The sequence below is a fragment of the Trichosurus vulpecula genome, chromosome 5, assembly GCF_011100635.1.
Source record: "Trichosurus vulpecula isolate mTriVul1 chromosome 5, mTriVul1.pri, whole genome shotgun sequence".
In the NCBI taxonomy this organism is placed as follows: domain Eukaryota; kingdom Metazoa; phylum Chordata; class Mammalia; order Diprotodontia; family Phalangeridae; genus Trichosurus; species Trichosurus vulpecula.
This window is the reverse complement of record NC_050577.1, coordinates 273,887,271-274,031,449: the sequence shown is the minus strand read 5'-3', so window position 1 is coordinate 274,031,449 and position 144,179 is coordinate 273,887,271. Positions and strand designations below refer to the sequence as shown.

The 144,179-nt window shown below is 41.5% G+C and overlaps 3 protein-coding genes across 4 annotated transcripts; all 3 read right to left on the bottom strand.

Annotated features, from left to right (window-relative positions):
* Positions 1-2,559: 2,559 nt before the first annotated feature.
* Positions 2,560-15,592, bottom strand: LOC118852210 (small cell adhesion glycoprotein). Of its 2 annotated transcripts, XM_036761888.1 has the most exons (4): positions 15,510-15,592; positions 14,523-14,588; positions 4,469-4,552; positions 2,560-3,041 (listed from the first exon to the last, which is right to left on the bottom strand). In XM_036761888.1, the coding sequence occupies exons 2-4, from the start codon at positions 14,554-14,556 to the stop codon at positions 2,866-2,868; spliced, it is 294 nt and encodes a 97-aa protein (XP_036617783.1). In that variant the 5' UTR covers positions 14,557-14,588; positions 15,510-15,592; the 3' UTR covers positions 2,560-2,865. The 2 variants fall into 2 exon arrangements, with proteins under 2 accessions (XP_036617783.1, XP_036617784.1); XM_036761889.1 differs by lacking the exons at positions 14,523-14,588; positions 15,510-15,592 and having other exon boundaries at positions 4,469-4,586.
* A 26,711-nt stretch (positions 15,593-42,303) lies between these two features.
* BIN2 (bridging integrator 2) lies at positions 42,304-89,939 on the bottom strand. Its single transcript, XM_036762101.1, has 12 exons — positions 89,199-89,939; positions 70,954-71,034; positions 60,405-60,459; positions 59,909-60,003; positions 58,749-58,844; positions 56,097-56,204; positions 55,829-55,914; positions 54,614-54,689; positions 52,910-52,992; positions 48,872-49,616; positions 46,255-46,350; positions 42,304-42,952 (listed from the first exon to the last, which is right to left on the bottom strand). The coding sequence occupies exons 1-12, from the start codon at positions 89,274-89,276 to the stop codon at positions 42,920-42,922; spliced, it is 1,632 nt and encodes a 543-aa protein (XP_036617996.1). The 5' UTR covers positions 89,277-89,939; the 3' UTR covers positions 42,304-42,919.
* Positions 89,940-99,796: 9,857 nt separating this feature from the next.
* CELA1 (chymotrypsin like elastase 1) lies at positions 99,797-111,529 on the bottom strand. The gene is given in 9 exon segments (XM_036760780.1): positions 99,797-99,814; positions 100,645-100,794; positions 105,123-105,161; positions 105,164-105,270; positions 106,257-106,393; positions 107,243-107,368; positions 108,700-108,800; positions 110,961-111,043; positions 111,526-111,529. Coding segments are annotated over 9 exon segments (765 nt in total).
* Positions 111,530-144,179: the final 32,650 nt, after the last annotated feature.

Sequence of the window (144,179 nt, the reverse complement as noted above, 5' to 3'; positions counted from 1 at the left end):
AATGAAGTGAGCAGAACCAGGAGAACATTGTACATAGCAACAATATGATGATCACCTGTGAAAGACTTAGCTACTCTGATCAATACAATGATCCGTGACAATTCCAAAGGACTCATGATGAGAAATGCTATCCACCTTCAGAAAGAGAACTGATGAACTCTGAGTGCAGATTGAAGCATATTTTTTCATTTTATTATTTTACTTTTTCTTGTTTTTTTAAACAATATGGTTAATATGGAAATGTTTTGCATGACTTCTTATGTATAATGTTTTCTTGCCTTCTCAATGGGTAGGAGAGGGAGAGAATTTAGAACTGAAAATAAAAATTAAAAATTAAAAAAATTTTTTTCAACTCCTCACTCTCCCTCATTCCACTTGTCTAATGTTGACCCTTCTTATTTCTTTTACATCTGCCATATCTCTCCCCTTTTCTCTACCCATCCAGCCAGTTCAGGCCCTCATTTCTTGTTTGCACTATTGTAATAGCCTACAAACCAATCTCCTTGCCTCGAGTCCAGGAAGCTTTATGGGGATTTTTTCTTTTGGGTTTTCTTGCAGGAAGCAATGAATATATTCTTTCTATTTTTCACTCTGCTCTCTAGTTCTAAGAGATCAGGGCAGTTTTCATTTGTGATTGCTTGAAATAAAATGTCTTGGCATACACACACACACACACACACACACACACACACACACACACACTTACTTTCAGGGAGTCCATTGAGTCTTAAATTATCCCTCAGCCTATTTTCCAGGTCAATTATTATTTTTGGTAGGTGATACCTTCCATTTTTCTGCAATTTTTTATTTTATTAAAATGTTTTTCTCATAAAGGCATTGATTTCTATCTGGCCTATTTTTATTTTCAGGAAGTCTACTATTTAATAAGGTAAACTTTATCACTTCCCCTTTCAAGCTATTAAATCTTTTTCAAATTTTTTTTGTTTCAGAACATTTCTCCTCCCTCCCTCCTTGCCTTCCTTCCTTCCTCTCTTTCTTTTGAAAAATCAGTTTTTTCCTTTGAGGCTCTACTTAACAGTTGCTTAGTTACTCTCTCTTCTAATTTTGATTTTTGGGTATTTCTGGATCAAATAGTTCTTTATAGTGATTGGTGTCTTCTATTCACTTAGATATTCAGCCTTAGTTCCAATTTGGGCCTTTGTGCTAGATTAGGGCCAGGACTTGGTTCCTCCTGTGCTCTTGGGTAGGGCATGGTCAGTCCTACTTGTTTCTACCTGGGGCAGCTAGATTCATCTGCTGATTCCCATCTCCAGTGGGGGGTGGGGGTATGTCTAAATTAAGAGTGCTGATAGGTTTTAGGTTCCCTATATATCATTTAGGTTCAGAGTGATGGGTATTCAGGACCTCCTTTGGCATTTCAGGACAGAGTACTATGGACCTCACAGCTCCTGAGACTGGAGTATCCCAGTCTGTATACTGTCTTGCCTAGACTGGATGCTGCCCTTCGAAGTTGCTCTCAAGGTACACTGTGTGGATTTGTGACCACCCAGGGACTGGTTTGCTTTCTCTGGTTGCCTCTTGCAGGCTACAGATATCCCTGGCCAGTATTTAGGGTCATGCTTTTATCTTGGGTACCTGTGCTAGCCCATGGATTTCTGACATTTTGTCCAGTTCTATCTTGATGAAAACATTTACTGTTATTTATCTTTGAATTTCTGGATCATTATTTGACCTGTTACTATTTTTAGAGTTTTGGGGTTTTTTTTTGGCTAGAGTAGGCATGTGGGAGCTAGTCCATTGCCTCTGTTCAAGTAGCTATCTTAGGCAGGGGTACCTACCTCCAGTCTCTCCACTATTTCAAATCCATGTTCCACAAATAGTTAACAAAGTGATTTTCCTAAACCACGTATCTGCCCATGTCTATCCTTGACTCAAAAAAAAAAAACAAAAAAAACAAAACCAAACCAACAAATTTCAGTGGCTCCCTATTCACTCTAGTATTTTATATTATTTCATTTTTATCTTATCCTTTTTGGTGTCATTTTTATAATATATATAATTGGTACTGTATTACATGTATATAATTTATAACTAAGTAAATATACACATATTGGATTATCTGCTTATGTTCTTTATACTCCTACTTGCTCTAGGAGTATAAGCTCCAGATCTGTCCAGATTTGGGACAGAAAATTCCCAAACGTGTATGATTTAGTGCTGATTATTATTCTCTGTCTCCTGTAAATGAGAATCAAAATCTCGTGTAATGAAGTTTTAATTCTGATAAAAAAAATATCACAAATACAAGATTGGGTTGGGAATAAGAGAGTGGGCTGGGAAGCAGGGGGTTCAAAGAAAGGGTATGGCCCAGATACCAGCAGGTGAGGTCAACTAATGTGTTGAATTATTGTAACCGTCACCACCAACCATCATCCCCCTTTCCAAGCTGACTGCATTTGTTATCAGGATGCCAAATAACTTTTTGGGACCAGTGATTAGGATTCTTCATGAATTACCTGATGCAGCCAGGAGGCAGAGTATGGAGTGGGACTGGACAACTCCCATCACTATTCCCCCACCACATAAGAGTACAGTAGGTTACTGGATAAAATGGTTAGTCCTACCCTGTCTAGTTATAAAGGCCATTTGGCCTATGACGTTAAGATCCATGACAGAGGCCTAGCTAAAGACACCAGAATCTGCTTTCTCTATTTCCCTTTGTCCCCTGGGTCTCTGCTGCTGGCACTCTGGTTGGGAGTGTCCCTGGATCCTGACCTGGAGAGAGCACAGACTTGCCCATTATCACTACCTCTCTCTGGCTTCAGATGCATCTTTCAACTGATAAATTAAGCACTCAGTCTTGCACTTAGAGGCCAGAGGTGTTCTTTGGGAGCGTGGGAGTCATCAGATGAAATATTCCTCCTTCTTCCCTTGGACTGAGTCACTGTCCATTTGCAGAGTTGCGCTGGCTTCTCCTTCTGGGGGCTCGTAGGTAATGTAGCTGCCTTTGTTCTTGTACAGGTAAATGATGATGACAATCAGGACTGACAGCAGGGTGATGAAGACCACGGTGATAACAACTTAGGAAGAAGAGGGGAGACATAGGATTCTGGAAGGGCTATTTACCTATTATTTCATAGCGGAACCAATCTACATGGGTCCTGCCATTTTCCCTCCTTTCCCCAAATTTTGCTTTTGTCTCCCTCCTTCCTTTTCCTAGAAATCAATTCCTCCTCTTCCTGTCCCCTCCCCCCATGTAAACCAGCATCAATCTAAACAAAGCTCACCAAGTCCCCGACAAAGAATGGCTATTAGTTCTACTGCTTGACTTCCAGTATGTTCATTGCTTGGTTTCCATGAAAACTGCTCTGTTGCCTTAATCCCTATGCTCAAGAGACAAGGATATCCTCCCCTGAATGAGTTAAAAAGCAGGTCCCCGCCAGTTGGTGATTACTCTGATAGAACAGGAAGGAGGGAAACAGGAAACAGTTTATCTCAACAGGAAGGGTTTTCCAAAGCCATAGTTAATCTTGGTTGTGCCCTCCTATCCTTCCTTCCATCTGCTCCCTTAATTTGCTTACAAAACAGCGACACAGAGGGTAACGTGTTTATACTGACTTAATGTCAACCCAATAACTCCTGGAGGTTGATAATGTCTACCTGCCTGTCTCCAAACCTATCATTTAACTTCTTCCCCTCCCCCACAAGTTTAAGTGATTTATTATGAATCCAATGGTAATAATTACAATTGTTTTGCAGCTTATTACACTTAAACATGAGTTTCAGTGTATTAAAATGCTATAACCCATAAGTCTCTATCACACTAACTTGACCATGAGTTCAATCCCAGTCATAATTAGGGTGTACTCTGTTCTACTTCTTAAATGTACATTATTTAGTTATTTCTTTCCAGATTTCTTTAAATTTCTCATGTTAATTTTAATTATAATATCCCCTTGGTATGCCACAATTTATGTAACCACTCCCCTATTTCTAAATCCTCAGGTTGCTTGTGGTTTTCTTTCCCTCCTGCAGTAAGGCTGCTATAAATATCATTGAACAGATAGCTTTTTTTTCTTTTTGGTAATGCCCCGAGGATATATTCCTGACAATGAAATTAGCAAGCCAACCTACAATTTTCATTTGGGATAGTCACAATAACTAGAATTTACAGTATTTCATTTTTGAGGACCAATGTAGTCAGTTTTTGAGAGGATCATCATTGGGTTAATAGAGCCTCAAAATATTGAACTAAGTGTGAGAGGAAAAGATTGCATAATGACCCGTGCACAGAAACCTGCCAATCATTGCTTAGTAACCATGATATGGTTGAGAAAAAGGCCACAAGTTCCCATTGGCTGGACCATCTCTGGGCACTTGGCTATTTGGCCTCAGAATATGCATTCTCTACGTCCTCTGGGTCTCTGTTGTAAACACTTCAGCAGTGCCCCCCCCCCGCCCCCTTTTTAACCTAAAAAAAAGCCTTTGGTCCCAGTGCCTTCCTTACCTGCAATGACTGCAGTGTTGGCAACAGCTGTAGGAGTCAGGGTTTCAGTGGCTTGTAGTAGTGGAGTGGACATCAGTTCTTCTGCTGGTATATTCAGAAGAGGGAGCAAAGAAAACATAGTTAATATAGGAATAGGCGCTTTTTATATTCCTTCCCTTCTCTCCACTACCGAGGAAATTGCCACAGCTTCCCAATCATCTTCCCCATCAGATCCTGATTTTTAAAAATCTTATTTTTGTTAAGATTTTTATTTTTACATTGCCTTCATTTCTGAATCATTTTCTTCCCTGTCCCCTTCTCAACAGCTATTCTTTGCAACAAATTATTTTAAAAGAAGAGGAAAAGGCAGTTCAACAAAACCAATCAAAATATTTACCATGTCTAACAATATATGTAATATTCTGTGCTCATAGTCCTTCACCTCTGCCAAGAGAGGATAGAAGTGCATTTTCTCAATTCTTTGCCAGGGCTAATTTAGCAGTAACAACTCAGAATTACAGAGGATCACTTAGTTGAATCCCCACATTTTTGGAGATGTAGATCCTGATTAAGTGGAATGAACACTAGAGTACAAGACTCACAAAATTTTCATATGACTCCTGATACTGGGAAAGTCAAATTACCCCTCAGTTTCCTACTTTGTGAAATGGGACAATATTTACATAACTTCGTAGGTTTGCAAGGAAAGCTCCAGGTTGTTGTTGCTTTTTTTTTGTCCTTTGTTCTCAAAAAGAGGACCATGACATCAGGAAGGTGATGCCATGATGTGCAAGTGAATTGGATTTAAGTGAGGGAGGACTATGCAAGGTCACTAGCCTCACTTTCTCCTCTGGAACTATTTAAGTCCAGTGGCAAGACATAGATCAGGACGACTGGAGATGGCCCAGGATGCAGTGGGAGACCTTGGCCTTTTTAAGCTAAGGTCTTTAACAGGTCTCAGTTTGACTGAGGCAACGCCTATTCAGTGATTAAGGCTAGGTAAGAAATGAGGCAAAGAATGGCCTCTTTTACCCAGTTAAAAAAAAAAAATTCAATCTGGGAGGGGAAGACTCTCAGGATTTCTGGCCAAAAGAGAAACAATTGCTATTTACATTTACTCTGAGCCAATGGGGCCCTAAACAATGACCAAGTGGTCTAGGGTTGTATCCCAAAGAGATCACACAAGTGGGAGAAGGACCCATGTGTACAAAAATATTCATAGTGGCTCTTTTTGTAGTAGCAAAGAATTGGAAATCAAAGGGATGCCCATCAATTGGGAAATGGCTGAACAAGTTGTGGTATATGCAGGTAATGGACTACTATTGCACTATAAGAAATGGGGATGATTCGGACTTCATAACAACCTGGAAAAACCTACATGATACATGCTGAGTGAGCGGAGCAGAACCAGGAAAACATAATACACGACCACAGATATAGGGATTCTGTGAAGACTAACCCTGATAGAAGGGCCCTGTTAAAATGCCCTTAGGATTTGTCACCTCTAAAAGGAGAGAGGTTTCTAACCTCCCATTAGTATGGACTACCTTAAGGAGCTAATTAGGACCCTGGCCCAGAAGGAATGGGGCACATAAGTAGAGATTAGGGAGGGGGAGTTAGGAGTAGCAAGAGGCAGTGTAGTACACACACACAGACACACACAAACACACCTGTGTATGTATATGTTTGTATGTATGTGTGGGTATATATGTGTTTGTCTAGTATCAAGCAACAATAACAGAAATCATAGAATCAGGTATAGAGCTGAAAGGGATGTTCAGCATCACTGAAGGAGACCTCATTAGCTTTCTCTCTGCCCTTACTGTCCCTACCCAATGTCCCTTCCTTCTTCCAACCACTCAGATATCCACAAAGTAAAGAAGGCTGCAGAGCTTCTTGAATTTCAACACAAAAACAATGACACCACAAGACAACAAGAAATATTAAAGTCAAAAGGTGAAAAAAAAGGGAGAAAATGTAAATTAGCTTGCTCCCCACCCTCACCCCCCCACCCAGCGGATTCCTCTTTTCCTCTCTTACCATTCTTTTCTTTAGATCATCAAGACATAATAATACTTACTACCAGGCAAAAACTATTAACTTGGAAAACAGTCTGAGGAGAAAAAAATTAAGAATCATTGGACTAACTGAATGCCATGACCAAAAAAAGAGCCTAGACATTCTATTTCAAGAAATCTTAAAACTGTCCAGATCTTTTAGTAGGAGAGGGAAAAGGGAAATAAACAGAATCCACCAATCACCTCCTGAAAGACACTCCAAAATGAAAACTGAGGAACATTATAACCAAAATCCAGAGCTTCCAGGTCAAAGAAAAAATACTGCAAGCAGCCAGAATGAAAGAATTAAAACTACTAAGGAGCTACGGTCAGGATCACACATGATTCAGCAGTCACCACTATAAAAGAATGGGAAAATTGGAATGCAATATTCTAGAAAGAAAAGGAAAAGAAAGAAATATTCTAGAAGAAATATTCTAGAAAGAAAGAAAAGGCTTACACCCAAGAAAAACTTACCCAGCAAAACTGATTATAATGCAACAGGAGGGGTAAATGAAACTTTGATGAAATAAGGGAATTCCAAGCATTCTTGATGGAAAAAAAAGATCAGAGCTATGGAAAAACTCTGAAACTTAAACACAGGAGTAAAGAGAAACATAAAATGGTAAACACAGATGAACAATGACAAAGGACTAAACAAAGGTAAATTGCTTACATTCAGATATGGGGAAATGATACATTTGTCCCTTCTGAATCTTATCATCACCACGGATTATGGAGGGAGTCCAATTAGACAAGGTCTGGGAATAATTCTGTTTGATGATGTTGTTTGTTGATGATCTTAAGAAGAATGAAAGAAGGAAGATAGTGGAGTAGAGGCAGCAAGTTAGGAGTAAGGGGGTTGGAAAACTAGTCAGAAAGGGATTACAGGAGACCCCTTTGCTGGCACTGATTGGTAACTCTTTTAACTGTATGCAGTCAATTCCTTCCTTCCTCCCTTCCTCCCTCTTTCCCTCTTCTTCTTCTCCCTTTCTCTCTCTTTCTTCCTTTCTTTTTTTCAAAGACCAAACCTTAAACCCATTTCACTCTGGAACTCATAGATAGGTCCCTGCCCAAACACCACTTTATGGTTATATTTTGGATCCCCCAGGCTCAAAGTGAATGTAAATAGTAACCTCTTTTGGCCAGCAACCCTGAGTATCTTCCCCTCCCAGTTTGATTATTTTTTTTTTATTTAAAGGGGCAATCCCTAGAAACACTTCTTAAAGAGGCCTATTCACTAAATAGGTGTTACCTCACTCAAAGTGAGAACCTGAAAAGACCTAGCCTAAAAGGGCCAGGGTTTCCCATTGTGTCCTGAGCCATCTCCAGTCATCCTGATGAATATCTGGCCGATGTTCAGATTCCAGATGGCTCTGGAGGAGAAAGTAAGGCTGGTGACCTTGCACAGCCCTCCCTCACTCAAATCAAAGTCAAAGTTGCAAGTCATTGTCATTCACCTCCTTGATGCCATGGTCCTCTTTGAAAATGAAGGACAAACACAACAATCTTGGAAGCACTGAAAACTTATAGACCCTCACATAAGTAGCTCTGAAAACAGCAGCACAAAAAAGTCTTAAGCTTGGGACAGTGTCTCCACAGTCCCTGGTGAGCAGAGCCCAGATTTAACCTAAAGTTTAAAGACAAGAAGTAGACTGGAAAAATGAGCAAATAACAAACAACAAAAAAAGAATTTGACCACATAAGCTACTCCTGAAAGAATCTGCCAATTACCTCCTGAAAGAGACCCCCAAAATGAAAATTCCCAGGAATATTATAGTCAAATTCCTGTGATCTCAGGTCAAGGAGAAAATATTGTGAGCAGACAGAAAGAAACAATTCAAGTATCATGGAGCCACAGTCAGTATCACAAAAGATTTAGCAGCTTCCATGTTAAAGGAATGGAGGACTTGAAATATCATATTCTGTCATATCTAGCAAAACTGAGTTTAATCCCTTAGGGGAAAAAATAGATATTTAATGAAATAGAGGACTTTAAAGCATTCCTGATGAAAAGGAGTTTAGAAGTCCTCTAGGAGTCTAGAAGTCCAACTCTAGGGAGTTAGAAGGAGAGAGCACAAGTGTGACTTGATTATGTCACATTAAGAACTGAGAGGGACACACTGGGAGAAGGGGGAAGGGAGAAGTACAATGGGGAGTTTTTCTCATATAAAAGAGGTGAATAAAGAAGAGCTTTACAGTGAAGGGGCTCACTCTCATCAGATTGATTCAAAGAGGGAAGAATACATTGATACACAATCAATTGGGCATAGGAATCTATTTTACCCAATAGGGAAATAGGAGGGGAAGGAGGTAAAAGAAAGGAGGAAGGGAACAATAAAAGGGAGGGCAGATTAAGGGAGGCAGCGGTCAGAAGCAAAATAGACTTTTGAGGAGAGTCAGGATAAAAATAGAGAAGAATAAATAGAAAATAGATGGAAGGAAATATATAGTTATCATAACTGTGAATGTGAATGGGATGCACTCACCCATAAAATGGAAACTAGAAGAATGGATGAGAAACTAGAATCCAACAATATCTTGTTTACAAGAGACATACTTGAAATAGAAAGACATACACAGAGTTAAAACAAAGGGCTGGAGCAGAATCTATTATGCTTCAACTGAAGTAAAAAAGGCAGGGCTAGCAATCACCATCTCAGACAAAGCAAAAGCAAAAGCAAAAGTAGACCTAATTAAAGGAGAGAGTCAAAGAAACTACATTTTGCTAAAAGGTACAACAGACAATGGGGACAGCTAGGTAGCACAGTAGATAGAGTGCTACCCCTGGAGTCAGGAAAACTCATATTCCTGAGTTCAAATCTGGCCTCAGACACTTACTAGCTGTGTGACCCTGGGGGCAAGTCATTTAACCCTGTTTCCCTCAGTTCCTCATCTGTAAAATGAGCTGGAGAAGGAAATGGCAAACCACTCCAGTATCTTTGCCAAGAAAACCCCAAATAGGGTCACAAAGAGTCAGACATGACTGAACAAAGAACCATAGACAATAAAATAATACTAAAAATTTTTATAGCAAGTTTCTCTGATAAAGGCCTCATTTTTCAAATATGTAGAGAATTCAGTCAAAGTTATAAAAATGAGAGCCATTCCCCAAGTGATAAATGGTTAAAGAACATGAACAGGCAGTTCTCAGAAGAAATCAAAGCTATCAACAGTTGTATGAAAAAATGCTCTAAATAATGATTACAGAAATGCAAATTAAAAGCATTCTGAGGTACCACCTAACACCTATCAGAAATGACAAATGTTTGAGAAGATGAGGTAAAATAAGTACCCTAATAAACTGTTGGTGGGAATTGTGAACTGGCCCAACCATTCTGGAGAATAATTTGGAACTAGGTCCAAAAGACTATACAACTGTACATACCCTTTGACCTGGTAACACCACTACTATGTCTATACCTGAAAGAAATCAAAGGAAAAGGAAAAGGACTTATATGTACAAAAATATTTGTAGCAGTTCTTTTTGTGGTGGCAAAGAATTGGAAACTGAGGGGATACTCAATTGGGGAATGGCTGTACAAGTTGCGGCATGTAATTGTGATGGAATACTATTGTGTTAAAAGAAATGATGAGGGGGATGGTGTCAGAAAAACATGGGAAGATCTATATGAACTGATGCAAAGCAAAGTGAGCGAAACTAGGACATCATTGTACACAGTAACAGCAATATTGTAATGATGATCAACTGTGAAGGACTTAGCTACTCTGATCAATAAAATGATCCAAGATAATTCCAAAGGACTCATGATGAAAAATGCTATCCACCTCCAGAGAGAAGTGATAAACTCTGAATGCAAACTGAAGTATAATTTTCTCACTTTCTCTGTGATATGGTTAATATGGAACTATATTTTGCACTATTTAATATGTATAATTGATATCATATTGCTTGCTTTCTCAGTATGTGGGGAAGGGGTAGAAGAGAGGGAGAGAATCTGGAATTCAAATGAAAAAAAAGAATGTTAAAAATAAATAATTTTTTTTAAAGAGAAAGCGAAAAAAAGAGAAAAGAATGGGTGAGTCACAGGAGCAACAAGATGGTGGACCATGCATTTTCTCCGATCCCCATGACCTCTCTAAAACAAATAATGCAACAAAGATAAAGCAACTTCTGATATTTCCATGGTCTAGGACCCTCAGAATCCAAAAGAAGGTTAAAAAAAATCCTTCCAAGCCCAGGAACTGACACTCATTGATCCTGACTGAGCTCATTAGCATCACTCATCACCTCCAAGGCTATACCAAGTTGTAGAAGAGAAGGAGGTGAAGGTAGAACCAGTTTAAAGAAAGTTTGGTCAAAAACCCAATGGAGCAAAATCAACCTGAGGGCATTTATAGATGAAAATGGAAGATCAACAAAGAGCAAAACCAAAACCCAACCCAAAAAAGATTTTTGTAAGAATTTTATCTATTTATTTTACCATCAAGGACAGCAGAACCACCACACTTGAAACATGGATAAGCTTATAGCTTATAGAAGAAAAGGCACTAAAGAGAAAGATGGAAAAAGTGGGACCCAATTATAATGATGAGGAAAATCAATTCTCATTATTCCCAGTTGCCTTGAGGACAAGATAATACTGCCAATCAGTCAACTGATAAACATTTATTAAACACCTACTATGTACTAGGTCCCCTGATAAGCACTAGGGATACAAAAAGAGGCAAAAAACCCCCCCACAAGTTTGACTATGCCATATTCCTGCTCAAGAATCTTTAGTGGCTCCCCATTACCTTTAGGATGAAATATAAACCTCTGGGGAAGACCCTTAAAAACTTTTGGCTATATAGCTCCTGTCTCTCTTTGTAGGTTTATTCAACATTTCTCTCTGCCAGACTCCTGCCTCCCATGCAGCTTCTAGCTTCCCTTGTGGTTTTCCAAATGCAGTCCTCGATCTCCAGCCTCCTATCTTTGAAACCTCAGGCCTACAATTCATTTCCCCTTTCCCCTTAGAATTTCTAACTTCTTTCAAGGCTCAACTCATGTACCCTCACCTGTGGGAAACCTCTCCTGATCTCCACAGAAGTTCATGGTCTCTCCTTCCTCCTAAAATTAAGGTGTGATGTTTACCTGTTTATATATTGTATCTCCCACTCCACCCCCTCACCTTTAGTATAAAGTAACCTCCCTGACAGCAGGATCTCTTTGTCTTTTTTTTTTTTGTATCTGCAAGACCAGCACACTGAAAGGTGCCTAATAAATGTCTGTTTGATTGGACTGTTAGCAAGAATGTTAACTGAGTGGCTATAGTATAATAGTGAGCTTGGATTAGGAGTTTATCACTTTTCCCATGGTCAAGTTCTTCCATCTAGTTCCCTCTCCTTTCTCCTTGTCCCAATAAATGAAAAAGATCATGTTCCTTCTTTCTGGGGTGTGGAAGTCCTGCTATACTAGAAAAAATTTAAATGAGGAGAGGATAATGAAAGCATTTGGGAACCATCCCAATCCCAATCCAGGCTAGATCTAAACCAACAGCAAAATGAATTTGTGGGGCACTTTAACTCATTTGTCTCCTTTTGTTGTTAACCCAGATACCAGTCGGGTTTCTTTGTCTCTCCCATTCCTGAGTTGCACTAAAGCTCTTATCACCATGGCATCTGATCCTTTACCACTGGATTTGCTAACCTTCTTGGCTTGATACATGCTCACTGGCAGACGGCTTTTAGGTCCTCTTCTCTGCTAGAAGGCTGTCTATATTTTCTCCTAGAATTATTAGGCACCCACCTATGGGGCAGAGCATGACATAAATAGTTTGGGATGATGACCAGCCAGGAGGGCAGGTAAATCCTGGGGAAGTGGATAATCCTATATAGCTCCTGAAAGGAACCTCCAGTAGGAAACCTCTCTGGTGGCTAGATTGGAACCTGAAAGTTGAACCACCTCCATGCATTCATTGATCCTTTGCCTGGCCTGTGACCTTCTCTTCCTAAACTGGGTTTAATCTTGTTTTCTTTTCTGCAGTTTGTATGGATTGAAGACCTGTGGTTGTGAATTCGCCTCAGAAAGTAAGCTTTTAAAGGGCCAAAGGCTCAGTCTGTTAATTTCTTCATTTTAAAGTCTGGGTAAATCTAATTTTTTTAAATCATTCCTTACACAATAGAAGCTTTCCACTGACTATTGTATCAAATGGATACTTGTCAGACTGATCGGTTTGACTTTCAAGGCCTATTCAACTTTATTCCCCACTCTTCATTCCCAATGCAAATCCCTTAGGCTCCAGGGAGTTAGACTACCATTGTCCTCTACCCATTCTCCTCCCCTTCCCCACAACATACTTACAGTTCTTAGTCTATGACCAAGTAAAGGGCACTGGATTTCTGGCAGGAGGACCTGAGTTGGAATGTTGATTATGTAGTTTAATACTTATGTATCATCTCAAAATATCATTGCACATGAGATAATATTTGTTAGGCACTTAGCACAGTGCCTGACACACAGTAGGCACTTCATAAATGCTAGGTTCCTTTCCCCTTGTGTGACCCTGGGCAAGTCACTTAACCTCATTCAGTCCCAGTTTCTAAGTGGTAAACAATGAGGTTTTTGAGTGGACCACCTCTAAGGTCCTTTCTAACTCTAATCTCGGATCCCATGATCCCAGGCAGGAATGCTCTCCTCCCAGAGCAGACAAAGGCTTCAGGGCTCAAGCTAGGTCCCCACCCCCTCCCTCTAGGAAGCTTTTTCTTGTATTTCAGCTGATACTAACTTCTTCCTTCTCTCCACCACTATTATGCTTCTAGTCCTAACCTCATAACCTGAATCATATACTGTCCTCAACTGCTCTTTAATTGTGTCCCATGGATGACAGGCATACTCTTGTTGGAAGGGTGAGCTGGTCTGCCCATTCCGGAAAGCAATTTGGGGTTATGCTAAAAAAAAAGTGACTAAAGTGTCCAGATCCTTTAACATAGAATTCCCACGGCTGCTATTCATGTACCCCAAGGAGGTCAAAGATAGAAAGGTCCTATACATAACAAACTATTCATGGCAGCACTTTTTGTGGTAGCAAAGAATTTGGAAACAAAAGAGGTGGCCATTGTTTGGGCACATGAATCTGAGAGCTAAACAAATTGTGGTACATGAAAATGGTAAAATATAGGACACCATAAAAAATGAATATGAAGAATTCATAGACTGGTGCAAAGTGAAGCAAATAGAACCAAGAAAACAATTAATACAATGAAGGGAAGGAGAGATGGGAAGAGGAGAATGAGTATTTATTAATCACCTACTATGTACATAGTAGGTACTGAGGGCTTTACAAATATTATCTCATTTGAACTGCAAAAACGTAAATGGAAGGAAGAAAAAAAAAACTCAAGCTGAATGTTATTATAATGATCAAGCTTGGCTCCAGAAGATAGTCAAGTAGATGTACCTTCCTCTCTTCACTGCAGAGGTGGAGGGGAGGAGGACTATTAGGGTGGAATATTACATACTCTCTTAGATGTGTTGGTTTTGCTGAAACGATTTTTTTCCCCTCTTTCTTTTTAAAGTTTATTAAGAGGGATGGTTTGCCAGGTAGAGCAGGAGGGAGGGGATATGTTTGGAAATTAATTGTGCTATAATAACAAAAGGCATCAATACAAATACAAATTATTTTTTAAAAAAATGTTTCCCATTTATTAGCCTGATCTCCCTTACTACCCTGCAAGACAGAGACTAGGTCTAAATATATTAACAGGGAAACTTCCCTCTCAAGAGCACCGAGTTTTTGAAAATGCGAATGGTGTCACTAGAAGGTGAGGGTCAGAGGCGGGACAGAATCTACTCCAAGAAAATGAGAATTCTTGCACGATCAGTCCTAAGAGTTGTCTTTAGTTGGTTTTAGTGACCCTAGAAGTGTGTTTCAGTTTCCTGGGCCCAAAGCTAACCTGGATGCTGCCCCTTGGTAAGGCAGGTAGGTCTGAGTCAGAGTCCAGTGCTGGGGGCTTCTCCTCAGCCTAGGCTGAAGCCCCAAGAAAGGCAATTTTCTTTCCAATGGGATATAACTTACCTTTTGGGGGAGGTGGGGTTGGGAGGCCTGTCATGGTGGCAGTGGTCTAAGTAAGAGTCTTCACACCTGGAAAAAAGGAGGAAAAAATAAATGAAAAGGGGGTCTGCAGCCAGAGAGTGGGGCCTTTGGTGTTCCTCAATTGGCTGTTTCCTATTTGTTCAAACCCCTTCCTTTTCCCAACCTCTCCATCTCAGAAGAGAGGAAGGTGGAACAGTCCACGGGAAATAACAAATCTCATTCTCTGTCCATTCCTGTGTCTCTCTTCTGTCTCTGGCTATATCTCTCTGGAAGTGTACCTAAGAAATTGGACTAGTTCCAACCTTGGCTGAGGCCCACTCTTCATTGCATCTACATTAATTTCATTTGCATTCCAGCAAAGTCCAAACTCCACTCAGCCCGGAGTTTACTTTAACTCATCTCAAAAGGGAAACATAGGAAATATATAAGCTAGCTTCTTTGCTAGTTTCTAAAAATGGCACTAAGGGACAACCTTGGTCCGGAGCATGGGCCGGCTGGAGATTGTCCACTAGATGTCAGGACAGAGCTGATGAAGACTCGGAGCCAGGCACCTTCAACAGTCTGGAGTGGAGAGAGGGTAGGGAGTGTTGGGGTGGGGTGGGGGACACATGTCCCCAGGATGCCATGGTATTAAAAAGTGTCCCCACTCTCTCAAGACCACGCCAGTTGCCTGTGGGCCGCCTCTGCCCTGGACTCTTAACTCTGAGCCACTATATCCTCCATACTTAAACCCTCAGCCGTAACCCACATCCCAGGTCCTTTCATTCCCGGGCTTGAGTATTTAACCTCCGCCCGGTTATTTCCTGCCCACTCCTACCTTCTCCACTAAGCCCTCAAATAGCAGAGCCTAGGTGGTCTGTGCTCCTGGGTCCGTCGTCTGCGCCCCGCTTCTGGTCCGGAAGGTTCCCTCCCTGCCCTGAAAAGAGTAAGCCCACTGCAGAGCTGCCTGGAGAGTCTTTCCCACTTTACCTGGAGAGGTGGAGGAGAGCCCAGGTGGAACCAGATGGGGAGAGGACCTGTCCTCTCCCGGGTATCTCCTGGCTCGGTTCCGGAGACCTTGGAGAGGGGGAGTTGCGCGGCTGGACAGGAAGGATGGGGAGGTTCACGCGTGGCGCCCTAGCCTCCGAAGCTGCGGGTCGTGGTCCCTGCGGTGGCAAAGGTGACTGGGAATATGAGTGAGGCGACCAGAAGCAACTTCCCTTCCCTCCGCCCTCCAGCCTCCTCCCTCCTCCGCCCTGCTCACCTTTCCAGTCTAACTGGCTGGGGATAAAGGGCCAGTCACACCACTCAGAGTGGGAGGGAGACAGAGAGACACCACAGAGATACACAGAGATTCAAAAGAGACTTAGAGCGAGACACAGACACACACACCCAGACTCATGGAATGCTTGCTAGTAGATCTGGAAAAGAGAGATCTGAAGACCATCTAATCCATCCCCCTCATTTTACAGATAGAGAAACTGAGGCTCAGACAGAGACAGAATCTGAAATTGAGACAAAGACACAGAGACAGGGAGCAAGGGGAGACCAGGGAAACGCAAATGAAAGGGAAAGGATGAAAAGCTTTTTCGAGTGGACCAAAATTACAGTGGGCAAAGAGGCACAGGCAGACTGGGTGGAACAGGAAAAAAAGCATTGAAGGCACCCCTTTCAGTTTCTCTCTCCCTGCCAGACTTCCTTTCCTCCCTCAGCCTCCTCTCATCCCGTGGCAGGAAGAGCTGCCTTTCCTTCTTTGCTAGTCATTTTGCTTACCTCCTGGGACCACTGCTTCCTCCCATGACAGGCTGGGCCCCACCCTCACTGGCTGGGTTCTGGATTTCCCCTAGTCAGGCTTAAGGCCACCATTGAGCTAGCCTGTAAATCCTAGAAAAGCAACATTGACATCCATACACAGGGACAAGGCATTTTACTCACAGAGGATTCCAGGAGCTCCCAAACTATTATAAAAGTCTGCTGAAGGGGTAGATACTAATGATTGTCAACATTTCTAGGGTTTTAGGGTTTGCAAAGTATGTTTGTTATCTATACCCTTTGATGAACACAGATAAAAGCCAGGTCCATTCCAGAGAGGAGGCTGGGCCTGAAGAAAGGAGTGTCCCAGCTAAAATTCCATCTTTGACAGGAAGCCTTTCTGATCTCCCTTAATTTGAATGTACACCCTTCTGTTGATTTTTTCCAATTTATCCTGCATATGTCTTGTTTATCCATAGTTTGTATATTTTCTCCTCCATTAGACTGTGAGTTCCCTGAGGGCAGGGACTGACTTTTGCCTTTTTTTGTGTCTCAATACTTAGAACAGTGCTTGGCACATAGTGTTTATTGGCACATAAATGTTTATTGACTGGCATAGGAAAAACCAGTAGCAGTAAAAAATAGTCCCCATAAACCTGCGTATACTGTTTTACACAGAGCATCAGTGGGAAGAATGGACACATGCAGCATTTACTCACTTGAGGCACACTTGTAGGGAGCACAATCAGCCAAGGCATATCTTACTAGAAGCAATTTGTGTCAGAGTACATTGATGTTCACCCTTGTTCCAACACCCTTTGGTCTCACAGTTTCCCCTGGAGGCTGCTTCATTGGACCCTGCTGAATGCTGGTGCACTGGGGGCATCTCTGATGTGTGTTGTTTTGCTCCTTGGTTGCAGTCATCATCCCTCCAGGTTTGGGGCCAATTGACATCCTGAGCAGACTGAATTCTGCCATCATTTTCATGAAGTCATTGTCCGTGGTGGAGAAGAGAGAGAAGTCCCCCCTCACCCTTTCGTAGAACAGTTCTAGAAGCCATCCCAAGAGCTGCCTGTCTCAATTCCTTGAGCTAGATTGCTAAAAAGGTTGATTTCTATTTTTAAACATTGTCTACTCACTGAGTGGATAGAGAAAAGGGAAGATGGGCTATATAATCTTCAGCCCAGTTTCCTGATTCTTTCCTGTGCAAATAGATGGCTCAAGGTCTGAAAGGGGCACACTCTTATAACCAGTAAACAACCAAAATCTGAAAGGTGAGTGCCTTAGACGGCTGCCCCTCATATGTTATAATTTCATTAGTTAGACTGGACGGGACGGGGCTCAACATGTATGTAGAGAGAATATCCCCTTAAGCTCCTTGAGGGCAGACACTATTTTTATTTTTATATTCCTAGTGCCTACCACAGTGCTTGGCACAGAGTAGGCATTTAATAATTACTTACTCATAATGATTGACTGTTGTGTGACCTTTGTCTGCTTCAATGAGAGGATTGGACTAACCTTTTTTGTGTCCTTGACCCATTTGGCAGTCTGGTGACATCTGTGGACCTCTTCTCAGAATAATGTTTTAAATATTTAAAATAAAATAGATCGGATCACAAAGGAAATTCCCATCCAAGTTCACAGAGTCCCTGAAATCTGTCTTAAAGTTCAAGTTAAGAACCAACCCTTGGACTAGATAATCTCTAAAATCTCTTGCATAGAGGTGCTTAATAAATGCATCTTTGTGGTCGTTGTTAATGAGGACAGGGTCTCTCTTTTGCCTTTTTTTTTTGGTATCTTAGTGCTTACTTAGCACAGTGCCTGGCACATAGTAGGGACTTGGTCTTTTCTCTTGCTGTCCCCTGTACCTGGAATGCTCTCCTTGCTTCTTGGCTTCCCTGGCTTCTTTTAAATTCCAATGAAAATTCTATTTTCTGTAAGAAGCCTTTTCAACCTCTCTGAATTCTAGTGCCCATTTCCTATTTATCCATATTTATTTGGTTGTTATTTCTCCCTTTAGATTGTGAACTCCTTGAGGGTAGGAACTTTTGCCTCTTTTTGTACCCCTAGCCCTTAGTACAGTGCCTGGCATATTATAGGCGCTTAATGAATATTTACTGATTGACTGACTATTATATATTTGTAGGTAAACCTCCTGCTCTAAAGCCTCCCGAGATCATAGAGATGTTGGGGTATCACAGAGATTTGGTGAACTGATGTGAATGCAGGTATATATTTTCTGGTTTTCAGGCTTCTTGGCCTGGAATGAACTTCTCGGTGGGGGTAGGGGGGGTGGGAGGGGGGACAACCACCACCACCACCAAGAGTATAATGCTATGAAAATTTCCATCCAGAGTTGAATCTCAATTATTTCTCTTTTTGTGTTCTTCTCAAATTGCCAGGGAGAATGAATGGGGAGGAAAGGAGAACTCAATTTAAATTGTAATATTATAATAGTTTTTTGGACAATGTTTTAACTTCTAATTGCATTTTTTTTGGCTATTTGATATGGCTATTAAATTACATGGTCATTAATAATCTAATCTTATGAGTTTGGGGTTTCAAGACTAAGAGGAGGAAACTAGCCCATGGGTAAAAATTAAGGACCCCAGATAATTAGAAAGAGAGGAAATTTTGTAGTATTAATGATTTCTGATGTATTCTAAAGCCTACCAGATAGGCTGCCTTTGAGCCCAGAGAGAAAGTGAATAATGACAGGAGCCTGTGGGAGTGGTTTTGTCCATGATGGCACTTTTTGGCACTGTTTCTAGTCTCTCATTGGAAGATACCCTTATATGTACACCCTCATCATGCTATAATAGTAGCATAGATTTAGGGATCTCAAATGTTATCTTGCCCATCCCCTCATTTTGTAGATTAAAAAAGAATGAGGCCCAGAGAAATAAATAACTTACTGAAGGTCTCCAAGAGATCTGGGATTCAAACTCAGGTCCTTTACCCACACGTACAAAAATATTTATAGCAGCTCTTTTTGTGGTGGCAAGGAATCGGAAATTGAGGGGATACCCATCAACTGGGGAATGGCTGAACAAGTCGTGGTATATGAATGTAATGGAATACTGTTGTGCTGTAAAAAATGATGAGCAGGCAGATTTCAGGAAAACCTGGAAAGACTCACATGAACTGATGCTAAGTGAAATGAACAGAACCAGGAGAACATTGTACACAGTAACAGCTACATTGTGGCATGACTGACTTGATAGACTTACCTCTGCTTATCAATGCAGTGATCTAAGACAATTCCAAAAGACTAACAGTGGAAAATGCTATCCATATCCAAAGAACTTTGGAATCTGAATGCAGATGGAAGCATACTATTTGCTCTCCTTTTCTTTTGCTGTTTTGTTTTGTTTCTTCTTTCTCCTGGTTCCTCCCATTGGTTCTAATTCTTCTTCACATCGTGACTAATGTGAAAATATGTTTAATATGAATGCATAAGCAGAGCCTATATCAGGTTGCATGCCGTTTTGGGGAGGGGGGGAGGAGAGGAAGGGGGAGAAAATTTAAAACTCAAAATCTTATGGAAGTGAATATTGAAAGTTAAAGATAAATAAATTAGTTACAAAAAATGAAAAAAACAACAACCTCAGGTCCTTTGACTCCAAATTTGTCCCTCATTTTGTCCCTGTGCCATACTACCTCCCAATTCTTGTTGTTCAGTCATTTTCAATCATGTCCAGCTCTTTATGACTCCATTTGGGGTTTTCTTGGCAAAGATACTGGAGTGGTTTGCCATTACTTTCTCCTCCCAATTATAGGATTTGCATGTTTTCTAAATTAGAGAAGGTGTATGCTACACATTTTTTACTGGACCTGTGATATTAGTGGAGGAAACTCTCAGTGAGGAAAGACCCCCTACAAATTCAGGTAGACAGTTACTTTGCAACTTATAGTCTTAGGAAGTCACTTGGGCACTGAGTCATTCATCCAGTATTTGTCAAAGGCTGGTTTTTAAACCTAGGTCTTTCTGGCTCCGAGCTCAGTTATTACTTCAAGCTGTCTTTCATGGATGAGTGTCATGTGTCTTCATTTAGTGAAGGCAGAGAAAGAAAGCTTACGAGAAAGATAATGGTGGAAATCCTCATTTCCATAGTACTTTGGGGTTTACAAACCTCTTTTCTCATAACTCCTTTTTTTTTGAGGGGGGAAGGCAGGGCAATTGGGGTTAAGCAACTTGCCCAAGGTCACACAGTTGGTAAGTGTCTGAAGCCATACTTGAACTCAGGTCCTCATGACTCCAAAGCCAGTCCTCTATCTACTGCACCACCTAGCTGCCCCTCTCATAGCTCCTTTAGGAAAGAGCTGATTTAAGTAACATTTTCCCCATCATCTTTGTGAGGAAATCAAGGATGTGGTTTATTACGTGACTTGGCTAAAGTCACATGGATTCATATATGGCATAGCCAAGATCCAGACATAGTAAGCAATATAGCACAGTGTCAAGAGCATTGCTTTTGGAGGGAGAGGACCTGGGTTTGAATTCCAGTTCTACCAGTTATTGACTGTGTGATAAGTTAATTTCCTTATCTGCAAAATTATATAGTTGGACTTACCCAAAGGTAAAAAATTATAAATGTCACCTCAGAAAGATCTCCCTTGCCCTCAAAGAAATTGTCACAGAAATTTTGTGGTATGTATGCATGTATGCATACATGTATGTATACGCTACTTAGAATTCTCTAAGTTTCTGGAGCTTTTATTTTGGCCTGGGGGAAAACTTCTGCCCAAGCACCAAGCAGACAGATAACAATAACAGTAATGATAATAGGTACTTATATAATGCTTCAAGGCTTGCAAAGCACTTTACAATTATCTCTACATGGCCATTAATAGTGATTTATCCAATGCTGTAAGTCTGGAGGTGTGATGTTGCTTGTATAGCCAGCCTATATCAGATTGCATGCCATCTTGGGTAACAGGGAGAGGAGGGAGGGAGAAAAAAATTTGGAACTCAAAATCTTATAAAAGCGATTGTTGAAAACTAGCTTTACATGTAATTGGAAAAAATAAAATACTATTAAGTCAGGGAAAAAAAGAGATGAGCCTGTGTTCTTTGTAGGAGGTGGTATGGTAGACCCTAACTTAGGTACTAAACCTGATTGCCTCCCCACCCCCGTCAAAAAAAGGAAAAAAAAAAGGTTAAACAAAGGAATATATACATGTATGATACAGTCTCTAGGATCGTACGGGGTCCTTAGAAAGTAGCTGGTTACTTCTGCCATCAGTATTCTAGAGTTAACTCGGGGAGGGCAGGGGGTGGGGGTTGTGAGGTCATTTCTTTAGTACAATAGTTCATAAACTCTATCAGTGTGCTTCAATTATGCTGCTCATACCAATCAACTAGCCAGACTTAATTAGGCAGTTAGGTGCTACAGTAGGCATCTGGGTGGATAGACTGCTGGACTCAGAGTCAGGAAGACCTGTACTCAAATCTGGCCTCATATAATTATTAGCTGTGTGATCCTGGGCAAATCACTTAAACTCTCAGTCATACTTTCCTTATCTGTAAAACGGGGATAATACCTACCTCTCAGGACTCTTGTGAAAATCAAATGAAATAACGTTTCATTAGAGCACTACATAAATGCTAGTTATTATTATTATTATTAGAGAATGGTGTTTATTAAGGTGGTATCATAACAATGGTTGGCACAAAACCCATTTACAGGGTCCAAGGGAAAATGGGCTTAAGCTTGGGGAACACATTTTGCAGAGGGGTAATCATCAGCTCCTGGTGGCTACAAGGTTTTTCCTTCCCTTTTTCCCCCTTGTGGAGTCCTCATGAAGTTTCCCTTAGGTAGTTTGTAACTTTCTTCTGGGCTCCTTGTAAAATCTTTCAGCTGCCTTTCTCCATTGGGTCAAGTTTTTCATTGGACCTCGGTGTAGGCTCTGTAGTCAACCACAGCTATTTCAAGGACATTCTAGGATGACCATTGGATATTCAAAATCTTTATGACCTTTTGAAGTTCACAAGATTATTCTCTGGTTAAGAGATAGAGGTGGATAGAACAACTGTCCTCCATCCCTACAAAGCAGTTACCCCTCAGGAGCTTGGCTGGAACTGCTTCCACCACTGGATAGATCCACCACCTGAATCCTAGATCATTATCTAGGATTATTATATTGTTATCCAAGATATTATTATTTCTGAGATGATATATTATTATCCAAGACCCAGAGGGAATGATTGAATCTCTTTAGACAATCCTAATGTCTTTTCTGTGGAGCATTATGTCATATCATCCAATGGCTTTCACGCCTGTCAAATTGATTAAGGAATCTTTGCACCGTTCATTCAGTCAATAAACATTTGGTAAGCACAAGCTTATGTGCTAATGTGAGGGGCATCTAGGTGGCTCAGTGGATAGAGCCTGGAATCAGGCTAGGCCTGGAGTCAGGAAGACTCCTCTTCTTGAGTTCAAATCTGGCCTCAAACATTTACTAGCTGTGTGACCCTGGGCAAGTCAATTAACCCTGTTTGTCTCGCTTTCCTCATCTGTAAAATGAGCTGGAGAAGGAAAAGGCAAATCACTCCAATATCTTTGCCAAGAAAACCCCAAATGGGGTCATGAAGAGTCAGACAAGGCTGAAATAACTGAACAATAATAACATTAACAACCTGAGCTACGAATTGTGCTAAGCACTGGCAGAAAAGGCAGAAAGAAAAAAAAAGACAAGTCCTCAAAGAACTTACAGTCTAATGGAAAACATGGTTTAATGCTTTTGATTGCTTCAATAAAGATGTTCTCACCTGAGAAAGGTGTCAGGGTTAGAGCATCACGTTAGTTTCTTCGATTAAGGTTAAGGAGATTGATTCACTCAATCTCTACCTTTACATCTGTAAATACATGCTTATGCATAGCTATATTAATAAGTAAGGCTTTGTTAGGACCTTAGAGTATTGGAATTTTTGTCTTCCCTCACATCCTCTTTGGCATCTGAGTTAGCATGTCATGTATAGAATGCTAGGAAAAAAAAAACCCATAAGCATCTCTACGAGGCCCTTGATTCTTCACTTTAGACAGCAACTGAAAGCCATTCTCTTGGCATTTATCTACAATTGGAGTGTATCTAGGGTAAGTTGGCAAATGCTTATCAACCCACTGTCCAAAAAAAGTATGTGACACACTTTTAAGTTTAATTTACATTATTAACATTTCCCCATCACTTTCTTAAGTCTAAACTATTGATAAAACAATAAATCAAATATAAGTGATCTAAATTAAATAAATAAGTCTAAACTATCAACAAAACAATAAATCAAGGCCTGATTTGTAGTGTTTGCTGATTTGCAAGGCCTAATACTCATACTGAAAATTTTAAAACTGTCTCAGCTCGATCACTCTTTATTGAATGTATCTTGTTTAGTGGTCTCCTTTTTAGGGAGGTTTAAATTTCACTATTAAAATCAGATGAGATGTTCTCCCTTTCTTTGCCCAATAACATTATCACAGATAAGTGTCCATCTAGACCCAGATGGGATAGTAGATATAGCACTGGTCCTGGAGTCAAGAAGTCCTGAGTTCAAATTCAGCCTCAAACACTTCCTAGCTATGTGACCCTGGGGAAGTCACTTAATCTCTGATTGCCTGATAAAATGGATCCACTGGAGAAGGAAATAGCAAACAACTCCAGTATCTTTGCCAAGAAAACCTCAAATGCCCTTACAAAGGGTCAGGTACCACTGAAACTACTCAAGAACAACAAGGCCCAGCTGGCCCCAATAAAACCCTTCATGTGCCCCTCATTAGCCAAACTTGACCAAATCAGGTAACTCACATTCCTTTTGACCAATTACTGTAATAAGAGATTTCAAAGCATTGATCTAGGAGTTGAGTTAGCCCATAACATGTTTTTCTACCAAGCACCATCCTAGAGCTCCCCCAAAAGGAGAAAACATCTCTTACACATTCTGAAATGAGACTTTTCCCTTATAATAAGAGAAAGCTGGGGAGCCCATCTTAGAAAGGGCCATGCCATGCCAGTCTGGGGAGCTGACTTAACATCAACTCAATCCAGGCTCAGATTTGGAGGCCCGAAACATCCTGCTCTTGTGTCTAGTGAGCTATAAAGAATATCCTTTAATAACTCTCCTTTGGACACATCTTGTGCATTGGGTTTCTTTTTTTGTCCCTAACTTGGACGCATGCTACCACAAAATCACTTGCTGAGAGGAGGAACATTTGCCACCACATGAATGACTTAAAATAGATGAGAGAAACTGATGAAGTCATTTTCCAATTCCTGGAACTTATGGAGCCCTCATTCCAATTGCTGTAGTAAGGGGCTCTAATTTAATAGCCTAGCGGTAAAGTAGAAAGAATCAGGAAATCTGGTTCAAGTTGGACAGCTCCTCCATTTACTGTTGCTGGGTAACCTTAGCAAGATGCAAATTCTCCAAGCATCCATTTCTTAATATGGAAAATGGAATACTAACACTTTTACAACCTATCTAGCACTATAGGGCTGCCATATAGAAGAGGGATTCAATTTGTTCTCCTAAGGACAGGGAATTTGCCCCTCACTAGAGGTCTTTAAGCAGAAGCTGATTGCCTACTTGTGGGGCTCTGAAAACTATGATAAATCAATACAACCATTCCAGGCAGTGACATATCAGTCTTCTCTAATCATCATTCCCTCTGACTTGCTTCTCTTCCCTGGCCTCAGCACTTAGCACGTCACATGAGCTTAATAAATGCTTTTTTGTGTATTTATTCATCTGTACATCCATTTATTCAGGGGTATATAGAGGAGATCGCTGCCATAGTCAATACAATTGTGAGGGCCTCTCTATAAGGTCTCTGAAGGTTTCATAAAGAGTGATAGAGTATTAATAACTACTGACCTGTGTGTGCGCCTACTGGCCCATTTGTACAAAATCTTGGAGTCATCAGTATGTGACTCTAGAGCATCCTTGATGAGGTAATAAGCAAGCTTTTGAAAATGACATTAATATCTTTACCATTCCATAATTCACTGAAAGATGTAGAGATGTAAGATTTTATAGTTCTTATTTGTGAAAAGTCATTTGATTTAGTAGAACAAAACCCATCTTAAAGTTTCTTTTTCAACAAAGTGCCTCCTATACCCACATCAAGATTGCTTAAGATTCCTCGGAAGATAGAACTAAAGAAATAACCCTGTTTCAATGAGCATCTGATAAAGATCAGACGAAGCAACAAATATCAAGATGAATACTTATCCAAGTTATTTATCATTGTGATGGAGGACATCTCTCACAGAGCAGAGGTGAAAGAGGGGTTCCTCTTGAATGATGGGGTCCTCCAGATGCTCCTGTTTGTGGATGACAATGTGCTGATTGTGGGAAGCCCCAAGCCATTGTAGAGCCTCCTGAAGAGAATAAGCTCTGTAGTCAAAGGGGTTTAGCCTAGTCATTCATCCAGGAAAGACTAAATAGATGAAGAATGTCTGTTGCCAAGATTACAGCACAAATTTGGATAGATACCCTATAGAGTAAGGATTCTTAAGTTGGAATCCATGAACTTAAAAAGAAATTGATAACTATATTACAGTGTAATTGGTTTTCTTTGTAATCCTATGTGTTTCACTCAGTTGAGTATGGACAGTTATCTTACCCTACAGAGAAGTAGGAGGGAAAGGAGAAGGGGGAGGACTAATAAAAGAGAGAGTGGATCAGGGAAGGCAGTGGTCAGAAGCAAAACAATTTTGAGGAAGGACAGGGTGAAAAGAGGGAGAGAGAGAGAGAGAAGGATAAACATGGGGAAAATAGGATGGAGGGAAATACACAGTACTCATAACTGTGAAAAAAATTTTACAGTAAGTTTCTCCGATAAAGGCCTCATTTTCAAATTATGGAGAATTGAGTCAAATTTAGAATAGAAGCTATTCCTCAATTGATAAATGGTCAATGGATATGAATAGGCAGTTTTAAGAAGAAGAAATCAAAGATATATATACATATATATACACATATATACATATGCACATATACACATATATACACACAAATAACATAGCTATATGTACATACGTATATCTATGAAATATAGATATATATACACATACATAGATACATACACATATGTATATATAGATAGATACATAGTCTTATGAAAAAATGTTCTAACACACTATTTATTAGAGAAATGCAAATTAAAACAACTCTAAGGTACTACCTCATAACTATAAGATCAACTAATATGACAGAAAAGGAAAATGACAAATGTTGGAAGAGATGTGGGGAAACTGGGACACTAGTACATGGTCAGTGGAGTTGTTAAATGATCTAACCATTCTGGAGGGCAATCAGGAACTATGCCCAAAGGGCTATAAAGTTGTGCATACCCTTTGACTCAGCAATACCACTGTTATGTTTATATCCCAAAGAGATAAAAAGAAAAGAAAAAGGACCTATATGTACAAATATATTTACAGCAGCTCTTTTTGTGGTGGCTAAGAATTAGAATTTGAGGATATGCCTATCAATTGGGGAATGGCCGAACAAGTTATAGTATATGATTGTGATGGAATACTATTGTGCTGTAAGAAAAGACAAGCAAGATGCTCTCAGAAAAACCTGGGAAAATTTACATGAACTCATGCAAAGTGAAGTGAGCAGAACCAGGAGAACAGCATACACAGTAACAGCAATACTGTATGATGAAGAACTATGAGTGACTTATTCTTAGCAATACAGTGATCCAAAGGACTCATGATGAAAAATGCTATCCACCTCCAGAGAAAGAACTCTTGCAGTTTAAATGCAGACTGAAGCATACTTTATTGTTCTTGGTTTTTCTTTTTGGTCTGTGTTTTCTTTCACAGTATGACTAATATGGAAATATGCTTTGCATAACTGCACATATATTGTCTATATCAAATTACTTACCTTCTTAAGGAGGGAGAGAAGATTCAGCACTCAAAATTTTAAAAAATAAATGTTAAAAATTGTTTTTACACGTAATTAGAAAATAAAAATATTTAAAAGTGTAATCCTATGCGTTTTATGCATTTAAAAACATTGTTCTGAGAAAGGGATTCATAGGTTTAACCACAAAAGAGGTATAGAGCTTTTCCAGGGGTATGTGTGATGGAGTCACCTCATATTAGTTTGCAATTAGTTGCTAATTGTTAAATTTCCAAGGTGAGCTTTTACATTTCAAGGATCAGCAAATGTTACAAATCAGGGCTTGATTTATTGTTTTGTTGTTGCCTAGGCAAGAAAGTGATGGAGAAAATGTTAATAATGAAAATTAAACTTAAAAGTGCATACTTTTTTTTTCAGAGAGCCAAATGTTAAACATTTACCATCATGACCTTCAACTTGTCTGTCTGTATATCCATCTAGGATAGATAGGATAGACATTGTTGTTCAGTCATTTTCAGTCACGTTCTAGCCTTTGTAACTCCATTTGGGGTTTTCGTGGCAAAGATACTGCAATGGTTTGTTATTTCCTTCTCCAGTTCATTTTACAGATGAGGAAACTGAGGCAAACAGGGTTAAGTGACTTGCCCAGGGTCACAGAACTAGTAAGTGTCTGAGGCCAGATTTGAACTCAAGAAGATGAGTCTTCTTGGAACTCTATCCACTGTGCCACCTAACTGCCTGGGATAGATGCACAGACAAACAATAAAATGGGCCTAGAGTTCAATAGGGAAGAAAGGGTGGACTGAATCTCCTTAGGATATTATGCAGTACTTTTAATGACTCCAAGCTTCTCTCTGAAAAAATGACCCATCTTTTTAATAACGCTGGTTTTTTTTTTCTTCTGGTGATGCCATATGATTGGGAATCATGGACAACCCAAGTTTTTGAAGAATTAAAGTTGAAAGTCATCCAAATTGCAATGGAGAGGTATATCATGGGCAGCAATTGTGCAGGGGAGGGCAGAATAAAGGAAATTATCTGAGAAATAGATGACTAGGAAAGATGGGTTGGTCACAAAGGAGTGAGAAGACCCCATGTATTCCATTGGTGTCTATCCATGTAATGTCAAGACAACCAGAGGAAGACACCTACCTCATTGGGTGGACTCCCCTGGGACCAGTTTATAGGAGGAAAGGGATATATCAGCACAATAGAATTGTTGTAACTGACATTGTAGGAGATGATATTACATCAATTAGATGAAAGCACTGAACCATGTTTTTAGCCTCCTTTTCTGAAGGCACCATTTTCTGAGTCATTAGGATTCTGACATACTTGAATTGCAGAGTGTAAGCCTTACACACTGACTACAGGCATTTCCTTATTTCCTTTGCTGATATCATGACCAACACCCAGCCATACTTAGATTTCCAAGAAAGGATTTAAACATTGACCTTATGAGACCTTCCATGTTGTATCTGTGTCTTTCTTTGTCCATAGTATAATTTAGGCTCCCTGGGAGGAGAGGAAAGAACTCTAAGTTTTAGTCCTGACTCTATGAACAACTATGCAATTTTGAGCAAATCATTTCATTCGACTGGGCTTTAGTTTCTTCATATGCAAAATGAAAGAGTTGAGAGAGTAGAAGGAGGAAGCATAGATGGGAGCACAAAAAGGGGAGTTTCTACTACCATGATAAAGTTGACGTATACTTAAAAAAAACAACCAAGGGTATGTTGGCAGATCCACTGTTTCACATGTAAAACTCTTTTCATCCCTTGCATGTGGAAATATTCATGTTCATTAGTGGTTGTAGAGTTCATAATAAAAATATTTATTTAACCAAAAAACCACAAATAAAAAAATAAATAAAATGAAAGAGTTGGATTGGATCAGTGATTCCCAATGCTTTTTATTCTTTGAACTCCTCTCAACCAAAAAAGAAAATGCGTTGTGGACCCCAGGGGTAGTTTATTTATTTACTTATTTAGTTTCCTCAATTTATGTGTAAACAAAAGTTTTTAACATTTGTTTTTAAAGATTGTGAGTTCCAAATTCTCTTTCTCCCTCCCTCTGTCTCCTCTCCACTCCTTGAGAAAGCAAGCAATTTGATACAGATTATGCATGTGTGGTCATGCAAAACATTTCCATATTAGCCATGTTGCAAAAGAAAATGCTGACCAAAAAGAGACAAGAATGATAAAGAAAGTTAAAAAAAAAAGTATACTTTAATCTGCATTCAGATTCCCTCAGTTCTTTCTCTGGAGGTGGATAGAATTTTTCATCATAAGTCTTTTGGAATTGTCTGAGATCATTGTATTGCACAGAATAGCTAAGTCATTCACAGTTGATAATTTTACAATGTTGCTATTACTCTGTGTAATGTTCTAGTTCTGCTCGTTCCATTTTGCTTCAGTTCATGTAAGTCCTCCCAGGTTTTTCTGAAACTATCCTGCTTGTTATTTCTTATAGCACAATAGTATTCCATCACGATCGTATACCACCACTTGTTCAGTTATTCCCCAATTGATGGGCATCCTCTCAAATTTTCAATACTTGATGCCAGCACATAAAGAGCTGCTATTAATATTTTTGTACATATAGATGCTTTTCCTTTTTCTGTCATCTATTTGGGGTACAGACCTAGTACAGACATGGGTCAAAGGGTACCCAGGGTAGTTTAATATAATGCTCATAATAATCTTCTAGATTTATTCATTATAAGTGCTTATAATAACTACAATGATAACTTTTGCTCCCACAGGTCCCAAATTAAAATGTTCATTACATGAATATAAAATGTAACATTCTATTCTACTCATAATTATGAAAAACATTATAAAATTTTAAACTCTATAAAATAATTATGAATATTTTATGTGTGTCTGTAAGAAATAAAAGTAGTCCAGAAGGATCTCATATGTTTACTATTATCTTCGAGACTTCATATTAAATTTCTTTATTTTAAAAATTGTGTTGAATATAAATAATATTTTTTAAATTTTTTTATTTAATATATTTAGTTTTCAGCATTGATTTTTACAAGAGTTTGAATTACAAATTTTCTTCCCATTTCTACCCTCCCTCCCACTCCAAGATGGTGTATATTCTGGTTGCCCTGTTCCCCAGTCAGCCCTCCCTTCTGTCACCCCACTCCCCTCCCATCCCCTTTTCCCTTCCTTTCTTGTAGGGCAAGATAAATTTCTATGCCCCATTGCCTGTGTATCTTATTTTCTAGTTGCATGCAAAAACTTTTTTTTTTGTTTCTGACTTTGAGTTCCAAATTCTCTCCCCTCTTCCCTCCCCACCCACCCTGCCGAAGTTGAATTGCTGTAAATAATATTTTAATGAAATAAGCTGGAATATATTTAATGCAATATAAAAATCACATACAAACTTAATTTTGATGTTAAACTTTTTATTTGAACAAAGGTTTGCAATATTTGGCTCAACACCAGACAAACACAATCTCAAATCTTGTCAGCATTGTTTATTTCTGTATTTAAGATGAGAATAAAATGAAAACGCTCATACAAACATGTGATGGAAAATAGGAGAATTTTGCAAGCTCTCTTGCTGAGAGATTGAAATTAATTCTTTATTTTTAGCCAAAAAAGTTCAGGGCTATTGTTTTTGAATGATGCTTATAGTTCAAAATCTGTTGATGTGTCAATTAAGTGTTCTTTTTCATCCATTCAACAGTGGATTCATCAGCCATATGACATAAAAGTCTTACCAATGGGTCGTGAATAAAATTTAATTCACTGGATATTTCAGAAAAGTATTCAAAGTCACTTCTAAAACTTTCAGATGATCACTGATGTCTCTGTTGACATCCTGACTCAAAGATAGTTCATTTCCTAATAAAATAATTATTGTCACAAAGCTCTGAGTTCTGTTATCAATTGTGTGGTCTCAAAATTTTAGTTTCTTAATAACACTTTTTACTTTGTTTTGAATATTGAATTTGTTAGTATTCATACTCTATAATGATGTATTGAGTTCATTAATTTTTAAAAAGATATTAGATATAATTTATTCTTATCATATTTATTATTACCACATTAGCTAAATATACTAATCTTTGTAACCATGTCATATCACTTGTACACTCACTCAAGTGAAAGGAATGATCATTGAAGAGGCAACAAACTCTCCTCTTCATTCAAATAGACCAATAATAACTCTGCCACGGGAAAGTTACCTAATATCTCTCTGTTAAAAGCATAACATGCTCCTTGTCCATCTTTCTGCATAAAATGGTAAACAATTGAGAGTTAGTGGGCATTGGTTTTATAAAATTAATTATTTTGTCAGCATTATCTAATAATCTTTTACATTGCGGCATTCTTGTTGGTGCCAAAACTTGTCTGTGTATGCTATAGTGTGTCTATGTTAGATTCGTGTTACTTTTTTGATGCTTGAAACAACATGCCAATTTTGTTCCATCTGTGCAAATTTCACAAGAGAACCAATTAATTTGTTTGTCTTCAAAGTATTTATTTGAAGTAGATTAAAAATGTCTTCCCCAGTTGTATGTTCTGTTAATTGCTGACAAAACAACATATCCTCTTTCACTTTATAATCACACAGATATCTCATAAATACAATTAAAATCACTAGGTCACAAACATCAGTTGTCTCATCTAATTGCAAAGTATAAATGTAACTTTAAAAAACTCTTTCTATAACAATTGACTCAGCATAATCAGACATATCCTATGTTACAAATGGGTAGCATTTCTAACTTCTTAACAGAATTTTCTCCAAATGTACACTTCAAAATTGCTTTGTCAGAGTGCAAAATTAATTTTTCTGCAATAAAATGGACTTTTCCAATTTTTTTTGCAATTTGATAACTTAGTAAATGTGAAACTTCAATTGCTTTTTTACTTTCTTATGCATTCACAGAAATAAATACATCAATATTGCATTTTAAAAATCTTGTTCTTTCCACTTAAAAAACCCCAATAGGCTTATCAGTATATCTTTCATGTTTGGATTGTAAATGTTGAGACAAAAAAGGTCTTTAGTTACTATTTACAAAAACTTCTCCATGAATTAAACATTGCAGTTGTGGATATCCATTAGTTCAAGAAATGAAAAATCAAATTTAATGCAGCCTTTTCTTTAAAAGACTCTTTTCCTTCAGCAACCTGAAGTGAAGGTGCATCTTCCCTCTTGAAGCTGGAAGCCAGAAAACCTAAAGACTTTAAGGAAACTTGAAGAAGATTGAATTATTTTCCTGTCTTCCATTCTCACCAACTCTGCCCCACCCCTTGAGCAGGGCAAGACATTCATATCTACCAATGAGGAGAGGGTTTCATATGATTGGGCTTTGGGATTGGGGTTACATTCACAATCAATACCCTCCTTCTCTCCCTTTCTTCCCCCTGCCTTTCTCCTCTCCCTCTCTCTCCATATATAACAATACTATATCAATACAACTGATAGAAATGTATATTCCTCCAAGTGATTTTATTTTGTAACCATAGACAGTCACTGGGATACTCCCCAGTGGCTAAACTTCATCACGACCTCTGTACAAGCAGAAGACTTAACTACCTGATCAATTGTTAAAAATGAATTTCTATTTATGATATAAAATATTTACTTTTCTATTGCTGATAGCAAGTGCTGTATTAAATGATAGATGTACTTAAAATTCAATGACATATATTGCTTCATTTTAAATAATGTTTCTATATAAACTAATTTGTAAGGAAAGAATGTCTTCAGATATAACTTTCTTCTCTTCTACCACTGGCACACCAGCTATGTTCTTACAAAAACTCTATGGAACAATTAACCAGTGTTGCCCACCAGTTCATTTGAAAGTCCTTCTGATAGAATACTAACATAAACAGGGGAAAGAGTTTAAATAGGAAAATGGCCTTAATACTGCAAAGAGAGGCAATATGACATTTGTTATGGTCCGTGATAGTTTCAATATGGCTTAAAATATGAATGCCCGGTGATCATGGCTTTCAAATAGCTTGACATTTGCATTGCAAGAACACAAACATTTGTAACAACCTGATCACATGATTATACAGCTGATGAGGGAGGATTACGGGGTAATGGGAATAAAAAAGTTACTTTGGTATAGTGTATATAAATGAGAGTATGTGCATGCATCTAACTATCCTTTGGGAATCAGTTTGCACGCTTTAAGTGGTTTGGAAACAATTTGATGACAGTTTGAGAAATTGCAAGAGCATGTTGTATTTAGTCAGAAGTGGTCAGAGTTTGATGCACTCTCTGCATAAACACCAAAATTGCTGTATGTATAATGTTATAGTGATAATGAAGTGCTGCAGAAACAAATCTATAAAGCTTCAAACATGAACGTGCTTGTAATCACAGAGGAAAAATGTATTTGTAGCATAACTGGGAAATTATTCAGTGCAGAGGTGCCACTAAAGATTTTTTTTTCTTAGCTAGAACCCCTTGGACCATTGTTGTAAACCCCCAAGGGGTTTGTAAACAACTAAATGGGAACTACTGAACAAGATCCCTTCCAGCCTTGGTCTTCTTTGAGGATGTAGTAATGGCTATCCCATAGAACATGTGTAGGGATAGGCTTCTCCTTTGATCACTTTAGGTGACTCGGCTCTGGATGAGACACTGCTCACAGAGTATTGACAGAACCTGCACCCAGAAATAAATAGCTGGCCACTTCTAGTGAGAAATGTGCTTTAGACTTTTAATAAAAGGCATTTACAACTTGAGGCTTCTGATTGGTTCCCATTTGTTGACTCATCCCCTCCCCTTGACCCCATGACTGGGGCCTGTGATAGAGGATCAGTCACTAGGTAGCAAGAACTGCCTACTCGGAAGACATTAAAAAGAAGACGCGATTTCTGCCCTTGATTTCTTTCTTTTTTTTCCCCCCCTCTTCTAAATGTGTGTCTTGGGACTCTGACAGTTCTCTCTTAGACTTCCTATGGAAGGAGGGGGGCGGATTTCTCTGCCCTCTGTCCTCCCTTCTGCCTCCAGAAGTTATGAAGTTCTGCTCACACATGGTCTTGGGAGCATATGTTTGTCTGGGTGAGCCTGAGCCTGGATGTGTCTTCCCCTTTGTGTTTCCTTACCTTGCTGTAGATGATTGAACAACAACCCCAAGATGGATGTTTCTAGTCTTGTTGCCTATCTTATGGACTTGAGGGGGGTCTCCAGTCATTGAGAAGTCTGAGTGACTGGCAATAGTTTCAACTCTACTCAGAGAAGATGCCAATCCCAAGGAGGATGAACTTAAGCCATGTTCTGGCTTGCCAGAAGATACTAGACATTGAATGAATTCCTCAGACAGTGATGAGGGTGATATGCCTGTTGAACAGTTTCACAAAGTGTTTCATGTTGATTCAAGTATTGACCTCCTGGGAGATTATAATTGGAATTATAACTTACACTTTCATGCTTTTATATACTTGTCAATGCATATGTATGAGGTTTTTTTTTTCCTTTGGAGTGAAAGAAGTAAATAGCTGTTCTGTACGTGATCTATTCTGTACATTGAGTTCCTTTCTAGAAAGAACTCTGTTGATCCCTTTTGGAGAGTCCCTATCAAGGGTCGCCTGATAAATTTTCAGTGTAAGTCTTTACCTTGGAAATTAACAAATGCTGCTAATCAGGGCTTGATTGATTGTTTTGTTGGTTGTCTAGACTTAAGAAAGTGATGGAGAAAATGCTAATATTGCAGATTAAACTTAAAAATGTATCATGTTAATAATGCAAATTGAACTTAAAAATGGATCTTGTGTACATGGTTTTTTTAAAAGAGAGCTGGTTATTCTACATTTGCCAGCACACTCCTGAACCCCATATATGCATGAGCCAAGTCTATGCTTTAAGAGATCTTCCCTGAGGTTCTGGAGCTGGAGCCTAATGAAAGAGAGACCATAAGAAAAAGCTGGACCCCTCCTCTCTTTAGAGGCCAGGCTCCTGCAGGGCTGAGCCCACTCCCCTGGATCCCAGAGCCAGCGTGCCTTAGTGAGAAAGTGGGCCCTGGTCCCCGGAGCCCTCAGGTCAGTTACAAGTACTATTCTTATAACTCACATTTTTAGTGGGCTTTATAGTTTCCAAAACACTTTCTTCACAATAATGTTACGAGGGACATAGCGCAAGTATTTATGTCGCTATTTTACATGTGAGGAAACTAGAGCCTAGAGAGGTGAGACTTTTCCCCTAGTAGATTCTCCTAGTTAGATTTTTCCCTGCAGTAGTCCAAGATGGAGAAAAGATGAGAATCCAGGTGTCCTGACTCCAAGTCCAGTACTCTTGCTGTTATTTCTGCTGCCTCTCTATGAGAAAAAGAGATTGAATTCAGCCTTGTGTGTTTGAGATGCGTCATCTGCACACAGTATGTATGCTGAGCACTGCTAGCAATGAGGGAAGTGTAAGGTTTAAATAAAATACCAGTTCCTGCCCTTGGGGAGCTAAGAGGTGAATGGGGCACAGGCTTATAATAACTATAATACAAAACATGTACGACGGATGCTTGAAATATGTAAAGGAACCCAAGGGGGAGAAGATCATTTCCAACTGAGGGGTAAGTGTGTGAAGGGGAGCAGGGAAAGCTTCAAGAAAATGGTGTTCGAAGTGGATTTTAAAAGTTGCGTTGGATTTGAGGCCGTGAATCATAGTGGAAGGAGAGTTGAGCTTGGAGTCCAGAAGACCTCAAAAACTTAATCCTGCCTCTGATACTTACTCATTGTGTGATCCTGGGCAAGTCACTTAACTTTCTAAACTTCTTCTGTGAAATGGAGTTAATAATAGCACCCACTTCCCAAAGCTTTTGTGAAGATTGGATTTGATAATACCCATAAAGCCCTTTGCAAATGAGTCAGTAGTAGCAATGGTTATGGCTCAGACAGCTTATGCACAGGGGAACGCTGTGAGCAAAGGTGAGAAATAATGGGCTTATGTGTGTGGGTTAGTGAGTGATTATCTCGATAACTATAATTTCATAATTCACTGAGAATTGTTCATGTTTTATCAGTCTCTTCCCTCTTCAAAATGCAGTTTTAAAAAGCTTGCAGACAAATTCCTTCCCTTCGGTGCTGTCCCAGCCATCTGCATCTCCATTTAATATAACAATAGCTAGCATTCATATAGAACTTTAAAGTTTGGAAAACACTTTGTGAACATTATCTCATTTTATCCTCACAAGCAATTCTGGGAGGGAGGTATTATAATTATCCCTATTTGGAGGCAGAGCCAAGACGGCCGCTGGAAAGCAGGGACCAGGGACATGAGTGAGCCCCGCCCCAGGTCCCTCCAAAAACCTCTAAAAAATGGCCCTGAACAAATTCTAGAGCTTCAGAACCCACGGAATAGCAGAGGGAAGCAGGGCTCCAGCCCAGGACAGCCTGGATGGTTGCTGGGCAAGGTCTATTGCAGAGCTGGGAGTAGAGCCCAGTGTGGGCTGCGCCCAGACCAACCAGACCCGGAGCCGGGTGGAACAGGCCCTAGCACTCTGAATCAGTGAACTGTGGCAGTTACTAGACTTCTCAACCCACAAACACCAAAGACAACAGAGAAGATTAATGGGGAAAAACTGCGGGGAACAGAGTGAAAGGAGTTTGCGATTGGGCCACCACCCTGGGGGTAGTGGAGGTAGTGCAGGTCTGAGCACAGAACTACAGCTGCAGTTGCTTCCAGCCCCAGGCCCACCTGGTGGGAGGAATTAAGTGGCAGATCAGAGCTGGAGTGTATACCCTGCTTAAGATCTGAGTTGCAGTCCAGGCTGGCGGTTCTTGGGGGAGGAGGAGCACTGATGTGGCAGAGCTTGCTGTGTAGAAATAGCTCTGAAAACAACAGCACAACCCCTCAAGCTTGGGACAAAGTACTCTCTACTCTACAAGCAGTCATACCCCAATGGAAAACTCAAGGGTCAAGTAGTTGGCTGGGAACATGGCCAGGCAGCGAAAATGGACACAGATTCAGACTCAGACTTTGGAATCTTTCTTTGGTGACAAAGAAGACCGTAACATACAGCCAGGAGAAGTCAACAAAGTCAAAGAGCCTACATCAAAAGCCTTCAAGAAATACAAGAACTGGTCTCAGGCCGTGGAAGAGCTCAAAAAGGACTCGGAAAAGCAAGTTAGAGAAGTAGAGGTAAAATTGGGAAGAGAAATGAGAGTGATGTGAGAAAACCATGAAAAACAAGTCAATGACTGACTAAAGGAGATCCCCCCAAAATACTGAAGAAAATAACACCTTAAAAAATAGACCAAGTCAAATGGCAAAAGAGCTCCAAAAAGCCAATGAAGAGAAGAATGCCTTGAAAGGCAGAATTAGCCAAATGGAAAAGGAGGTCCAAAAGACCACTGAAGAAAATACTACCTTAAAAATTAGTCTGGAGCAAGTGGAAGCTAGTGACTTTATGAGAAATCAAGACAGTATAAAACAGAACCAAAGGAATGAAAAAATGGAAGACAATGTGAAATATCTCCTTGGAAAAACCACTGACCTGGAGAATAGATCCAGGTGAGATACTTTTAAAATTATTGGACTACCTGAAAGCCATGATCAAAAAAGAGCCTAGACATCATCTTTTAAGAAATTATCAAGGAGAACTACCCTGATATTCTAGAGCCAGAGGGTAAAATAGAAATAGAAAGAATCCACTGACTGCCTCCTGAAAAAGATCCCAAAAAGAAATCTCCTAGGAATATTGTCTCTAATTTCCAGAGCTACCAGATCAAGGAGAAAATACTGCAAGCAGTCAGAAAGAAACAATTTAAGTATTGTGGAAACACAAACAGAATAACACAAGATTTAGCAGCTTCTACATGCAGGGATCAAAGGGCTTGGAATATGAAATTCCAGAGGTCCATGGAGGTCAAAAATCACCTACCCAGCAAAATTGAGTATCATGCTCCAAGGCAAAATATGGATTTTCAATAAAATAGAGAACTTTCAAGCTTTCTCAGTGAAAAAACCAGAGCTGAATAGAAAATTTGGCTTTCAAACACAAGAATCAAGAGAAGCATGAAAAGGTAATCAAGAAAGAGAAATCATAAGGGACTTACTAAAGTTGAACTGTTTTGTTTACATTCCTACATGGAAAGATGGTGTGTATAATTCATGAGACCTCAGTATTAGGGTAACTGAAGGGAAGGCACAGGGTGAGTTGAATATGAAGGGATGATATCTAAAAAAAATAAAATCAAATTGAGGGATGAGAGAGGAATATATTGAGAGAGGGAAAAATGGAGAGATAGAATGGGGTAAATTATCTCACATAAAAGTGGCAAGAAAAAGTAGTTCTGTTGGGAGGGAAGAGGAGGCAGGTGAGGGGGAATGAGTGAACTTTGCTCTCATCGGATTTGACCTGAGGAGGGAGCAACACACACATTCAATTGGGTATCTTACCCCACAGGAAAGAAGGAGGAAGGAGATAAAAAAGGGGGGACAATAGAAGGGAGGGCAGATGGGGGAGGAGGTAAACGAAAGCAAACACTTTTGAAAAGGGACAGGGTCAAGGGAGAAAATTGGATAAAGGGGGATAGGATAGGAAGGAGCAAAATAGTTATTCTTTTACAACAGGAGTATTTTGGAAGGGCTTTGCATAATGATACACGTGTGGCCTATGTTGAATTGCTTGCCTTCTTAGGGAGGGTGGGTGGGGAGGAAAGAGGGGAGAGAATTTGGAACTCAAAGTTTTAAAACCAGATGTTCAAAAAAAAAGTTTTTGTGTGCAACTAGGAAATATGATATACAGGCAAAGGGCCATAAAAATCTATCTTTCCCTACAAGAAAGTAAGGGAAAAGGGGATTGAGGGGAAGTGGGGTGACAGAAGGGAGGGTTGACTAGGGAATAGGGCAATCCAAATATGTGCGACCTTGGACTGGGGGGGAGGATAGAAATGGGGAGAAAATTTGTAATTCAAACTCTTGTGAAAACTAATGCTGAAAACGAAAAGTATTAAATAAATAAATAATGATTTTAAAAAAATAATTATCCCTATTTTACAGATGAAGAAACTAAGGTAATAAAATTAAGTGACTGGCTCAGGGTCACACAACTAACAAGTGAGGTCAGACTTCCACTGGGGCCTTCTCACCTCCAGGTTCAGTGCTCTATCTATTTCACTGACTACCTGTCTCTAACTATGACTGTGAAAACAGGATTATATATAATAGTATACATATATATATATTATATAATAGTAATAATAGCTAGTATCACATGGTACTTTAAGTTTGCAAAATGCTTTGTGTAAGTTATCTCACAACAGCCTTGTGAAGCGCCATCATTACCCTCCCATTTTCCAGATGAGGAAGCCAATGCTGACTTGCCCAGGATCACACAGTTAGTACCTGTCTGAGGTAGGATTCAAATTCAGGTCTTCCTGACTCTGAGTTTCACACTTTATCCACAGCTCTCCACATCCCCCCTTTTTTTTTTCTGGTTTGTTAAATGAGAGACACCTCTCAACATCCCACATTTATCTTGTTTTCTGGATGTCCCATAGTGTCCTATGAATGGTCTTTCTTCTGCTTGCCTGAGGGAAGTAGTCCCTGCAATTTGTTTTATACAAAGTGTTTTTATGAAAATCATCTATCAATATTCTCTGAGGGATCTCTCTTTGTTCTAAAACAGACACAGACAACTTTGTGTCAATGGAGCCACAGAGAGATCCATGGAGGCTGCAGGGGGTCTTCTCTCTAGGTCTGGGAGACCTGGAGCAAGGATGGAGGAGACCATCTCCTGTAGGAAATGGGCATTCATAACCACCCAGGGTCTAAGCCCCAGATAAGGTCCAGGAAGGAAGGTTGACTCCTCACTGTGAAGCTCCTGCCCTTTCTTCCCTTAGGCAACTTCAACTGCTTAGAAAATAAGGAAAATTGGTTCCTAATGATGGGGTGATGGGACCTGGACCCCTAAAAGGAAAAGACCACGTCTTTGAAAGCAACCCAGCCCCTGAATTTTCCCATATATTTCAGCAGTTCAGATCACTGGCATCTTGCTCCAAGGCATCTGGCCCATCACAGCCCACCTAGATACTGGACAATCCTTTCACTATGGCTCTTGACCCACTCCAGACCAAGTAATACTCATTCCACTGCTCAAACTTGGCCCACCTCAGGCTATTTACCACTCTTTAATCTCATCTAGATTTTTTCACTCTTCTCTTCTTTATATAAATATCAGTCTTTGCCCCATTAAGTTGCAGATTCACTAGGAATCTAGCCCACTCCTATTGGCATTACAATAAACCTTGCTACTTTGACTGGAAGAAGGCTTGACTGTGTGAATTCATTACAGGTGGACACCACCCTGTACCCTGACATTTTGGGGTTCCCAGCAACCCCAAACTGCATCACTACCATGGACTCTACAATTCATAGGAGTGAACCACACTCATCTACCACACTCCTGGTCCCATACACATACTCACATACACACACACACACACACACACACACACACACACCCCTGTAGTATGGCATAGTAGAAAGAGTGCTGGAATTGGAATCCTGATAAATCATTTGTATTTATCCTGTATATACTTATATTTGTATACATTGTCTGTAATAGCTAGCATTCAAATAGAACTTAAAGTTTGCAAAACATTTTATGAATATTTTTTTCATTTGATCCTCACAATCATCCTGGGAATTAGGCATTATTACTTTGTCCATTTTACAGGTGAGGAAACTGAGGCACAGAGAAGTTATGCGACTTGTTCAGGGTTGTATATTGTAAATGTCTGAAGCTGGATTTGAGATGAGGCTCAAATTCAGGTTGCTGAATTTAGGTCTAATGCTCTGGGCACTGAGGCACCACCCAGCTGCAACATTTGTTGATTGAAAGATTTTTTGGTTAACAGGACCTGTGATTTCATCGGTGTAGGTAGCCCAATTAGGAACCTCCTATAAGGAAGCAGATCAACATCTTTGCAGCTCAAGGTCTTACTGAGTTGCAGGGTTGTAAATTACCCAGGGTAGGGAGGGAGGGAGGACTCTAACTCAGGCCTCCCTGACTCTGAGGCCAGCTTTTTTCCCCCTGGGCTATATTGCTTATTTTCCAAGCTAAGGATAGCATTACTAGGGTGGCTGTGAGGAAAGCCCTCTCAAAGAGACAGACCTATGTCCTTTATGACCTTGGGCAAGTCACTCATGCCTCAGTTTCCTCAGCTTTAAAATAAGTGAGTTGAATGAGTGAGATGAATCATAGATGAGAAGCTGGAAGGAATCTTACAGACCAAGTGGTCCAAGCACTTCCATTTTCCAGTTGAGGAAACCAAGGTCTGCAGAGTGCCCTGCCCAGAGTCATACATATACCTCCTTAGTGGCAAAGCCAAGCTATGACCCACAGTCTAGAAATGGAAGCCGTTGCTGGCGGTCGCTCCACTGAGCTTTTGCACAGACTTGGGCTTGGCCTTGCTGAAGAAAGCTGAACATACTGACTTGGGGCCATTCTTCATCTTAGGATCAAGGCTCTCAGCTTTCCCTAGCACCACCAGCTGGATGCATCAAACACTTTACAAGGTTGTGATAATCAAATAGATAAGGAATGGAAAGTGCTTTGGAATTTTAAAGTGCTCTTATAAATGTGACTCCATTTGGCACCCCTTTCCCTCCTAAACAGGTTCTTGGAGCCCGAAAGCTCCCCTTTTCCTCCCTCCTTCACTTTCTCTGCTCCCCTAATCAAAACTTCACTCTGGTGTCTTCCACTCCTTCTCCAAACTGGGCAGATTTCAGCTCTCTCCCAAACCCAGGGCTGTCAGCACCACACACAGGGAGGGACTCAGCCTGGGTTCCACCAAATGTGTTCAGTTCAGTCTCTAACCCACTTTCACTTGGACACAATAATAACACTTTGCATTTGCACAACAAAGGCTTTCACAGACATTATCTTATTAGATTCTGGACAGAGGCCAAGGAAAGAGGGAAGGCCAGAAACTGAGCCTTAAGTGAGGCCCTCAGGTGTAAATGACAGATAACAGCTTAAAAGTGTGACCCCACCCAAGGGTATTTGTATTTTAACAGAAACCAAGCTTTAAACTATCTAGTGAAACTGGGGAAGATTCCACCCCAGAGATAAGCCCCAGAGGTGAGTGGATGCACCAACAGATCAGTAGTCTTTTCAAGTGATGCAACTGGATGGATATGGACTTAGAGCAGTGTGCGTGTGTGCGTGTGTGCGTGTGTGTGTGTGTGTGCGTGTGTGTGTGTGTGTGTGTAAAACCTTCTCCAGCGTTTTGTACACGATCTGTAATTTAGTCTTGGTGAGTGAAGATGCTCTTTCTAATGATGTAGATCTCAAGTCTTAACTTAGATGGACCTAACACATAGTAGGTGCTTAATAAATGTTTGTTGAGTTGAACACAAACTATTCAGAACCACAGTTAGTTTATTTACCTTTAACACTCTGAAAATTGACTTTCTCGGCTTTTTAAGTCACGCACAACTGTTTTAGTTTCCATCATGTTGTGTGTTTCTATGTGAGTAAAGGTGTCTGTATGATGTGTGTGCTTTTTGTTGCAATCCCTAAAGCCCCACTTCACTAAAGAGAAAAAGAAAACCAGTCTTTATTGTGCTAACAATTCCCAAACTTGAATTCAATATTCTCCGGGTCAAACGTTCTTCTAGCTAAGGCTGCTCCTCCTTTAGGTTTTTGAGGGCCAGCATTCACACCGCCCAGAAAGGGAGGCCTGATGGACTCCTCAGCCTTTTGGCTTCTTGTTCTCATGCCTTCCACTTCCCCAGTTCAGGAAATTGGGCTGGGAAGGTGTGGGGGTCATGGTTGGGAAGGTCTGGCTCAATTTTCTTCCTCATTTGGACATTCCTTCACCTGGAATACAAAAACAACTCTATTAGGAGATTCAGTGGGAAGAAAGCTCCTCGAGGTAGGCCCTGTCCTTTTTGTATTTGTCTCTCAATAAATGTTAAATTATTGCTGAAACAAAGCCCAGCTAACCCTGAACTCTGTCCAGGAGGTCCTGAGCTGTGTGAATGCAGGGAGGAGGAGGGAGGCGTCAGTGAGACAGAGGAGGGCCAGACTGGGGGTACACGCCATGGTCTTGCTGGTCTGTTTCCTTGGGACAGCTCCTTCTTGCCTCTCCTCAGTGTTAGCAATTGCTGGGCTCTCTTCGCAACAGCCCCTTGAAGCAGGTAACAGACTGTGACTGAGTTATTCTCAAACCTGACCCCAGAACCCATTCATTTGTCCATCATTCTCTCTGCCCTTCCCCCCCTCACTCTACTCCAGTCTGTTATCTGTGTCTCAGGAGGTTTCTCAGAATGCTGCTGACCTATTTCTAAGTGAGAAGTGCCTTTCAAGGAGAAAGGGGGTGCTATTAAGGTGGCTTATAGTCCTCAAAGCTCATTCGAATGGTTTAGAATGCTGTATTGCCTATCTGTCTATATATTTGCTGTATTTTCTGATGTGTGTGTGTGGAGGGGTAGAGATCAGGCCAGGTCAGGCCTCTTAGGCAGGAAGACCTGGATTCAAATCCTGCTCTGACAGAGATCGACTCTATGATCCTGGGAAAACCACTTAATCTCTCTGTCTCAGTTTTCCATCTCCCAGGAGAGAGTGGTGTCCTGATTCAGGGCTGAGGCCTGGCTGGGCGTAATTGCCCATATGTTAAGGGGGCTAAGGAATAAAGAGGGAGGACAGAGTAGCGTTAAATTGGTTCACCAAAGAGTTAAGATGAGGAGAAGAGGAGAGACTGCCTCATGCAGGGGAAATGACCTGGGAGAGAACTGAGGGTCAAGGCCTGGAGGTCAAGATTAGGATGAAGAGTAGGGTTTATAAGGGAAGGCAGAGGGGGAGGTGAAAAGTCAATACAGTATAGTCTGAGAAGGGGATTTCAGAATTCTTTAACATGGTAGTGGTACATTTGTGGGTGATGGCAAGATCAGGGGTATGACCATCTTTGTGTGTGGCTGAGGTGCGGTGGAGGAGTAGTTCATGAGAGGCGATTAGGTTAAAGAACCAAGAGTTTGAGGGAATATCAATGTGTATACTGAAGTCCCCCAGTATGAAGGCAGGAGTTGGGGAGGAGAGAAAAATTGTGAGCCAGGTACTAAAGTCATTGAGAAAAGAAGGGGAGTGCTGCCAGGATTCTGATTGGGTGGTAGATATGAATAGCATGAACCTCAAAGGAAGAGAGGGAACCGAGTGATGGAGGAAGGGGGAGAACCTGGAAGTGGCAATGGGGAATGAGAAGTATTCCAAATACCCGGCCTTGACCATTGAGCCAAAGGACTTGGATTGCACCCTGCTGGAACCACCCTGGGCTCTGATTTCTTCTATTGTTTGCTCCAGACCTCCATCTTTTTCACACCATATTTATACTATGTCACAGTACAGAGCTTCCTCTCCCCCAGTTCCCCTTCGTTTCTTATCCTCCCCCATAGAACGCAAGCTCTTTGAAGACAGGGCCTTTCTTATTTGCTTGCATTTCTATCTCTAGCACTTGGCCCAGTGCCTGGCCCGCAGTGAGGCCTGAATATATGCTCTTTTTCTGTCTTTGTCTCTGTCCAGTTCTATGCACACCTCCAGAGGTATCTGTGAAAGTATAAATATAGACTTGAAATCAGCATCCGTTTCACTCATCTCTCCCCACTAAAACCTCATCAGAGCTGGCACATTTCTACGTACGAGGTCTTTCTTTTCTGCCTCTGTCAGATGGGAGGAGACCATCTATTGGGTCATTTTTCTGGGGGAAATGTTAAGCTCTAATGACTAAAATAGAACTGAGACCCAGAGATCCCCAAGTTGCCCTCTGCTCCCATCTTTGTGGTTTCACTACTGTAGACTGGAGAGTTGTTTCAAAGGCACAGCACTTCTATGTTCATATCATTCAAGCTGGAAGGAGCCCCGGAGATCACCTAGTTGTACCCCTTTATTTTGCAGGTGATGAAACTGAAGTTCAGGGCGTGACTCACCCAAAGTCACACAGCCAGTGAGAAGAGAACAGAGGACAGAACCCAGGAAGCCTGATTTCCTGGCTCTGTCAGCTCACTTCACCCAAAACCACCAGAGTTATACACTGGTAGACTGGAGGACCCACCATTCTAGGCTTGGAAGTCAAAAGGGTATACGATTATCCCTTCCTCATCACAGGCGCTGGAGGTGCAGGGGCCCCATGATCGAGAAAATCCATGTAAAATTTTTTGGCTTTCCCTTCGTACCAGAGAAGAAGTCTGAATTTTTTCATCTTCTTTTAGGGGGTGTTTGCGGTGCCTTATTGCAAAATTTGGGTTGATATGATATAATGATATATATGATATGATATAATACCATACATATATTTTATACATTTCTGAATTTCTAAACTTTTTCTGTGTTGTCTGAGGGCCTTCACACAATTCCCCCAAAGTTTGCATTTAATTTCTTAAATCTGCCCACGATATAGCGAAACTGTGATGGGGAAAGTTGCAATATGGAAAGGATAACTGTAGTTTCAAGCCCTAGCTCTAACATTTACTGGCCAGGTGACCCTAAGGAAGACACTTTTCTATCTGTTATGATGACTGTGCCCTCAAGAGCAGAGGCTGATGGACCACATCCCAGGCTGCAGAGAGGTCAAGAAGGAAGAGGACTGAGAAGCTGCCACTGGATTTGGCTATCGGGAGACTGTTGGAAACTTTGGGGAAAGCAGTTTGGGTGGGAAAATGGGAGGAGTGGGAGAAGAGGAAGTGGTTCTCCTGGTATAGATTATTTTTCAAAAAAATTGAGCAGGAAAGTGGAGGAGGGTTTAGTCAGTGAGGATTTTTTAAGGAGGGGGAGACTTGGAAATATTTGTAAGTTATGAGGAAGGAGTCAGAAATAGGGAAGGATTAAAGATTAGAGAGAGTTGAGGACAGAGGGGATACTCTGCTGGAGAAGATGAAAGGGGATGGGATCTAGGGCAGATGGAGAAGGGTTTGCCTTGGCAAAGAGAAGGGCCTCCTCTTGACTCCCCCATTAGAAGGTGACATTCTGTGTATTTGCCTTCGTATTCCCCAGGTCTTAGCACAGTGCCTGGCAAATAGTAAATGCTCAATAAATGCACATTGATTGACTATCGAATGACTGTTCAGGTTAAATCGCTGGGGAAGTGTCTGAGTCATGGTGATCAGAGGGGATGACTTGTATCTCAGTACCTGAAGGGAAATGTCTGAATCCTGCTTCTTGCTCTGGTCTGGTTCCTTGCTCTCTTCACTGTTTATCTTCTCTTTTGTGCCAAGTTCAGAGGAGTCCTGCAGAACACAGAAATCATAGAATATTATAGTGTCAAGGAATCTTCTAGGACATTTAGCCTAATGCTTTCATCTTATAGAGGAAGTAACTGAGGCGCAGACTGAGGTAGCCAGTTAGTGACAAACCAATGTGGATTATGCAGGAAGACTCCACCTTGAACCCCAACCCTTGTCACATCTACTGAGGACATGATACCATGGTGGTATCATAAAACCTTAGTGTTGTCAATAATTGAGTCCAATCTACTCAGTTCAGGAATCCCTTCCTGCAGACAGAGGACAAAGCTGTTATTCCTCCACCCCCCTCACCCCCCTGCCACATTTGCAAGGCCAAGTGCAGATTCCTGTGGTCACTCCATTGGTATGAGGTTTTCAGTGGAGTACCTTCCAGAGATCTGTGCTTGGCCCTCTATTATTTAAGAGTTTTATGCATGACTTGGATAAAGGTTCATCAGATTTGCAGGTGACACAAACCTGGGAGGGACAGAGATGACAACACCAAGATCCCAAAGGATCTTGGCAGGGTCCCAGAGCTAATATTAGGCAGAATCTAGGAAGAGGAAATTAGCTTGGGAACAAAACAATCAACTTCGCAAGTATAAGCTTGGGGGGATGTGGTAGCCCACAATTCACATGACCAGTGACTGCTTCAAGGAATAAGGAGGGCACCATATCAGACCTCATCTCAAGTATCAAGTTCAGTCCTGGGCACCACAACTTAAGAAGAATGTTGTAAGCTGGAGAACATTCAAAGGAGACCAACCAGGATGAATCTGAGGCCATGTCATCTATTCGTTGAAGGAACAGGAACGTGAAGCCTAAAGGAGAGAAGACTCAGGGGGACAGTATTACAGTCTTCAGGCCTTTGAAGGGCTGACACACAGAAGACTGAGCAGACACGTTCTCCTTGGCCCCAGGAGCTATGGATGGAGGCACCAAAAAGGTGAATGGAGACTGCGTGTCAAGAAAAGCTTCCTTACAGTTAGCACTGTCCATGAACGGGTTGGGCTCCCTTGAGGGTCGGGGGCCTTCCTCCTCATAAGTCTTTAAGGAAAGATGAGATGACCAGATATTTATTGTGAGGGTTTCTGGTGTGGCCGCTGAGATCTCCTCCAATCTTTAAATTATGTGAGTTGATCGACAGCAGTGTTTCCTACCTGTCTGTCTACACATCACTTCCCTTTAGAACATAAGTTCTCTGAGGGCAGAGTCTGCTGCATCTTTGTCTTTGCAGTCCCAGCACTGAGCACAGTGCCTGACAACACTAAAGGCTCTTTAATAAAGGCGCATCAGATTGAACTGATTGTCGAATGGCTATCTCTCCTTGAACACCTCCTGGGAAGAGAAACTCACTATCAATTCTACTTTGGGAGGGCTCCAAGTGTTAAATTGGAAAATTCTGGAAATTGGAAATTGTCAAATTCAATAAAAGAAAGTTCTTTTATTTAACTACAAACTTTCCCTGTAACATACATGGCCCTAGCTCTGCTATAAAGAAGAATCCTTCTTTCATATGACAGCTCTTAAATAATTTGAAGACAACAATACTATTTCACTTAAAATAACCTCTGCAGGCTAAGCATCCAGGTACTACAGAATGTCAGAGCTGGAAGCAACTTCAGACATTATTTAAAGACCAAGGTGTCCAACACATAGCCTGTGAGTCAAATGTAATCAGCCTGAGTCCAGAGTGTGACCTGTCTGAGAATTTTAACAAAAAAGTTTTTTGACCTAATTAGTTAGCACAGATGGGCTAGTAGTAATGAATTATACAATCATATAATTAATACGGACTAAATGCCTATGGATTTCTGATTATTTGGCCGTTTAGTCCAGGCCACGTTTTACAAATTAAGAAAGTGAAGGCCATACTTCTACAGCGACTCAAGATTGCACAACTAGTTAGGGTAGACCTGGGACTTGACTGCTCTTTTCAATAGACCGTGAGTATGGTTTGGTGGGAAGAGAAATGGATTGGGAGTCAGGACAATTCAATTAAAGCCCCGACACTCAACCTGGCTGATCTTTGGCAAGTCACTTAACCAGAAGGGCCTTGGTTTCCTCACTGTAAAATGAGGATAGTAACAGCATTTGCTTTCCAGGGTCATTGTAAGAAGCCAGTGAGATAACATATGTACAGTGCTTTAAAGCTGTGTATAAATACCGTTATATTACTATCATGGCAGTTTGGTGGTTCAGTACACAGAGTACTGGGCCTGGAGTCAGGAGCATCTGAATTCAAATCCAGCCTCAGACACTTATTGGCTGTGTGACCTTGGGCAGGTCACTTAACCTCTGTCTGCCTCAGTTTCCTGAATTGTAAAATGGGGACAATCATATCACCTACCTCCCAGGGTTGTTATGGGGATCAAATGAGATTAAATTGATAAAGTGCTCAGCCCAGTGCCTGATACACTGTGGGCACCATGCAAACGCTTATTCCCCTCTTATTACTCTCATCCTTATGATTATTCTTCCACCTTCCCAGAGAGCTGAAGGTTCAGCTCTGTGGCCCTCTCACCTGCGTGATCGATGGAGCAGGGGCAACACGCTCCTCAAAGCTCCTGGCACTGCTGCTATCCCCCTGGCTGACTTCAGGTGTTGGTGGTCTTGGTTTCTCAGCTGGCTTGATATCAGGTAAGGGCCCTGGACTGGGAAGGGCTTTAGGAGGAGGTGGCTTACTGGGGACAATTAAAGCTTTGAAACTAGGCGTTCTCTCCCTTACTGGGCCCAATTCTTCAGGAGGTCGGAAGACTCCTGGGGTTGGTAATGGAATCTCCTTGGGAGAATGGGAGATTCCAGTGGATACTGGAGCTGTGTAAGACGGGGAATCTTCATCTGGCAGCTCAGCCTCAACTACAGAAGAGGGTCGTGACCCAGCTGGGCCATTGCAGGGTAAGACAAACTTTTCTTCAACACTGGGGTCCTCTAGGTCCTCTCTCTTCTCTTCTTCAAAGGGGTCATCCTGGAGTTCAGGGGAGTCTTCTTTCTGGGCTAGTTCCGTAGCTGGAGCATTTTCATCTTCCAAGACTGACCCTCTTTCCCTCTTCAAGGAAAAGAGGGAATTGACAGTAGGAAGAGGGCTTCTGGAAGAGGGGCTTGCAGGAGAGGGACTTCTGGGAGAGGGGCTTGCAGGAGAGGGACTTCTGGGAGAGGAACTTGTAGGAGAAGGACTGCTGGGGGAGGTGAGAGGGCTGCCCTCCCCAGAGGTTATGGAAACACTGGATCTAGGGATTGGAGATGAGATGACCAAGGAGCTTCGGTGCCTAAAAAAAGAAGAGATTATTTTAGAAAGTCAGCTCCTGTAAAGGAATACTTCAAGCTGAAGAAAAGCACAGTACCTGTAGCCAAATCTCATTAGTCTTCTTTATTTTCTGATAGGCTTGTACCCCCAAATTTTCGGGTGGTAGTTCCTCTCAGTCCCCTCCTGCCACTACTTATAAGGGGAAATCTTGCTTCATTGGGTGGTCTGGAATTAAGACCTAAATGCTGTCCCTCTTCCTGCCTCAGGTGATGTGGTTCCAAACCCCCTACATCTCCTTGACTATCTACCACAAACCTACAAGTCAATTAATCACCAACCAACAAACATTTATTTAGAATCGGTAACTGCAGAGTTGAAAGAGACCTTTCCGTTTGCTTTCCTGATCATCTGGTCAGACCCTCTCATGTTAGAGGCAGGAAGACTGAGGCCAGAAGTGGCCAAGTGACTTTCCTAGGAGAATCAGCATTAAAAAATATAGTGGAAAAAAGCATTGGTTTGGGAACCAGAGGCTGCGGGCTTGAATCTCCCACTCTGCCACCCATTAGCTATGGATGTTGAGCAAGCCCCTTGACTTTTGGGGCCACTCAATTTCCCTCTCTTCTATGATTCTGTGACTCATTCATTCACTTCACCTGAAATCGATTCTCTACATTTTCCCTCTTAATAATCTCAGGATCAACAAGGAATGAGGAGGGGATTGGCTTAGTTGGGGGGAATAACGTAAGAGAAGACCATAAAGGAAGGTTGGAGGGAGATTGTGGAGGATCTCACTTTTCCTCCAAGGCACAGAGGAGCCACTGAAGGCTTCTGAGTCATGGTGCAATGCTATCAGACTGATGCTATTAAGATGCCTGGCATGAGAGGGCAGGATGAATTGAAGAGAATTGGAAGATTTGAGGCAGGGAGAACAGTTTAAAGGCTATTGCCAAACAGTCTTGGTCGTGGCTGGTGAGAGCTGGGATTGGGTGGTGGCAGACCAGACCAGACATTCTAGAACTAAGGCAAGACCATAGAGATCCAGAATTCTAGCCAGGGACTGGGTGATTTTTCAGTTGACATTTTCCAAGGCCTAGCAGGATGCCTTACATCCAGTAAGTGCTTAATAAATGTTTGCTGCAGTGAATTAAGAAACTGGTCTCTGGCCTCAGGAGATCCCAGGCTTATGGAGACAAGGGGACTTACCCTAAGTTACCTCATCTCTCTTTGGGCTTCAGTTTCTTCACTGGAAAAGGAGTGGGTTGGAGCAAATGATTTCCAAGGTCCTTTCTAGCTGTGACATGTTATGTACCTCTGAGTTATGAGCTCCCAGAATAGAAGGAGAACCAGGGAAATGGGAGTAAATGATGTAGCAAAGGGAAACTGAATGTGTTCTATTAAAGGAAGTTAAAATTGGAAGGGACCATTCAATTCATGGAGCATTTGTAGTAGACTCAACTGCATCCTGAGCACCCACACAAGTAATACTCTGACAGGTGCCTTTCCAGAGGTAGCTAATTTAGAGCCAGTTTTCAAGAAATGCCAGTGGAGGGGAGGGCAGCCCCCAAAGGGGGAATAGCCTGGGGGAAAGCTTGCTAACCAGGTCTCGAATTTAGAGACTGGAGGGCTTTGATTGGCTGGAGCAGAGCTTCCCATGGGGCTGGGGGAGGTAATGGTTATTAATTAGGCTGTCCTCCCAGAGAGGCTTAGGTCATTTCACTCCTGGTGGCCAAGGGTGGGGGTGGTTAGTGAGGGATGTCTCTCGTCTCTAGCTATGGGAGACTATGGCAGGTTAAATTAATTCAACAGGTATTTACCAGGCCGCTACCCTGTCCAAGCTCCACAGTTTGGCTTTAACCTCCCATTCCAGGCTTATTTTCCATTACTCCCCCTCCCCTAAACAAAGCACTCAAGCCAGAGAGGATTATTCACCACTCCCTGAATAATTTCCCATCCCTAAAGCATGAAATACCTCTCCCCCTCCCTTTTTACCTGGTGAAATCCTATTCCTCCTTAGAGATGAGCACACTTTGAATGGCTCCTCCATGAATCCTCCCCTAGGCCACGGCCACATGTAGTCTATTTCTCTCAAAACACTTTTCTTATTCCTTTCTTTTGCAGCATTATGTTTCTTTGTATTCACATCTTATTTTCCATATTAGATTGTAGTAAAAGTAATAGCTAACATCTCTGTGGAACATTTTACATACCTCATTTATCCTTGGACAGGAGGAGGTACCATAGGTCTGATTAGCTCCATTTACAAAGGACACAGAAACTCAGGGGTTAAGTGACTTGCCCATGGCCACCTAGCTAGTGGGTGAGCAAAGGTAGAATTCACACCTATGACTTTCATGACTATCTTGAGCCTAGCACAATGCCCTAAACATAGTACATGTTCCATAAGTGTTTGAATTGAATACAGGAGATACACAGGAAAATAAGACACGGTCCTTATCCTTCAATAAATGACAATTTGGTGGGCGTATGGCGGGGAGACAAAATAAAAATAGACAAATAACAGGACGAATTAAGGACCAGAGTAATGCAGCATAATACGGTATGTGACTGTTTGCCAGGTAAGGGGCACAATGTTTCAGTTCTACTCCTCAGGGCCCCACTCAGGTCTCCTCTCCCCCATGAAGGCTTCACTGATCACTCTGGTTCTTCTCTGAACCTCCGTAGTGCTTGCTGTCTATGCCCTCCATTTGGCTGGTAGCAAGCACTGCTTAGTGTGGTTAGTCGTCTTTTAAGTGCACATCCCTTCTCCCTTCCTAGGGCCTTAAGCTCTTCCAGGGCAGGGAAGATTTACATGTTGTAGGTGCTTAGTCAATATTTTTCAATGACAATGGTATTGATTATGGTAAGAGCTATGAGTTTGGAAGAGGGAGAGATAATGGGCCTAGCAGGGTCACAGAAGCTTCATAGAGCAGGTAGATCCTGGACTGGGTTTTCAAGGATGAGGGGGATTATTTAAAAGAAGAAAAGAAAGGGTATTCCAAGAAGAGGGTGGAAGGGAACTGTATGAGCAAAGACACCCAGGCAGGGAAAGTACATGGTGTGACTGGGGGGCAGAAAGGAAGTGACAATAGTAAGTAGCACTATCTAGGGGTCACATAAAGGAATCTTCTATCACCTTTGGAACATAACATATCTATGCAGGGATACATACTCACCCACTGTGGGGAAGGTCATGACTTTGGACTGAAGAAGGAGAGGGGGATGAAGGTAGGGAAGGGAAAAGGAGGGTGAAGGGAAGGACACAGAGAAGGAGCAAAGTTGACCCTGTGACAGAAAAAGACACCAAAGATCGCTTACTTGGACACTCCCTTGACCACAAAGACTTTGCTGGAATATTGCTTCTCCAGTTTGCTCATCACTTCATATAGATCATGGTTCAGCTATAGTCATCAAAAGAAAAAAGGAGGGAATAGTTGTAATAGCTCAGCTTGGGCCATCCTGAGACCCCCCCCAGCTCTATCCCTTTTCTTCTTCCAAGCCCTGCTCTATGTTCCCCTTCCCCTGAAAACCTATGGAATCCCCTCCTCTTTAAATAATAATGTCCATCCAGTTGCCCCCAAGCCATTTGGGGGTCTCTGTGTCCTGTGTGTGCATCCCATTTCCCTTCTCCCAGTATGAGTTTCTGCACCCAGCCAATATATGGCTGGTGTTTAGGGTGGAACAATCAGGCATGTGAGCATTTGCTTACTGATATACTGCCTAGACTTTGCCAGGGGCACAGAGAAATCTGTGAGGCCTCTTACTCAGTAGTCATTCTTCTGACCCCTTGGTGACTGCATGCCACATGTCACTCAACCTTTTGATAACAGCATGCAGCTAACTTTCCATTACCCATCTGTGATTTGTCTATGTTGCAAATGGAATATATGCAGGTGGTGTCTAATTCTGTGCTCTGGCTTCCTTCATTCTATGTCTGTTTTGATATTAAATAAGCAAATCCCAACTGGCTAGAGGACAGCTTGTTAGAGATTCCTACTTCTGGCAGGGGGTTAGACTAGATGACCTTCCAATGCTGCCTTTTTAGCAGATTTTGAAATTATCATTAAGCCAAAAAAATCCTTTGCTCATAGAGAGGGATTTCAATTTAACATAAGGAAGAACTTCCTAATAACCAATAACCATCCAAAAATGGGATGGGCTTCCTAGGAGATACTTATCATCAGAATTGTTAAAGCAAAGGCCAGATACTGGAGTACTGCAAAGAAGATTCATATTTCAGGTGTGGCTCAGACTAAGTGACCCAACTGAATGATTCTGTGACTGTAGTAGCAACAAAAGTTCTCAGCTCTGGAGGTGTGGATGCAGGTATTGGGACCCAGGAGGAAGGAGGTAAACTATGGGTCCAGATATCAAAGAATCTGGGAATTCTACAGCTAGGAAGGATATAAAAGATCATTTGGTCTATCCCTTCTTCTGCCTAAAAGGATTGCCCCAATCCAGCCTAGGGACCAGAGAAACTCTCCCAGGATTTTAAGACTCACCTCTACCCAGATGGGGATTCCAAGACTTACTCATATAACTTCTTTATTGAGAAGTTTTTCCATAAGAAGAGGCCTTACCATCTGCTGGGTTGCAGAACCCTAGACACAGCTTGAGGCCTTTCCATCTGACTAACAGCTGAAACCTTTCCTATGCATTGTCTCACTCATTAGAATGTAAGCTCCTGGAGGGCAGGGGCTGTCTTCTATTTCTATCCCCAGGGCTCAGCACATGGTAAATACTTATAAATAATAAATTCATGTATACATTTAACCCAATCTAGATCTTCTTGTTTTAGTATCACTCTTTCTGGCCTAGAGCTCCTCATTGTGTGTGTGTTTGTGTACATACATAAGTGCTAGCATGTGTGTGTTATTCTGTGCAACTGAAACAGGATGCACTAATCCATGGATACTATTTCTTCCCAACTACCAGGAATAACAGCCTTGGGAAGGTGCTATGGGCCTCACAGCCGTCCCCAGAAACCCCCCTCATTACCTCGGTTGGCCAGTGGCTTCTTACCTTGCTCATTTCCTTATAGAAAACATCCCGGAGGTTGGAGATGTTCTGGAAGATGGTCACATAGCAGCCAATGCGGCTAACAGGGAACAGAGAAGAGCCAGGCAAAGCCAACAGCGGGTGAGTACCCAGGAAGGAAGGGCTGATAGCTAATATTGATAAAACTCTTAACAAGGGTGAGAGGCTGGCCATTATAATGGAGAGAACATTGGCTACAGAGTCAGAGGCCCTGGATCAGTCACTAACTAATTCTGTGACAAGCTACTTCGCTTCCAATGGAGCTCAGGTTTTTTGGTCTGTAATACGTGGCATCTATCCTGCAGGCTGCTATGAGGATGAAATGATTAATAACGGCAGTCATTCGTACTATGCACTTAGTTATGTAGTTTATAAATGATGGGGTGATGAGACCTGGACCCCGAAAAGGAAACCACCCAGTCCCTGAATTTTACATTTCATACAACATTTACATTTCAGCAACCCAGATCACTGGTGCCTCTGCCCAAGGCATCTGGTCCACCCCAGCCCACCTAGATTACTTAATTAGCTTACTGGGCAGTCCTTTCACTGTGGCACTGGGCCCACCCCAGGCTACTTAATACTCCTGAATCCCATCCAGATCCTTTCACTGTCTTTTTCCCTCTATAAGCAGCAGTCTCATTAGGAACTCTGCCCCCTTCTATGGGTGTTACAATAAACCTTGTCACTTTGACTTAAAGACAGTTTGAATGCATGAATCATTCCAGGTGGATGACACCCTGTGCCCTGAGATTTTGGGGCTCCCAGCAACCCCAAACCACATTACAAAGAACTCTCCCTACAGCCACTTGGATAAGGTTAGTACTATTAAAGCATTATTACCTCCATTTTAGACATGACTTGTCTATGATCTATGGTCACAGCTTAGTGTTAAGAGCAAAGATTTGAACCTGGTTTTCCTGGTTCCAAGTTCAAGCCTTTTTGCTCTATAGAAAGAGCCCTTCTCTAACCTTCCCCCTATACTCCACCCAAAATGCCAGAACCACTCCCATCTCCTTATGCCTGAAGGGTCCAGCATCCTGGGATTGGGTGGCAGTCAAACCCTCAAAGAGGAGGGGGAGAGGGTGGAAGAGAGCACTGGCAGCCCAGGAACTCTGGTACCAAAACAGGCTGGATTTCCAGAATGATAAGATAGTTTGCTCACCATGGAAAGTGGTATTATTGTTATGATCTCTTTACCTGCTGTAGAGGAGAGGCAGCTCTTCCTGCAGCTCCCGGTTCAGGTCCTCAAACACTGTCTGTGCTTTGACAAACTCCTCCTCTGCCTGGGAATGGTGGTAGGGTGTCAGACAGGAGCCTGTGGCCCCTACCCTGCCCATAGTGTTGTCTTCCCCCACTCCAGCACCCATCCAGGAGCCACCACACTCAGGGTTCCCAGACAGGGAGGAAGGATGGGCTAAAACTCTCACCCAGCTCCCAGACTGGAGGCCTCTCCCACTCTTGTTACCTTGAGAGTTTTAGCCTCGTCCTTCTTCTTGGCATTCTGTACTGCTTCGAGGTGGTGCCGGGCACTGTCATAATCTACTAGTTTCCGACCTCGCTTGGAAATTCTCTCCTGGTCCAGAAAAGAATGAAAAAGGAGAATGAAACAGAGCCAAGGAAACAGTATCTATAGTGACTACAACAACGTGAACGGAAGGAACTGAACCACACCCCAAATAAATCAAAAGTATACATAACAAAATGGTAAAGATTGAGCAGGACTCAGTGAATGGATCTGAGAAGATGCCCCCGTGCCACCCCTTGGTGGAGGTAGGAGGTCCACAGCTGTTACACATTGCATGGTTTTCAGACATTTTCAATGTATTAATCAGTTATGCTGATTTTTTTTTCCTCTCTAAAAGGATACTATTTGTTACATGAGATGACTGAGAGCAGGAGAAGGGATATTTGGGATAACTGTGGTGATGTAAGAAACAGAAACTATCAATTCAAATTTATTTTTAAAAGGAAGAAAGAAAAGGGCCAAACTGACTCCTTAGCCCAGGTGGGATGAACAGCAGAGCACTGGCTTCTCAGGACCCCTGGGTCCTAGTCTTGCCTGGCTATCTAACAGAGTTGTAGATGGACCCAAGAGGACAACCTGCCTCCTAACCCAAGAAGGAAGAGCAGGTAAGGAAATAAAATTAAACATGGAGGTTCAGGCTTGGGGAACTCCTGAGAAACTGACCTGAATTAGAATACCAATAGATATTCAGCCCCTAGGTTTCTCTTTTAAACTTCCTGGAGAAAGAATTGGCTCATATAGAGATATCACTGGGCCATTGACGTGGGAAGGCAGCGTGATACAGTTGGAGGAACATGAGATTTGTAGGACAAAGCCCATGGCTTGAAATCTTAGCCTTGCTCCTGCCTGACTGCCTGCCTGTGTGAGACTGGCTGCTCTGACCTAAGGCAGTCCCAAACCCAAGCCAACCTGACATTAAACCAAGCCTTGGCCTCAGAGGGTTATACTAAATGATCTCCAAAGTCCTCTCTGCTGTAGATCCTATGAAAGCTTGTAGAGAGTCTGTCCCAACCCCATCCAAACCATAAGTCTAGAGACCCTGGGAGTCTAAACTATGGCCTCCAGAGGTTTTTAGAAAAATAAAGTTTATCAAATCAGCACACATGAACTAGCAGAGCTGTGGGGCCCAACCACTGCCCATTGCTGCTGTTGGATAGTTGATACCGCCAGCTGTTGTTCTGAAGGGTAGCATGGATAGAGTGTCAGAAAGAACTAGGTTCAAATCCCACTTCTGATACACATTAGCTGGGTGACAATAGACAAGTCACTTAACCTCTCTGAGGCTAAGTGGATGCTACCTATGGGAACTACCTTGCATTGTGGTTGTGAGACTGAAATGAGATCACTGACATAAAGTGCTATATGCATCAATTACTGTCATTGTTAGCTAGCTGACAAGTAGCATAATTCTAAAATGGTGCCTCAACAACCTGGGCTTCTGACAATGTGTCCTGAAAATACACACACCCCTCTGCCTGGAACTGCTGGCTATAGCCCAGGGCCGAGGGACTTCTGTGGAAATGTGGATAGCACTCTTCCTCTCTCTGGCAAGTTCATCTTTATTCTCTTTTCTATTTTTCCTTCCCTCCTTTCTTCTTATATTCCTTTTCCTCTATATTCCACTCTTTCTTTCTCTCCTGCCTATGTCTTAGTCCCAGAATCTGAAATCATAGAATTCAGTTTCTGTCTGGGACCTTCAAAATGATCCAGGGCAGTGTTTCTCACTCTGATTAAGCCATAGAATGCCTTTGGCCTTGGAAATGGTGGCCTGGGCAAATAGGGCACTTCAGCTTCAAGGGGTGGACAGTTTGGAGCAAGGTAGGAGAAATGGGCACATATGATAGACATTCTTGATAATGCATACATTCATATTTAATACTTTACTGAGGAAAATATTGCTAACCCACTTTTTCTTAGGGAACCACTATTCTTATCACACAGACGTGTTCTTTCGTACAGTTTGGATCTAGCCCCAAACCCTAATTTAAAGAAGAGGAGACAGAGGCCTAAGGAGGTGAATGGACTCCTTTAGGGCCACAAAGAGTTTGAATTAGAACTGAGATCTCTTTCTATTCTAAAATGTTGTAGACTCACAGGGGTTTCTCTGACCCGACCCAACCCAACACTAAACCAAGTCTTGAATTTAAACATAACCTAATGTCATCTTTAACCCTCTGACCTAACATTGAATGTAACCTTCAATTCTAGTCCTTCATCTAATCTCTGACCTTAACCCTAATTCCAGACCCTCTTAACTCCCCCCGCCCCCTCCCAGCAGAGCTCTGTTGGTGCTTTGTACATCTCTTAGGAACAATCACACCCTATTCTGGTTTGTAGTTGTGTGTGTAACGGTCTAGACTATAAACCCTTTGAGGAATCAAGAATGAAGGTTGTAGGATCAGAATATTACAGGATTTGGAGTTGAAAGGGGCCTTAGCAGTCATCTGGTCATATTTACTTTCGAACCTTCCTCAGCATCTGCAACAACGTTAAGTGGGTGCTTAATAAATGTATGTGTTGGCCCTGATCTCTTCCCTAATTTCTGTCTCACTCTTGACCCCAGCCCTGGCACTGAGCTGATGAAACAGATACCTTAACTTCATTGAACTGGTATACGTAGGTCTCCATGGTTCTCACGACCTGGTCAGCCAGTTTCTCTTCGTAATCTTCCCAGAGGAGATTATTATTCTGTGGGGAAACACATGGAGGTGAGGGGGTAGTTTGTTGAGAATTTCCAGCATTCTTTTCCTCAGCAGCCCACTAAGTTAATGCCCTGGGTATTGTTGGACAATCAGACCCCTGCCTTGAATTGGGTACCTTGTCTTGGGTTCTGTGGGGGAAGATCCAGAGGGAGAGAGGCAGAGAGCCCCTTTCCTCTGCACTTTCCCAATCTGATAGAGAAGATGAGCTTTAGTAACATAGGGGAAAATGAGTTCCAGATACTGATGTTGGGGGTAAAGGAGGGATTGAGAGGGAGAACTAGGTGAGGTTAGTGTTTGGAGGCTTCCTGAAGGAAGAACTCAGACAGAAGAAAAGGGTGGGCTTTGGTGAGGACTATTAGAGTTCAGATAACTGATGCCTATAGACGATAATAATTTTTAAAACTCCAATGGAGCTACAGTTTCATAGTTGTGAGCATTTCCTCCAATGGTGCTGACCTCCACCATCCAGGCCTGCTTATCTACATCCTCCCATTAATTCCAGGGGCCTCCTCAAGTTCTCTTTGCATTATAACCCATTAAACCCCTCATTTTATCTGAAAAGTTTCAGCTTTCCCCCTCTTATCTGTACTGAGCCTGGCATTTTTACTGGCAAGAGACAAGAAGGTCCACCCTCGACCAAACTTCCAGGGAGGAGAGCAGTGGGACAAAGGAAGAGAGCAGCCACTGGCAAAGGGACATCAAGGAGGGAGCAGTGGCTTTCCCAGTCATCCTTTAAACTGATCTCAAACCATGTCTCCTTTCAAAATCCTTCCCTAGTCCCACTGTTTGGCAGTGACCTTTCTTCTCTCCGACCTCACCTAGCCCCTTGTCCTGGACCTCTCAAAACAATCATTGTGTAATATTGTACACTATAATTATTTCTGTTTGCGTCTTATTCCCTGCTGGGTGTAAGCTCCATGAAGGCAGTGATGGTGACCATGTCTTTTACAAACTTGCTATTTCCCCTGGTGCCTGGCATGGCAAATCTACATAGGGTAGGTGCTGAATAAGTGGTGGTGGTTGTCATTGGCCCCAGGTCTTCCTCTGTACCGCTGCAATGACTTTCAGGTCCCTGTAGCCCTCCCACTCATAGCTGTAGATCTCCTGCAGAGTTTGGGACAGTCTCATCGAGCTCTCGTGCATCACTGGAAGAAAAGAACTCAGTTTCTGTAAGAGGTTTCACCTCAACATTAATTCCACTGATCATACAAATGATATGCAAATCATAGCATCTTTAGGTGATCTGGGAAGACACTTAGATAGCTTTGGGATGTGTCCCCTAGAGAACTTGGCTAGTGCCTACGGTGAGATTATTCTAACCAACATAACCAACTAAATCTCAAGATGTTAGGCTCTGGGAAAATACTGGAAGCAGACAGGATACAGGAAAGCAGGACTTTGGGTAACATCATATAAACCAAAAGAATCTCTGATTTGGTGGCTTCTCCTACAAGGTGCTTCTCTCTCCTTTCTTCACCCACCCAATCCTCCAGTATCTAGTATAGACCTGAATGCCCTCTGGGATCATAGATATTGGGATACATACCTTTGACAGCATTAAGGAAATGTTTCAAGTCCTTGTATAGTTTTTGGCCTTCAGCCTGGAAAGAGAAGTTAATTTGTTTAAATGACTGGAAAGACTATTCAAGATGAAGAGAAAGCAGAAGATGCCTCTACAATAAGGTAGAAAAGACATTTTGAGGCGGGAATCTCTTTCATTATTTACTTAAGCAATAGTCCTGATGGCTACAACTGGATTTGTATATGATTTCCATAAATTCCTCCACTAAGTTCTGTTTTCTTCATGATAAACCCAGAGGCAGCCCTCCGTTCTTGGAGGCTATGCTAATGGAAGACAGCACAAGCTTCCTTGTACCCTATTTAGCTGAAAAGACTTCAGGTATAGATCTGGCAGCAGCCCTGCCACCTGAGGGACAAGGGACAGCCTTACTAAGTTCAGAGAATCTCAAGCTCATCATCACAACGTTGGCCACCAAATGACGATTTTTTTTGGCCACTGTAACTCATGAAACCGTCTATTAATATGTGGATGAGTTGTACTCAATCAATTAATCAAATATTTATAAGGGCCAAGCACTATGACAGGTACTGGGGATACATAGGTAAAAATGGGACAGCCTTAGCCCCTCAAGGAGCTTACTTACATTCTATCCAGAGATATGTTTATTATATTTTGTGGTTGTTACTGTTGTTCAGTCATGTCCGACTCTTCATGACCCCATTTGGGGTTTTCTTGGCAAAGATACTTTTCCAGCTCATTTTACAGATGAAGAAACTGAGACAAACAAGGTTAAGTGACTTTCCCAGCATCACATAGCTAGTAAGTGTCAGAGGCCAGATCTGAACTCAGGAAGATGAGTCTTCCAGATTGCAGGCCAAGCACTTTGTCCACTTCATCACCTATCTTCCCTTTGCATATTACATGCCCATGCACATATTACATGCACATATACGTGTGTATGTGTAAGGTCTAGAATTCCCCTAGCTGGGGAACCCTGTGCCTCCCCCATACTGTGGGGTGAGTTCGAAACCAAAGAAAGAGGTCAAGGAGCTCCAGATTGATTACAAGAGTTTAATTGCAATTTGAGGTGGCAGCTAGATGATTCAGTGGATCCCCACAAAACCCCCTCCGCCAATCCGGGTGGTCATTATAGAAATCGAACAAAGGGAGGGGGAGCCATATGGTGCTTTGCTGTGTATCAGTGGCTATTTTGGGCTTTTCTGCTTAGTTAATGTTTTGGCTAATATTTTAGTTTATACTTAGTATTGAACCTGGTTCTCAGACATCCACTCATTTACCCAGTGTTGTTGGGTAAATGCCCAGGGACTCAAGGTTGGGTACTGGTCATGTACCAGTCACAGTATTTAAGTTGTGACTCAGTGTCTGAATTATGATTTTTAACAGGTCACCATGTCTAGGCTTCCACCTTTCACACAGTTTAAGTTTATGGCTTTCACTTCTTATGGGGTATTATGGCTTTTGCGATTGGGAACCCACAGTATGTAAACGTGAAATATACAAGTCTTACAGCTTCACATGGAGAGGCAGGGTTGCCATAAGAGACAACCTGTGCAAAGCCCAGAGATGAAGAGCCATGTGCCAGAAGGCCAGTTTGGCTGGACAATAGAGTGGGTAATAGAAGATTGGAAAGACAGGAGCCAGGTTATAAAGGGTTTTGAATATACAATAGAAGAGTTTCTATTTGATTCTAGGGTCAACAGGGAGCCATTGTAGTTTACTGAGTGAGGGAATGAAATTGACAAACCTGCAATTTAGGAAAATCGCTTAGACAAAAGGACCTTGAGGAAGGGAAACCACTTAGGAGACTATTTCAATAGTCCAAGAGAGATGAGGTGATAGCCTGAACTAGAGGAGTGGACAGATGTAAGAGGTATTGTGAAGGTAAAAATGACGAGACCTGGAAAATGACTGGAGGTGTGGGGTGAGAGAGAGTGAAGAGCTGAGGAGGACTCCAAGGTTGCAAATCTGGACGGCTAGAAGAATGGTGGGTCCTTAACAGAAACAGGGAGGTTCAATAGTGATTCAGTAGTTCAGTAGATTTGGGGGCAAAGATGATGTGCTCTCCTTTGGGTATGTTGAGTTTGAGATGTCTGTGGCATGTTTGGAATGTCCAAGAGGAAATCTGCGATGTGGACTGGAGCTCAGAAGACAGGGTAGGGCCGGATCTATAGATCTGGAAGTCATCGGTATAAAGATATCTGAGCCCATGTGACAGTGTAGTCACCATGTGAGATATTATAAAATTAGAAGAGGGCCCAGGACAGAGCCTTGTGGTGCACTTATAGTTAGGGCGAGTGGTATGGATAATGATCCCCCCCCCCCCAAAAAAATAGATTAAGATGTAATGGGCAGACAAGTGAGAGAAGAACAAGCTCATGAAAATCCAGAAAGTAGAAGCGTCTAAGAGGAGAAGGTGGTCAACAGTGTCAAATTCAGCAGATCCGTGAGAAGGATGAGAGTTTAGAAAGGGCGATCAGGACTGGTCATTAAGAAATCATCGTCAATGGCCTACCTTGGAGAGAACAGATTTAGTTGAGTAATGAGGTCAGAAGTCAGATTGTACAGTGCTGAACAGGAAGAGGAAAGGAAGTGGAGGCAATGGGTGTAGACATTTTCTAGGACTTTGACTGTAAAGGAGAAGGAGGGACAGAGGGTGGTCTCTTGAGGAGAGATTTTTAAAGTGATCTGCTGGGTAGAGGGAATGGTCACATCCATGAAATTATAGATCCTTGAAGCACGGAGTACTATGTAGATTAGTTCGCCCTCTACCAGCAATGTTTCTTTTGGATCCATTTAAAAATTAAGAAGGGGCAGCTAGGTGGCTCAGTGGATAAAGCGCTGGGTCTGGAGTCTGGAAAACCTGAGTTCAAATCCAGCCTCAGATACTTTCCAGCTGTGTGACCCTGGGCAAATCACTTAACCTGTTTGCCTCAGTTTCCTCTTCTGTAAAATGTGCTAGAGAAGGAAATGGCAAACCACTCCAATATCTTTGCCAAGAAAACCCCCAATGGGGTCACAGAGAGTCAGACATGACTGAAAATTGACTAAACAACAACAAAATTAAGGTGTTACTAGGATTGTGCTGAGCTATCTCTTCTCTATTTGGTCTTCCTATGAAGGATCAATGGCTTCTGTTTCCTCATCTGTAAAATAAGGGTGGGAGAGATATACTAGGTAACCTACAAGGCCACTTCTAGCTCTGGAGCTCTACGGTTCTATGAAGTTCCTCTCTACCAGTTCTGACCTCCCTTTCTCCTCACACCCCCTGTGCACTCCCCTACCCAGTTTCCACCATAATGTAACTCTGTATTAAATTCTCTGTTCCATGTAGGAAAATCTGTTCCTTATTCCCCACAGGCACCTGGCCCTAGTCTAGGCCACTGAGTCTTCACCCAGGCCACACATCCTCTCCCCACTTCACCTCAGGACTTTTCCCTAAACCCCAGCTTGGCCTTCCTCTGCCCTCTGGCTCAATGTGCTTCAGATTCTGCTTCTGTATTCAGTTTTTCCCAGTAGACTTTCCCACCCAACACACATCATTTCCTTCTCCCACTGTACCTTTTCCAGTACCCAAGTTATAAGAGGGAAGAATGGGGAGAAGTATTGATGGAGAGTGATAGTAATAATAGCTGATATTTTAAGTGGCACTTTATAGAAATCATGTCCTTTGATCTTCACATCAAGGTAAGCAGAGCAGGTGCTATTATCCCATTGTACAAACAAGGAAGCCAAGATTCATAGATAAAAGTAATTTCCCCAAAGTCACACAGCTGGTAGATGGCAGAGAAGGGACTGGAAGTACAAAGTCAAGGCCCCAATGTACATAGGCTTGAGACAAGGTAGGAAAGATCATGTTGGGGTGTGGGGTGGGAATGTGTAGTTGCCTGAAAAGGTATATCCCAAAGTCTAGGTCAGGGCTAGAGACATTGGGACTTTGACAGATTTAATTCATCTCCTGTCCTAGAAAGTAGGCCCACCCTTAACCCAGCTCAAACTATTGAGGATCCTTTAGGAAGAGAGTCTCAGGCTCTCCATCAAAAGAGATTTTTAACTATATCTCATAATCACTTCAATCCCAAAATTCCTCCTGAGGTCTAACCTAAATCCCTCGTGCTTCAGTTTAAACTTGTCTTCAAGTTTAAATCTGTCTTCAGGGGAGATGGGGAAAGTGGGGGAGCATTTCTGGATGTCATTTTGTTACTTGCCTCCCATCTTTCAGCTTTTTCATTTCTATAAGAGGAGCTTCCCAGTTCCTTTCTTCTTGCCTCACTGCTCTGATTCTCATGGAAAGAGCCCTGGGCTGAGGGAGTTAGATACTAACTAGCTGTGTGACATTATGAAAGTCACTGCCTCATTCTGAGCTTATTTCCTCATCTTTTAAAAGGAATGGCTTGGGCTTAGACAATCTGCATCTCACATCCCATTCAACTCTAAAATGCTGTGATCTCTGATCTCTGAGGCTTTGCCAAATGCTCCACACCCATCAAAGGCCAAGCTTGAGTCAGTTTTTCCCACCCCTTATATAAACAGGGCCAGCCTTCAGTCAACCAACCAGTCACACTTCCTTGGTGCTGAGTGCTTCCATGGGATATGTTCGATTTTGTACACTGCCCTTGGGGACCTTCCAGCATGAGTGGGGTCACAACTCCAAAAAACAGAAACATAGTGAATCAGGTCATAAATGAAGGATGGACTGACTGATCTGTGGAGTAGTGGGAACTCTGAAGGGAAGCAGCTAGGTGGCAGAGTAGGTGGAGTTTTGGACTTGGAAGACTTGAGTTAAAATCTTGCCTCAGGCCCTTACTATCTTGTGTGATCTTAGGCACTCTAGCCTTTCTTAAGATCAGTTTCCTCATCTATAAAATGAAGGGGTTGGCCTCAATGGCCTTCCAAGGTCCCTTCCAGCTCTTATGTCTATGCTTCTGTGAGGGGTGGGAAAAAGGCCTGTCAGGAATGATTTAACTGGTATTTGTCCTTTGTTCTTGAAGGGGACCATGACATCAGGGAGATGACATGACTAGCAGTTGACTTTGATTTGAGTGAGGGAGGGCTGTGCAAGGTCACCAGCCTCACTTTCTCTTCCAGAGCCATCTGGGTCCAGTGGCCAGATATCCATCAGGATGACTGGAGATGGCCCATGATGCAATGGGAGACTCTGGCTCTTTTAGGCTAAGGTCTTTTCAGGTTCTCACTTTGAGGGAGGTAATGCCCATTCAGTGAATGGGCTCTTTGAGAAGTGAGTCAAGGGATATCTCCTTTAATTAAAAAAAAAAAATCAAACTGGGAGGGGAAGACCTTCAGGGTTGTTGGCCAAAACAGAAACAGCTACTATTGAAAGAAAGAAAGAGAGAGAGAGAAAGGAAGGAAGGATAAGAGGAAGGAAGGAAGGATAAGAGGAAGGAAGGAAGGATGAAAGGAAGGAAGGAAGAAGAGAGAAAAAGAAAAGAGAGAGAGAGAAAGGAAGAAAGAAAGAAATCTAGCTGAGTTACACAACTCTCACTCAGATCAAAGTCAACTGCAAGTTGTGGTCTAACTTACTAAACAGTGCAACTGCTTGTGGCTTTGCCTGGTTCAGTAGTTCTACTGTCTGCTCTGGCTACCCTGTACTAAATAAACCTTCATAAAAGCTACTGCTGTAACTAATACACTTGCTGGGGCCCTTCTTTAAATTGGTGCTTCTTTACGACCCTTCTCCAGTTAGGTGAATGCTCTGATGACTTTTTTTGATCTTCTTTCATTTTTTGTTCTATGCAATATTGAAAATTAATTAGTATAGCTCCTCAGAAAAAAAATTAAAAGCTATTAGGGAATATTTAGGGAATTAGGGAATAATTAGGCAATCAGGGAGCTGTCACAGCTTTTGTGATTAAAATGGCACTTAAGTAAGAGGTTAGAGAAGAATAACTGATTTTTATTGTATAGATCAAGGGTGGAGAACCTGCAGCCTGGAAGCCACATGTGGCCTTCTAGGTCCTCAAGTGCGGCCTTTTGACTACATCTAAATTTTAGAGAACAAATTCTTTTATTAAGGGGATTTGTTCTGTGAAGTTTGGATTCAGTCAAAGGGCCACGCTGGAGGACCTAGAGGGCCACACGTGGCCTCAAAGCAGTAGGTTCCCCACCCCTGGTATAGATCCTTTAGAGATTCTCTAGGTCAGCAGTTCTTAATCTCATAACTGTCATGGCAATCTGGTGAAGCCCAAGGACCCTTTTCAGAATAATGTGTTTAAATGCATAAAATAAAATATGTAGGATTACAAAGGAAACCAATGATACTGAAATATATTTATCAAAATATTAAAAAAATAAGTGCACAGACTCTAGGACAGGAACTCCTAGTTTAGTCCCATCTTTTCACTTGACAGATGAGGAAGCTGAAGCCTAGAGAAATGATTGGCCCAAAAAGAGTAAATGGCAGAGCTGGGCCATCCTCTGACTCAAAATCCATCATTCAAAAGGAGCCAAGGAGATAATCAAATAAGAAAGTTTGAAGTGATAAAGGCCTGGATTGTGATAGAAGCATGCTAGATATCTGTGAGTGTTCAGTGCAGCAAAGGACTCTTCCTCCTTTTTTCCTAGCTGGAATTCCTATTCCTCAGTGTCTGAGATTTCCTATTCCTGAGAGTCTGAGCATTAGCAAACAAAAAGCAATTCAGACTTTGGTGTGAATGATTGATAGGCTTAACCTTCACAGTAGGTATGAATCTCAATTGAGTGCAATTCTGCTAAAGGAATTGTTCAGCCTTAGAGGAGTCAGTCGGTGTAATTGCAAGTAAAGTGGAACTTTTCGTTTTGCTCTTTTTTTCTTTTGGAGTTCTAGCTCTTCTCAGGACTAAGGCAACCAAGTGCCTTTGGTTGAATCTTGCCTTTGTTTCAATCAAGAGTCTTTGATTGAATCAAGAATCTTTAATGACCTGCTTAAGTCACAAGAAAGCCTAAGTCACATGAGTTTGAGTCACATGTTTGTGATGCCCTCTGACAGTGAAGAAGTGTATATATACTTGAAGGTTAGCATTTTGCTTTGGGGCTCACTCTTTGGAAAAGAGTTCCTGTGATTTCACCAGACGAGACTCTGTGTAGCTGTTAAGGAGCCACCCTGCTCCAGCTTTGAAAACCCAGACATTGGTGCTTCTCTCTCTGGTAACTATGTATGTATTACTATGGACAGACAGAAGTCTTGTCTGCTGATTTGTGTTATTTGCTCTGTTTATATAATTTCTGCTTGTAATTTCTGTTTGTGTTTTCTCTAGAGTTCAGGGTGCTGACTTTTTTCCCCTGAACTAAGTGAATGATATATGTACGTTTAATTAAAGTGAGATTGTAAACCCCTTAAAGTATCTTTCCTTAGAAAAGCAGATCAAAGAATCTGCACTAGCAGCCCTCTTGTGTGCTGGTGTTGTTGGTTTTACACCACCACAGCAGCTGCAAGCAGCATTGTTGCCACAGTCAGTCAGTACATTTACTAACTGCCTTCTATGTGCCAGGTATTGTGCTAAGTGCTAGGGATACAAAGAAAGTCAAAAGACTTGCCCCTGCCCTCAAGGAGCTCACAATCTAATGGGGGAGACAACATGCAAACGACAGAGTAGAAACAAGCTATAAATTAGAAATAATCAATAGAGGGAAGACACTGGAATTAAGGAGGATCAAGAAAAGCTTTCTGTAGAAGGTGGGATTTTAACTGCAACTTGAAGGAAGCCAGGGAAGGCAAGAGATGGGGATGAGGAGGCAGAGCAATCCAGGCATGGGGGACAGCCAAGAGAAAATGCCTGGAGTGGGAAGATAGACTATCTTGTGCCAGGAATAGCAAGGAAAACAATGCACTGGATTCCAGAGTATATGGTGGGGTGTAAGATATAAGAAGATCGGAAAGGTGATGGTGGGGAGGTTATGAAGAGCTTTGAACACCAAACAGAGGATTTTATATTTGATCTTGGAGATGATAGGGAACCACTGGAACTGATTGAGCAGGGGTCACTTTCATAGCTACATGGAAAATGGAGAGATAACTAAGGTAGAGAGACCAACTAGCAGGCTTTTGCAATAGTCCAAGTGTGAGGTAAGGGCCTGCACCAGCGGGTTGGCACTGTCAGAGGATAGAAGGGCATGTATACAAGAGATATTACAAAGGGAAAATTAACAGGCCTTGGCAATAGATTGGATATGGATGGGTGGCAGGGAGGTGAGACAGTGAGGAATAGAAAATGACACACAATCTACACGATTGGGAGGATGTTGGTACTCTCAACAATAATAGGGAAGTCTGAGAAGTGGGGAGGGTTTTGAGGGAAAGATAATGAGTTTAATTTTGGACATGTTGAATTTAAGATGTCACTCAACTTTCTGGGAATGGCCTTGGTTTTTTCAATAAAATATGAAGTAAGAAGGTTCTCAGCTGAAAGAATTGGGAGAGAGGATCTGTGAGAAGTTTGAAGAAGAACGAAAAGGTTTTAAAGAACCAGAGTAGTGAATAGGATAGTGAGATTTGGGGTTAGGAGTTTAAACCTCAGCTCAGATGCTTTTCACATATTTGGGATTAATTGTAATTTACCGTTATGTATGTGGGCTGGACATGTGGTAGATGTTGTTGATTTTGATTGCTCATAGTTGTTGTAGTTATAACTATGATGGGATTTTTCAGCATTTCAATCAGATTGAAATATACCTCCACTAGCTGTTAATTGGTCCAGCCATATTCCTTAAAAGTTATTGAACTTTTTAAATAGCAATGCCACTGACAGGCCTTTACCCCAAAGAAATCAAATAGGAAACAGACATATGTATGCATGTATGATCTTGCTCAAATATATATATATATGTATATATACACATATATGTGTGTATATGCATGTGCATATACACACTCAAATACATGTAAATGTGTATGTATGTGTATTCTTTTTGTGGTGGCAAAAGGGAAACTGAAGGGAGTGTCCATCAGTTGAGGAATGGTTGAACAAATTATGATATATAAATGTAATGGAATATTATTGTGCTCTAAGAAACGATGAAGGAATAGGTTCAGAGAAACCTGGAAGGCTTGTATGAACTGATCCAGAGCAGAACTAGGAGAACAATTTACACAATAACAGCAACGTTGTAAAATTAAGACTTTCAAAGACTTAACTCCAATCAATGCAATGACCAACCATGATTCCAGAGGTTCCCTGACAGAGAAGCGAGGGACTCCAGGATGCAAAATGAGACATATTTTTTTGGACACGGTCAGTGCCAGAATTTGTTTTGCTTGACTCTGCATACTTGTCACAAGGGTTTTGTTTTTTCTTTTTCCTTTTCCAATGGGGGCAGGGGAAGGTGAGAGGGAGAAAAAAATTGATTTTTATTCATTGAAAAAACTTTAATCCAGAAGCAAAAAACCCAAAATACTCCTCAGCTCATTTAGTGCTACTCAGCAAAACACTTACTTGGCATGAAGCCAGTTACAAGCACCTAGTTTAAAATGTAAATACTCCTGCTTGAGAGGGTTATTTATTCTTAAGTCTATCAGTCATTCATAGTAAGATCTGAATTACTTTCCCACTAACACGTATACCTGAAGTGAGGCTCCAAAGGTGTCAGAATTGGGAAGAGGAGGGTTTGTTAATTTGGTAAAAGAAAGCACTTCCAGAGAGGAAGGGCTTGGGTAGGTCTCTGTTTGGACAGCCTGAGGACAGCTAGGAAGTCAGGAGGAAGGGGAGGGGGGAGAGGAGTTAAAAAAGGAGGTGGTTGGCACTCGCAGTCATTTTGCTTAGGGCCCAGACAGAATGTAGTTGGGATGGCTGGTTCAGGGATATGGGGAGACGTGGAACCCCTTAGGGAGAAAAGGATGGTGAACTATCCTAAGACATGTTGCAGAAGTGGCAGAAGCAATAATGGTAAGAGCTTAAGCAGTGCTTTACAAATATTTCTCATTTAATCCTCACAACAACCCTCAGAGGTAGGAGTTATTCTTATCCCCATTTTACAGATGAGGAAACTGAGGCACAGAGAGATTAAATGACTTGCCTAGGGTCACACAGCTAAGAAACGAATGTGCCTGAAGCCAAACTTGAGGTCCAAACGTAGCCCTGGCGCTCTCTCACCCACTGTGCTCACCAGCGACGGTGGTTCTGGAATCCAAGCACGGACCTGGTTGGGAATCTTGACTGTACTCGTACTGTACTGCTCACTACCTCTATGACCCACCAGCCATATACTATCTCTGGACCTCAGTTTCCATGTCTGTAAAGGTAGGGAGTTGGACTAGATGACCTACAGCTTTGAATATTAGAATAAGCTCCTTAGGAGTTAGGATTGTTTCAATCTTTGTACTTGAATATCTAACACCCAACCCAATGCCCGGCACACGGGGAGCACTTAAGTACTTGTTGATTGACTGGTTAAATCTATGATTCTATGACGTTCTTCTTGCTTCTGAGGGAGCCCCTTCCCCTGGGGAAGAGGAAGTCTTGGCAGACACGATCCCTGGTTTGTGGAAACAGGAACTGTTCTTCTTCATCCAGGGTACCTACCTGCTGTATGTGGCCTTCTTCCTCCCCTGACCGTCACTCACCTGCTGCTGGTGGAAGTTTTGGGCAGCCTGTTCAAAGCGCTCATCTTTGGTTTCTGGTATTTTTCCTAGTTTCTGCAGCACCTGGAAAAATGTGAGATGCTTTAATGTCTCTTCCTGTCTCTTAATTATGAACCAAATGGGTGGTGAGTGACCCCTGCCCAGACAGATTTCCCTCTGTTCCTTTCTACATTTCACTGCCCCTGTTATGCTATGCACAGGAATCCAATTTGTGCCTGAGCTCAATGGAGTCAGGAAGGGTAGCTATGCTGTTTCCCCATCACATGACATGTTTCAAAACCAGCTAGAAATAGTTTTTAGATTATCCAGTTTGGGGTGCCTTTAAAAGAGTTGAGAGTTTTTGCATGGTCGAAATTAACGAAACTAGGTTGAAAGGGAAGCTATCAAAAGGGAAAAAATTTACATCAGATATCTGATTTGGGTCTGATTCTGGAGAATTAACACAAATATGTAAAACCATGAGCCATTCATTCCCAACAGGATTAGTGGCCAAAGGATCCCAAAAGAAGAATTGCAACCTATTAACAAGTATTTGAAAAATTGCTCCAAATCATAAATGTAAGATAATGTAAATCCAAATTTAATGTAAATGTACATTAATGTAATCATAATGTACATCAAAGCAACTCACATCTACCAAATTGGCAAAGATGGCAAAAGTGGGAATAGTCAATGTTGAAAAGACTGTGGAACAAAAAGATACACTGTCGGTAGTGGTGGTGGTGATGGTGATGGTGGTGATGATGGGGCTGTCAATTGTTCCATTCTGGAAAGTGATTTGAAATTGTGCTAAGAAAGTGACCAAGATGTCCATACCCTAGGGGCCTGAGATTCCTGTGCTAGGCATACATATCTAAAGGTGTTCAAGGTACACCAAACTTCTTATAGCACAACTTTTTGAAGCGGCAAAGAATGGGAAATGAAGTGGAAGACTGAGGAATGGCTATATAAATTGTAGTTCATGGATGTAAATTGCTGCACTGTGAGAAACAACCCAGTAAAAGACTACAGAGATATATGGGAAGAATTCTATGAATTGATGAAAATGAAGTAAACAGAACCAAGAAAACAATATACACAATGACTATAAAAATGTGAATGAAAAGTTGACAACAATAACAAAGAAACTGAACGGTCTTATAAATATATATATATTATAATATGTATATAATATACATATTGTATATACTATAATTATAATAACCAAGCTTGACTCCTAAGAAGAGATAGGAAAATGTACCCCTCCCTTCACTTGAAGAGGTGGAGGAGTAAGGAAAGAGAACATTGCATATACTGTAGGGCTCAGTGGCTATGTTGGTTTTGCTAATTGCCCTTTTTTGGAGGTTTCTTTTTCATTCTTTGTCATGAAGAATAGCTCTCTGGATAGGGGAAAGGAGAGGGATATGTATAGAAATGAAGGTGATACAAAAACAAAAGATATCAACAAAAATTTTAAATAAAAAGAAGAGAACTGACTGGTTGACGTCAATCTTTCTTCATTCTGACTATAATCAGACTTCCCACTTTTACAGACCATTCTCCATTGTTCAGGGGATGAGAATCTAGTTAATGGATTCCCATGGTTTGATTCACTCTTGCTTAGTTTCACTTTCCTCCCTTTGGAGACATTTATTAGCTCTTAAATCTTCGTAAACTCTACGGAAGTGACTCTAGTCATCAGCTGAGGGGGAAAACAAAAGTAACTCATGCTTCTTACTCACTTTAAAGATCGTAGGATTGTCAGTTTAGAGCTAGAAGGGACTTTAGTGATGATCTAATTTAAACCTCTTATTTTACAGAGGAGGAAACTGAGGCCTGAGAGTTATTTTTACAAGGTCACACAGGTAATAAGTAGCAAAGTTGGAAATTGAATCATCATACAATTTATAATCTAGTGTTCATTCCTTTTTTCTTCCTTCCTTTTCTTTCTAAATTTTGAGTTCTAGATTCCCTCCCTCCCCCACCCAGGGAAAAGGCAAACAATATGATATCGATTTTGATATCATGTGAAATTATTCAAAACTTATTTCCATATTATTTGTGTTCAGTTGTTTCTGACTCTGTAACCTCATTTAGGGCTTCCTTGGCAAAGATACTGGAGTGGTTTGACATTTCCTTCTCCAGCTCATTTTATGGATGAGGAAACTGAGGCAAACAGGGTTAAGTGACTTGCCTAGGGTCAGCTAACATGCATCTGAGGCCAGATTTGAACTCAGGAAGATGAATCTTCCTGACTTCAGACCATACATTCTACCTGCCGTATTGTAAAAAAAGAAAAATAAAGAAAATGAGGAAATTATACTTCAAGCATTTTTTCATCATGAGTCTTTTGGAATTGTCTTAGATCAGAGTACTGTATTGATCAGAGTGGCCAAAGCTGATCATCATTACCACTTTTCTGTTACTGTGTGTGCACAATGATCTTCCAGTTCTTCCCACTTCACTTTGTGTCAGTTCATATAGGTCTCGCCATGTTTTTCTGAAACCATTCCCCTCGTAATTTCTTATAACATAATAGTATGCCATCACAATAATCTGCCGCAACTTGTTCATCCATTTCCCAATTGATAAACATCCCCTCAGTTTCCAATTCTTTGCTACCACAAAAATTGCTGCTATAAATATTTTGTGCATATAGGTCCTTTTCCTTTGACCTCTTTGAGGTACCAAATCTTTCCACAGCACCATGATGACTTTCCTAACTTGACTAACACAACTAATAAATGCTGCAGACAATACACAAATCCTGTTCTCATAACTTCAAATTTAGTGTTCTTTTCATCACACCACAGTTGCTTCTGTAGAATAGGATAAAAATATTTTGGTTTCTCTGTGGAATTTGATCATGCAGATTCAGAGTGGATTGTTTTTATGTGAAAGGTTTATCAGAAGGGTTCAGTCAGCATGGGATCCAGAAGCAGGATAAAGGGATTGGCTAGGAGGAACCTGGGAGTGGCGACTCATTTCTGCATTTCACAGTAGTAAGAGTACTGAATGAGGAGATGGAAAACCCAGGCTATTTCATCTACTAGTTATATGACCATAATCATGTTACGTTGAAAGACAGAGTGGCACAGTAGAAAGAACTTTGGATTGTGAGTGTAGGACCATGGGTAACTCTCTGAGCCTTGCTTTCTTTAATCTGTGAAATGGGGATAATAATAGTATTTGCCTTACAGAGTTGTGAAGATTGAATGAGATAATGTATACAAAGTGTTTTGCAAGCTTAAAGTACTATAGAAATGTTACTATAAACCTTAGTCCTTTTGTTTCTTCTGTGTCCTCATTCACTGTTTCTGAGCCTACTGTTTGCTTTTCTATTAACCTCTTATGCACAATTCATCCCTGATTTCTTAGTCCAGAATTCCTGTTCTGCCTTCACTTCCCTCTCATCAGACTTTGCCACAGAGGTGAGGATTTTAATAACACACTGTCCTCCAGCACTACATTTTTTGTCCTCAAGATATCCTTGAACTGAGTCATTGCCTCTAGTTATCTTCTCCACTCCTACTCCAGAGCATCTAAGTACAACCGGATGTTTTTTTTTAATTACGTTTTAAATTTATTTTTATTTTTGGTTTACAACACTCAGTTCTACAAGTTTTTGAGTTCCAAATTTTCCCCCTCTTCCTCTCCTCTCCCCTCCCCCCCACCCAAGATGGCATGTAATCCATTATAGGTTCTACATATACCTTTGCATTAAACTTATTTATACAATAGTCAAGTTGTAAAGGAGAATTATAACCAATGGAATGAATCATGAGAAAGAAGAAAGAAAACCAAAAAAGGAGGAAAAAAAGAGAGCAAATAGTTTGCCTCAATCTGCATTCAGACTCCATAATTCTTTCTCTGGATGTAGATAGCTCTCTCCATCATGAGTCTTTTAGAGCTGTCTTAGAACCTTGTATTGCTGAGAAGAGCCAAGTCTATCAAAGTACAACTGGATGTTCTAAACTGAGCTGTTTGGGCCCACCACCAATTTATTCCATGGCATTTCAACTATGCTCATCACAGCTACAAGGAAATCCTTCTGTTCATCTCAGATAGACTCCTTTTCATCTTGCCTATAGAAGCTGTGTCAAACCTCTACTCTAAAGTCCTCAAACTTGCCCCCAAACACATATTTTAAGCAGATACCTCACTGCCTACTTTACCCGGAAGATTCAGGTTATCTGTTTTGAGTTTCCTTATCTTCTCTTCTTCTATACCCTAATGAGAATACTACGTGTAAAGTCCTCTGGAAACTTTAAAGCCTGTGTAAATGCCCTCTGTGATTGTCGTTGTTATCATTCCTTTTTCTTCTCTGTGATCTCCAGGATAAAGCAGCCCTCTTCCTGGCCAAGGCTAATCCTTCAATTCAGCCCTTCATCTGACCCAGCCTCATCTCCTCCTAGATCTTTTTCAACCATTTCTACATTCTCATGACTCTTGACTCTCTTCCTTTTGGTTGACTCTTGCTCTTTGACCTACATATAGACTCAGGGCAAAATTCGTTCCTATAAAATGTATGAGACTGGTTTTAAACAAACTTGCCAGAACATATGAGTGTTGTCCTTCAAATTAGTCATAGAAGGCCCTGTATTCATGAAGATCATACTTGTGTTTACCACTTAATAACAAATGTTTAATAAATGCTTTTCATTCATTCATAGTGTAAAAAAAAAAGCCTTTCCTTGGCCCTGTTACTGTCTTAGGCTTTTGTCCTATATCTCTCCCCACTTACGGCTAAAGTTATAAAATGAGTAATCTAAGCTCTTTGCTTCCACTTCCTCATTCTTTGAAATCTTGCAATCTGACTTGTACCCTGTCTTTGATTTTATTGAACATGTTCTCCCCAACGTCACCAATGACTTTTTTCTTTCAAATTTTATTTTTTAAAACTAAACACCAAAAAAGCATCTATATACACATAGAAGGCAAAAAGAGAATTAATTCCACATGAAACTAAAAATTTCTTCATACCATTTGCTTTTCTTTTCAAAGTATATAACAAATTTCAAATGCTAGGTTCAAAACTGTCCTGCTGTTTTTGTGCTTCCCTCCGAACTTCCTGTTTTCTTCTGCATATTTTCGGAAACATTTCAATGGTGGTCTTTTTTTTTGACATCACTATTTTTGTCTGATTTTTAATTTTTTTGTTGTGTTCCTATTTTCCCTTTGACATCACTATTGATAAACCCCCAACTCCCTCTCCTCCTCTGAAATTATCTGAGGACAAGGGGGAAAAAGCCCTTGTAACAAATAAGCCTAGTTAAGCAAAACATTTCTACACAGTGGCCATGGCCAAGAATATGTGTCTCTTCCCCATCATGAATCCTTCACTTCAACTGTTAAAGGAGCCTGGACACAATTCCAACCTAAATAATCTCAAAGGTATTTCTATCTACCTCTGTGAGGAGGTAGGTAAAATACTTCATCATGGGTCCTCGGAGGGGCAGTTGGTCACTGCTGTAAGTCTTTCAAGGTTGTTTTTCTTTACCGCGTTATTGTCCTTGTATAAATTTGGTGTTCTTTGGTCCTACTCACTTCATGCTATTCATGCTACCCAGATTCTTTGAAATTGTCTTTTTGTCATTTCTTATGACCCCAAAATATTCCATCATATTTATGTATTTGTTCAGTCGTTCCCCAAATGTCTAAGGAGCAAAGATGTGCCATTGGATTGCAGTTCTTTGCTCCATCCTTCAACCCACTTCTTTTAATCCTCTCCTCAGGATCAGAAAGTTTGTTTTACCTGTGACAATTTCCTCTCTAGTTTTACTCTCCCTCTTTAACTTCCCCCCTGCCTATTCCTCCTTTCCCTGTTGAGTCTGATGCATTTGTACACCCAATCCTTTTGTGTGTGTGTGTGTGTGTGTGTGTGTGTGTGTGTGTATGTTCAACCCTCTCTTGTCTACTTCAGATGAGATGCTCATCTAATGTCCAGTCCCCTTACCCCTTCCTCTGTCTTTGTACAGTCTTCTTGTGAACTCCAATTATGAGAAACAGCAAGTCCTTCCCCTCATCCTTTCTTGCTCCTTTCTACATTAGCATATTCCTTCTTTTACCCTCACTTTCTCTTTCCTCTCTTAAACTCTCAGGATAAGATTAATCTACCTCTAAGACCTCTGTTTTTTGTTTTTGTTTAATTTAAGTCTCTCAATACTCTTTGAAATCATAAAGGTTCAGAAGAGGTATTTGTTTCTTCTCCTGTTAGAATATTAGTCTCAAATGCATCATCACAGAGCTGTTTTCAGTTGCTCAAATAAATTTTCCTCTTTCGGTTTCTTTACTCTTGTGTTTGTATTTCAAAGCTCCAACTCATTTTTCATCAGAAAAACTTGAAAACATTCTGTTCCATTAAAAAGGTCCATTTTTTTCCCCTTGCAGGATTATATTCAGCTTTACTGGATAGGGTATTCTTGATTATAAGCCTATCTCTTTTGCTCTTTGAAATATTGTATTCCAAGATTTCCTCTTCTTTTTAGTGAAAGCTGTAAGGTTTTGTGTAATCCTGACTGTAGTTCCTTGATATTTGAAATACTTCTTTCTGGATGCCTGCTGTATTTGTTCATCTTTGATGTGGGAACTATAGATTTGGCTATGATATTCCTAGACTTTTCCTGTTAAGAGTTCCTTTTTAGGGGCAGCTAGGTGGTGCAGTGAATAGAGCACCAGCCATGGAGTCAGGAGGACCTGAGTTCAAATGCAGCCTCAGATACTTGACACACTTACTGGCTGTGTGACCTTGGGCAAGTCACTTAACCCCAATTCCCCTGCCTTCCCCCTCAAAAAAAGGAGTTGCTTTTTGGAGGGGATTAATGGGTTCTTTCCATCACTACTTTGCCCTCTGGTTCTAAAAGATCTGGGTAGTTTTCATTTACAATTTCTTTAAATATAGTGTTCAGACACACATGCATACAATCTCTCTTTTTTAAAATCATGGTTTTCAATAATTCTTAAAAGATTTCTTTGTAATATCAGATAGCTTACATTTTCTTGGATTTTTTATCCAGTCTTTTGATTTTAATATTTCTTGCTGTCTCAGTAAGTCATTGATTTTTGTTTGGACTGTATTAGTTTTTAGAGAGTCCATTATTTGAGTACCTACCATTTCCCCTTCTACGCTATTCTATCAGAGCTTTTATTTCATATTTTATCTTTTGCTTCCTTTTTTCTTGGTATTCATGCGGTGCCTGTGGAAAATCCATTTTTTCTCCTTGGAGTCTATGTTTGTAGTTGCTGTAAAGTTAGATTTATTATAGTTTTTTGTATCTCTTGGTATTTAATTTAATCATCTCCAGCTTTAGTGGCTAAATTGCCAGGTTCTACCCTCTGCTGCATTTTTTGGGTTGGATAGTTGGCCCTGCTTGGTCCTGCCCTGGGTCCCCTGGATTCTTGAGCTGATCTCTACCTCCTGGGGTTAGGTTCACCTGAGGCTTAGAGTACCAGATCTTCAGGGCTCTCTCTGGGGTCTCAGGACAGTGTTAGGGACTTGAGACTCTCTGGGCCTGGGCTGCCCTGGTCTGAGCATTGCATCACTGAGCTGGTTGCTGCCCATTGCTGTTCCTCAAGGCTGCCAAAGTCCCTAGCCTAGGACTTTATAATAACCTTGGTATTTTCTCAGGAAAACCCTCTGCTCTACCTTTTAACAAGGAGGGAGGGACACCACCCAGGTCCCGTCTCCAGTCATTTCGGTACTTATCTTGCTTGGGGGTAGAGGGGCTCTCTTATTGCTCACGGATGGCTAGCTCACTAGTGCAGTCCTAGGGTAGAAGAATTCACTTACTCGGGCTTCACATTGGATTTCATCACCATTATTCAGTCTGGTGCAAATGTCAGTGTTTTGCTAGAGTTGGTATGGAGCTGGGCAGTGTGCCTCTGTTCAGGCAGCTACCTTGTTAAGAAGGATTCCAAAGTCCTCTTAATTGTCTTTTTCTCATTTCTCATTCTTCTTGACTTTTCTTTAGGCTTTGCTATTTTTGACCACACCCTCCACCCTGATATTTGCTCTTCCCTTGGTACAAGTGATACTGTTCTGCCCTAGTATTTTCTCCTACCTGTCTGACTACTTTTTCTAGGTCTCTGTCACCCATCAGCTTCCCCCAAGGCTCATGCCTGGCCTGCTTCTCTTTATACTCTTACGTGGTGGTCTTATCCATTCCTATGACTCCAGAGATCACTTCTATGCAAATGACTCCCAACCTCTTCACAGAGCTTTAATCTCATTTCTGACTTCCCAATGGATATCTATCCCTGACACCTCCAGTTCCATACTCTCCTCTCTTTAATTTATCCTCCACACAATCAGCAAAACCATCTTCCTAATGTGCAAATCTGATCACATTATTCCCTTGCTCAACAACCTTCAGTGGCTCCTCATTGTACCTCTAAGCACAAATTCCTCACCCTGGTATTTAGGGCCCTCCACAATCTGGCCCCAACCCACCTTTGCAGCCTTATTCCATATTCATGTTCTTTATACTCTACTTTCTAGCCAGGGTAGATTCCTTAGTCTCATCCTCTCTTCTACCTTTGGCCATCTGCACTCCCGTAATCCTGGAGCACATTTCCTCTGTGTCTTCACCTGCCATAATTCTTCTCTTATGCTGTCCTCTCTATGAAACGTTTCTGCTGCAGTATAATGGGGCAAAACACCCCAATGCATTTGGACCCAGAAAACCCAGAACTTAATCCTGATGATGCCTTCACTGACTTCCCCTCCTTGAAACCCAGTTTCCTCATTTGCAAAATGAGATAATAATACCTCAGCTCCTTAATTTCCAGGGTTGTTTTGAGGATCCTCGATATTCACATATATTATCTAGTTTCATCTGCTCATATTACAAATGAGGGAGTTGAGGCCCAAAGAGATGAATGACTCGCTCAACTTGTCATTTGAATCCAGGTCCTCTGGCTCTCATTCAGTTTCTTCGCCATGTTGCTCAGATGATCACATAATATCCTCACATTTCTTGTAGCACTTTGCCCTTCACCCTTGTCACATTTAGCATCTTTATTCGTGTGCTTGCCTTTTCTTCCCTTTTTGAGTGAAGCAATTGTGTTGTTTTCCATTTCCGTTCCCCCAATACCTAGCACAAGGCCTTGCAAACTGCAAATGCTTATTCAATGTATGCCAAGCTGAACTGACAATAGTATTTACATGACCAAACTTCACAGGTTTGGTGTGTGGAAAGCACTTTGTTTCTAATGGCTTATTTTTTTTTTTTTGATTGACCATCAGTACAAGTAATTAAACTGGCTTAGTAATTATTTGCACTTTAGTTACTTAATTTCAGTGAATAAAGTATCATAAGACATGCCTCTAAATCAAGGGTTGTTAACCTATGGGTTAATATTACCAAAGGATCCATGGATAGATTTAAGGTGTATCTTTATTTTCACTAATCTCTAACTGAAATTTAGATTTTCTTCTACTATTTAAAAACATTATTCTGATAAGGGATGCATGGGCTTCACCAAACTGCCAACAGGGTCCATGACACAAAAAAGGTTTAAAAATCTTTGCTATAAGTCTTCATCAGATTCTCCCCTCCCCATTTATTATTCTCCCTATAATTGTAGCTACTGTGTACTCTAGTCTTTGGGTTCTGCTTTTTTTTCTGCTTGGCATTTTTATAAAGGTCTTCTGAAATTTCTTTGTATTTCCCCTACTTGCTGATCTTAATTGCATTGTAGTATTCCCATTCCATGGGTCAGCTACGTGTCACAGTGGATAGAGCGCCAGGCCTGGAGTCAGGAAGACTCATCTTTGTGAGTTCAAATTTGGCCTCAAACACTTACTAGCTGTGTGATTCTGGGAAAGTCACTTAGCACTGTTTGCCTCAGTTTCCTCATCTGTAAAAAGAGCTGGAGAAGGAAATAGCAAACCACTCCAGTATCTTTGCCAAGAAAATCCCAAATGGGGTCACTAAGATTGGACATGACTGAAACAACTGAATAACAACAAAAATTCCATTACATTAATGTACCATAATTAAACATTCCCCTACTGGGGACATTCAGGCTGCTTCCTAGTTCTTGCTGTTACATATAATCCTGCCATGAAATCGGAAAGCACTTTGCAAGCAGTCATGCGCTGTACATGTTAGTCCATCTGGGAGATGCTTTGAGATGTGGTAGAATGGTACTTTTGTACTCTCTATTCACTTAATCTATGTTTGTTGACTATGAATGGTGGAGACAGCACTAGACCCAGAAACAGAACCAGGCTGAAGTCCTGTCTCTGTTCCTTATTAGTTGGGTAACCATGGGCAAATCAATTTCCCTAAGTTTTCTTTCCATCATCCATGAAACGGGGATAATATTACTTATCCCACCTATCTCATGGGGTGTTTGTGGGATGATGGATTTAACTGACTTAGCAGCAGGAAATGTAAGTTATCTCTACAGCTCTCCCTCTGGTTTGGGATTTCTTATGGGCTTTGCCTGGTGTGAAGCCCAGCAATCTCATAACCATTTCAAACCTGAGTTCTTTGTTCCTTTATCAGAATCTTCACTTCCCTCTTACCCTGTCTTTCTATCTCTGTTTTTGTTGTGTGCTACGACTAGATTGCCATACAGCCCTGAGAGTAGCGCTTCCTCAGCCTCTCTAACCCAACATATCACACGCTTCCCCCAACAGAATGTGGCAAAACTGTTCTGTGAAGCGATAGGTGTGGCAGACTTCCTTCCCCTATCTCCACCCTTCTCTTCCTCTGCTAGAGCTGGGGCCCATCTCTTTAGCTGGAGACCTGGGAGAAAGGGATCTCCCCCTCCCCACATTACTTATAAATCACAGACTCTTTGGCCCAGATCAATATTTGGTTCCCAAGATTTGTTTAGAGGACAATGAAACAAGGTTCCAAGGCCCAGGAGTAGAAGGACAATCCACGTTTGCCTTTGGGAAGGAGCAGCCGCAGCTTGAGCCCCTGGATTTTTTGGCCTGGCCTGTTGGGCTTCTAGTCTGATTGGTAGAGGTCTTCTTAACTGGCTCTTTAAGTCAAAACTTTGTGTGTGATTTTGGGCAAATCACTTCTGCCTGGCCCTCAGCTTCCTCATCTACAAAGTGAGATGTTCTTCAAAGTATTTTCTAGTTCAGACAATTTAACAATCTATAAGAGTATGAGTATACTTAGTTGTTGCAAGGAAGGGTTCTATTGTGTGGGGTGATGGAGAGCAAGAGAGGAAGGGAATCACTGGAAAATGGCAATGATCCAAATTATATATCAAAAAAGCAACTAAAAAAATTACTTATAAGTATAGTTCATAGCAGGATCATCTGCAATTGCAAAAACAAAACAAAATAAAAACGTGGAAGCAACCTTAATGTCAAACAACAGAGAAATAGTTTAATAAATTGTGATATATTAACATAATGGAATACCATAAAGAATAATGGAATAAGGAATTAAAGTGTGCAAGTATGAGTAGTATAAAGAGATCTGGAGAGATTTTTATTAAATAATGCAAAGCAAGAATCAAAAACCAAAATCCAGAACTAGAATCATGGGATAGACAATTCTGACCCTATGAGCCGTGAATGAGAATGGATGGAGAATCCTGGTGGGGACTTCACAGGAGAAACTAAAAAAGTTTGATGGTGCTAGCTGCATTAAAATTAATTAATTTTGTGTAAATAAGTTTAATGCGAAGTTATATTTAGAAGATATATTGGACTCCATGCCATCTTGGGGAGGGAAGGAGGGGGGGTAAGAAAATCTGGAACTCAAAATCATGCAGAACCGAGTGTTGTAAACTAAAAAACAAAAAATCTTAATTAAAAATAATTAATTAATTTAAACATGTAAATACTTATTAAGCAAGTGTGGTTATTTGCATTGATGTTTAATTCTCAATTTCTAATAAAACATTTAATTTTAGAAAAAAGAATCTATGGAATGTGTGGACCCAGAACCTCAGCTTTTCTTCCCCTTGAATCAGGACAGACACTTGAAGATTGGCCCTGGCTCACATCAGGCTAGGGGAATTTCTTTCAAATGATAGAAGAGGAACAAAAAACTAAGTTACTTCTTTCTCTTTTTTTGAGACAGAATTATGGTAATAATAAGAAATGGTGGTCAAGAAAAATATGGGGAAAATCATGAGGCCAAAAGAACCAGAGACAGCCAAGGAGAAAGGCGGGGGAGGTAGGCTTCCCCTCCAGCAGACTGAGGCTGGCTTCCTGAGAGAGATCCTTCTACTGAACAATGTCCAGGGCCCATGGGGATAAAATTGGAAAATCCCTGAAGAGGACACTTCTTTAAATTCAGGAATCTGCAGATTCCCTGGGGGGGAAATCTTGTGCCAATTCACCAGCCTCATCACCCATGAAACTTCATAACAGGCTAAGTCTTGCTCTCCAGTGGGACAAACCCAAGCCCCTCTCCTCCTGTCATTTAAGGCATTTGCTTTATCTAGAACACCCTTCACTGAGCTCTCCTAGTTCAATTCCTGTCTCTGTCCCTCATATTTGTACCCTGGGTGTGTGCCCCATGTATCCCCTATCCCAGTACTCAAGCACAGGACGGAGCACAGGAAATCATCCTCATGGTACAGTGACAGTTTGGTGTCTGGCTCTCTGCTTGAGAGGTGGGTGGTAAAGGCCCTTCCTTCTCATGCCTTCTCCCCTCTTGAGGCAAAGCTTAGGGAAGAAAAGGACATTAGCTCACATTTATATAGCACTTTCCTCCAGCTTCAACATAACCCTGTGTGGAGTTGGGTAGTGGAAGGATTTTTATCCCCAATTTAAAGATAGAGAAAACTGAGACCCAGAGATATTTAGTGATACGCCCATGGTCATGGTGCTAGTAAGCTGCAGTCAAGACTAGAATCCCGATCATTAAATTTAGATTTAGATTCAGATGAGATTTTAATCTACTCCAGCACCCTGACTTTACAGATAAGAAAACCAAGGTTCAATTGCACAGGGGAATAGGCAAAAGTAAATAGTAAATAGCCAACCTTAGTTTTGAAATGTCATCTGACTCCCAATTCTGTGCCCTTTCCACTACAAATATAGAAGAAATTCTGGTAATAGTTTGGGTGGTAAAGGGATTAGAAGAATTGGCTACAATATTTGTTTTTAAATGAATAGGAGCCATATAAATTTTTAAAATTTTTTGTTTTTAACATTCTTTTTAAAAATTTTGAGTTCCAAATTCTCTCCCTCCCTCCCGATTCTCCCCTACTCACTGAGAAGCTAAGACATGTATCAATTAAACATGCGATATCATGCAAAATATATTTCCATATTAGCTATCTCTCAAAAAAAAAGGCCAGGAAAAATAAAGTGAAAAAAAACCATCCTTCAATTTGCACTTAGAGTTCTTGATAAATATTATCTTCTATATGTAGAACACTGTGCTAGCTGCTGGGAGAGAGAAGCCCAAAGTTTATTCCATCCGTAAAGATTTGCAGAATGATGGAATATGTGAGTTGGAAGGCATTTCAGCAGCCAGCTAGTCTAACCCACCCCTAAAAGGAATTCCCACTCTAACATATCATTTCGGTGGTCATTCACCCAGGAAGGGCACTACCTCTAAAGGCAGCCCGGTGAACTTTTGATGGCTCTAATTGTTAGAGTTTGGTGGGCTTTTTTCCCCCCTGATGCCAAGCCTAAATTGGCTTTTTTTTGTGATGGCCACCCATTGATCCTGGTTTTGACCTCTAAGACTAATAGAACAAGTCCAGTCCTACTTTTTCACATAACAGCCCTTCAAACACTTGGCAACAGACATCATGTTCTTCTAGAATCTTCTCTTCTCCAGGTTAAACATCCACAGATCCATTAACATAATTATAGTCATTCTGACTGAATTCCTGTGGGGGCTCGCTGGCCTATCAGTAGAGACACAGAGACTGGGCCTTTGATTTCATTTGTATATGGGGCTCCTTGGTAAGGAAACTCTCTCTACCCAACAGCTCAGCACTTTTTCTGCAACTTGTAGTCTTAGGAAGTTGCTTAGATAGACTAGAACACTAAGTTATATGACTTGCCCAGGGTAGACCCAGGTCCTTCAGGGCCCAAGGCCAGCTTTCCAATCATTACACCACTATCAACGTTCCTCTCACACAGTGGTGCCTAGAACTGGTCACAATGTGATGACTAAGCTAGAGCACAGTAAGTTATGTTCCTCTTAATGCACTTTGTTAATTCTAGTAAGTGGAAGTGATTCACACAGATTTTTATGGTACGAGGTAATATGAATATGGTGCTGTTTTACGAGTACACAGGAGTGGTAGAAGCAAAGTTTACCTGGTGCCTTTCTAGCTGTCTAGTCAACACTTAACTCTTCCACAAAATCTTTGATCCAGCTCTAGCAGCTTCCTGTTCCTCAAGCTTAAATCTCCCCCTGCCACTTCCATACTTTTTCACTGGAAGTCCCGGCCCTCTGAACTGCACCCCTCCACCCAATCCTAGACCACTCTACTTTCTCACTGATGCTTAATTTCCCTGGCTTCTTCAAGACTCAGCCCAAACCCCACCTTCTGTAGGAGGCCCTTCCCAATCCTCCCATCGTCTCATGCCCTCCCCTCTGAGATGGCCATCTTGTGTGTATCTGCCTGTTTACACACAGTTTCCCTGTTAGATTGTGAGCTCCTTGAGGACGGAGAATATTTCTGCCTTTCCTAGTTAGAGCTAGAGTGGAGTAGCAGCTGTGACTTTGTTGCTGTTCACCCTTTGTTCCTGAAGAGGACCAGTGACATCAGGATGGTAATGTCTTGACTGGCAAGCAAACTGGATTTAAGTGAGTCATCAGCCCAACTCTCTCCTCCTGAGTCATTGGAGGCCAGAGGTAAGACAGGTCAAGAGACTGTCAATGGCACCTGATGCAGTGGGAGACCTTGACCTTTTTAAGCTAAGGTCTTTCCCAGGAAGTTTGTCTGAGGCAATGCCCATTCAGTAATTACAGGCTAGGTAAGAATTTTGCCTTCATAAAAGAACCAGTCTGAGAGGGGAAGATCTTCAGAGTTTCTTGGAATAGTGAAGAAAGCTGATTAGAAGTCAGGCCTTTCCCCTTCCCTAATCTCATCTGACACAAAAAGGCTATGTGACCCTGGACAAATTTACTTTTCAGGGCTCTCTCAAACAGGGCTTCATGTACTCTCAACTACAGCCAGATCTAAATGAGTCTGGGAAATATTTAACAAAATAAATAAAAATACAATGAAACATAGATAATGTTAATACATGGTTTTCTGAGTCAAGCCTGAAAGGATCCTTTTACACACACACAGTTGAGTATGACACCACTGCTCTACACAACTCTCTGAGACTCTAAATTGCACAGAAGGTGCTAACCTGGATTGGTAGGAGGAGTTTCTCACCTGGGATTTCCCTATATCAGTGGTTCTCAAACTTTTTGGTCTAAGAACTCTTTTTCACTGTTAAAATTATTGAAGACCTCAAAGAGGTTTTCTGTATGTGAATGACATAAATGACATCTTAGTGATGAGGGTACAGTCTCTGGGAACCCCCTTGAACCTGGAATACAGGTGGCTCTCTCATTGTCTGTCATCTCCAGGTAGCCTTCAGCTATTTTCCCACCCTGGAGTCTGACCTTCTCCTGGTCCCATCGGGCTCCTCCTCAAGACCCTCCCTAAAGCCCTCCTCTAGTCACCCCAGACCACCCCTCAATCCCTCCCACAGTCTTTCTGTATATAATCTCCAACTTGCCTCCATGAGGACGCTCAGATCCAATCGAGCTCAGTAGATTGAATCTGGCCCGCTTGTGAAAACAGGCATCACAAGGGCTGGGATTTCTTAAGACAACCGTTATGGTGAATCCCCAATAAACTTTGTCTTTTCCCTTGGCTGAGAAGGCTTGAGTCGCATTCTTTGGGCAGGACCTGGCGTGTAGGTATTTTGGGGTCTCGAGCACCCCTAGAAACCTATGGTTCCCTATAATCATTTTTCTTAAACCTCTTCATTAGTACTATGAAAATAGTTTTGACCTCAAGGACCTCCTAGAGAATCTGAGAGTCCTTGGACCACTTTGAGAACTACAGCCCTATGCCAATGAAATCCTAGGTCCCTTGTATCTCCAGTGCTTATCACAGTGCCTGATACATGGTGAGCATTTAATATGTTTGTTGACAGACAAAATAAAGAGTGCTGTGAGAAGCTTTGTCAGGCATGGCCTCCCAGCCCACATCCGGCCCCCTGACCCACTTCAGACAGCCACAAGTCCCACCCTACTGCTTGCTCCCAGCTGAGCTCACTCAGTGGAAAAGGCTGATAGGACTGTTAAAGCAGGGTCAAAGAAGATGTGAGATAACAAGTCTGGACATTGCTAAACCCTGGCTCCTCCTAGACCCTGAAGTCTCCACCAATGATTTTCCACAGCATCTAGTGATTTTCCAAGAGTGAATCTGCTCTCCCTTGTACTAGAACCACTCACCCACCCCAGTCTCAACTGTTTATCTTTTGTGAAGTTTAGATGAAACAAAGGAGCAAAGAAGACAAAAATCAAGAAACCACAACCCGCAGCCCATAGATTTGTAAGCTGGGAGAAACTTGCTCGACATCACATAGCTAGTAAATGTCAGAAGCGGTATTTGAATCGACATCTTTTTGATTCCAAGAGGCATTTAAAATCACCAGAGAAGAGGTTCAATGGCCTTCTATAGACCTATGCAAAAGACGTTTCAATAACAAATTGCTTTATGCAAGTAGATGGGGACAGTGGATCAGCACAGGGCCAAAGGAGAGATGCTATGTTCTTTCATCATCCTGGGTATTTCTTATGTCACAGGAAGGGCACAGGGAGTGGCTGCCAGCTGCTCACACCATCAGGAACATGCCCAACGCTGACTTACTGCCTTATTTTCTAGGTGCCTGTCTGCCTAAGCACAAGAGTGAATTTTACAGACCTAATCCTTATGTTTGGGGAGCTTCTGATCTACTAGCATGTTTCAGGGCCAGAATCTCAGTCAGGGTCAGAAAAAAGAATCCTCCTGCAGACTGGGGTGGGGGTGGGGCAGGGGTGGGGCTGAAGTGATCTGAGGTGAGGCAAGTCACTTAACCTCTTCTGGGCCCCATTTCTTTCATAATATGATTGAGTTGGACTAGATTATCAGTTCTCAACCTTTGTGGTCTCAAGATTCATTTGTTGAGAAAAGCTTCTGTCAGGCGGATCATTTCTATTGATATTCACTCTATTTAAAATTAGGACCCCTTTACCCTCTTAAAAATAATTGAGAACAGTTTCTGTTGGGGGGGAAAAGAGGGTCATATCTATCAACATTGTCCCTAACTGAATTTAGGACCCTTTTATATTCTTAAAAATAATTGAATAGAGTTTCTGTTTAGGTGGGTCGTATCTATCAACACTGACTGTAAGTGAAATTAGAAGCCTTTTACATTTTTAAAAGTTAGGTGGGTCATACCTGTCAGTATCTATCCTAATTGAAATTAGGACCCCTTTACAGTCTTGAAAATGACTGAGAAGAGCTTTTATTTAGGTAGGAGCTATCTATCAATAGTGAACCTAATTGAAATGAAAATATCTTAGTGTAATTATGACAATAATTTTGACCTCGAGGATGCCCTGAGGGCTGCTCGGACCACACTTTGACTAGACGGTCACTTTCCAGTTCCAGACCTCCCAGAGCCCCTTTGCTGGTGGCAAGTTGGACTGGACAACCCCAAGTAAGGTCTTTTCCAGCTCTGAAAACTTATGAATCACCAGGAAGTTTAGGGTCCAACCGCCGGTACTTAGGCTCATCCATTCATCTCTGAGATCATCTCTGCAAAGTGCTTTGCCAACCTTACCCTAGATAATATCTTTCTTCCTTTCTGGAAGGGCCAGAGAGGGTATCACTCCGGGAGTCTGAGGACCGGGGTTCGAATCCCAATTTCAGTGGGGGGATGGGAACTTGGATTTGAATCCTGTTTCTGCCACATCCATTCCCCTCTTATGGGCCTGGGTCTCAGGGTTAGAAAAAAGGATCTTATAGATTTCTCCCCCCTCCCCTTAGGCAAACTGGGGCGGGGGAAACAAGTCACTTGCCCCAACCCCCCAGGGTTCAGTGTCCTCCCATGTAAAATGATGGAGGAGGAGGAGGGTGGGGTGTTAGGTAAGGCCCCTTCTAGCCCCAAATCTGTGAAATAGAGTAAAAATAACGGGGAGGGTGAAGGGACAGGGCTGGGGTTGCTGAGCCCCTGGGGAGGGGGGGTGCCCCTCCTGCCCCACCCCCCCCCCCCCAGAGGTCAGACGTGGGGGAGGCCTCGAGGCCCTGCGTACCTTCTCCTGGGCCCTGCTGAACTTCTTCTGCATCTGCTTGGCCAGCAGGCCCGCACTGCTGCCTGAACGCTCGGCCATCCCGACCTGCCTTGTCCGACTGCCCGACCGACCGTGGGCCCCCCAGGAGCAGCCTCTGTCACCCTGTGGTTTTCCTCCAGGGCTGCCTGATGAGGAAGTGCCTGGCTCCCAGCATGCCTTACATCCTGTGGTGGGGGGGGGAGCGGCTCCTGCTCTCCTCCCCAATTACCACCCCCCCCAACCAGGATCCCGGGCCTAGACTACCACCCCAAGGATTCACCCTGGGGTGGGGTAGGGGCCACAAGACCCTCCACCCAGAGGGTGGGGGTGGGGAAGGATGGACACCTGCTCTCCTCCCCAAATAATCACACCCACCCAACCCCCAACACACACCCCAAGGAAAGAGGGCTCCTAGGCCCAAACCAGGCCCAGACCTGACCACCCCAAGGATTCACTCTGGATGTAGAGGAGGGGAGGGTCTCCTGGGCTCAAACCAGGCCCAGACCTGGCCACCCCAGGATTTACCCTGGGATTGGGGGAGAGGAGGATCTCCTAGGCCCGAACCAGGCCCAGACCTGGCCACCCCAGGATTTACCCTGGGTTTGAGGAAGGGGAGGGTCTCCTGGGCCCAAACCAGGCCCAGACCTGACCACCCCAGGATTTACCCTGGGATTAGGGGAGAGGAGGATCTCCTGGGCTCAAACCAGGCCCAGACCTGACCACCTCAGAATTTACCCTGGGTTTGGGGGAAGGGGGGGTCTCCTGAACTCAAACCAGGCCCAGATCTGCCTACCCCAAGGATTCACCCTGGGATTGGGGGAGAGGAGGATCTCCTGGGCTCAAACCAGGCCCAGACCTGACCACCCCAGGATTTACCCTGGGTTTGAGGGAGGGGAAGGTCTCCTGGGTCCAAACCAGGCCCAGACCTGACCACCCCAGGATTTACCCTGGGATTAGGGGAGAGGAGGATCTCCTGGGCTCAAACCAGGCCCAGACCTGGCCACCCCAATGATTCACCCCAGGGGGTGGGACTGGGACCATCAGACCTATCACCCAGACCCACAGGCTGGGGGTGCAAGTGGGGTTGAGGAGGGGTCAGGCTCCTCAATCAGGGCCCATAAGACTTCTTCTTTTAAGTCTTTCCCTCCTGCCTCCCAGGGGGAAAGGAAGCATCTGTGCACCCTCTCCATCTCAGGCCTTATCCTGGGAGCTGGGGAAGAGTTTTGAAGAGCAGCTTTGGAGGAAGGCGGGACAGAGGGCAAGTACCAAATAAAAATCCTGTCTTCTAGGAAAAAGAGACGTATCACCTCTAAATGCATACTCTCTCATCCTGATCCTCCTTAATGCTAGTGTCTTCTCGTTTGATTATCTCTCGTTTGACTAATCTATCTTGTCTGGGCATAGTTTTTGCTTTGTTGCCGCCTCCATTTGACTGTGAGCTCCAGGAGAGTAAATTTTGCTTTTCTTTGTATCTGTAGTTCATAGTTTGTCTTTTTACACCTTACTCCCCTAACTCATCTTCTGCTATCCAGGGACACTGGCCTCAGTCCCCCAACTATGGGGCATTTTTCACTGGCTGGAACATCCCCAAGCCTTGATTGAGCTCCCTCCTCATCTCCATCTTATGGCTTCCTTCAGTTCCCCTTTCCAGTCTGAACTGAACCCTTCCCCAATTCCAGTAGAATATAATATGCTCCTTGAGGGAGTGTCTAATTATTTCTTTGTGTGTGTGTGTGTGTGTACTAATATCTAAGGGCCTAACACAGTACCTGGAAACCACTAGTAAACCATCAACAAATACCTGTTTAACTGATAACCTGGCCAAAAGGAGGTTGTTACAGTTGGCTAGGCTTGAGGTGATGAGGTCCCAGACCAGGGTCATAGCTATGGAGATAGGAGGAATCAGAGCAGAGAGGAAGAATATATGAGGACTTAGAGTTTTAGAGAAGGGGATGGGATGTTGGTACCTCAGGAGACACTAAGTCTGGTACAAAGAACACCCTTTGGCCAATGCCAAGCTATTCTCAGAGAGAGACTGCACAGAGGCATGCTGGGAAGTCTGAGGGACCTGCCTGCAGCCCAGCTGTTGCCTTTGCCCACCACCATCTATAGACCATTCCCTTAGGAGGGTCTCCTTTTCTTTTTCCTCCCCTCCGTTTCTCAGTTATTGGCTCTGAGTGCCCGAATCTTTTGGCTAACTTCTAGTTGTCATCTAGGTGCATTTCTTAATTTAGGCTACTAGTGTGACAGGGTAGCTGGTCTAAGTTGGATTTTCTATCATTGCAATAAGAACCTTAGTCCCCCTTGTCCTGTCTTCAGAGTAAGCAGAAAAAACTGCTCCTTTTTCTTTAGACATTCAGTCTTCAGAAGCAAAAAGAATCAATGAACTAACCAACAAGCATTTATTAAGCACCTGCTAAGTTCCAGGTATTATGCTAGGTCCTGGGGACATAAATACAAAAATGTAATAGTCCTTTGCCCTATAAGAACTTACAATTTAGAGAGAGGAGGTAGTATGTAGACATATATGTACATGCATATATAGGCATATACAAAATAGAGACAAATACAAGATAATTTTATGAGGAAGCCATTAACCTTTGTGTGTATGTGGGGGGATTTTTTTGGGGGAGGGGGAGAGATCAGTAGACTTCAATTAGAAGACAACACTTGAGCTGAGCTTTGAAACTCTGAGATTATCTCCAGTTTATCATATATGTATATATATACATATATATATATATAATATATATATATGTATACATATATACATACACCTTCAGAGCAGGGACAGTGGTTTTTTGTTTTTGTTTTTGTCCTTCTTGGTATCTGGTGTGCTTAGTATAGTGCCTGGCACATAGTAGGCGATTAATAAATGCTTGTTGGCTGACCTTGAAAGAAGCTAAGGATTCTAAGATGCAGAGGTCAGAAGGAAGTATGTTACAGGCCTGGGTCATGGAGACCAGAGAGGGAGTGCCTTGCAAGAGAAACATTAAGGATGCCAGTTTGACTAGACTGTAATGTGTGTGGAGGTAAGTAATTTGTTACAAGGCTGGAAAGGTAAAATGGGGGCAAGGTTGTGAAGGGCTTTAAGTGCTAAACAGAAAAGCTTATATTTGCTCTTGGAATTTCTTATTTTTTCTTTTTAAAAAAATATTTACTTATGTTTCCCCCCAATTACATGTATAAACAATTTTAACACTTAGTTTCTAAAATTTTGAATTCCAAATTCTCTCCTTCCCTTCCTTCTCTCCCTTTCTTATACATATGCAGTCATGTGAAACATATTTCCATTAGTCATGTTGTGAAGGAAAACACAGGAAAAAAAATAAAGTAAAAAAGTATGCTTCAATCCGCATTCAAGCTCCATTAGTTCTTTCTTTGGAGGGAGATAGCATTTTTCATCAAAAGTCCTTTGGAATTGTCGTAGATCATTGTATTTATGGTATTAGCTAAGTCATTCACAGTTGATCATTGTATAATGTTGTTACTGTGTACACTGTTGTTCTTCTGGTTCTGCTAATTGCACTTTGCATCAGTTCATGTTAAGTCTTTCCAGATTTTTCTGAGAGTATCCTGCTCTTCATTTCTTATAGCACAATAGTATTCCATTACATTCATATACCACAACTTGTTCAGCCATTCCCCAATTGATGGGTATCCCCTCAATTTCCAATTCTTTGCCACCACAAAAAGGGCTGCTGTAAATATTTGTGTACCTATAGGTCCTTTTCCAATTTCTTGAGCAGGTGACGCAGTCAGACTGGCACATTAGGAAAAATAGCTTTGCAGTTGTGTGGAGGATAGACTAGAATGGGGAGACTAGAATTGAGCAAACAAGTCCAATTAGGAAGTCATTTGGAAAGTCCAGGAAAGAGATGATAAAGACCTGAACTAGGGTGGGGGCTAGTGTGAAGGAAGACATGAGACATGAAGAGATGTCATAGATGTATAAATGATAAGGTTTTACAAATGATTAGATATGTAAGATGAGGAAGAATGAGGAGTCAAAGATGATGCTAAAGTTTTAAATCTGAGGGTATGGAAGGATAGTGGTACTCTTGAGAGAAAGAGGGAAGTTTGGAAGAGTTAGGTGGGGAGAGGGGAGAAATATATAATTCTGTTTTTTTCACCTATTAAGTTTGACTTGTAGTTCAAAATGCCCAATAGCTATTTATGGTGATGCGTGATTAGAGCCTCAGGGGAAAGACTGGCTTAGATAAGTGTAATATCAATTGAGTTGGGACTTTCTTACTGTTTTAAAATGATTAATTAAGTGTCTTTGAGTCTTACTAGGTGCTAAGCCCCAGGCCCAAACCCCAATTACGTGTTAAACCTATGTGGGTGTGAACTGGTAACAAAGGTGGGGCCCCAGGTGGGGCTAACTAAGGGAGGGCCTAGTTTACACATGAGTTTGAGTGATAGGTTTGGGACATCAAAGGCTCTTAGACCACTGGGTTTAAGTTGCCTCTTTTTGACAATTTTAGGTCGCATGGGTGAGTTGTTGGTAACTATGAATTGTATTGGGTCTGTCTGTTGATGTTTGTAATTTGTTTGTATTTTGCTCTGAAGTTCAGGGTGCTGGTCTCTTCCCCTGAACTAAGTGAATGATATTTGTATGCTGAATTAAAGTAAGCTTGTCAACCCCTTAACGCTGCTTTCCTCAGTGAAGCAGATCCAAAGAACCTATGCTTTTGCAGCATGCTGGTAGCGTTCTTGTTGTTGGGCTTGTGTTGATCTTTTACCCCCACAACAGCTGCTAGCCAGATTGTTGAAACAACAAGGCAGCTAGGTGGGCCAGTGAATAACTCTAGATTTGGAGTCAGGAAGACTTGAGGTCAAATCCAGCCTCAGATGCTTACCAGTTGTGTGACTTAACCTCAGTAGGCCACGTCTGTAAAATGGGGACAATAACAGCACCTACCTCCCAGGGTCGTCACATGGATAAAATGAGATAATGTTTGTAAAGCGCTTTGCAAAATCACCATTTTAGTTATTAGCTATATAGCTCTGATACTCATCTGTATAGAGATGGTGACTAAGTCCATGCGAGCTGTTGTGGTCACTCAGTAAGATGCTGTACAAATAGGGTAGAGACTTTGGTGTTACCCACAGTGAGGGGATGTGATATGGATAATGATCTAGTAAGGAGACAAATGGAATGGATCAATAGGTAAAGGAGAACCAGGAGAGAGCAGGGTCATGAAAGCCCACCTAGGAGACTGTATCGAGGAAGAGTGTCAAAGGCTGCAGGGAGGGCAATAAGCATGAGGACTGGGAAAAAGCCTCTAGATTTGGCAATTAAGAGAACATACATAGCTTTGGAGAAGGGAGTTTTAGTTGAAGAGGTTAGAAGCCAGAGTGCAAAGAGTTGAGGAGTGAATGAGAGGAGAGGAAGAGGAGGCCATGAGTGTAGATAACATTTTCTAGGAATTTGACTGTAAAAAGAGGAGTCAGAGGATGATAGCTTTAAGGAATGAAGTCTAGAGAAAGTTTTTTTTAAGGGTAGGGAAGACAAGCCTGTTAAAGGGGCAATTTGCTGGAGAAGATAGAAGAGTGGTGGGATCAATGTATATATGTGTGTGTACACGTGTGTATATTTATTATATACATATTGCATATATACATATATACACACATATGTGTGTATATATATATATATATATATATATATATATATATATATATATATATACAGAGAGAGAGAGAGAGAGAGAGAGAGAGATCCTGTTGGGGATAAAACCTATCTCTTCATCAGAGATTGGAGTAAAGTAAGAGCCCAAATGGCTGTGAGTACATTATTTTCCTTCATATCTCATGACCCCTTGATATCATATCCCATTTTCATTCTCACTTCAGTCTTCTCTTCACCTGATGAATTATCTCATCTTCAAGTTTTCCACACTGCCCTTCTGTGGTTGGCTCAAAATGGAACCCATTGACCTTCCAAAGGGCTGCTGGGAGCTGATGATCATCACAAGTTATCTTATCTTCTTATTCGCAGTGTGAAGATCCTGTTGTCCTGTTGCCTATTTTAGTTCTAGTTCTGTTGTGCTGATTTATATTCAGCTTGTGGTCCTCTATTTTTGACTACCTCCCTCCAATCCTCCCCATTCCCCCGCCACCACCCCAGTCTTCTTCCTTTTTTTCTTCTCTGGACTGGCTCTTAACTCTTTGCTTTCTTCACTCTGGCTAGTTCCTCTCAACTTTTTCTACCTTTCTGCACCGCACTATTTCTCTCCACTCTCCCCTTTTATCTCTTTTCTCCATCTTTCCTCTCTTTCCTGCTTCTTCCATTCCCTTCCTCCTCTCTCTTGTCTTCTCTCCTCCTTTCTTCTCTTTGTCCTCATCTCTTCTCCCTTTCTCTTTTCCCTTCTCTGTTTGCTAGCATGTATCTAGGAGGCCCAGTTATATTCTGATTCCAATTTACCACACATCCAGGCTAGATATTCAATGAATAGTCAATGAATATCAACTTAATGAGTACTCTGGTGTTGTACTTTTGGCTCAGTTGTGTAATTTTATCATTATGAATCTTCCCTTCACTGATGTTGAGCCAGTCAGTCAATCAACAAGCATTTATTAAGCTTTTACCAGGCACCAGATATTGCACTAAGTGTTGTGGATACAAAGAAAGGCAAAAGACGGTCCTTAATCTTAGCCAGTTCCCATTCTAATGGGGGAGGCAACATGTGACTAGTGATAGTAATAGCTAACGTTAATATGGCACTTACTGCATGTCAGGCATTAAGCGCTTTATAATTATTTTCTCATTTGTTCCTTGTAACAATCTTGGGACGTAGGCACTATTATTACCCCATTTTACAGATAAAGAAACTAAGGAAAAGAGAGGTTAATTGCCTTGCCCAGAGACACGCAGCTAGTAAGTGTCTGAAGTCACATTTGAACTCAGGTCTTCCTAGCTCCAGGCTGGTCACTCTAGCCACTGCACCACCTAGCTGCATAGGAGATGTATACGAAGTACATTGGAGGGTAATCTCCGAGGGAAAGGCGCCAGCAGCGAGAGAGACCAGGTAAGCCTCCTATACAAGGCAGGATTTAAGGTGAATCTTGAAGGAAGCCAAGAGATGGAGATGAAGAAGGACAGTGTTCTACACATTGGGGATGGAGATTGCCTCCACTCCCACCCCAAGCCAAGGTGTAGGTCTGGAGATGGAAAATGGAGTGGGGTATGTGAGGAATAGTAACACAGATCTAAACCCTTCTTTGACCAAGAGTTTCCGTGGCCTAAAATTTCATCCCTTTGGTGGCAGGGCCTATACTGTCTTTTGCCTCTTTTTGTATCCCCAGCATTTCCAACATTGTCTGGCACATAGTAGGTGCTCAGTAAATGTTGATTATTGCCCAGGGTTGAGCTTCTCTAAAATTAGCTAGGCTGGATTTCAGACGAGAAAGACAAGCCCGTCATCTCACTGATACTTGAAGCTTTCCCAGATTTCCAGCTTCATGGAGAAGGTGAAACTTTCACCAAGCCTTGAAAGAAGCCAAGGGTCACCTTCAAGGGAAAGGTGAAGAATACGGGTGAGGGGTACAGCCGGTGCAAAGGTATGGAGGGCAGGACTTAACCAAAGCTTTTGTCCTGCTGGTATACCCTTTGAGCACTGCTTTGCTAGGCATGCTAGGCAGAGGGTATGCTCAGGAAAAGCTTAGTCAAGGATAACACCTTGTTAATCAAGTTAATAAGATGACAGGATGAGGCCTTTGTCCTGGTACAGCTCTTGGATGGAATGTCGAGGCTATCTGCCCAGGATACTCACTGATCCAATGTCTCTCATTAAGGATGGCTGATAGATTGATAGCCATTTTTTACACCTCAGACAAAATCCTCTGGCCTTACCTTTAAAAGGAATTAGGAAGGGAGAACAGAGGAGGCATCTAAGTATTGCAGTGGATAAAGAGCAATGAACTTGATGTCAGGAAGACTTGAGTTTAAATCCTTCCTCATCTGTAAAATAAGGAAAATTAATAGCACCTACCTCAAGGGTTGTTGTGGGGATCAGATGAGATAACCTACTTACATTTTGCAAACCTTAAAGTGCTATACAAATGTTAACTGTTATCACGTTATCAATTTGCTTCCTCTATTTTAGCTGTTATCAGTAGGACAGAGTAAAAGACTAAATGTGAGAATGGCTATCAGAAGAAACCACATCGCTCCAGAAGTTCTTGAAGTAAATAAGGCAATGGTGTGGTACGGCACTATGTCAGGCTGGTAAAAGATTAACGGTCCCTCCCAAAGGCCGTTCTTTGCAGTCTCAAGTGGGTCAGATTATTCCTTCTCAATGATTCCTTCAGCTCTTCTCCTTAGGCAGCCACTTCTCTCAGCCTTCTTCCTTGACTTCTTCTGGAGAGTGGTTTTACTTTCAAAGTGAATTGGAGAAGACAACAGTAGGGGAAACAAGCCCACCCTCTCTGCCAAGCCTGAGTTCTCATAGCTTCCTGCAGCCAAAGCTGCCGACACATTTACCTAGAAAGTGTTAAGTCCAAGTTTCTCTCCCTAGTCTGGAAAGTAATGTGTAGTGAATGAATAATTCCCTTTCTGTGGCTCAAGCCCCCAAGCAGAGAATTTCTCTGGCAAACTATATACATTAGTTGTAAAATTAATTTCTCTCTCCTCCTCGCCTTCCTCCTTCCTCCCTTTTCCCCGTGTTTGTACAAGGACACGTATAGATCAGTAAGGCTACGATTAACCGCATTGATCACGTTTAAAAGAGAAAAAAGAAAGACAAAGCAAAGCTTTGAAATTTGTATTTCTTAAATTTATTAATAAGTTTTGTTCCACTTTCTTAGAGTGGGATGGGCTAACTTGTCAGTCAAAGTCTGGCTATGTCAGTCCAGTCAGGGCCACTCTGAAGGGGATGGGTCAAGATCTACTCTTGAGCCAGTGGGTACTATTCTTGGCAAGGTCAAAACAATGCTACCTAAGAAAAAAATGTTGCAACGATTGGATCTATCGCCAAATTAAATGAGCTGCCCGAGGAGGTTGTAGGTTGGCCCTAGCAGGAGGTGTTTAAGAAAAAAACTATATGACCATAAAGAAAAAGACTATATGATCTTCTTTTACTAGAAGTCTTCCCTATCCCTCTTAATTCTAGTACCTTCTCTCCATTAATTGCTTCCAATTTATCCCATGTATAGGTTGCTTTGTATATATTTGTTTGCAAGTTGTCTCCTCTATTGGACTATAAGCTTCTTGAGGACAGAGACTATCTTTTGTCTCTTTTTGTATCTCCAGCACTTAGCACAGTGCCTGGCACATAGTAAGGGCTTAATAAATGTTTATTGATTGACTGATAAAGTACATATTTGTAGGGGGAATTCTTGTGCAGTTGTGGGCTGGACTAGATGACTTAGATTTCTTCCAGTTCTGAGATTTTATGACTGTGAAATTCATTTCATTAATTTCAGCTGGGCCCTGGACACATTTATGCTGTTCTTCAACTGGACTCCTACCTCACTTCCCAGCCTGTATCGGTCATTAGGGTGGGACTTTTTTTTTTTTTTTTTACTGTTTTCTCTTTTGGAAAGCTGATGTAATCAAGTACCTTTGATGAGTCTTGCCTTTCAAATGTAATGGCAAGCAAAGTGAACTTTCTGTTGTCTTTGTTTTGGAGGGCTTCTCAGCACTAAGCAATCTTTGAATCAGGAGTCTTTGATGACCTGCCTACCTCAAGGGAAGGCCTAGTTCACATAAGTTTGAGTTGCATGGTTGTGATGCCCTTTGACCTTGAGAGGTGTAATAAGATCTGAGGTTGGCGTTTTGCCTTTGGGGGTGCATTCATTGAAAGAGTGTTGGTGATGAGACTCTGGGTAACCAGTGAAGCAGCACCCCCCCTCCCCCCTGGCTTTGAAAACCCAGATGTTGGTGCTTCTCAGGTAACTACTAATTGTGATTTGGTTAGACAGAAATGTTGATCTGTTTATATTGTCTCTGTTTGTAATTTCTGTTTGTATCTGCTTTGAAGTTCGTAGTGCTGGCTTTTCCCCTGAATTAAGTGAATGGTATGTGTATGTTAAATTAAAATAAGATTGCTAACCCCTTAAAGTGAACATCTTTATTCATGTTATCTTTTTTGATCTTCACACCAACCCTGTGAGGCAGGTCATGTTATTATCCCCACTTTACAGACGAGGAAACCAAAGTTAAAAAAAAACAAAAAACACCACCACAAAACCCAAGGTAAAGTGACTTGCTCAAGGTCACATAGCTGGTAAGTGTCTGAGGCAGGATTCAAACTCATTCTTGACACCAAGACCAACATTTGATTGCCCCATTAACATTTATTAAGTACCTACTGTGTGCCAGGCCGTGTGCTAAGTGCTTAACACTTAAGTAAGTTGGCTAAACTATGCTTGGATGATAATTAACTGAATTTCTATAAGTCGGTTTAATTCTAGATGGAAGGAAGCATAGGACATTTGATATTTTGATCATTTGATTTTATTTGGTCTGCATTTTGTCTGCATTTCTCACAATATCCCCTCGTCCTGAACCTTCTCCACGGTCTCAAATTCTGCCGAGGAGCTGAGAGCCTTCGCTGAAAGATGGAACTTTGGTCTCAGTTGTAAGCAACAACCTGAAAAAAGGAAATTGCACTCAGCGTTGCTCCTGTTCTTTTCCTTTGAGACCCTGAGAGAGGAATAAAGGAGCAGGGGAAGAGAAGGAACGTAAAGGTAGGAGGAGGATGCCGAGTCTTTTGCCCTGGGAAATACCCAGTTTAATGACTCTACCCTCAGGCCACAGAGAAACAAGGATGGATTTGGCCTGCCATGGAGCTCTCACCATCTCCTGTAGGCTACCTAAGAAGGGAAAGGGGTGCTCTTGGGGTCCTGAGGACTAGCCCAATGGGACTCTTCCTACTGGTGCATCATCTGAGGTGGGACAAGCTCCCTTCTGTTGGATGACCTGGCAGCTGCTGAAGCTCTTCTTGTCCAGGGAAAGGACCCACCTTCCTACGGACCACCCCGGCTCTGTTCCTCCCCCGATAGCCACTTGAAACAGACTTACAAGTGTTATCGCCTCAGAGGCCAGCTAGTCCAACTGGTTCATTTACCAATGGGGCGACTGAGACCCAAAGAGAAGTGGTTTGCCAGGATCACATGGATAGCTAGTAGCTGACCAGAGACAAGAGTCGAACCCAGGTTTTCTTCTGACTCCGAAGTTAGAGTTTTCCCAACCTGACACAGTGTCTCCCTCCTTAATATTGTATCTGGCTGTGTGAAATGATAACCAAGGGGTATATGTGTGGGGAGGGGATCGTGCTTTGTCCTAGCTTCACCGCTGCCCCATCCCATCTCCTCCCCGCCCCACTCCCGTCCCTTTTATTTCCTGTTCTACCCAGTTCTCCTAGTCCGTGCTTGTATAGTGCACCTATGCTATTTGGGCCCGGCAACTGGGCTAACCTACGTTATTGATCCAAGAGATGTAGTTGGAGACTCGGGTGAAGATGGTGGGCTTCTTGGCAACGTTACAGCCCAGGCTGGACACAAAGCTGGTAACTCCACGGACAACGTACTGGCCATTAACCAGGCAGTGAAGAGGACCCCCAGAATCTCCCTGTAGAAAAGACAGATGCATCTTAGGAGCAGGCTTGGAGATTCCAGAAGCCAGGAAAGACCCATCAAGGATCCAGCTCTTAGATTCCACGAGGGACCTTTTGACTAGTTTTCTCAATGCTGACAAAACCCCTAAAATTCCAGGGAGGTTGATACGCAAGAAAAGGAGGCCGGGCTGGGGGTAGGGTCATCATTCCTGAAGACTTTGTCTCCCCTGGCACCCCAATTCGGTGGCACAATTTCTCTTCTTGTCTCTGCTTTCCTATCTCTTAGAGAAACTGATGCCCATGCTGGTAGGGCAGGGAAGGTTTGGGAGAGTTCAGTGATATGTCCTAAGATGGAGAAGGCAAGGACTTCATATTTCTGTTTTTGTGTTTTTTGAAAAAGGGGTTAAACGTGAAAGATCTCCCTGATCAATACAGTCGCCAGCCGTGATTCCAGAGGGCCAGCTGATGAAACATGCTGCGTACCTCCTGACGGAGATGTGCTCAATTCAGGTCTCTGCACGAGGCAGGCATTTTTATTTTATTTTATTTTTTTTTGCTTTTGTTTTTTTTGGAGGGGGAGGGCAGGGCAATAGGGGTTAAGTGACTTGCCCAAGGTTACATAGCCAGTAAGTCTGTCAAGTGTCTGAGGTCGGATTTGAACTCAGGTCCTCCTGACTCCAGCTCCAGTGCTCTACTCACTGCGCCACCTAGCTGCCTCTGAGGCAGACATTTTTGGACATAACAATCCGAAATTTGTTTTTGCATGTTTGTTACAAGGGTCATGTTTTTCTTTCTTTTTTTCGCCCTCAGTGGTAGGAGGTGGAAAGGAGAGGAAATAGATGTTTGTTAATTGAAAAAAAATTAATAAAAGAAAAGGAGACAAATGACTAGTGTCCAAAAACTTGGAATGAGTCCCCACATGTTTAAATTATGGGCAGTTGCTTGACCTGAGGTCCATGGACTATGTGGATAGATTTCAGGATGGTTTGTGAATTTGGATAGCAAAAAAATGAAGTTTTATGTTCACCGGGGTTGCTTTCCTTTGTAATCTTTTGAGTTTTATTTTATGCATTTGAGGACGTGATTTTGAGAAGGGGTCTATAGATTTCACCAGACCCCCAAATGGATCCACAACACACAAAAAGGCTAAAAATCTCTGCTTTGAAAGATGAAGCAGAGTCACCTAAGCTCGTTGGCTTCTTGAGAAATCTTTTGATCACTGTAGTAACATTTATAATAGTAGTAGCTGATATATTTGTATCGACTTTAAGGTACAATGGGTAGTTTGGTGCTTTTAGCTCCATTTTACTTATAAGGAATTTGGGATTCAGAGTCCCTAAAGTCTTACAGTTTGTAAGTATCAGGGTTGAAATTTGAAAGGAGATTTCTTTTGACTTCAGGACTAGCCTTTTTTTCATCATATCGTTCCACCTCCAGTAAAAAAAATCCATTTACCAAATTCATTTGGGAGTTTGCCAGCCACCTATCAGCCTTATTTGTAAAATATGTATTGGGGAGGGCTTTAGCATGGGATGCTGAGAAAGTAGCACTGGGCAAAGAGGAGAAAGTTTAATTTTTTTTATAGATGTGTTTTCCCCTCTCTGTTACTACTGGAAGGAGAGCTGGCCAGAGAACTTCCTTAGAAAGAGTGTGGTCTATTTGGAAAAGAAATGTCTGAAGAATGAAGGGTAATGAGAACCAAAGAGAAGCATTAAATTCAGGAAAAGGCTAGAGATAGTTGGGGGAACAGGGACTAGAAAGGCTAAAGCAGCAGAATACTCCAAATGGGTCTGTGCTCTCACGGATTTGGGTATTTCCTCCAAAGATGAGGCTTACAATCCATCCATACCTGGTCATCCTATATGTCTCTTGTCTATGTCTTCCCAAAGTTCTCCACAGTAGGTCCACTCAATATGCTAGAGGTTTTTCTTAATTTCCCTGCCTGTCTGCCTATCATCCTTTGCCCTTTCTACATGACCGGCCTATTTTTCTCTTTCTATTGTATAAGTTACATTACATGAATTTCCGTCTATTGTATGAATTATACGAAAGAGTCCATAATTTCTATCTAATCACAGAATTCCTTGATGACTTCTTTTACTCTAGCATGGAGAAGCTAATTCAAGGAATTTTACCAGAGAAGACATTAATGAGTCAGCGTTTTAGGAGAGGCACAGAAAGAAAAGCGTATTGCTTCTCCAGAGACCAACAAAATAAACTTACAGCTTTGTTTAAGGCCATCTCCTTCATAAAGTTTTCTCTAGTCCACTCACTCAGTAATGACCTTATTCTCCTAGTGATGCACATAATACATCTAATGCACATCCATTGTGCATTATTTTGTATTAGAGTTAATTGTGTATGCTGCGCGCCCTTACAAGATTATAAGTTTGAGAGGCATGGTGTGTAATGGAGAACGCTGGGCTTGGAATCAGGACAGAGTGGGTTTGAATCCCATCTCCCTAGTTGTGTTTACTTCTTAGTGCTTCTTTTGGCTTCTGGTTTCTTTATCTGGGAGATGGGAAGAAATAATTATACCTCAAGATAGAACTTCCTTTATCCTGTTATAATTAAGATGAAATGAGATAATGTTGGCAATGAAATCGTGACCATCAAAGTACTATAAAAACATCCACTGTTTTTGTTTTTGTATATCCAGAACCTGTCATAAAGCCTTGAATTCAGTAGGTGTGTGATGTTTGAATTAAATTTTTTATAAGTAAAGGGATAATCTTTTGTGAACTTTACCAGGGAGGATTGAATTCTTCTAATTTTGAGGTGATAGAAATATAATACTTTCTGAATGTTTCCCTGTCTCTCTTGAAGGGAAGGAAGAGAAGATAGAAATTCAGTAACCACTGAGTAGGTAGGACTATGGGGAGAATGTTACAAAACCAGCCATGGGATCAAGACATATTCTGATTGGCTGAAGAGTGAATTAGAGTACATTAGAGACTGGACCAATGATCTGGATTCAAGATGAACTTGGATTCCAAGTTCAGAAATCCCAAATAGAAATGGGGGGTTTCTTAGACAGAAGTAGTCATTCGCTTTCTGTGGCTCCGATGTTAGCTGGATGGTGCTTCTAGGCTAGAGAGAATCTTGAGCTAAACTGTCCTTAGGGGACTAACTATGGGTCATTAGAATACATTATCATTTAAGAGTCACCCAGTTTAGAACTAGGTAGTTTTTCTTTTATTCACACATCTAATTACCCTATTCTGCTATATTACTTCTGAATCTGTACCTCTTATTTTCCTGTAAATAAATCTTAAAAACATGCTCTTGTGGTCTGGAACAAATGGTAGGCAGGGGTAAGAAGGGGTGGTGATCAGAACTGAGCATTCATCTATAATAGCTTTACTGGCAGAAGTGGCTTTGAATCTGGTCTGTCTTTGCACCTAGAGAGCCATACAGGTTCGGGGACCAGCAAAGTCCAATGCCTCTCATTGAGATTCAGTGATGTAGGAGGTTTACAAAGTGGTACAGGTAAAGCTTTGGGGCCAAATGCAAAGTCTCCAGGAAGGAGCTGAAATTTCTGGAAAACTGACTGATCGAGAGAGGTGAGGTCTAAATCCCAGGATTCGATTTCTTCAGAGCCTTAGACAAAGTAAGGGAGATTAGTAAGAAAGGACAGTGACCCACAGGATTGGATTCTAGGGTAAGCTGGCCTATCTAAGGGTAAACCAGGGAGGTCCAAGTTAAGTGAGAACCAAGCATATCAGTCCTGGCCTCTTGTGTGTGTGCATGCGTGCGTGTGTGTGCGTGTGTGTGTGTGTGTGTGTGTGTGTGTGTATGTGTGTGTGTGTGTTCTACATTGTAGTGGGCAGGGAAAAGGAGGAAAGGCAGAAGGCTGGGGATTGAGGGTTGGGGGATGGGCAGGAAAGGCTTTGGATGAACAATGCCGCTCTGTGCCCACTGGGATGACTACAGAAAGTTAAGAAAGCAATTGAACATAAGCAAGGGACATTCTGCCTGGGAGCACTGATTGGTCTTAATTGCATGCACCCCCCTCCCCATCCTGTCCTGCTCCAGAGCCCCAGGCACAAAGTCATTGAAAAAGAATAACACACACACAAACATAGATACATACGTGTGCCCATATATGTTTGTAAAGACAGAGACCAATGAGAGAGATGAGTGTTCCTAGTTTGTTGATTGGATGAGAGAAAACAGGTCTGTTGTTGGGTTTGATTTGTGAGAGAATGCAGGAAAGGGAGTGAGAGGAGAAGGGGTTGGTGAAACCTCCGAAGAGGAAGGTGAAGACAGAGGAACCAATCTCCCAACTTCCTTGCTCTCCCCGCTTTGAAGAGGGGTCTTACTACAACCATTGCTTTCCTACCTGGCATCCAGACCTCATGCCATCCCCTCCCACACACACACCATGGTGTTTTTGATGGTGGAGCCCCAGTAGGAGCTGGTGGAGCGGGTGGCATAATCCACCACTGGCAGGTATGCCTGCTGTAGGATCTCAGCCAGCTGCCCATTGGCTACATGGGACACAAAAAGCACAAGGGATAAGCTAGTTACCTGAGTCCTGAGTCCATCTTCACATGTGAAGCATGGCTACATCCTCAGCTTCCCAGTCCCCAGTGCCCCCTCTACAAATCATTCTCCTGCACACGTCCCAGCCCCTTTTCCTTCAATGTGTTTTTGGAAATTACTATGTTTATATGTGTTGATATCATATCTATCTTTCCTCTTTCTCCTGTTATACTGTAAACTCCACAAAAGCAGAGACTATCCTTGATTCCTATCCCTGATTAATATATTAATTAATACGTTATAATTTTGAATTCCTATAACTCATATTTATAATAGCACTTGTCCCTTTTCTGTCTCTGAACCTTTGACCAAGCTGTGCCATATACCTGGAACACCCTTCTAGTCTGACAGGCTGCCATCCTATCATCAATCATTTAAGAATTATTTAAAGCCCTTTACCTCTGAGAAGTCTTCTGAAGTTATCTGAGAAAGGCTGATGGCCTTTCTTGATCCTTTCTCATCTGAACCTGGAATTGCCCCAGCTCCATCCACTCCTACCCATACTCCAATGATGTAACTACTCTACCTGCCCTTTCTATGGCAGCAGTAGAACTAATGGTAAGGGTGCTGGACTCTAAGTCAAAGAGTTCTAATCTCAGCTCTGCCACTAGTTAGATGTGTGACCTTGGACAAATCACTTTACCTCTGGCAGGCCTCATTTTCTCACATGTACAGTGAGGGGGTTAGACCATATGATGGCTAACATTCCTTTTAGTTTCAAAGTTCTATGACTGACTCAAGGATGTAAGAAAGTACCTCATGGGTCACTATGGTCTTAGTTTGTGTGTCCTTCTTACTGTATCTCTCGGGATTGATGTGTGTCACGTGTAATGAGCCTCCTGAGAGCACAGACTATGTGCATGTTACACGCTCGGCATAGAGAAAGGGTTCGTCAAAGCTTTCTGGGTGGGTGACAGGTTCAGTGACTTACTCTTGGTCATGCCCCAGCCTGTGATGTAACAGGGATTGTTGTTGGCCAGGATCTGACCGGATGGGGGCAGAGTGCCCAGCTAGACATAGCTGTTGAGGGTGACACTCTTGCTCAGGCGGAGCAGGGCAATGTCGTAGCTGTGGGCAGAAGGGAGAAGGATCATTCACGTACCAAAGATGGACTCTGTCCATTTAGAAGGCTCTTGGCCCTCCTCTGCCTCTGAGCATTTGTCCAGGTTATATATACCCGTCAGGAACATGCTGGTAAACGTTTCATAACCAGTTCTTCTAAAAGGCAGGACACACTTTTAAATTTAATCGACATCATAAACCTTTTCTCCATCACTTTCTTAAATCTAGACAACAAACAAAATAATAAATCATCATCTTAGTATCTGTCACCTTGTTCACCTTTGTAGCTGCTTAAGGCAGCCAGGTGGCCTAATGGGTAGAGTACTGGCCCTGGAGTCAGTAAGACCTGAATTTAAATCTGGCCTCAGACACTCACTAGCTATGTGACCCTGGGCAAGTCATTTAACCTTCTTTGCCTCAGTTTCCTTATCTAAAAAATGATCTGGAGAAGGAAATGGCAAACCCTTCCAGCATCTTTGCCTTGATGGGGTCACGAAGAGTCAGACACAATTGAAACGATTGAACAACAAATGCTCACACTGAAATTTTAACACATAACTTCTTTAGGTCCCAGTTACTTCAACTCTAAGAAGAAGAAGTTGGATTAGATAATCTCTAGGGTTCCTTCCAGGTCTAATCTTATGACTAAGAGGTCTCAGTTCCTTCTGGATCCACAGGGTACCTTGCCCAGAGCAGCCCAGGCCATGGGGCACAGGATTAAAGACTCAAGTCTCAGTTATTTCCTGACCTCCTAGGAAAACACATGAAGGACAAGAGCCAATACACCTCCCCTCACTCCCGTATACACACTGCACTCAGATGACTCCCTCCAAGGAGTCATTGACCATCACTCACCTGGCTGCCACATTGTTGGGGTTCCAGTATTCATGTTGCACAATTTTGCTGATGCTCACATACTGTTCAGTGCCATTGTTCTGGGACAGGTTGTGATCTCCAACCATGACTCGGAAATTCAGGTTGCTGAAGGGGGAAAATGAAACCATGAAACCTATGAAATGAAACCTATCACAGCTCAGGTGCCTCATTCTATGTGCCACGTCACATCTCCTTTGGTATGAAAATAATTGGCAAGGTAGTCTTGTTTCACACTCAGGAGTAATAACAGTTCACATTTATCTGCTATCCACATCCAGAGAAAGAACTATGGAATCTGAATGCAGATTGAAGCAGACTATTTTCTCTCTCTCTTTTTTTGTTGTTTGTTTCTTCTTTCTCATGGTTTTCCCCTTTGGTTCTAATTCTTCTCTCACAACGTAGAGATATGTTTAATATGACTGTATACGTATAGCCTATATCAAGGTACACCCTGTCTTGGGGAGAGGAGGGAGAGGGAGAAAATTTAGAGCTCAAAATCTTATAGAAGTGAATGTTAAAAACTAAAAACAAATAAACAAAATTTAAAAAAGAAAGAAAATTCACCTTTGTCTGGTACTTTAGGTTTCTAGAAGGTTCTATAACCATTTGATGCCTCTTCACACCAACCTCAGTGATGTTAAGTTCTATTATTATCCTCCACTCACAAGTGAGGCTATTGGGGGACTCAGAAAGGCTACAAAATACTTAAGGCAGGCGTACATCCCCAGGTCTTCCCGACTCCATGTGGCCCACCTGCTAAGTTAGCACACATCATCCAGCCTCCGCAGATGATACGCTCCTGTTTCAAGCCTTCAAAATAAAGATCAGTATTTCATCTGTGGCCCCTTTCACTTTCCTGTTTCAACAGTTTGAGTCTGTGGCCTAACCAGTCTAGACAGGAGAGTTGTAAAGACAATATTAGAATGTGGATGTGATCCCATTAAAGGGTTTGTTTCGGTACAAACCCTTCCCCTTCCCATGGATACCCGGGCTTCCCTCTAGAAGGGCTTCGATATGTAGATCCCCTTATTAAAGTCACCGATTCTTCCTCCAGGTTCTGAACACTCCTCTCCTGGCCACACCAGAAGATGCATGATACACACAGAACTCACTCACAGATGCTGAACACCCAGACCTCACTTCCTCCTAACCAATAATAATAGCTTATATTTATATAACACTTTAAATCCTCAAAAGCACTCCACAGATATTATCTGATCCTCACAGTCCTCTGAAGTTGGTTTAACTATTATCCCCATTTTACAGATGAGGAAACATGCCCAGAGAGAGAGATTAAGTGACTTTCCCAGGATTACATAGCTAGAGAAAATGTTTCAGGCAAGATTTGAACTTTCGGACAAGTCCAGAACCTCAGTGGCTTTCCTACACCAACTTCCATTGGCACCCAGAGAAACTAGTACTTCCTTTTTCCTTACCTGTCCACACAGTGAGCTGCTGTCACCACCCAATTCTGGGTAATGAGAGTCCCTCCATAGGTGTGATACCATGAGCCTCTAGATGAGTACTGGAGAGAAATCTAGAAGGAACAGGTAAAGGAAAAGAGGAATCAGTGATTGTGATTGCTTGTCTCCCCTCTTTATCTCAGCACTCCCTAAGTTCCATACCCCTTCCCAATCAAAAGATGATGGGGCTTTTTGAAATGGAAATAATATTCTCTGCCTGAGACTTCTCAAGAGATCTGGCCTCAAAGAGCTGTGCAGAGCCTCATAGTTCTGGATTCTCCGTAAGTCTTTCAAAATATCCCAGAGATATACTTCCTTCTGGGAACACTAATCTAGGTGTCTGCAACCTAAGAGTTGCAAGGTGGATATTCTTCATCAATTTATGACCTTTGCCTAAATACTATGGACAGACCTACCATTCAACAATAGCCTGCAGCCTGAAAATCTGAGAGGGAATGGAATTTTTTAGTAAATCAAGCTATAACTCTGAGAAACTTAGAAATACTTATGTGAAGTGAACAGAGCGGGAAAAAAAATGAACCCGGAGAACAATTTATGTGATGACCACAGTATTGTAAAGTAAACAACATTGAGATGTCGCAACTCACATTCAGTGAGCAATTGTAACTTCAGTTACATAGTAAAGCATTTGAGATGATGGGCTATAGGCACAGAACGAGGCATATACTGTCAGAAATGTTGATTTGTTTGGCTTAACTATACTTTTTTCATTCCAAGAGGCAGTTCTGTTGTGTGTGTGGGGACGTCATTGGGAAATGACAAAGATGTTAAAAAATGAGCATCAATAAAACTTTAAAAAAAATAAAATTATATTCTCAATATAATTGAAGGACTAAAGAGGAAGTCACTGAGAAGTGATAAAGATGTTAAAAATGAGTATCAATGGAGCATTTTAAAATGAGATTCTCAAGGTAATTGAAGAAATAAAGGATTAGGGAATTCTTCCGTGAATACTTTTCTGATGGGTATACAGTAATTTCTTAATGAATCAATTTGGTAAATTGGTATAATTACAAAAAAATTTCATTTAGTCCATTAAAGTTTTAAAATCATGTTCCTCTCATGAGGTAGGTAGTGAGTCATCACGCCCATTTCTCAGATAAGGAAACAGTCTCAGAGAGGAACGCCACCATAAAGCCGGGCCATGACTGAAGATATCATGCTTTCCAACATATAAGTATCCACTTACCCAATATGCTGAAATTAGAGCATGGCTCTATTGACACGAAAGGGGGAAAATGCCTTCAGAGCAGTTAAATTATGCCCGCATGTGGTCAGTATGTGCGAGAGATGAGATGTGTGTGATGTATAAGCTGGAGTGTATGTAGACGATGAGACAGAAGGAGTAGGTGTGCATTTAGGTGTGTATATGTATGGATTGTAACCTAGAATGTCAAGGCTGGCAAGGGACCTTAAAGGAGGTTCAACTGCCTCATTTTACGGAAGAGGAAGCTGAGGCTTAGTGAGGCTAATGCACAATATAATATATGATGTGATAGAATATAACATAATATAAAACAGGACATAATACGTGATGCAGTATGATAAGACAGAATAAAACAAATCATGGGATTTTTCAAAAATAAGATTACAACATAACACAACACAACATAACATAACATGTATATAGTCACTATCTAAGAATAAGACCTAAATCTTCTGACTTCTAGTCCAGTACTGTAGTGGGTTTTATGGTATGAAGGATTGGTTGGATGTATGTGGAAGTGTGTATGAATGGTGCCTGGATGATGTGTGTCTGGGAGGCGAATGATGCATGCGGGGAATCATAAGATATTAGATTTAGATCTGGAAGGGACCTCAAACGTCATCAGGTCCAATTCCTTCATTTTACAGATGAAGAAACTGAGGCACAGAGAGGCTAAGTGACTTGCCCAGGGTCACACAGCTAGGTAAGTGTCCAAAGCAGGATCCAAAAGGTCTTCCTGACTCCTACTCCACCCTCTATCTAGTACACCCCTACCTGCTCTTATAAATGTATCTCTAAATGTGGTATATATCTGGGTGGAGGGACATATATGTCTGTGTTGTGTTTCTAAAGCCCAATTTCCAATCCTTCTGTAGTTAGAAAAAATGGTGGTTCTATGTGTCTTCAAAACTTGGATTCAAGGCCCTTGAGTTTTGCATCTAGCTGTATGTGGCTTATAGGGGAACCCTGAGTTTGAGGGAAGCCAGTGCTACATGGTCACACTTACCTGGGAAGGTCAGGAATTTCTTTGGACATTGCTTCCCTCTGCAACTCGGGCATTGATATCTGGGGAGTCCTCCAAGCCATGTCCTTTGGGAAAGGAAAAACAATGAGTAATGACTAGGCAACCTTTCAGTTACAATGGGTACCGAGGGTTAAGAAATGTCATGTGGAATTGCAAGGGATAACAACACAGGGTTGTCTGCTATTCACCCTTCCCTATCCCCAGAAGACTAGAGAACTTCATTGAGTCTCAGTTCATAGGAAAATTATGAGTTCTATGTCCATTCTATAATTATTCCTAGAACCCTAGCTTAGGTGCTCTCAATCACTTCAAAGATCCTTTATATCGGGGAGGAGGGGGACTGAGCTGGGAGACTTAACTCAGTGCCTGGCATATAGTAAGTGCTTAATAAATGCTTGTTGACTGACCGACCTAGAATCTTGCTGAAGTTCTGTCTCTGTGTGAAGTTGGCTTTTCTGCTTCCGGGGATTTGGGAGAGATATCCACTTGTCCCTTTTCTATCTCCTCCAATCTCATGACAAACCACAACTCGGGATTGTGGACTTACCCATACTTTGCCTTCCCTTCCCTTCCTGTCTCCTTTACAGAGAAAGGGAATGACTTTAATGGCAGAGTTTGGCTCCAGCCCACCTTTCTAGGCTAATTGCCCTTTATTCCCTTTCACAAATATTATACTCCAACTAATCTGGCTTCTTTGCTGTTCTCCATAAATGACATTTCAGGAATATACTTCCTTTTCATTATCTTCTCTTTGAATCCCTAGCTTCCGTCAATGTTCAGCTCAAATGATACCTCCTACACAGGTCTTTCCCTAATTGTCCCATTTACTTATATGTACTTCTCTCCCCCATTACTTTGTATTTATTCATGTAATGGGCCCCCTGACCCAGGATGATGAGGGACTTGCTCCCACAGGTTAGATTTAGTTTCCTTTTGTCTCTAATGTCTAGGGTCTTGCCCAAAGGTATTAATAGGTCTTTTTTGTTTGTTTGTTTAAAGGATTCAGTATACAGATTACATTAGGTATAGGACTGCTATTTATTTCCTTCATCATAAAAGAAATGCTTATAACACAAAAGACTAATAAGCACACTGACAAAATGCATAAAACAAGAAACAGTAAGCTATCAACCTTATCTATGCTCTCTAGAGAGGTTGATAATTAAAACATGAAACACTTTGTGGGCCTGCTGAATGGACATTTCACAGTCACCTTGGCTCTGAACTGGCTGAGCACTCCCTGAAGGTCCATGTCTTCTCTGAGAATTGTTGTAGTAGTACCTGAAGGAAGCAGATCCAGCTACCGGTGACCCTGACATCTCAATGACTCCAGACCTCTTGAGTTCATATATCACTGCCACAATGGGAAATATCTATTTCAGGATTGCTTTTTGATTACCTGTGCTTAGGGAAAGAAACAGAAAGCATGAGAGGTGACCAGGACCTTGATCAGGACCCAGTCTCAAACTTACTTAGAAAAAGCATATATACATTACTGCCATGTAAGAGAAGCCTTCATAGCTGGCATGGAGGAAAGAAAAAAGAAATCCATTCCCAACCCCAACTCCCACCAGGGAAAGTCTGAGAGAGAGCTATCAGAGTCCCTACCTACCTGTTCAGAAGAGAGTAAGAAGACAGTGAAAGCACAAGTTTTCTCTCCTCTTAAGGTCTATGAGGTGGGAGAATCTTTCTGTTCAATGGCCAACAGTTTTTGACACATCCTTTCCCCCTTCCAATACATGAGGACCAACAGGAAGCATCTGGTTGCATATGCCCTTTATCAAGAGGCCAAGGGACATTTCTTTTTGGAAGTGGTTGGGGTGCAAGGCTGCAACGGGTTCCCTCACTACACTTGTATGTATACTAGTGGCTTCCCCTGGTACGCTTGAGGTCAGGGGCTATCTTTATTGTTTTTGTGTCACCACATGATGATTAGCTCAGTGCCTGGCACATAGTAGGACCTAATAATTGCATATTGAATGGATGAATGAAAGATAGGGTATCCAAGACAGTCTTAGGTCAGACCAGTTATCTTTGAAGCCATCATCATATTTTGGATAGATCTTTTCAGAACCCCAAGGTTTGGGCTACTGAGAAGTAGGAAGCTAACAAACTTGGAAATAGGATGGATATACCATCTTACATGGGGGCAGCTAGGTGCTGGACCTGGGGTCAGGAAGACTCATCTTCCTGAGTTCAAATCTGGCCTCTGACATGTATTATCTGTTTGACCCTGGGCAAATCACTTAACCCTGTTTGCCTCAGTTTCTTTATCTGTAAAATGATCTGGAGAAAGAAATGGAAAACCGTGTTTTTTCTTTGCTAAGAAAATCCCAAATGGGGTTTAAAAGAGTCAGGCACAAGCGAAACTACTAAACAGCAACAACAAACCACCTTACATATGGAGTGGTCTCTGTGATGTCCTAGGAAGCCTCTCAGCACAACCCTTTCTCTGTAGGGTTACATAGACAGTGCTCAGGTGGTACTGGAGTTAACAGTAAGGGACCAAACCAGAGATTAGTGGTTGTTTGTACATCTTGTTTGTACATAGTTGTTTGGGAACAAGCATTTGTTAAGAAGCTACTATGTGCCAGGCACTGTACTAAGCATTTTTATAAATATTGTCTCATTTACAAGTCTGGCCACCGGCTTAAATTTAAATCCTGGTGTCATGGGATCTAGTGCATGCACAAAGTACATGAGACAGCATCTCCATGTGGAGAACCTGGGTAGCCCGCTTCTCAGGCTGTTCCTAGCTGGCAACCACGTGTTGAAAAGGAGGCTCTTCGATGTAATGATGCTGCTGCTGCTAGCTACCATTTATGTAGCACTTTAAGATTTGCAAAGTACTTTACAAATATGATGGTATTTTACCCTCACAACAAGCCTGGGAAGTAGGCTTTTTTTTTTTTTTTTTTTTTTTTTTACAGATGAGGAAACTAAGGCAGACAGAGATTCCTGCAGGAATGCAGCCAGCATAGCACTGAAGTTTTGAGGAGCTTTGGTATTGACTCCAGTCCAGCATTAGCTGATATGCAGGGTCATCAGTCAGTAATGCCGCCTTGTGATGTGAACTTGGTGGCACCAATGCTGTGGAGGAACTGAGCCAAGTTTTGTGCCTATTGTGGTATCAGGGAGAGTGTTGGACTCAGGGCCAGAGCAGTGAGGCTTGAACTAGATTAAAGTGCAATTGGGAAACACTTAACAAAATAAATAAAAATACGAAAGAACATAAATAATGTGATTATGTGGTTTTCTAAGTTAATAGGCACCTGCAGAGATCATTATGTACCATTTAGTGGATCACTTTTCTATTTGAGTTTGACATCCCTGGTGTAGGAAAGAATGTGCCTCAGAAGTGGCAAAGGGGAAATATTTATGCTTTTGTTCTTGCTACATCTTTAAGCAAATATCCTAGTCACAAGCCCCTAACCACTGGTGGAGGTTCAAGCATTAGAGGAGAGACATCCTCCCTCCAGGGCGCCCCTCTGAATGCCTGAGGAGTGAGAGGCAATAGAGTTGACCTGGCCTGGAGCAAGGGGGGGGTGGGGTGGGGGGGGTGGGGGGGGGAGAAGAAACATCTCCAGAGGAATAGCAATAACTGGTATTTATATACCACTTTAAGATGTAAAACTGGTTTACACATACTATCTCATTTTATGCTTACAACAACCCTGGGTGACAGTTATTCTTATTAACCTAATTTTACAGATGGGAAAACTGAGGTAAGCATAAGTCGTGTGACTTGCCCAGGTTCACATGGCTAGGAAGTATCGGAGGTCAAATATGAACTCAGGTCTCTCCAGGTTCAGTCATCTATCACCTGACTACCTCTAGAGAGGCTCATTCTTTAAATGTTGCTGTTATTCAATCATGTCTGACTTTATGACCGCAGTCGGGGTTTTCTTGGCAAAAATACTGGAGTGTTTTGCCATGTCCTTCTCCAGCTCGTTTCACAAATGAGGAAACTGAGTTAAGTGACTTGTCCAGGATTACGCAACTAGTAAATGTCTGAGGCTTGATTTGAACTCAGGTCTTTCTGACTCCAGGCCCAGGGCTCTATCCACTGCACCACCTAGTTGCTCCTTCCACATACATATACATAGCAGACCATAAACAGAAGATCTATGGGAAACTGTGACTCTCCATTCCATACTGCTTGCTTTTTTAAAAAAAGGATATGATAAATTCTGTTACTTTCTTTTCAAAAAAAATTTTCTAGATTAATTTTTATTTTCAGGTCCAAATTCTCTCCTTCCTTTTAGTCCCACCCCCACTTATTAAGAAGGCAAGAAATATGTATGATGTCATATATTTTTAAATTTACTATTATTATATATATTTGTAACATGTATTATCTTGCTCTCCCCCTTTCCCCCCCAACATGGCTAATGTGAAAGTGTTTTGCATGACTATATATATATATACATATATATATATATACATATATATATATATACACACAAATATACATATATCTATCTATCTATCTATATATATATATACAGAGAGAGAGAGAGAGTTTCATATATATATGTGTGTGTGTGTGTGTGTGTGTGTGTGTGTGTGTGTGTGTGTGTATGTATAGTCACACAAAACACTTCCACATTAGCCATGTTGCTGGGGCGGGGGGACGAGAGGGAGAGCAAGAAAAAAGGGAAAGAAAATATGCTTCAATCTGCAGTCAGAGTCCATCTGTTCTTTTTCTGGAAGTGGGTATCATTTTTCATCATGAGTTGTTGTAGATCATTGTATTGATTGAGAAGCTAAGTTTTTCCACAGGTGATTATCGTTACAATATTGTCGTTGCTATGTACAAGGTTCTCTTAGTTCTGCTCACTTCACTGTGCTTCAGTTCATATAAGTCTTCCCAAATGTTTCTGTACATGTTACTTTCAAGACTGTCCTGCTTGCCTGTGCTTCCTTCTGAATTTCTGAGGAAATATTGCTAGGTTTCAATTAATGCAAATAATGAATCTTATATTTGAGATTATCATAATTTTTAATATAATAATTTAAAAATTTTGTTACATTTTGGGAACTATTTGCTATTATTACCCAAGATATGGTCATTAGTTCTAGCCCAATGGAGATATGCTCTTGGAATTTGAAGGTGACCATGCAACAATATTCCTTATTTGCACTAATTGGGACTTAGCTGTATGTTTGGTTGGGGTTATAGAGAGCAGTAAGAAGGACAGTTGGTACAGTTAGATGGCACAGTGGATAGAGTACTGGGCCTGGAGCCAGAAAGACTCATCTCTGTGAGTTCGAATCTGGCCTTCGACTGGTTATGTGGTCTTGGGCAAGTCACTTAACCCTGTTTGCCTTGGTTTCTCATCTATAAAATGAACTGGAGAAGGAAATGGCAAGCCACTCCAGTTTCTTTGCCAAGGAAACCCCAAATTAAGTCTTGAAGAGTCATATACTACTGAATAACAACAAAGAGAGAGAATTAGGAGCAGAATTAGGAGTAGGGCTAGAAACAGTATTAGGGTTAGGGATGATATACTGAGTAAAGATTTCAGGGGAAAGTGAATTCTTTGTAGCCTGAGTATACTCCTAGCAAGAGCCTTTCAGAGGAGGAATCCACCCAAAAGGAAAAGTCTCCTTTTTTGAAATCCATAAATTCCTTTTATTTTTTGTTTAGATCTTGTGTCCCTTTCTTCTTCTTCTTTTTTAAAAAGTTATTTATTTATTTTTAGTTTTCAACATTCACTTTTATAAGATCTTTTTAGTTCTAAATTCCCCCCTCCCTCCTTCCCTTTGCCCCTCTCCAAGATGGCCTGCAATCTGATATAGGTTATACATGTACAATCATATTAAGCATATTTCCACATTAGTCATATTGTGAAAGAAGAATCAGAACAAAAGGGAAAGAACACAAGAAAGAAAAAAAAACAACAAAAAAAGTGAAAATAGTGTGCTTTGATTTGCATTCAGACTCTATGATATCTCTGGATGTGGATAGCATTTTCATCATGACTCTTTTGTTTCCAATCCTTTCTTAGGGGGAATAAATAGTCCTTTCACTCTCATCCCAGAACTCTTCCTGGTCAACATTTTTTCTACAGCTCTTCCTTAGTGAGAATTCCACAAAACAAACTCTTCTCTTCAGGGTCCTGACACCTCTTTCTCTTTGTATCAAAGCTACCTCCTCCCCTTCCCCCCCCACAATGAAATAATATCTTTTAAAAAAAAGTGTTATCAGAAGGTAGTTACAGGTTAATGGCACCCCCAAGTGGCAAAGTTTAAATGACAGTTATTCCAAAGAGCCATTGGTGAAGTCATCTTGTTTGCTTAGACTCTCTTCCCTAAGCCCATAGAGACCATTCTACCTCAATCTGAGAAAACCTTCCCACTGTAACCTTGGACCTCCTGTTTTAGGGGTAGAAGTTGGTATGGTATGGGTAACGTTCACTTGTAATGTGGGTGCCCCTCGGAAAGGAGTTAGGCTTTTGGGATAGAACATATGGGCCATCATGGAGCAGGTGATGATTTCCAGCAATTTTCCACATTGGTGTCAGTCACACCTGCCAGAGCCATGTGAGAGTGAGAGAGGAGGGTGAAGTTAGAGATAAGACAGAATGGCTTTTTCCAGAACATGCATACCCTATCTTTAATATGTCACCCTCTAGGGTCCAGAAGTTCAGTCTCTACCTTCTCTCTCCTTCCTTAGAAGCAGAATTGTAACGTGTAGGGGATGGGCAGAACCAGCCAGAAGGCCAATGAAAATCAGTCCAGGTGCTACTTTGGGCAAATGTGCTGTAATAAAACTACCTGATGTTTATATAAGGGCTCTGTGGTGATAAATATCTTTTATTTTTTTTTTTAGAATGAACGAATGAATAAAGCATTTATTAAACACTTACTTTGTACAAAGCACTGTGTTAAAGGCTGGAAATACTAATAGAAAAATAAGACAATCTCTACTCCTAAGGAGCTCACATTTTATTTCAGTTATAATTTTTTTTATTTAGTATTTTATTTTTCTCCAGTTACATATAAAAACAATTTTTAACATTCATTTTTAAAACTTAGAATTCCAAATTCTGTTCCTTCCTCCCTCTCCAGCCCCATTGAAAAGGTAAGCAATTTGATATAGGTTATATGTGTGTAGTCATGCAAAACATATCCAAAATAGTCATGTTGTGAAAGAAAACATAGACAAAAAAACCCTCAAAAAATAAAGTTAAAAAAAGTATTCTTTATTCTGTATTTAGATACCATCAGTTCTTTCTCTGGGGATGGATAACATTTTTCATCACAAGGTGACAAATAACTTTACACAAATTCTTGCCATTTGATCCTCAAGACAACTGCAGAATAGCTAGTGGAAGTATCTTTATCCTCACTTGGTAGATGAAGAAATGGACCGAGAGAGATTAAGTGACATGGCAATCAGCAATGTCCTTGACAGTGGATATTATAGTTCTCTGGATTGGCACCATTTCTCTGATAGGTTGTGAGATCCTTCAGAGGCAAGGATGGTGATTTATCTAAACCCTGTAACCTTCTCCAGGACTTGGTACAGTGTTCTGTGCACAATAGGACTTTAGCAGATATTTATTGTTGCTGCCACACTGGAGTCCAAGTCTTCTAACTCTGGTTCTGTTGGTCTTCCTACTGTGCACTCTATGTCTCTTGTGTTGGCATCAGCTGACCCCTGTCCTGGGGGAAAAGAATATGGGTACTTGGCAGAGGAAGGAATGGAACCTCCTCTTAAGTCTAGAACTAGGCACTGTAAGGTTAATGGGGAATAAGATCTTCCCTGTCCATCAATAAGTCTCATATGGAGCCCATTAAGGGAAGCTTGCTTGCTTGTAAGAAGGCTTACAAACCTTTTGTTAATTTCTAATTAGGCACTGAGCCTAAAGAGTATATATTCTGAGGGGAAAGTTTTGCTTTGGGGGCTTGCTTATGAGAAAGATGTGATCCCCTGGTCGAATCTCTGAGTGGCTGTATGTTCAGAGCTCCCCAACTCCTCAGAGGTAAAGGCTCTCTCAATTTGGTGTTGGATGTAAAGCTTTAATTCAGGCAGTAGAGTCCTGTCTGTTGGTCTTCATTTCTCTTTGTATTTTTTCTGTTTAATTAAAGATCATTGACCTCTTTTAAGTGGCTTTCCTAGTAAAGCAGATAAAAGAACTTGCATTAGTAGCCATCCTGGGTATGCTGGTGTGGTTGCCGTTACAGGCACTTAATCTGATGGGGCTGCAGGCTAAGCCATTCTTGGAGGATGGAGTCCATGAGATGGAGAGCAACAAAACGAGACCAACAAAAGCTGGCTGCTGGTCACTTTGGCACAGCACTGCAGTATTTTTCAAACCACTATATTGGACCCAAAGGAGACCATTCTTCAATATGAAAAAATGAATGAATGAACAAAGCATTCATTAATCTCACTATATGCAAAGCACTCTGCTACATGCTAGGGATACAAATAGAGAAGTAAGATAGTAAGATAGTAAGATAAACTACACCCATAAAATGTGATCTCTTTCAAAAGAAAAAAGGGCCACCTGGTGGTTTTACCTATACTTGTACTTCACTGCCCTCTCATTTGTACTGAGTAGACGTTCACTCATTTCAGTCTTGTCCAACGCTTTGTGACCCCATTGGGGGTTTTCTTGGCAAAGATACTGGAGTGGTTTTTCATTTTCTTCTCTGGATCATTTTACAGATGAGGAAACTGAGGCAAACAGGGTTAAGTGACTTGTCCAGGGTCATGCAGCTAGTAATTATGGATCTCATTAGGGTTTCTTACCAGCCAGATTATTATTGTTGGTTTGTTGTTGTTTTGGTGAGGGGGAGGAGGAAAGAGTAGAAATCTCACAGCAATTTCAACACAACCTTACTTGTCTGTGTCCTTACCTGAGCACTCTTCTGCTTTCCTCCTCGTGTTATTTTTACTAATTTATTTTTGCTTCACTATGACTTCCACAACTCTCCCACCTTCAAAAAAAAAATAAGGCTTCTGGTCACAAGTGAGTATAGTCAAGTGAAACAGGTCCACATGTTGTCCCTGACTGAAAAAACATGTCTCTTTCTGAGCCTCTAGCTCATCACATCTGACAAAGAATTGGCAAGCATGATTCATCATTAATCCTCTGGAATCCTGTTTGGTTATTGCATCAGCCAGAGTTCTCAAGCCTTTCAAGTTGTTTTCCTTCACAATACTGTGGTCATTTGTATAAATTGTTCTTCTGTTTCTGTTCACTTCACTATACATCATTCCATACAAATCCTCCCCAGAATCCTTTTTGTCATTTCTTACAGAACGATAATATTTCATCATATTCATTGCATTCAAAAAGTTGTTCAGTCACTTCGTATCTTATGGATACCCATTTTGTTTCTCATTCTGTTAATCTGAGTGTTTCATACTTTTGCAAATATTCATCCATTGAATTTAAAGGATCATCTTTTTAATTTTATCCATCATTAGTTTTCAACATTCACTTCTATAAGATTTTGAGTTCTAAATTATTCCCCTTCCCTCTTCTCCTCCCTCCCCAAGACAGCATGCAATCTGATATAGGCTATACACGTACAATCATATTAAACATATTTCCACATTAGTCATGTTGTGAAAGAAGAATCAGAACAAAAAGGAAAAACCATGAGAAAGAAAGAGGAAATAGCATGCTTCCATCTGCATTCAGACTCCATCGTTCTTTCTCTGGCTGTGGATAGCATATTCCATCTTGAGTCTTTTGGAATCGTCTTAGATCACCGCATTGCTGAGAAGATCCAAGTCCATCAAAATCGGTCATTGCACAACGTTGCTGTTACCGTGTACAATGTTCTCCTGCTTCTGCTCATTTCACTCAGCATCAGTTCATGCGAGCTGAAGGATCAGTTTTGTTGGCTTATGTAACCTGCTGCTGGTGGATGGCAGGTGGCTCAGCCAGCCTTGATCACCAGTGCCACCTGGTGGTTTTACCTGAGCTATTTCACCACTTATACTTCACTGCCCTCTCATTTGTACTGAGGAGTTATTCAGCCATTTCAGTCTTGTTCAACGTATCGGGACGCTATTGGGGGTTTTCTTGGCAAAGATACTGGAGTGGTTTTCCATTTCCTTCTCTGGATCATTTTACAGATGAAGAAACTGAGGCAAACAAGATTAAGTGACTTGTTCAGGGTCATACAGCTAGCAAGGCCAAATCTGCACCATACTGCCTGCTTTAACAGCAAAAAGTTCAAAAATCCCTTCTATTTGGCTTTGGGCTGCATTATTTTATTTATCTGACAAGGTCAGGGTATTTATCTCCCTAATTCTATTTTGGTTTAGGTAACTGTTAAAAATGACTTTGAGTTTGGTGAAGTGATACAATATTCCTTTAGTTGCTTGACCCTTCTTCCCCTTTTGCACATGTTCTTGTGTCTTTAATGAAAATGACAACCCATCATTTGCTTCTCACAATTCTGTAGGGGAGATCACGCAAACTGCATAAGTATTTCCATATGGCAGACAAAGAACCAGCCTGGGAATCAAAGGAATTGACTTGCCCAAGACCACATAGCTAGCAAATGATAGGGCTGAGACTTGAACCCAGGTCTCCTAAGTATAAGTCTAGCATCCCTTTCACTATATTGTATTGCTTCTTCCTACACCAAGCACAGGTATATTCATCATGAAACTTTTTGAGGCGCTGATGTTAATTGGGCCAACAGGTGAATATTGGTGGGTTTTAGAAGGTGTCTATTAAAGAAATGAGTAGTAACGTCTTGCTCCTCAGATGAGTGCAGCCAGAATGGTGAAAAGCCTACATAGTCCATGATAGATCAAGACAGATCAAAGGAACTGGATATGTTTAGCCCAGAGAAGACTTAGGAGAAAATAACATTTGATATTTTCTAATATTTGCACAATGCCTGTCTTTAATAATGCTTTTTGACTTGACCATATTGTGGAGGATGGATCAGAGTTGTCTCGTTAGATCTATGAGCTCCTTGAGGGCAGGGGCTGTTTTTGCTTTTCTTTGTATCCCTAGTGCTTATCACAGTGCCCAGCACATAGTAGGTACTTGTGTTCTTTGGCCCCAGAGGGCAGAACTAAGAACAATGGGTAGAAACTGAAAAGACCCAGGTTTAGGTTTGATGTCAGGAAAAACTTCCTGACTATTAGAGTTGCCCCAAAGTAGAAAAAAAAAAGTAGTGAGAGGTGATGGGTTGTACTTTCTTGGAGGTCTCCAAGCAGTGACTGGATGAACACTTGTCAAATATGTTACAGTGAGGATTCTTTTCATGTATGGATTGAAGCAGATATCTGCCAAGGATCTTTCCAACTCTCAAATTCTGTGATTCTATGATCCCTCAGTCACTGTGACCCAGAGGTTGTCTCTTCCGCTTAATTGATAGGCTTTCATTGTTATGTCTTTTCCCCTAATAGAGGGAGACACTCTCCCAGTCAAACGTCAATCTCCATTTGAAATTGCCTCACTCATGGGCCTTGCCATACGTATTTGTTGAGATCCATGGTGGCAATACCTATACTCACCACTGCTATCTAATGTTCAGCAACCTGGGCCAAGAGAGGCTCCAGCTAGCTATAGAACCATTCACCTACCAACCCAGGAAAAGAGGTAGCAGACTGTCCATTCATATGTCACAAATCCCACACCTTCAACCCAAGGTAGATCCAGTAGAAAGAGAGCACGGTAAGTCAGTTAGAATTTCTTAAGTGCCTACTATGTGCTGGGCATTGTGCCTTTAAGTCCCAGCCCTCAAGGAGTTTCCAATCTGATAGGAAAGAGGCACAGAACTAAGACACAGAGATATAGACTATTCACAGATGGATGGGATGGCCAAAAAGACTGTTGTTGAGAGGGGAGCTCTGGAATTAGAACCAGAGGGCCTGGTATTGAGCAGCTTTGCTACTTCTATGTGTGATCATGGGTAAATCACTTCACCTTTCTGGGTCTCAGTGTCCTCATTGGTAAAAAGGAGATAATCAGACTTGGACCATCACAGGCGCAAGCATTCTGAGCAAAGTGCTTTGCAAGCTGTAACAACACTGTACAGAGGCGTGAGTTACTACTACGTTATGGAGTGGTGACGAGGTGGAAGGTAAGCTATGGTCTTTGGAGGGGACTGAATAAATACGTAGGTAAGAAAGCTATATCATCTCTGGTATAGTTAAGCCAGATTATCTAAAAGATCAGGGTGGGCTCAGTATCCTCAGTACCTCTTTATCCTAATATCAGCTATAGATTGAAGTCATTTTGTTTTCTTTCCTAAAGTTACCTGTATCCTAAGACTTGACCCTAATTGTGATATAAAAGGTAGGTTCAAGGAATTTTGCATATTAAGCGGTGAAGAATTTTTGGAGGGACGCGGGGAGGGGGAAGGATAGGCCATCTTTGTACCGTGTAGGTGAAGACTCAGAACATCAGTAGACTGTTTGTAGTGACTGGGAGCTTCCTCACTCCCATCGATGATTAGGGCCTGGGGCCTAAACATCGGATATGAAGTGAAGGGGTTTCTGATTGTATTCCAAAGACAATTCTAAATGACTTTAAACATTTTCCCATTGTTTTGGGTTATCTGTGTCTCTGGACAACCTGTTTTAGGGCTGTGAGGAGTCGGGGTATGGAGAAGTGTCTCAGAGAAGTGGGACAGTCAATGCAGCTTTAAATCTTAGTACTGGAAGTCCAACTCCCACGTTTTAAAAGTAAAAATAGCTTACACTGATGGAGCACTTAAAATGTTTCTATAAAAGCCTTTTATAAGTAGGGGGGAAGGGGATAAGGGGGGATGATAGAAGGGAGGGCAAATGGGAGGAAGGGGTAATCAGAATGCATACCATCTTGGGGTGGGGGGAGGGGAGAGATGAGGAGAAAATTTGGAACTCAAAATCTTGTGGAAGTGACTGTTGAAAACTAAAAATAAATTAATTAATAAAAAGAAAAAAGTGAAAAAAAACCTTTTACATCCAACTATCTCATGTGATCCTCACCACAACCCCGCAAGGCCCAATGTCATAAAGAAATCCCTTTCTATCAACTGCCTGTCCTCATTTTGACATAAGAAATCTGGGTCTTATTGTCTCTTGGGAAGATTCTTCCAGATAGTTCTAGAAATTACCACATACTACAGGATTCACATTTAAGTTACAAATGGAGAACAGAATGTTCGCCAAACCAAAACCAGAAGACAAACAAAAATATAATTTGTGATGTTAGGTCATAACAATTAGTATCTCACGGCTTCAAGGACTTTCTGGATAAGATAGTATTGCAAGTCCATTTTTGATTCAGATTTTATCTAGTCATGTAAAATTGTATCTTTGCATATCTTACAGTGCATGCTACAATCTACACTTCCGATTTTGTCTTGAATATTCAACAACTCAGAGCTTTCAAAATTCACAATGCCTTGTGAGTTAAATTAAAACTTACGTGTTATCTCTAGATTCAAAGATTCAAAGATTTTTGCTTTCTCAGATAGAAGCTGAGATCCAGAACCAAGCTTTCTGATTCCAAATCCAGTGCTCCTTTCACCACATAACCTTGCTTCCTCTTTTGCACATGGACATCATGTCCTATTGTTTTTGGGTCATGGGTAGGGCTATATTCCTCTCATTCTCTTCTTAACTCTGCAGTCTGACTTCTGACTTCATAATTCTACAGAAACTACTCTCTCCAAAGTTGTCAGTGATCTCTTAATTGCCAAATCTAGCAATCTTTTCTCAGTCTTTATCCTTCTGGATCTCACTGAATCCTTCAACACTGTTGATTGTCCTCTTCCCCTTGGTACTCCCTTGTCTCTAGGTTTCCATGACATTACTCTTGCCTGATTCTCTTCCTACCTGTCTGACTGTCACTTCATTTCCTTTGTTGGATCTTCATCCAGGTCACACCAGCTAATTGTGGGTATCCTCCAAGGCTCTACCTTGGGTTCTCTTTTCTTCTCCTGCTATATTATTTCACTTGGTTATCTCATTAGCTCCTATGGATTCAATTATCACCCTTATGTTGATGATTCTCGGATCGACTTATCTAGCCCAGCCTCTGTCTTAAACTCCAGACTTACATCTCTAATTGGAGACTGGACATATTAAACTGTTAGACATATCCTATTGGACATATCCAATTGGACTGATTAAACTAGCTATCCTGTGGACGTCTTAAAATCAGCATGTCCAAAACTGAACTCATTATCTTTCTACCACTAACTGTCCTATTTTCCTAACTTCCCTATTAAATTATTTAGGGAAACACCATCTTTCCGGTCACCCAGGCTTACAATCATTGTTCACTCCTTACTACTTCTCACTCCCATATCCAGTTAGCTGCTACATCCTGTTGTTTTCTACCTCCTTTCCTGTGCTACTGCCGTCATCCTGGGGCACACCCTCATCAACTCATACCTGGACTGTTGAAATGGCCTATTGGTGGGTCTCCCTGCCAGAAGCTCTCCCTACTCCAGTTGATCCTCCATTCAGCTGTCAAATCAATATTCTTAAAGTGAAAGTTTAACCATTTCATCCCTCACCTCCCACTCAGCAAACTCCAGTGCCTTTACTCAGATTACCTCTCAGATCAAATATAAAGTTTTCTGTTTGGCTTTTAAAGCCCTCCTTAGCCTGATCCCTTTCTTTCTAGTTTTCTTATTCCTTTGCCCCTCACATATATACTTTCATATTCAGTGATGCTGCCCTCCTTGCTATTCCTCTCACATATTACTCTATAACCCATGTCTGGACATTTTCACTTGCTGGCAGTCATATCTGAAGCTCACTCACTCTTTTCACTCGTCTTTACTTCCTGGCTTCTCTGAATTCCTTCAAATCTTAGCTAAAATTCCACTTTCTACAGGAAACCTTTCCCATTTCCTCTTAATTCTGGTGCCTTCCCTCTGTTGATTATTTTCTATTTATCCTGTATCTAGCTTATTGGTTCAGAGCTATTTGCATGCCATCTCCTCCATTAGATTGTAAGCTCTTCAAAGGCAGTGACTGTTTTTTTGTCTTTCTTTGCACTTAGCAAAGTATCTGGCATACCATAGGCACTTAATAAATGTTTATCGACTGATTAGAGAAGTAGCAGGATGCTGCTCTAGGATATTTCTTCACCCAGAGTGTCATGGCCCAAGAACAACTGGGTCTGTGCAGTCTTTTGCTTTCTGTGGGCTGTCCTAAGGAAAAGACACCAGCAGTTCAGCATCCTCTCTCTTTTGGGGACAATTCCTATTCTGAGGAAGGTTACATCAGGCCCATCCCAAACGCATTTCCGCAACGTTTTATACATTTTATATTTTGCCTTCTTAAAGGGAAGCTGAGATTCATCCTGAACTTTTTCAGTGTAAGTTATGAGGGTTGTTCACCCCAAGCAGCATCTTAATGATACAAAGGAAGTTCACAGTGCCTTGAATAACCCAGGGCCCCAAAGTGTCACAGGATGTGGGTTTTGTGGCAAGAGATAAGCAAGGCAATGACCTTTGAATGCAACCAATGCCCTGGGGACTCCATCCCTAGGGTTCCAGTCATTGGTTTCCCTGCCCCTCTTCTGTAGGAAGTGGGTTTCCTCTATGTCCCAAGTGGGGCCAAGCCTGGTAATTGCAGCATGCAGTTTAGAGAATCTTCACAGTACTCAATCCCTGGGGACTTAGGTTCTAGAGACAGTGGGAGAGACATTTGAAGTTGCTCACTTCACCAGTCTTTCCTGTTTCAATTCTGGACCCACATAATTAGATTATGTCTTGGGCCTTATTCTTGACATATGTCCTTGGTTTAAGAGTTAAAATGAAAGTAGATAGAATGTGAGTTCCTTGAGAGCACGGGCTATTTTTGTTTTTGCTTTGTACTCCTAGAACTCAGCACAGTGGTTGGCACATGGTAAGTAATGAATAAATGCCTGTTGATTGATTGTAGTGTTATAGCTTCCCCAAATGATGTGGGGCAAGAGTGGGTATTCTTTCAGGTTACTGCCAGATCATTGGCAGGTGTAGGCATTGCTTCTCCAGCAGGAGGGTCAGCAAGGGTGGGACTTTTCTTTGTGCATTTAATATTTAAGCCTACCTGAGCTACTTGTGCTTCTCTGACCTTGTCTTGTATATTCCCTGCTCCATGCCTTTTCAAGCACTATTTTTTACCCAGGGAAAGGTCTTGCCCACATCACTCTCTGTTGAAATGCTTCCATTTCTACAAGGCCCAGCTCAGACAGCACATCTTCCACGAAATCTTCCCTGATCCTTGTTTCTCATGCCTAATCCCAATTGATTGCTTCCCTTTAAAAATTGCTCATGCTTTGGACCTCTCCTATTCTTTTATCTTACTAAAATTCAAGTAATTACTTAGGCATTTGTCATAGGATCATAGATTTAGGAATCTCGGAGGCCTCTAGTTCAACCCTCTCACTATATAGATGAGGCAACTGAGATCTAGGAAAGCTAAATGACTTGTTCAAGGTCATGTAGGGAATAAGTGGTAGTTAGAATTTGAATTCAGGGCCTCTGCCATCAAATCTAGTACATTCTACACTGCTGCCTTGTCTTAGACCTTCTAATAGATTATATGAAGGCTCCTTTTTCTTGTTTCTTCTTTGTATCTCTAGCACCTAGCATAATATATTTTACATAGTAGGTACTTAATAAATACTTAGAGAGTTTAATTCCATGACCATTTGTTTGGATGACAAGAAAGAAAGGAAGGAAGGAAGGAAAGAAGGAAGGAAGGAAGGAAGAAAGAAAGAAAGAAAGAAAGAAAGAAAGAAAGGAAGGAAGGAAGGACGGGAGGAAGAAAAGAAGAGAGGGAGGGAGGGAAGAAGGAAGGAAGGAAGAAAGAAAAAGAAAGAAAGAAAAAGAAAGAAAGAAAGAAAGAAAGAAAAAAAGAGAAAGGAAGGAAGGAACAGAGGAAGGAAGAGAGGTGTATTGGAAATCAAGATGGGCTCTTAGCACTTATTCAACCAAGTGCCCTTGAAGAGTTTGGCCTTTGTTTCCTTGATTAAATTAAGAGTCCTTGATGACCTCCTTGCCTCAAGGGAAAGCCTAGTTTACATGGATTTGAGTGACATGTTTGTGACATCAGAGGCTTTTAGACCACGTGGGTTTAAGTTACATTTTTATGATGATTTTAGGTCACGTGGGTGAGTTGCATGTGTGACTCACCTTTGACCCTGAACAAGATATATAAACCCAGAGGTTGGCTTTCTCTTTTGGAGCTCTGAGCCAAAGCAGGAGTGGTGCATGACTCTAGGCCAGCCTTGTTATGAGCTTCCCGGCTTTGATGTTGATGCTTCTCTGGTAACTGTATATTATGATTTTGTCAGACAGAATTCTGTCCATTGATTCATGTTTATTTGCTCTGTTTGTATTTGCTCTGAAGCTCAGGGTGCTGGCTTTTCCCCCTGAGCTGAATGAATGATATTTGTATGTTGGATTAAAGTAAGATTGTTAACCCCTTAATGTTGCTTTCCTTAGTAAAGCAGATCAAAAGAACCTGGGCTTGAAGCATTCTGCGTGCTGGTTGTTGTTGGTTTTACACAGTCACAGTAGCTGCTAGCTGAATTGTTGAAACAAGAGGGAGAGAGGGAAGGAGGGAGGGAGGAAGGGAAGGAGGAAGGGAAGGAGGGAGGGAAGGAGGAAGAGAGAAAGGAAGGAAGAAATAAAAAGAAAGAAAGAAAGAAAGAAAGAAAGAAAGGAAGGAAGGGAGGGAGGGAGGGAGGAAGGAAGAAAAAAAGAAAGAAACAAAAAAGAAAGAAAGAAAAAGAAAGAAAGAAGAAATGTTATTATGAGAGTAAACATATTCCTAAAGTAACATATTAGATTGTTAGATGAGATCTGGTGCCTTTTCTCTGTAAGGTGTTTGTGTTGCATATTTTGTTATGTGTATGCACACATAGCTTTGTCTAAATATGGTTTTCAGGGAGTTGTGAATCAATATCCCTGGAGTAGCGCTCACCTAAATATTGTCAGTCTAGGGGAAATGATTATTAGGCTCAAGCTGCTTTCCTGGTTATTATCCTTTAAAGAGGAAGTATGTATGCCTCAAACTTATACAGAAAGCTTGGCCTCCTTCCTACCAATTGCTAGTCACGCAAAAGACCATCACAAATAACGAATGGGGAATAAACCCATTTATCCAAGCAGATAACAAACAAAAATCAGAGCAGTTCTGCAGCTAAGAATATGCCAGACAATACCAAGAATGAATGGGCTTTCTGAATGGGGGCAAGATATCTCAGCTGAGCCAAGAGTTCAAGTCTTCTATCTCACCTAAGGGGAAATTCCCTTAAGTCTCTATGGAGACAAGTTGGAAATCAGGAACATGTTGAGGTACCTATTTCTCTACTGCTGCTTCTCAGTATTCTCTCTCTCTCTCTCTCTCTCACACACACACACACACACACACATTTTCTCTCTCCAGATGTTCTTGTTCTCTCTTGAGCAGGAAACAACAAGGACTCACCCTCTCCCAAGTTCTCATACCACCTCTAATCCTTCATACAGGCATTGAGTAATCATTCTCATCACCAATGAGGAACTGTTGTTAAGTCATTTTCAGTTGTGTATGATTATTCATGACCCTTTCCTTTTGTGTGTGTGGCAAAAATATTGTAGGTGTTGAGGGAGATGAGGTCCAGGAACCCCAAGACTGGAGTTCCCAGATGGGGTCATTGAGGGGGAGTGCCCCTCAAGGACCCGAGTACTGGAGAGGGTTGGGAGCATCTGGAATGAATTTGTGATCCCAAGCATTCTTTAAGTCAAGGTGGAAAAGATTTATTACTCTTTACAGCAGGCAAGAGTTCTTAGGGAACCTGCAACCTTACAGGGGTGCAGGAAAGTTTATATATGAGATTTGGGGGTGAAAATGTCAATTAGGTGTTTTGGGGTAGGATTAGGGAGTGGTTAAGGGGTGGTCAGTTCTTAAAGGAACATGCACTTTTTGTATCTACTGTATAGGTATCTTACCCAGAGTTCACTGGGAAATAGCCCTGGGGGGGGCAACCTGGGGGTGTGGTTTTGACTGTGAAATGTGACTAAGTCAACTAATGGTCAGGGCTGACTGGAAATATCCAGGTGGCTCTCATCAAATGTCTTGTTAGACAAGATGAATGTAAGGGAGTATACATTTGACTATGTCTAAGATATATATCAGTAAGGTGAGTAAGTAATAAATGTCATTATGGCCCAGTACACAGCTAGTTAGCACTGCACAGGGAGTTGGACCAGTTAATTCTATAGGTGCAGCTGGTCACAGTATCAGGAGGAGAGATAAATGTTTTGCTAAGGCATGCTGCCCTTGAACTGGAAGAGGAACTGCTAGGGAGCGATGTGATTTTGGAATTGGGGTCCAGGCACAGGCACCCAAGCAGAGGCTAAGGAGAAATGTTAGAATTAGGGTCCAAGCACAAGCACCCAAGCACCCCATCATTGGGATTTGTTATTTCCTTCTCTAGCTCATTTTACAGATGAGGAAACTGAGGCAAACAGGGCTAAGTGACTTGCCCAGAGTCACACAATTAATAGGTGTCTGAGGCTGGATTTTAACTCAGGTCTATCCTGACTCTAGGCCTGGCACTGTATCCACTTTACCACCTAGCTGAGGAGAGTTTTATGTACTACTTGAACCCTGGTTTACATGTCTTCTGCTGGGTCTAATTTAACAGAGACATTGACAAACTTCAAGCAATGTAGAGAAAGATGGTAAGGGTTGTGGGGCTTTTAAGATGAGAAATATCTGAAGGAACTGGGGCCTTTTGGCCTGGAGGTTGGGGGAATATGATAACTGCCTTTATATATTTTCAGGATTGTTATGTAGAAGTAGAATTCAACATTCTATATACAAGACACAACCAGGACCGATGAGTGGAAATTATAGAAAGATAGATTTTAGCCAAACTGGGAGAAATATCAACAATCTCAAACATGCAGACGATACCACTCTGGTGGAAGAAAAATTAAGAAGCCTCTTGATGAGGGTGAAAGAGGAGAGCTAGCATGAAGTTTAACATAAAAAACAAAACCAAACAAAGATCTTGGCAACTGGTCCCATCACTTCCTGGCAAATAGATGGAGAAGAAATGGAAGCAGTGTCAGATTTTATATTCTCGGCTCAAAGATCACAGCAGACAGAGACTGCACAGCCATGAAATTAAAAGATGCTTGCTCCTTGGAAGAAAAGCTATGGCAAATCTGGACAGCATACTAAAAAGCAGAGACATCACCTCGCCAACAAAGGTCATGATCAAAGCCATGGTTTTTCCAGTAGCAATGTAAGGCTATATGAATTGGACTATAAGGAAAGCTGCCACAGAATTGACACATTTGAAATGTGGTCCTGGAGAATACTTTTTGAGAGTCTCTTAGACAGCAAAGAGATCAAATTAGTTCACACTTAAAGAAATTAATTCAGGCTATTTAGTGGAAGGTTACATTCTGAAACTGAAGCTCAAATACTTTGGCCACATTAATGAGAAGACAGGACTCATTGGAAAAGACCCTGATGTTGGGAAAGTTTGAAGGCAAAAGGGGATGGCAGAGGATGGGATGGATAGATAGTGCCATGGAAACAAGGAACATGAACTTGGGACAGATTTCAAGAAATCGTGGAGGATGGGAGGGCCTTCCTTGCATGGGGTCACAAAGAGTCAGACATGACTGAATGACTCAACAACAACAACATAAGCAAACCCTCTAACCACAGGTCCAAAAATAGGATTGCTGAATGAAATAGTGAGATTCCCCTCACTAGAAACATTCACATAGAAACCGGATGGCCACGTGGCAAGGGTATTGTAGAAAGATATCATGTAGGGGTTGAATTAGGTGACCAAATCTAAGATTCCATGATTCTGTGGCTCTTAACAGAGAGAGGCAGAACCAGAAAGGAGGGATATGAGGGAAAGTATGTCTGTGTGAGAATATGAGGAGAAAGTACAGAATCAAGGCAGCATGGAAGAGAGAACTTTGGGGATGGTACCAAAGAGAACAGAAAGAGAGTGAGGCTGGGTGGTGGAGAAGAGAGTGCTACCATGGTTTAGTTGTAAGAGACAACCAGGAGTGAAATGAAAGAAAAGTGGGAGAGACAGAGACAAAGCAAAACAAGACAGAGTCAAGTGACACCTGAAAGATAAAAGGGAGGGAGATTAAAAAGGTGATTCACTAACTTAACAAACATGTATTAAAAGCCTACTGTGTGAAGTACTGGGAGAGACACAAAATTTTGATAAAATATGGATTTGTCTTCACTTCGTGGATCTTAGAATAGAAGGATAAACACACAGAGTATAACATTATGTGTTAAATGTATTAGAGGGTTGTAAAACAAAGTGAAGTCTGAAGGGTTAGGTCGTTATAACCTGGACACATCAGTAAATGGTTAATCGAAGATATGGCATTTGAGTAGGATCACTTTTAGGGTTTTCATTGAGGAAAATATATGGATGGATAAATGGATAGATAGGTAAACAGACAGATACGTGGATAATTAAATAGATCGATAAATTTAGTAAGGGCTGGTCATGTGCCATGAACTGTGCTAAATAATGGGGATACAAATACAAGTAAGCTAGACAGTCCCTAACTTCAAGAAGCTTGCATTCTAATGAGGGAAAACAACATATAAAGGGGTATTGGAAAGGGAGGGAGGTGGGGAGGAAGAACATGAAGGAGGAGGAACATGGGAGGGAGGAGGAACATGGGAGGGAAGAGGGAAGGTACCATGTTGGGCATAGTGAGGAAGCTTCCAGGAAATGTCATGGAGGCCTGGAACAGTCAAGATAAGGTAAAAATTCACCTGTCAGACCTAAGGGATTCAGGGGTCCATGTTTCTGCTAGGGTGGCAATGCTTGGAGAGTATGGCCATGACCACCAGGAACATGGCAAGGTCCATGTCTCTGAGTCAGTTTTGAACCTGATTCCGTACTCACCACACTACTTCACTCTCTTAACACCTCTGAGTTTTCATTCAGTTCCTGGGCAGATCCTCTCTTTTCCTTTCTGTCCAATTCTCCTTTTCAACTCTGTCCTATATTTCCCTCCTCTAGAGACCTTTCCTGACTTACCCGCTGCCTCATTCCTTCCACCCCAGTGGTACAGTCTGTTTATATGGGATAAATTTCCATGCATAGTTGTCTTCCTGTGACTGTCCTTGATGTGTGGCCTATCAACCCTACCAGAACAAGAGCTTCTCAAGAACAGGAGCCATATTTTCCCTGACCTTTAAGTTCTAAGAGGGCAAAGACTGTGTCTCATGCAAACCTTTTATCTTTTCCAGTGCCTAGTTTGGTGACCTGTTCGATAACTGTTGTTGCACAGTTAGCAATTGGATGTTTGAATAAAATAGGATCAATCAATAAGTTTCTTGTTACTAAAATATATTTATTTTTATGTGCATTTACAATCTGTCCCTCTCATTGTTCCCTCAAACAACGATGATAACAAACCATGAACAATAAAGCCTTATCATAAACATGCATAACCCAGCAAAACAAATTCCCACCTTGGCCACATCTGAAAATATATGTCTCTGAAATTTAAGGTCATCACTTCTCTAGTGAGTGATGTGTTTCAGCTTCAGTGTTCTGGACTCATGGTTTATCACTGCATTGATCAAAGTTCTAAAGTCTCCAAAAAAATTTCTTAGGTGGGCACCTTCTATATACCAGGCACTGCAATGGGCACTGGGTTGGATTGTGCTACAATGCTCAAAATAGGACTATGCTCATGTAGGATGTTCACTACTCAGATCCTAGAATGTATAAACTAGCCTTGGAGTACAATTCTATGAAGGGAAGACTTCATCAGACCCAGGACATGATGACAACTTGGTCACTTAGAGAGTGAGACCTCGTTTCTGCTTTTGGCTAGCAGATGAAAAAGAAACTCTGTTGTAGATCAATTAAATAAAATAGTTTCTGGGAGATGAGCTTAAATTGAAGAATATAGTATTATATATTATCATATATAATATGATATAATAATATATAATACAATAATATATTAATATAACATATTTATATATAATATAATATAACATGATATAATATAATATAGTAATATTTTGATTAATTTTAATTAATACTTTTCTTTAACACTTCTACTTTTTGGATTCTTTGACTTTAAGACTCAGATCAAATCCCACCTTCTGAAGGAGGCCTTTTCTGGTCACTAAACTGGGCATAGAGCCAGCAATACCACTCAACTGTATCTTCCCTCTGAGCTTATTTTCAAATGCTCTATACATATCTTCTACATACATAGCGCTTGTACATTGTCTTCTTTGTTAGAATGTAAGCTCCTTTGCTTTTGCCTTTGTATCCTCAGAGCTTAGCACAAAGTCTGGCACCCAGTAAATGCTTAATAAATGCTTGTTGTTGTTGATAATTGATGATGATGATGACAATCACAGATGTCCCATTCTCAAGAGCTAGATTAAAGAGGCCTTTGAGTAAGTTTCATCTGAAGAATCTTAAGTTTCTTAATTAGAACTGGTCCATCTTTGGACATATGGGCTCTTTTTCCATAGTTGCCAGGTATTTGAGGATATTGTTGTTGTTTGTCCTTCATTCTTGAAGGGGACCATGACATCAGGAAAGTGATGCCATGACTTGCAAGTGAACAGGATTTAAGTGAGGGAGGGCTGTGTAAAGTCATCAGCCTCACTTTCTCATCCAGAGCCATCTGGGTCCAGTGGAAAGATATAGATCGGGATGACTGGAAATGGCCCCTGATATAGTGGGAGACCTTGGCCTTTTTAAGCTAAGGTCTTTCCCTTCTCACTTTGACTAAGGTAACACTCTTTCAGTGACTGAGGCTAGGTAAGAAATGAACCAAGCAATAGTCCCTTTTACCTAATCAAAAGAAAAAAAATCTGGGAGGGGAAGGTCCCCAGGGTTTCTGGCCAAAACAGAAACAATTACTATTTACATTCACTCAGAGCCTGGGGTGGGGTGGGAGGTGCCAAATAAGGACCACTAAGTGGGGCTTGGGCTGGGATCTATAGCTGGCCAATCAGTAAAGCCAGAGCAACCTGGGTTTATGGCATAATCTTTTTTAAAAATTTATATTTTATTATTTATTTAATATTTTTAGTTTTCAGCATTGATTTCCACAAGATTTTGAATTACAAATTTTCTCCCCATATCTACCCTCCCCTCCACTCTAAGATGGCATATATTCTGATTGCCCTATTCCCTAGTTAGCCCTCCCTTCTGTCACCCCACTCCCCCATCCCCTTTTCCCTTACTTTCTTCTAGGGAAAGATAGATTTCTATGCCCCATTCCCTGTATATCTTATTTCCCAGTTGCGTGCAAAAACAATTTTTTTTTGAACATCTGCTTTTAAAACTTTGAATTCCAAATTCTCTCCCCTCTTCCTTCCCTCCCCCCCCCCCCCAGCCCTCCCTAAGAAGGCAAGGAATTCAACATAGGTTACACAGGTATCATTATGCAACACCCTTCCACAATACTCAGGTTGTGAAAGACTAACTATATTGTGCTCCTTCCTATTCATTTGGTCCCCCTTTATTCAATTTTCTCCCTTGGCCCTCTCCCTTTTTGAAAGTGTTTGCTTTTGATTACCTCCTCCCCCTATCTGCCCTACCTTCTATAGTCCCCTCTTTTTTATCTTCTTCCTCCTTCTTTCCTGTGGGGTAAGATACCCAATTGAGTGTGTATGTTATTCCCTCCTCAAGTCAAATACAATGAGAGCAAGATCCACTCATTCCCTCTCACATGCCCCCTCTTCTTTTCCAACAAACTGCTTTTTCTTGCCACTTTTATGTGAGATAATTTACCCCACTCTATCTCTCCCTTTCTCTCTCTCTCTCAATATATTCCTCTCTCATCCCTTAATTTGAATTTATTTTTTTAGATATCATCCCTTCATATTCAACTCACCCTGTGCCCTCTGTCTATATATATATATATATATATATATATATATATATACACACAGACACACACACATCTACATATATACATACATGCACACACATATGTATATATACATACACACACATACACACACACACACATATATATATATATACATACATGTACATATGCATATTCTTTCAGCTACTCTAATACTGAGGTCTCATGAATCATACACATCATCTTTCCATGTAGGAATATAAACAAAACAGTTCAACTTTAGTAAGTCCCTTGTGATTTCTCTTTCTTGTTTACCTTTTCATGCTTCTCTTGATTCTTGTGTTTGATAATCAAATTTTCTATTCAGCTCAGGTCTTTTCACTGAGAAAGCTTGAAAGTCCTCTATTTTATTGAAAATCCATATTTTGCCTTGGAGCACGATACTCAATTTTGCTGGGTAGGCGATTCTTGGTTTTCATCCTAGCTCCATTGACCTCCGGAATATCATATTCCAAGCCCTTCGGTCCTTTAATGTAGAAGCTGCTAGATCTTGTGTCATCCTGATTGTTTTTCCACAATACTCAAATTGTTTCTTTCTGACTGCTTGCAGTATTTTCTCCTTGATCTGGGAGCTCTGGAATTTGGCAACAATATTCCTAGGAGTTTTCTTTCTGGGATCCTTTTGAGGAGGCAATCTGTGGATTCTTTCAATTTCTATTTTACCCTCTGGCTCTAGAATATCAGGGCAGTTCTTCTTGATAATTTCTTGAAAGATGATATCTAGGCTCTTTTTTTGATCATGGCTTTCAGGTAGTCCAATAATTTTTAAATTCTCTCTCCTGGATCTATTTTCCAGGTCAGTGGTTTTTCCAATGAGATATTTCACATTGTCTTTCACTTTTTCCATTCCTTTGGTTCTGTTTTATAATATCTTGATTTCTCATCAAGTCACTAGCTTCCACTTGCTCCAATCTCATTTTTAAGGTAGTATTTTCTTCAGTGGTCTTTTGGACCTCCTTTTCCATTTGGCTAATTCTGCCTTTCAAGGCATTCTTCTCCTCATTGGCTTTTTGGAGCTCTTTTGCCATTTGAGTTAGTCTATTTTTTAAGGTGTTATTTTCTTCAGTATTTTTTTCAGTATTTTTTTGGGTCTCCTTTAGCAAGTCATTGACTTGTTTTTCATGGTTTTCTCACATTATTCTCATTTCTCTTCCCAATTTTTCCTCTCTTTCTCTGACTTGCTTTTCCAAATCCTTTTTGAGCTCTTCCATGGCCTGAGACCAGTTCATGTTTTTCTTGGAGGTTTTTGATGTAGGCTCTTTGACTTTGTTGACTTCTTCTGGCTGTATGTTATGGTTTTCTTTGTCACCAAAGAAAGATTCCAAAGTCTGAGACTGAATCTGAGTGCATTTTTGCTGCCTGGCCGTGTTCCCAGCAAACTTACTTGACCCTTGAGTTTTTCATTGGGGTGTGACTGCTTGTAAAGAGTACTTTGTTCCAAGCTTGAGGGGATGCGCTGTTGTTTTCAGAGCTACTTCTACACAGCAAGCTCTGCCACAGCAGCACTCCTCCTTCCCCAAGAACCACCAACCTGGACCTGACTCAGATCTTAAGCCAGCTCTGCACTCCTGCTCTAATCTGCCACTGAATTCCTCCCACCAGGTGGGCCTAGGGCTGGAAGCAACTGTAGCTGTAGTTCTGTAGCTGCCACGGCAGTGTCTGAACTGCGAACTCTTTTCACTCTGTCCCCTGCAGCTTTTCCCACTAATCTCTGTTGTCTTTGGTGTTTGTGGGTTGAGAAGTCTAGTAAGTGCCACAGCTCACTGATTCAGGGCACTAGGGCCTGTTCTGCCCAGCTCCTGGCCTGGTTGGTCCTGCTGCCACCCATGCTGGGTTCTTCTCCCCTCCACTTCCAGCTCTGTGCATGATAGACCTCACCCAGTGACCATCCAAGCTGTCCTGGGCTGGATTCCTGCTTCCCTCTGCTATTTTGTGGGTTCTGCAGTTCTAGAATTTGTTCAGAGCCATTTTTATAGGTGTTTGGAGGGACCTGGGGGAGAGCTTAAGCAAGTCCTTGCATTCCAGCTTCCATCTTGGCTCCACCCCCGTGGCATAATCTTTAAGAAATCTAGCATTAAACCCCAAGATATCTTGCTAGGTTTCAGCCATCATAATTTATATTCTTTTGGGCAGAGTACCTGATGGTAAGGGTATGATACCTTATGTGGAGTGAAGGAGAGGAAGAAGGGAAGGCAAAGAGAGGGAAAGGAAGAAGGAAGTCTAAATCAGGACTGTCCAACCTTAGGTTTTTATTGAAACAATAGGCAATATATTTTGATTTGCCATTTTAGTGAGAGCTCTGAGGTAGCTCGGCTTCATTTACTAAAGCATTTATGTAAGTTTCTATCCCTATAGGTGGGCCACATAGATCACACTGTGGACCTGCATTTTGGACAGCCCTGATCTAAATAATCAATGAAATGACAAATAAAGTCCTGATTTATAGTGTCTGCCAATTTATGAGGGTTATATGCTCACACTGAAAATTTAATAATCAGTTTCTGTGAGCTGGTTAGAGCTGACTCCAGCATAGCTTTGAGGTTTTAGTAGAACATAAGCTACTTTAGGTCAAGGATTATTTCATTTTTGTCTGAATATCCCCAGTGTTTAGCACATGGTAGCAGCTTAATAAATATTTCCTCAACCAATCAATATATTAAGCACCTTCCATGTGCCAGCACTGTACTACGTACTGAAGGTACTTAGACAGTACCAGCTCTGAAAGAGTTTACCATCAAACTGGGTACAATTTGGCTTCTAAGTACAATTGGCTTCTAAGAGGCTCTGGGAAAGTGTGATCTGAATTGAACTTCAGGAAGATCACCAATAGCTTAGGGTTCAGTGAGGCCTTCTAAATTCACCTCCTGTAAGGAAGGCACCAGCCTTCCTTAACTAATTCATCTAGCTTCGATTCATCTACTCCATCCTCCTCTTTTGACCCCTTGGTAGACTTCCTCAACTCCTATTAATTTTCACTCTTTTCTTTTATTTTCTCTTCTCTTCTTTTCTTTTCCTTTATTTTCTCTTCTCTTCGTTTCTTATCTTTTCTTTTCTTTTCTTTTCCTCCTGGAGAAATGTTCAAATGGAGAGAGAAACATAGTTTACATTAATATTGAGATTTTGCGTATATAGCCTTTATCTCATTGGATTCTTACCACAACCCCAGAAGGGAGCTGGTGAATATCTGATTATTCCCATTTTAGAAAGGAGGTAATAGTCTTGGAGAAGTAATGCCTTGCCCAAGTCACTCAGTAAGTGACAGAGCTGGAGCCCAGGTATTATTCTGACTAAAGGTCCAGCTTCCTTTCCATTATGCCAGAGTTAAGTCGTCCCATAGTGACTCCTTCATGGAACTTCTCCTATCCTTGCTGTCTAAAACCTTTGACCTGACTGCTTTTCTTTCCTGGACCTTTGCAGGCAATTAAGATCTTGCAATGGAACCAGATATGCATCATGAGCCATAGCAGGAAAGGAGCTTATTAATAACTTTTCTGTTTGCCTAGAATTTGACAAAATTTGTGCCTGGTGCCAGAAGGGAAAAAATGGTTAGGTAGCCAGATGTGAGACACAGAAATCAGATAAGCAAGGTCCTGGATGTTGTCCCTCCATAGACCTCGGCTAAGAGAACTGCAAACTTTATTCATATTCAAACACTTCCCAGCACTACTGACTCAGAGTCCTTGACCCCCTTCCATCCTCCCACTACACTTTGATACCATAACCCAGGTGGTAAATGTCTAGGTCTTATTGCACCCTGAATCCAGAATAGACCCAAAGTATCCCTCTGCAGCCACGTTTCTTTCTTTCTTTTTCATACTACCTGCTTCTAGAATACAATGTTTTGTACATGATAAACATTTGTGATACATTTGTTGAACTGAATTAAACTGGCTGAGAGGAAGAAAATGTTTGTTCCAGTCACCCAGATGATAGACTTAGTGTCAACTGTCAAAGACAAACCCAAGGATCCAGTGCCCAGGGAGGAAGGGACAGGTCATTTTTCAGCCAACAGGGAGAACTGTAAGAAATATCTTTTCCAAATGATTGTTCTTCTTTCTTGTCTTTTTCTTCCAATCCTCTCCATTGAATCCTGTAGTCATTTCTTTTCCCCTTCTGCCAGGCCAATCTATGGAATTCATCTTCCTCTACAGTTTCCTCTTCCATCCCTACCTCCTTTTAGCCCAAAAAGACTAGAATATTTTCCAAAATTATACTTTCAAGACACTTTGGCTGCTTCCCAAGACTAGAATTCTGTGGCTGTGGCTTGTTTTTTCAAAGTGATGGCACTGGAAGGTTATTTCTGAACTAATTCTACCAGGTTCCCCCCCCCACCTCCCCCAGATATCATATCGCTTGCATAAATTTGAATATCAGATTTACCCAAAATGCACATTCTCTGCTCAGAGCCCTAGGCCTACATTTATAAAATATAAAATATTCACATTACCAAGAGGAAGTGTGTCCAGTCTTCTATTCATGGATGTAGAGGCCCTAAGAAATAGAGGGTAGTTGCTTCAGATTAATCCTTGAAACTGGGCACTGTTTTAGGACTCCTGGACCTGTCAGGAATTGAGGCACCGAGATGGGGGAAGGTGACTTCTGGAGGAGCCCAATTCTGTCTCTTACTTTACTCAGGCTGAGCTTGAGATAGTAGAGGTGGGGAAGGAAATGTTCCCTAACATTTGCCACATTAGAAGAGGGAAGTAAGAAGTGAAGGAAAGAGAGAGGTATATGCTTCAGAGTGGTTTGTAGGCATTCTGAAGTTACCAACCAAGAATATCCCTTTAGGGACACAAGAAACCCAATATGTCACAGACTAAACTCCTAATAATATTAACAGCTGACATTTATGTAGCATTTTATGGTTTACAAAGCACTTTATATAAGGCAGTTCTATTCTTCAGTTACCCTACCAACTTGTATTTGCAGGTCGGGTCAATCAATCAATCATGATTTATTAAGTGACTACTATGTGCCAGGCACTGTTGTAAGCCCTAGGAATACAAAAAGAGGCAAAGAATAGTCCATACCCTCAAGGAGCTTCATGCCTAATAGAGGAGATAACAAACAAATATATAACAAATGAGCTATACCCAGAATAAATAGAAAATAATTAAGAGAGGCAATGCACTAGAATTAAGAGGGATTGAGAAAGGCTTCCTGTACTAGAAATGGTACTAGAAATGCTCCCAGTACTAGAACCTAATAGACCAGTCCCCTCATTACATGTACACTAAATTTATTTGGTTCTTGCTGGATCTGGGGTGGAATCTATGAGGGTTAACTCATCTTGTTCTATAGGGATGTTCCATGAGCTCAAGAAGGAAATGATAGGGAGGCAGGGTTTGAGGGGAGAGATAGATACAAAAATCCTCAGTGGAAAGGATTGATTCGAAATGGGGACTCTTTATTCTCAGATTCCTGCTCAATTAAAGCAAAACAAACGTAGGCAATCTTTTTCTAGTCTTATATAAAGCTCTGGGGTGACGGAGCAGAAAGAAAAGTTGTTATCCTTTCTATATTGTCCACTCAGAGCCTTTAATAGCCAAGAAATCAGTAAGTTGATGTCTAAGATGTCAGAGTCCTGAATGGGCACGAGAACCCCATCCCCCAACAGTTCCAGTCTGTCTAGATCTTTTACCTCCTTCCCTTAATCTTTCCAGATCTCTTACGATTCTTATCTTCCCAGTCTGACTCTATCAAATAGGTTTTTGGCCAGCAGAGGGCCTCCTTTACTACTCTAAAGGCAAAATGAATTGCATATTATTTAGCTTGGAAAAAAGGTAGCTGCAGAATTGTTCATAAATGCCAAAATTACTTAGTTTCTCTGAAGGAAATGGGGTTCTCAAAAGTGTAAAAGTAGAATTGCATAACTCTAAGGGGAGGGAAACTTGGAGAAGTCACCTTCTCTAACCTTCCATCTCTGAGTAAGTCCTATCTAGGGATGTAGGGGTAAATGTTTAACATCTGGCTCTCTGAAAAACAAAAAATTTATTCATGACACACTTTTATGTTTAATCTGCATTATGAACATTTTCTTTATCACTTTCTTAAGTCTAGACAATTAACAAAGCAATGAACCAAGACCTGATTTGTAACATTCACCAATTTCCAAGGTATAAATTCTCATGCTGAAAATTTAACATCTGGCTCTGGCACACCTCTGACCTTACTGAATTTTTCTTCCTCATTCCCTTTTTATATATCTGAGATTCCCTTTGCCTTTCAAGCTGTTCAGAGAAGATTTTACAATTTACCATGATAACCTGTTCTAGTGCCTTTACTACCTTTATACAAATCTTCTGTTTGGCTTTTAAATTCATTCGTAACCCTGTTCCCTCCTACCTTTTCAGTTTTCTTACATTATCCCCTCCATGTTCTGTCATCTAGTGACTCTGTCCTCCTTACTGTTCCTAACACACAACACTCCATTTCCTCATGCCAAACATTTTTACTGGCTATCTATTTTCTCTCCTCATCTCTGGCTCCAGGATCCCTTGGTTTCCTTCAGGTCTCATATGAAGTCCCACAGTCTACAGGAAACCTTTCCCAGTCCTCTTTCATCTTACTGCCTTCCAATGAGATGACCTCCAATTTATCTTGCGTATAGCTTGTTTGTACACAGTCATTTTCATATGCTCTCCCTCGTTAGACTGAGTGAACAGCTTGAGAGTAGGGGTTGCTTTTCGCCCTTATTTGCACCCTCAGCTCCTTAGCACAGTGCCTGACGTATACATATCTCTTGATTGACTGACTAGTTGACATTTTTGTAAAGAATAGTTTGCCTTACAAAATCCTTTCATAGTAGTTCCAGTCCATTTCCTTGCTCCTAAGAGATGAGAAGCAGTTTATCCCACTCCTTTGATGTAAGAGAGCCCTTCACATTCTTGAGGTTATGCTGTTTAAAATTCCCTTTGAGCTCAGCTCCCACTGGCACTGGCAGCTGTCACTGGCTTCATGGTTCTATGGGTAACTCTGAGGGACGGGTGTTTCTAACGCTGTTGCTTCTAAGCTCCCACATGTGTGCTCCCCATCAATCGTTTAAACTTCAATAGCTTTTACAAATGGGATTTAATGAGAAGGTTTCGAGAGAACATTTGGTACAGAGCAATCTCCCTTTAAGCTGGGGCATACTCTCCCTTTGTGCACAGAAGGCTCCTGGGGCAAGTGGGTTCACACTTACAGTACAATCCAACAAGGTTCATGTGTACATAAAATATGTGGCAAAGGGATACTTCCTGACTCCTGGCCTGGCAAGTCTATTTTACCTTTTGTGGGGTCTTCCTGAAATTTCCCATATGTGTAGGTCCCTGCTTGACTTTCCAGAGTGAGTAGCTGGTCTTTCTGTTTTCAAAGGTCACATTCTCTTAATACCCCAGCTGTATTCCTCTGCCTGGTTTTCACATTCATCTGCAGACAATTTCTCTGTTTTCAGCCATTGGAAGGCTAGTGGTCAATCCTACCAAATCCAGTTGCCAGTGGAACCTCTCCTGGGTCTCCTGTACTCACTTGGATAATTTCATTCCCAGAGGCATCATATGCTCACGGATACATGGTGTTTAGTTGGGAGAGTGTAGCTTGCCACTGTTGAAGAAAAAAAATTAGTATTGTACCATGCTCTGAGGTTTTAGGCTTAAGACTGCCAGAAATAATTTAATTTAATTTATCATTAATCCATCTCCAAGCCATTTCTAACTTGGATGTTCAAATTGTCATAATCCCTCATCCTCTCCAATGACTCTCTGCTTCAAGATGATTTCAGGTAACATTCATAGGAATCTTGAACAAAGAAAGATCATAATATGCTAAAATACAGTCTGGGTTAACATTCCAAAATCCCATTCCATCCTAGACCACTCTCCTCATTCCTAGAGTTAAACAGAAGGCCCTCCTCCCTTCTATCTATATTTTACTCCTTTTCCAATGGAGAAGAATGAACCCTACGCCAACCAGTTCTGGTGGTGAGGAGGCAGTAGCATCAACCAGACAAGAGTTCCTCTGTGTTAAGAAAAGCCTTTTTGTCCTCAACCTATCAACCTACATATGATTAGATCAATCCGTCTTTCCAAGGATTCAAGGAAGAGGAAGATATTATTTCTGAATATTTTCATTTTTACTAAAAAGGAAGTTTCAAATATGCTTCCGCACTGCTGTCCACGGCCCAGCAGCTCATAGCAATTCTTCTCTCACTCAATGGCCAGGAACGCAAAAAACAGAAAGATCAAAACGTTGTCTGTTTTGTACATAAGCTCAGTTCTGGCTGCCTGCTTCCTGAATTACCATTTCTTCTAGCTCTTCAGTCCAGCATGAGACATGTTG

Excerpts from the sequence above, each read along its gene's own strand:
- LOC118852210 (XM_036761888.1), bottom strand. The coding sequence starts at position 14,556 with ATGACAGGCCTCCCAACCCCACCTCCCCCAAAAG. Across the intron at positions 4,553-14,522 it reads AACCCCACCTCCCCCAAAAG|CAGAAGAACTGATGTCCACT; the intron begins GTAAGTTATATC and ends TGAATATACCAG. Across the intron at positions 3,042-4,468 it reads CAACACTGCAGTCATTGCAG|TTGTTATCACCGTGGTCTTC; the intron begins GTAAGGAAGGCA and ends CTTCTTCCTAAG.
- BIN2 (XM_036762101.1), bottom strand. The coding sequence starts at position 89,276 with ATGGCCGAGCGTTCAGGCAGCAGTGCGGGCCTGCTGGCCAAGCAGATG. Across the intron at positions 60,004-60,404 it reads TTTCCTTAATGCTGTCAAAG|TGATGCACGAGAGCTCGATG; the intron begins GTATGTATCCCA and ends CTTTTCTTCCAG. Across the intron at positions 52,993-54,613 it reads TCTATAAGGAAATGAGCAAG|CTGAACCATGATCTATATGA; the intron begins GTAAGAAGCCAC and ends TGATGACTATAG.